We start from the raw sequence: 135,537 nt of genomic DNA, 5'->3' as shown, positions 1-135,537 counted from the left end.
TCCATTATAATATTTCCAGCAGAGCAAATCAGGTTTAGTTTTTTTTATTTGATGGTATTTGACATAAAACATGATGCCATGTATCTGAAAAAGATGTCCAGGACCTCTGGTATAAAAGTAGGTTCACAACAATAAAGACCTGTGAAACGTTTAACTGTGGAAACGGGGCATTTTTTATCCCTTTGTGCACCAAACCTATCTTGTGTTATTGCTGCCAAAAAATCCAGTCCTGGTTGAAGTTCCAGTATCACAGAGTTTGTTTTTGCATGAGATCAGAAGATTTGTTCCTTGAACATTGTCCCAAACAACTTGTGGTGATGGAGGTGAAGTTCTCTTTCTGTCGGTCTCTCGACGTTGTGTCAAGACTGACAGAATGGGGTTTGACTTGAATACCTATCAACTCCGATTATACTTTGAAAAGGCCAATGAACTTGGCGAATGGGATGGCACGCCAGTCTCCGCCCCATACATACGGGTATAAAAAGGGAAGATTGTGTGCCCATTCATTCACCTTTTTGTTCTTCGGAACCTTCAAAACTTATGCTGAGCAATCTCCGATTCTTACTACTGGATCTACGAAGCAGAGCAGCGGAACTCGTCCTGGCGTTTTACTTTTTCCCCTGGGTGTTTCAGTAGCTGGTCAGAGGTTTCTTCAAAGAGCATATTTCTAATAGAGAAAATTTTCCTACAGACTTGGGCCAGACAGGCACGATACCTGCATTACATGTCTGGGTCCCCAGCATGCTGAGGTAGCTTTCGTGGTAACGGTATTGTGGTCACGGCTGGCCGCAGTCTGGCCACATGTCCAGAGTCCCAACCATTCCCTTCTGGGACCAGGTGAGGAACTTGCAGGTGCTCCCCCTGGGAGGAAGACCCAACCCTCGCCGTGTCGTGTCCAGTATGCGCCCTGTGCCTCTTCTCAGACCGAATGCAGAGCCCCGGTGCTCTGAGCAGGTCTTTGTCTGTTTTGGGGGAAAGCAGTGAGGCTGGCTCCAAAACAGAGACTGGTGCACTGGATCGTGGACGCCATCACCTATCTCAGGCCCCTGCCCACTGCAGTGACGCTCACTCTGCCAGGCTGTAGCCTCCATGTGGCCAATGGCTCAGAGCGCCTCTCTGGCAGACATCCACATAACTGCAGTTTGGGCTAAGGAACCCAATTCTGTCAGTCTCAACACAACGTCAAGAGACCCACAGAAAGGGAACTTCTTGGTTACGGCTGCAACGATGAATACAACGTCTCGATCCCTCCATCATGCCAATCTTTTGCGGTTTTAACATGGATGTTCATGTTTCTAATAAAAAAATGATTTCTATTTCACATATTTCAAGTCTATTGTTCACCGCTGTCCCTCTTCTAACAAATGACTGGATTTCTTCCGGTCTATATAAAGTCCCTCCTTCCAAAACGCTCTGATTGGTAAAGCTGACCAGGTCTGTCGTAATTGGTTCCCCGCTTAGAGTGTGTCCCACCATACCATATTAGTGAGCTTCCGCTTCTCCGGCTGTTGTGATTGGTCGGTCCCCATCTCAGTGAATGTATATTTATAAAATTTGGCTTTTAGCAGAAATATTAACAATGGAGTCAACTTCACCTTATCTGTTAAAAACATGTGGATCGAGATAAGTGTACCGGAGGTCTGCCAGTGGATGTGCAATCGTCAGTCTTTGTTAGAGATCACAATTATTTTCCTACTATGGCAAGGGAAATGAGACCGGACACCGGGTTATATTAATTAACACTAATAACAGAAGCGTTAGTTTCTGTTAGTTTTAGTCTTTATATATTGAATCTAAGTTGGATAATAACCATCTGTGGGGGCTCGGGTCTGAGCACTTGTTTGTTTTGTTTCATGTCGAACACATGGTGCAATTTGCAAGGCCCGCCCCAGGAGGCCATATGATTGACAGGTAAAGCAACCAATCATGTTTCGTATTGTGCAATGTCACGTTAAGAGGAGTGGAAATGTCCCTGCAGTAACAGACCGGTGTAAATTCACAAACGTGTCAAAAGTTATGCCGTGATGTCTGAGGCTGAGACTAAAGTCATGTGAGCTGTTATTTGACTGTTGGATATCTTAGAATGTGTGTAGCTGAATTTGTATTACCAGCTGTAGGACTGCGATGAAAGTGAAAATACTTTAGCTTGTAGCTCAGTACAATCTCTGATAACAAAACACTACTCCAGAGGCTTTTCCTGTTGTCTAACGAAGGTGTAGGATCTGGTCGGAAACAAAGGTTACCATTTGGTATCGTGAAACACAACAAGCTCTCAGCAGGGCTCCAACCGGTGCCGACGAGTCTGGTCCAACTGCCCTACCTTAACACCATCCTCACTGACCAGGACAGATTCCAATACCCTGCCCTGGACTTCAATGAAGGTTCGTGGGGGAGGACAAAGTGAGGAAAGCCATGTGGCCCCCAGAGACTGAGAACCTCAAATTCTTCTAAAAGAATGGCTCTTTCTCTCTCCTTTTTTCTCTCCCTTTCATTCTTCACTGCTTTTACGTTACATGCGTTGTTTGCTTAGCGTTTGTTATTTGTTAGTAAGTTGGTTTGTTTCCCCTTTAGTGTAGTCAATAAACCTGCACTTGTATCCACGCTCGAATTGTTTCTGTGTTTACTTATCACATATTAACGCCACTTAAACTGCTTGATTTCGTTATGATTTCTGAAGTGCTACTGCACTACACTAACAGTATTGTGTTTCCAAGGCCAGGAAAGTAAAATTTCAATTCAGTTTATATACGCTCTGCTGATCACACGCTGGACGAGTGCATTAAGTTTGTCGCTATTATTAATTCTGCTGCAGCAGGTAAAGTGTATAAAAAAGTATGGTTAATCACCACTAATTATATGTATTTTACTGTGGTTAAACTCATTGTTTTCCCGAAATACACTACAAAGACCTCGCGCCTTTTTTGGCGTATTCCTTTTCGTTATTAAAAGCACTCGGAATAGTGACATCAAGTACCCGGGAAGTAGAGGGCTGTGGTCTGATTCCACCCGTTCTCTGCAGTCCCTGAAAAGCAAATTCTGTTAAAGATATTACCCCTTGGTCATTGAACTTTGAGTTTTATTATTTCGCAGGGATTATTTAAACTCGAACAGCAACATTACACACTAACTAAAGGTTGAAAAATGGGATCAAGGGGAATGGGACCTTTAACTATTTCCTTCAAGCCATTTTGTATTTTGTGTAGCTCAACAGGACTATATTTCACATAAGAACTATTTTCTTTCGTTTTATCCATTGTGATAAATAATTAAGGGGGTTTGGGCTTTATGTTAGTAATATTTCTCCTGTGCAACAAAAAGTCATGACTGGACAATATCATGTTTCTCATCACCTTGGTGTGCTTAGAAAAAGTAAATATCAATGGGGGTATACTTGGAAGATATTTTACTCATAAGAATTTCAAAAAATATCAAAAACAGACCCAATTCAGATTAATATTTACAGCCTTCTTTGCTCATATTTACTAAGGGTGCCAATATCAGTGGAGGGCACTGTACATAACTGTGTCTTTAGAGGTGTATAAAGACCTTACATAATAAAGCATTATGTTTTTATTACCCTAGAATGAGCTATTTTTACCTACATACATCGTGGGTACCCTTACATGGAGTTCATCATGTTGTTTCTACAGTAGCCCTAAAAGGACAAACTGCCCTACAGAACGAGTTTCGTTAATATGTTATCTCCTTCAGCAAAGACGCGAAAATCTGACGACATCTAAGTTCTGTGTCAGCCCCCGTAGTTCTTTGAATGGGAGGGGGGTAAGCTGTTGGTTGTAATTTACAACCTCACAACTAGATGCCACAACATTTCACACATTGGACCTTTAAACTGCACCTTGCTTATATCTCATAATGTCTGTGGAAATAGGGTGGGATGTCAAAGAATCCACTGCGGTAATTCTTTCAGGATTCTATGTATATTGGATTAAAGTTTCAGTCACAAACTCAAGAAGATGGTGTAGGCGTAATTATTGTTTGAGCCATTCAATGACTCTCTATCACACATAACTTAATTTCCGTAAGTTCCCATTCAGTTCACTTATACAACAGATCCTAGTGAAACCTAAAACGTCTGCAGCTACAGCTCTTGTTGATTATCTGTCTGTGTTTGGCAGGCAGTTCCGCTGACTAATTGGATATATTAGATTTTCAATGCTTCTGTGACCAAAGTCAATGAGCAGTTATCAAAATATATTTCAACTAAAATTCGAACATGGAAAAACTCGGCTCTAGAAGTTTTTCAGGGATTCAAGAGTATGCAAACATGAGTCAGTGTCTATAAAAATATATTAAAGATACATTTCTGAAAACCTACTTTGTGGTGATGGATTGTCTGTTTTTCATCCCAGCAATTTAATCGTTTAGATTTAATAAAAACATTATGTATCGTTAATGCAATACCATTGAATTGAGAAAAAAAAGAAATGTTTCTCTTTGGTAATGTAAGAGGAGGTCAACTAGCCCTACACTCTCTGACTTCTGTCTTCCCGACGTCATCAACTTATACCAGTTAATGATCTTGTCACATTAACAACCATGAGAGGGATTTCCTTCTTTTGCAACTCAGTAATTCAAGACATGTTTAATTAAGAAGTAAAATTTTTGTATTATTCCAGTGTTTCTACTTCTTGCTCTTACTGGCCACCCAGCACTGCACATTTTATTATTTCCCTTAAAGTGCTTCATGATCTAAATTGTCGGTTTAGTAAGACATCTAAAATGTGTGAGGCCTCCTGCAAGGATTGAGAAACATGGTATCAGTTTTACACATCAATAAATGAAATAATCTTTAGGTTAAAAATTCAGTGGTCAATGGTCATACATTACCAGAACTCCACTTTCGAAGACGCTTCGAAAGAGTGTCATTAGTTTATAATGGCGTTAAAATAACTCCTTTTAGCAACAGAATATGCTTTTGCATCTTTCGAATATTTATAGATAGCCCATATATTTGAACTTTGTCTTTGGTTCATTACACGATAAATCATCTATCATTTGTTAGCCTGTGAAACAAATGATCTGCTTGAGGGGTTTGTGGAGAAATTCTGAGAAGAAATAAACAGAATTTTTTAACGTAAAGGCAGCTGAAGAGGAAGGAAGCATGTTGAGGAAATTACAGAGTATTTTTTTTCTGTGCAAAGATCATTTAGGGAAGTCTTGCCACTTGGCGGCCATCTTTGCAACATGCCTCTGGGCGCTTAGGGCAGTTATTATGTAATTCAAACAAGACGTGAATGGGAATACTAATATTTCTACAATCGCCAGCTTAAATCCTAATTAAACGACATATTTAAAAACAACATTTAAAAAGGAATTAAACTTTACCATAATGTTTGTTTCCTATGCTCAAATTGCGCTTACATTACTTTTCATGTTGCTTTAGATACTATGCATGCGTAAAGCATTGGGCGGCTATATTGAGCGTTGCGTTCCTCCCCATTCATTTCAATGGCAGTGACGCTTCTTGTTAATAATAACATTATCTTTGTTCTGTATCCGTTTAAACACTGTTGTATTCTAGTCTAGTCATATGCAGGTTTTTAACGACACAAAAGTCAATAAATAATGTTAGAATAAATTATATTTGAATAAACAGAAATTATGATATTTTGAGTAAACTATCCCTTTGAGGTTATATAAAATAGAAGTGGAATAGAAAAGAAGCCTACCAAATCGAAACTTAGGTTAAGTTTACACTTTTCTTTAATTGTTTTTAAACAAAGTCGAACAGCTCGCTTACGAATGCTCTTATTCGGATTTAAGCCTTATATTTTCATAACCAGGGATTTGCATTGCGGCTTTGAGATCAGGTCTATATGCATTTATTCTTCCGAACTGACAATATTTGTCATAAATTTGGTATAAAAATCAGCACAAAAGTAGAAATCTTTCCCAGGAGCGGTTTAGGCCCGATATTGTTTAATATTTACATCAATGACCTGGCAACCATTCTAGAGCGATATGAATCCCCTGGTCAGATGATCTGGTTTTGTTGTCTCCAACTCAGCACGGCTTACAACAGAACATAGACCTGCTAGAACAATACTGTCAGACCTGGGCCCTGACAGTCAACCTCAGTAATAAATTTATCACATTTCAGAAAAGATCAAGATCCCAACTATCACAACACACATTTACATTAGGCACCAACCCCATAACACACACATCACACTACAATAAAATCACAACCAAAGGAAACTTTAATCCTACAGTGAATGAACTAAGAGATAAAGCATGGAGGGCCTTCTATGTCATCAAACGAAATCCCACTAGAAATCCCAACTAGAATTTGGCTGAAAATATAAGAATCAGTAATTGAACCGATTGCCCTCTATCGCAGTGAGGTGTGGGGTCTGCTGACAAATCGAAATCAAGATTTTACCAAACGGGAAAAACATCTAATTGAAAGCCTGCATGCAAAGCTCTGTAAAATATCTGAGTGCACTAACACCAACACAAACAATGCATGCAGGGCAGAATTAGGCAAATATCCATTAATCCTAAAGATAGAAAAAAGAGAAATCAAATTCTGGAAACATCTTAAACACAGTGACCCTTATTCATATCTAAATTTATATCTCTATACTTTTATTTCTGTTTTTATATATTTATACCACTTTAAGTTGAACTACATACATCACACTTAAATTTATTTTATTTTATTTTATTACTATAATTCTCTTTCTTTTCGTTTGTTTACATACTGTTTACGCACTATTTGTACGCAGCCCCTCTGCAAAATCTTTGGCAATACGAGTGTAAATTTTGTCATGCCAATAAAGCACTTTAAAATTGAAATTGAAAGACAGAGAGAGAGTCTGTTTTTCTCACCATTTGAAGTCTAGCACTGAAGTCTGTAAGGATTGTTTCTCTGGTCTGTGTGTGTGATGGTTTCCCTCTGGACTCTCTTCAGAAGAAAAACCACAACCCAATATTTGTTGTGTCAATTACTGGAATCCCTTACTTACAGAGACAGATGTGTTTCCTCATGTGTCATCTCATGTTCTCTTTGTTTTTGTGTATTTAAAGGTGTCAAAGGGGTGTTATATAATGTAAGTCCAATAAATGAAAATTCTTTCATCATAATTATTTTTGTGAAGTAATGCCTGTTAATGAGGCGTGACCATTGCAACATTCAATACCCTTCAGGGAACATTCCAACTAAATACACGCTTAAATAAGACATCTGATTACTGGAATGACTAAACTGGTTTGTGAAATTTTGTCAAGGGTAAATGTACAGTAAATGTATGCGTGTGTCTGAATCGTGTTTAAAATTAAAGCCTGCCATTTACAAGAGAAAATGAAGAGTATTATGATACGACACCCAAACATGTGGTATATAAGAATAAGTACATTTGTGTGGGTATTAATAGTCTAATAAACTATCTGATTAGATTCGGCTTAGCATTAGGTTTATCTAATGGACGAGTTTGCAGTTTCCAGAAAATAATGCATCCCAGAAATACAACATATGTTTATAAACACTGAGAAATTCTTGTTCGGCTCATTAGTGTCCTTCAATAACTGTGTGCTGTGTGACTTTATGCAGGTGCATCTCTTTGAGTTTGTGTTCTTTAAAAGTTAAGCGTTATTGTGACAGCTGTAGTTGTTGCTGTACCATTTTGTTGAAAGACCTGACAAAAAACCCTCTGTGTACTTCCTATGAACGATTAGGGAGGTAGGTGTTCACAGTTCAAGCCTCATTCTGCACACAATTTCTCGTCATTAAATCCTCAGAATGAATCCATGAATGATTTCACATCATTATCTCTCTATTTATCTCAATGGGAGAAAGAGAGAGAGAGAGAGAGAGAGAGAGAAAGAGAAAGTTCAATATATTTGCCTTGATGCTTGTCAGATTCAACTAAAATGGTGCATCTCATTGAATCTCTTGCAGTTGGTTAGAAAGGTACATAATGTGACCTGATTATTAGATATCAGATTCAGATGAAAGGATTAGCTAAGACTTATTGTGTTGAGACATTTTCTATTGAAGACAAGTATGGTCTAGCTTGTGGTTAAAAGTGCATTTTGACTGACTCAAGGCCAAATGGGCCATGCTGTTATAAAGATAGCTTTTATTTTTGTTTATGAAGGAGCGTTCCCATGTGCAATCATCTGTGTATGCATGTATGTAAAAATGCCTGCAAGTTTGTTTTAGTATTCTTCTATTTCTTCCACCTCTTTCTGGTGCAGCTAGTTGCATTTACTTACTTCTCATGCTCTAATGTAAGTTTTGAAATGTAAGTCTTTGATGAAACTTTATGAATATTAAATGAATGTTTATTTATACTAAAAATTTAGATCTGTCAGATTTACTTAACAACTGTTTGACTGGTCAACTTAACAATGTTGAGTAGAACGCAAAACCCTATAATATTGGACTGATTGTTGAGTTTACTTAATAAAAACAAGTCAATTGTCAAACTCAGACTTCTGAGTGTTCCATCGAGTCGACTCTTAAACTTTATACCTAGACAAAAGTTAGATCTCAATTTGATCCTAACACTGGTTGAGGGGGATTTTAAATTCCCAGCATGCTTTGAGAAAGACTGCATTTAGGCAGTAAATTTAGAAATGTAATGTTATTTCAATGTGTAATGTGTTTTTCAGTAGAGAAAAAAATTGCTTGTGCTTACTGTTCATTTATCTTTGAGGTTTAAAAGAGATAGTTAGTTAGGCTTAAGCTGTGAGAGGTTTGTGCCCGCCCATAATGTCTATTGCATCGTTCAATGAGCTTTAACTGTGCTAATGGCAGTACTGAATGAGATGAATCTCATCTGATTTGCTCATTGTGTTTTGATTTACATGCAGTTAGTCTGCATATAAGTTAGTCTGTATATAATTTTGTCAACAAAATTTGATGTCATATAATTTATGTCTGTATATAATTTATGACAACAAAAAGTACCATTGAGAAGGCTAAATATTGAGTTTAATTAACTTAAAATTATTGGTACAATCGAAATGGTTTGGATTTACTCAAAAACGTTTTGTCTTAAATCAATTTTGTTCATACAACTAAAGTGTTATTTGTTCAAATTACTTAATATTGTTGCATGGAACCACTTGACGCAGTTTTTTAAAGTAAATTCAATAAATCATTTTTTGAGTGCATAAGGGGTAACATAATAAAAAAATTAAATAAAAGCAAAACAAAAAGGCAAAATAAATATGTCAAACCAGAGTAAGCGGTTAAGTCAAGTCTGTTTCTAAAAGAGAGGTAACTTATACTCAGAATCTGTAACCATAGCTGCTTACTCTGTGAACCTAACCTGGTCGGGAGCAAGTTTTCTGTGGGAAACCCAGAGTTTCTTTCAATCTCCTTTCCCTTTTTAAAGTGCAAGTGGTGTACATCATTAATTTAATACACTCATTCATGGCACACATTTTGATCACTCAAAGACTAATGGTAAAGTGCTTTTAGAGGATCCTGTCTGTATATACATGTTTATTTTCAGAAGGGGAATTTAGGACCCGAGTGGAATTTTGTAATTTCCCTATGCATTTTTATTAAATCTGTACCATTTTTCTTTACAGTGAATTAGATGTATCAAAATATATCTCATCCATCTTTAAATCAACAACATCAGCCATCATGGCCGTGTATTACATCACATCATATTCTCTCCCTTACATTTTCTCACAAATGGTAGTTTTCTACGGAGGATGAGAAATTGCTTATTAACTGTAAAAATAAAGTGCATGAATAAAAAGAAATTAATAAATGTAGACATAAATGTAGAAATGGACAGATAAAAGTAATAAACAATCAATTTGGACGTGCAGCCACTACTACCCAAAGAGCAGGGTTCGAACTGATGATCAGTCTGACTTTGATAAGAAAGTGTGACACCCTAAGAAGTGTCCTACACATCATGACATGTCACGTTTTTTAATAGAGTGTTTTTTGATGAGGAATGAGATTAGTACATTAGTAAATTCGCTGTGATGAGCGTTGAGGAGAGTGTGCCTTGCTCTCAAGCACTTTCTGCAGCCATGTTGCTTCTTTTGGCGCCCTTGCCATGCTGAATCATAATATCAGAGTTCCATTGATCTTGCCTTTTCATATCGTGGCGCACGTGCTTAACTCAAAAAAAGGAAAACCTTCCCAGAGTTGATTGAACTAACTCAAATCACCTGCACTGAAACAAAGAAAGTGTCACATCTTGTTTTAAATCAACTCAGAGTTCACATTTTAACATTAGCACAACTGTTGCTAGGCAAGGATTGCTTACAAAAATCTTGCATACAAAATTAAGTATACTTGTTAATGTGCAATACTGCTTGGGATCAAAGTTATTTAATTTGAAGTGTACTTTAAGTGTAGTTAAGTAGTGAACTTGAGTACACACTTAACAGCTACATTTTCTGAGGAGAACATAAAAAGTAGACTAAAATACATACTTTCTTATGTTTAGTTTAAAAGAAGTATACTAACAGCCTACATTAATAAGCTTCTTTTTTTGTAAGGGCCACCTCTTTGTTATTCAGACATTGTAAATGGTTATTCACACATATTGATCTGAGGCAGGTGCACTCTAGTTTATGTCAACTAGACGGTAGCTCAGTGGTAAGAGCATTGCGTTAACAACGTGGGTTCGATCCCAGGGGATTGCAAATACCTATGTAAAATGTATAGGGTAAAACAATGTAAGTCGCTTTGGGTAAAAGCGTCTGCCAAATGCCTAAAATGTAAATGCCAATAATTTAAACCTCAGTTTCAAAATATGAAGTTTTCAAAGTCACCATTCATGTTATTAAGGTCAAGAAAGCACACAGTCCCCTGGACTGTATAAATGCATGAGAGCAAAATGCAGCAATGTTCTTACAAGAATAAAGTTTTCAGGCCTCAAATAACACCATGGCAGCAGTTGTGACAATCTCAAATCTATGAGAGATACAGACATCTGTAAGCCCACATAGAAGCATATGTGTGGATAGCTAAAAAAACGTCAATAGGATGAATGTACATTATGGGTATAGGTTGACCTAAACCGAAACCATGCATCTTGTATCACACTCTTATCCAGGTTTGTTTCATTGTAACTTCACGTAACTTCATTTTACCATGCATGAAATAAGAATCTGTTTCTAGTGAATTGTTTTGAAACACATGAGAGGGTGAAAAAAGATGTGGGCAAAAATGCTAAATCTATTCAACTGGAAAAGTATGCAAAAACCACTTCCTACCAATCCATTACCGCAATACATCCTGTAACTTTTTAGGCCATAACTATAAGTTTCAATACCGACAGGAACAATAATACAGACATGTCTTACACTAAGAAGTGTGAGATTTTCTTAATACAATGGAAGGTGTGGTATGAACATAAATAAGCAGAAGTTGGTCCTGCTTATACAGAGGCACTGTGTGCAAAACCGCTAACACAAAACAGAAATTTACATTTAGTCATTTGGCAGACGCTTTGATCCAAAGCGACTTACAGATGTGGGAAACAATGGAAGCAATTGGAACAACATAAGGACAACAAAAAGCATTAGTGCAATAAAAGACAACTGTTCTCATATAGCCTACCATTGTATACAGAGCCAAAAAAAAACATTATGAGTAGAAAAGAGATCAGAAGTCAGAACTGATCAGTCAGTTGTTGACGGAAGAGATGTGTTTTAGACGATTCTTAAAGATGGCTACAGAATCTGCAGATCTTGTAGCAGCAGGCAGATCATTCCAAAATGTGGAAACGATCCAGAGAAGGTACGTGAGAATGATTTTTTACCTTTTTGGGATGACACCACAAGACTTTGTTCATTTGCAGAGCATAGGGATCTGGCAGGTATATAAGTCTGCAGTGCGAGTGAAGATAGAACAAGTTATTTGGGGTGCCAAATAAGTGGCGGTCCAGGAGCAGAGTCCACTTTGAAGACCACTCTTGCCGCTGCATTCTGGATCATCTGTAGAGGTTTGGTTGTGCAAACTGGAAGTCCAGCCATTAGCGCATTGCAGTAGTCCGGTCTGGACAAAACAAGAGCCTGGACTAGGACTTGCTATCATGCTCGGATAGGAAAGGTCTAATTTTCCTAATATTGTAGAGGATGAATCTACAGGACCGGGTGGTGCTGGCAATCTGATCAGTGAAGTTAAGATAATCGTCAATCACCACTTCCGGGTTTCTTGCCGTTCTGGAAGATGTGATGGTTGATGAGCCCAGCTGAATGGAAAAGTTGAGATGAATCTTTGTGTCGGTCGAGATTACAAGCAGTTCTGTTTTTGCAAGGTTCAGCTGCAGTTGATGGTCGTTCATCCAGAGCGAAATGTCGGCTAGGCATGCTGAAATGCATACAGAAACAGTCGGATCGTCAGGCTGAATTGACAGGTGGTATTGTGTATCATCCGCATAGGAAAAGCCATGTGAATGACAGAGCCTGGGGATGTCATGTATATAGAAAATAGCAAGGGACATCAATCAGAACCCTCTCTGTCTCTCTACTGTTGGCGTGTGGGTGTATGTAAGTGCATTTGTGTTTGAAAATGCATTGCTGAAAGTTTGTTTTTGCATCTGCCCTTGCGTTCATGTCTTAAATATGTTTGAGGCTTAAAAACAGCTTATGCATGTGTGATAAAGACAAAAAAAGTTGGGCTAGGTGCCTGGCGGGGGAGGGACCTTTGACTGTGTCACTTGTACCAGTAAGAGACCGGAAGGGTTCTTCTCTCTTTCCAAAAAAAGGCGGTTACATTGTGCCTAATTTTCGGAGCTTGTTGAGATCCCAGGATTTCATAGCTTTGCAGAGAACAGTTATAAAAGAAATTATGGCTTAAATTATGCCTGTCATCTCTGACTTTTATGTGTGCTTTTAACACAAGCTTTGGCAAAACATGTCTTGACAGTTGCAAGTATTCTCCCTGGGGCAAAAAAGTACACAGTAATCACTAACTCAACCCCAGGAGAAAATGTTTGTTTGTACGTGTTTTGTGCCTGTGAGTGTGTGTGTGGATGTGTGTGTGTGTTCGTGTGTGTATGTGTTTTGTACCGTGTGTTCGGGGTCAGGAATGCTTATAAAAAGTTTTTTTTTTTACATTTGACCATCTTAACTCTTAAAGATTTATAGGACAGACTTAAAGAACATCAATAGAAACAAGTAGTTAATTGTCCTCTATTGCTGGCTAAATTTAGCTTTAAAAGGCATGATGAGTGACACACAGTTACTGATTAAACAATAGCTGCCTGTCAAGTTGTCATGTTGATGCCTGCGGGGTTTCCAGAGCTAGTGGCAGCCAGAGGTTCATTGACTAAAAGCCATCTGAGGACTTTAAACATCGTTACACAAAGTTCTCACAATGAAGCTTCACTTTTAAGAAACCTGTGGCGCATGTTAGCATCTGGCTTTTATTGTTGACGTTCATAAACTTTTTATATAGCGTTGCCCTTTGTTTGCGTAATGATACTTTGCAAAAACAGTTACGTTTTTCTTAGTTCTCCGATACATAATGGCACTATAAATCTTAATGTTTAGGATTAGAAACAGCATCTGTAAACTTCAAATGATTCTGATTTGAATTTATTTATAATTACAGAATTGTTTGTTTCGGTGAGATTTTGTAAAGGACCAGAACAATAAGTATATTTCTATTCTTTCCACCTGGCACTGTCCAACTTCTAAAAGTGAAACCTTAAGCTTATGTAACTGTTGTTGATTTGTTTACAAATTCTTCTGCTCTCTGGTTAACTGTATGTTTTAAAACTCTTTATCTCAATCATTCTCCCATTGACAAAGCTATATATAGCACTGACACAGGGACATATGTGAGAGTCCTATCTGTAACAGGAATGTTAAAAGCAGTTGCATTGGCTTCTGTTGCCTTGAAATCAATGTGTGTGGTTGAAATCACAAGATAAGCACATCACTGGAGCAGTGACAGGGTATTCAGTTTATTCATTCAGAATCATCAGTTCATTCATGGAGACAATTCTTTTACAGCTGTACAACACTGTATAATCTCTGGACTGACCGCATGACTGTCTTTTATTATGAGGCATAACGATCTTATGAAAGTAACAGTGCATTGCTGTTCTTAGTGGCACAGTGGTGCATGTGTGGACTTGTTATCGCTTCACCCTGTTTCAGTTCTCTTCTTATCTAAATAAGCCCCCCCTTCCAAAAACATTAGATAGAGAAAGAGAGAGAAACTTTACTCGAGCTTAAAAGAAAAGCACAAGCCACAATGTACTGTACTGATCTAAAAAATAAGCCATTATAGTGGATTTTATTTCCTAATATCCTAAGCATACATGAAAGTCAATGTGCAGTTCATGTCCCACGGTTTGGTAAAAAACATATAATGCTAACCTGTGTTTGACTAAAAACCAAGTAAATAATGCTGTAACACAAGTTGTTCTTAAAAAAATTTTTTGAATGTACACACATTATTGTTATTATTTTATCTTCTGGGAAACATGTTAATGTATTTTACTAAATAAAATCTTACATTCACCTGATTCTTAATGTGTTGTTCTGCTTTTTGGAGCATCAGAGAATGTCCGCATCTTTTGTTATGAATGAAAAGGGTCAAGTTGAAGAAGTTCAAAGAATGCGCAGTACCTGGGAACCCCTGTGAGATTATATTGCACACTATAAAGAGTCTCAACTTTTGCACTGGGTTTTTTTTTGTTTGTTGAGAATGAGCCCTAATGTTCTTTAATTTCCATTATTTAAGATTGTAAATTATGATGATTCAGCAGGACTTACATTCTTTTACTGCTGTTTTGTTTTTCTGCTTCTAGTACTTTTCCATTCTGTCAAAATGATATCTTCCTGTTTCCTGATCATATTACTTCTTCCTTACATGACGCGCGTGTGTGTGTGTGTGTGTGTGTGTGTGTGTGTGTGTGTGTGTGTGTGTTTGTGTGCATGCGTGCATGCGTGTGTTTGTCAGATACCTGTGAGATAAACCCAAAAATACTTAAAGCTTATATTAATTATATTATATTACTGCATTGTGAATGGATAATGTTCTTAATCACATCTATTATCACAAAGAGCAGTTCCCTTTATAGGGTGGAGTCACATTTCCCAAAGCACATAGTCTTAAAATGATCAAATATTAGCATGGGTGTTTATTACATAGTGCAAATACTCGGCTCTGCTGTATGACCTAACCCTAACCCTCCCCTTTATGTTATGACTACATGATTATGTTTTGTGTGAGTGTGTACTCTGTATGTACTTGTGTGAGTATGCCTTCTCTCACTGGAATAATGTATTCCAGGCTTTACTGTATTTGAGAGAATAAAAAAGTTTTCCAACATCAAGGCTTCCAGCTACGCCGATATGGGAACGATCCATCCAAATCCTCTACATTTTATTGCTTACTTATGTAGTACCTATCGAACATATCAATCACCTTGCTGTTAATGTTGAAATGAGACACTTTGGGGAATTTAGAATAACAGATAAATGAATATTGCGATATAAGGTTCTCCTAAGACCAGACATCTGTTTTTGCTCCATCATAAGGTTTCTGTCGCATGTAAAACACAAAAAAACTCAAATTTACTTTGGAGCACAAACAGATTACTCATGGGCCGGTGTATTGTGTGCTACATTACACTGTTGCCCTTGGTGTCATGACAACAGTGTTGTCTTGAAGCAGAATGACTGGATATTTCTGACTTCATGTCTGTTACGAAATCAAAACAAAATGTCTCGAAACTACCAAAGCTTTTGGAATTCATTAAGGCAAATGTGCCTTTTCCCCACTGTTTTTGGTTAACCACCTGTGTGTATAAATAAAAATGTATGTAATTCAAATTCTCAACCATCAGTATAACCTGTGTTGCCAAAGATTTTCACCATACTAATTGGTCAGATGTCAATATTTGGTGGTTTAAATACCCATGTGAAGTTTGTGTGTTTTTGAAGCTTAGCTTTCCATAGTCAGGACAGTGAATTTTCACATCCATAACGGCATTGTCACAATTTAATTCACAGAGCATGTTGTTTCAAAAATATGCGTCCTTTTTGTCACATCCATAATGCATTCATTTTACCTCCTTTAAAATAGAAAACTCATGCTTAGACTGTTATTTTTCTGATGTATGGACTCTAAAATCAGGGATTTTTTAAATATAAACAGATGGTTCAATATATGTAATAAATACATTCTGTGATCATTTATATTTCAAGTTTTTGCTAATAAAGTCCACATCCATAACGCTGGAGTTGTCAGATGAAACACATCCTGTGACCTCTCACCAAAAAACGATAATTCTGTCTTAATTAATACCCCCTCAAGCTGTTCCAAAACTGGTCAAAAAAAATCTATGTTGAACACAAAAGAAGATATTTTGAAGAATGTTTGTGGGAAACAGTTCTATAAGCACTATAACCTACCATTGTTGTTTCTCTTCTCTATGGAAGTGCCTCAGATGTGTGTGGTTACAAACAATCTTCCAAATATCTTTCATTTTGTTCAAACTTATCACTGCATCTAAATCAACAACATGTTTATTAGACCCCATACACTAAAAGTTATGACAGCTTGCATTAGAGCCCTTTCTTAATATTATTGACTCCTCATTCACTCTAGGTCATGTTCCAAAACAATTTTAGCTAACCATTATTAAGAATCTCATTAATAAACCGCACTGAACCCAAGTTATCTTAGAAACTATAGACTGATATCAAATCTTCCATATCTGTCTAAAATTATCTAAAAAGAAGTATCTGTGCAATTGTGCTCTTTCCTCCAAAAAAAAAAACATACAAGACAAATTTCAGTCAGGCTTTAGGCTACATCATAGCACGGAAACTGCACTTGTTAAAATGACCTACTCCTAGTATCAGACCAAGGATGTTTTTCACTCCTAGTTTTACTTGACCTTAGTGCCGCATGTGATACCGTGAATCATGCCATACTGCCGATCGGTTACAGAATTATGCTGGTATTCAGGGACAAGCCTTACAATGGTTCAGATCATATTTTTCCGACCAATATCAGTTTGTTCAGTTTGGAGTCATCCAATTAAAAGCAAGCAAACTATGGATTACCTCAAGGATTGTTTTAGGACCCACTATATTCCCTAACATTATTAAAACATGGTATTAGTTTTCATAGCTTTGCAGATGATACTCAGTTATACATGTCATCTAGACCGGACGAAAGGTAACAATTAACAAAACTGAAAGAGTGTGTTCAGGACATAAAACATTGGATGACAAGAAATTTTCTTCTGCTAAATTCAGATAAAACAGAGATATTACTTATGAGACCAAATACTTGAGCAGAATATTACAGATTACAACTTGCAAATAGAATTCACTGTTACCTCAGCAAATGTAGTTACATTGAACAGTGATCTTTCTTTTGAAACCACATCTCAAACGTCACAAAGACAGCCTTTTTCCATCATAGAAACATTGGCAAACTGTGGAATATTCTGTTTATTTCTGATGCGGAAAAAACTAGTTCATGCATTACTGACTTCAAGACTTGATTATTGTAATGAACTACTTAGTGGCTGCCCTGCATCATCATTAAACAAATTACATTTAGTTCAAATGCAGCTGCTAGAGTTCATACAAGGTCTAAAACATTGGACGACATAACACCAATTTTATCATCCCTACACTGGCTATACATCAAGTACCGTATAGACTATAAATTGCTTCTAATCACTTATAAAGCATTAAACGGTTTAGCTCCCACTTATCTAACAGTGTCATGATACAGTCCTCCTTGTCAGTTGTTTTCTAGTTTTGGGTACAGGGTTGTTTTATATACGATTGGGTGGGGGTGTTCGATGGGGGGGGCGCAAAACCACCTGAAAAATCTAATTGATTTAACATTGTGCCAAACACCACATTTGAAGTGGCTATCATCCTCTGTAAGAACACACATCACATTGGGTGTAAGTTGTACCTCTGGGGTGTAAGACTCTGTAAGAGCCACCAAAAATTCCCCATTGACTGGAGACATCCCCATATAAGGTGTAAAACTTTCCTGTGTTGAATATCTTAGAGACAAGGGGGCGGGCCCATTTTACTCAGGAAACCAATCAGTGTCACATGATGAAAATTACGCTTATAAGGCCACGCCCATAGCAACAAAACATGTTAACTTACCAACCATTTAAGAAGACCTATATCTCTGCATAGGAACATCGTAGAGACATGGGGGTTGGTTTGTTTCACTCGTACCTTATAGTATTATCAATAGGCAGATCTGAAGCCACACCCATAGCGACCAAACACATAAACCTAGCAACCATTTATCAAGACCTATATATTTCTACATCAGAACATCGTAGAGACATTGGGGTTGGTTCATTTCGCTTGTGGCTTAGAGTTTTATCAATTGGCAGATGCCAAGCCACGCTCATATTAACAAAAAACATTAGCCTAGCAACTGTTTAGAAATATGTATATCTCTGCATCAGAACATCGTAGAGACATGGGGGTTGGTTAGGTTCATTCGTGGCTTAAAGTGTTATCACCCTAGTGACGGCCCAGTGCCATGGTTTTCAACAAAGCATCTTCCGAAATGTAGCTATCTAGTTCTCTCTGCCCTCCTCCCTATTTCGAGGTAACCACAGATTATGGTGGCTCAAATACGACCACATCGTGTCATCCCCTTGTGAGAGGCTGCGACTGACTGACGATCGGGATACCCATCCAGAGGAAACTACAACTAACACCAAAACCAGCTGATAGTCACGTGCCATCCCAATGCAAGACCCTGTGGACTTCATGTGTGCCACCCTGCTGCGAGATCCTGTGAATTTAACTGATCATTCCAGCACCAGCCCAGCCATCTCCGTCAACAATCAAGAGCAAAGATGGACCCATCCATCCATCCATCCATTTTCTACCGCTTATCCGAACTACCTCGGGTCACGGGGAGCCTGTGCCTATCTCAGGAGTCATCGGGCATCAAGGCAGGATACACCCTGGATGGAGTGCCAACCCATCGCAGGGCAAAGATGGACCCTTGTTATTTTAATACTAATTCTAGCTTTTGTTTATTTTTTTATTTCTTCATGTAAAGCTGCTTGGCAACAATGAAACATTGTGAATTATAAATTAAACTGAATTGAATAATGAAATGTACACAAGTTTGAAATGACAACAGGCTGAGTAAATGATGAAAATTTAAATTTTTGAGTGAACTATCACTTTAGCATCACATGATTCGTCAATGCGTCAGCAAATGTGCTTGAAGGTAGCAAATCCCGTTTACGGAGGTCATGCCACTCGGTGGCCATGTTTGCAACGCCTCTGGGCAGCTATTTACACCATATTATGTTGGAATGCTTGGTTTTCATTAGCCAGTTGGACGTTTGCATGTTTCGTTTTTAAAAATATTTATGACATTATATTTTAAAATGATATAACCAAATTGCCTGATTATGACATTTGAACATAATTTCTTACCTTAAAAACGAAAGTATACAGCATTTCCTCGCGGAAGGTCTGCATTCTGCAAAATTTAGCTAATAAATATTTCAAGGCAAGGCAAGTTTATTTAAATAGCACATTTCATACACAAGGGCAATTCAAAGTGATTTACATAAACCAGACTGATAATTGTCCAGGTAGCCATTTGAGTTCAATAATTTGGTCAGCTGATTGAAGACAACCTTGTCAATGATCTTTACTATAAAAGGAAGATTTGAAATTGGTCTGTAGTTTGACAGAAAGGTTTTGTCTAGATTGCTCTTTTTTAGTAGAGGTTTGACAACTGCATTTTTTAGGGACTCTGGGAAAGTTCCTGTGTGCAGTGAGTTATTTACTATTTTTAGGAGATCTGCTTTCAAACATTTAAACACTCTTTTGAAAAAGGATGTGGGAAGTGTGTCAAGACTGCAAGTTATGCCTTAAGATGCTGTACAGTTTCCTCCAAGGTTTTGAGATCAATTGTCTGAAATTAAGACAGAGTTACCTATTTCTGATGTACTGAAGTCAGACTGACCCGACTGCCGCATGGAGCTTTGCTGATTTCCATTCTGATATTATTGATCTTCTCAAGGAAAAAATATGTAAACCCATTGCATTTGTCATCAGACAGCATTTCCCTGTGAACTTGACTCAGGAAATGTGTTAGTCTCTCTACAGTTGCAAAAAGAGTGTGAGTGTTATTTATTGAGTAGTTTATAAGGCTAGAGATAGACATCTGCATAGCTGCCATTTGGGCTACGCCCAACACCTTCGCAAAGTTTGACTACCTCCGTGTAGAACCTGTATCAGCCCGCGTCTTGCATGGAAACATGCAGGACCGGCAGCCGGTAGGGCGTACGCCTGCGAAAGCACCTTCCCCACGAGGTGAAGAACGGGCATCCCATCCATCACTAAGCAAGCACCCTTTGCGGGCGGGCTGGGCAGAGCGGCCCTGCCCCTTAGGCCGGGTACCTTCTGAGTTATCCACATATAGCTCTAACTGGACCTAGTGCTACCGCATGTTGTAACTCCCCCAGTCGGGCGGTTACGTCTGATGAATCCTCATGATTGGTTCCCACCTTGGTAACCCATGACCTTCCCAAAGACCGAGCACCACCTTGCGGTTAACTACTTCAGTCCGCATATTTTTCCCATGAGCTCTTCCCTGACGGTGAGACCATGCGGGTGTCCCCACTAGAACTCCTCCCGATGGTAGGAAGTGGTCTCTGTAATGCGTTCCCCATTCGAGGAAGTGCACTTACCCAGTGGCCTTACAGCACTGGCTTTTCGCTGTTAGAGAAACTAAGGCCGCCGCCGGTGAGGACCGAAGGCAGAGGCTTCCCACCTTTTCAAAAGCTCTGGGACCCCCTATCTACCTAACCACTTGAAGATCACATCTGACACGCCCAGGCCAGTCACCATCGCTTCGCTAGAAATTGTGATACGGCACAGAGTTGTGGCGTTTTCAATAGGAACCCCATCTGTCGGTTCGACACTACGTCTCCTTCCCTCCATCAGGGAACGTCATGGTTACGGATGTGTGCTTTTTGCCACAAACGCGTTCCCCCCGCTGCAGCAGTTTTGAGAGGCTCTTAGGCTCCTCAGAACTAAAGGTTAATGAATGCAGCACGCCGTCTCCCTTTTATACCCGGATATCCTGGGGCGGAGTCCGGCATGCAAATTTCATACGCAAATTAAATTTTCCTTTTTTAAGCTGGTCGAAGTTGATAGGTTCTCAAGGGCGAACCCTATCTGTCAGTTCGACACAACGTCGAGAGACCGACAGAAAGGAAACTGGCATTGATGGGCTTACAATGACAAAGAACAGATAACAAGCAATTAACATCATTATGAAGTTTCAAGATATTACATAACATTGTTACATTAACTCATTGCATATTTTAGATGACCTCCCATGTATGCCATACATCATGTGATCTGGGAACTCTAGTGTTCTTTAGAAGCCGATTTATCAACCACTAACACTCTGCCCAGGGATCAGATAACATGGAAAACAGTGATGAACTCATACCTCAGGCTGAAAATCATTAACATTTTTTCAAAGGTCATGTCATCCTGATTAATGAGATTTCTCTCTTAAATGCTATTGGACACCATATTTAAGAGGTGTCTGGTTGTCACACGCAGTTACGAAAAGTACTGTTGAAAAGCTATCTTTTTGTTGTTTCTTTTTAGACAAGTTTTTTCAATGGCACCCTCCTTTTTTATTTATGACTTCATTAATATTTACAATGATAGCGATGCATGTCTGCTTTAAATTATCAGAGATGGGAATAGAGAGTATGGGAGAAAGAGTGTGACTCATCAGATCAAATAAGGTGTTATATTACTCAATACAGATATCACTTGAAGGCATGTCACATTTACAGAAATGACTAATCAAGTGTCAAATGAAAGCTATTGCTGAAATTGACCGTACATTGACGCTAACCATTCCTTACACAGTTATCAACTTAAGCCAAAGGTCTTGGTCAATGCAGTTCTTTACACAGAATCTGTCATTTGATTCAACTTGTGATTGAGTGTGAGTAACTTTGGTACATGTGTGACCTTTGGATAACCTTCCACTCCATTTAATTTCAGAAAATGGATGCTAGAAATAACTTTACGGGTATCTTTCTGACTAAAAATGTTAAAACTAGCTTAATAAATATGTTTATTATATAAATTATGAATAGAAAAGTGTGCAAAAAATAAACTTACCATGTAGTTGTGTCATAGTTTAATAGTGTTCTGAATAACCGTGATTTAAAAAAACACAATTATCAACATTGTGTTAATTATTCACATATCGTAATAGCGTAAATTCTATAATAAAGTCCTTTCAATAGATATTGTGATAATATCATTATGGTGAATTATTCTGCCCACGATAAATAAAGGACAAAACACAATGTAAACAAAAAAAGATACGTATAAATTAACGGATAGCATGATTTTTTTTTTTTAATTAACCCCCAAACCCATTTTGTGATAATATTGTTACTGGAAATAATTTTGGTCACAACATCGCAATATATTGATTGTCTTTCCTGTTGATTAGTGGTTAGAGCCTTAACAACGCCTAGGTCATGGGATCGATCCCAGGAATGGACCTTAGAGAGGAATTGAACACCAGAAGTGCTCTTCGAAGCAGTGTATTGATTTTTCCGTCCCATACCTGAAATGTAACCCATCCAGTGAGTAGTGAACACACATACACCCAGAGCGGTGGGCAGCTATCACTGCAGTGCCCCGGGAGCAAGTAGGGCTAAGGTGCCTTGCTCAAGGGCACCTTAGTCTTTACCCGCCGGCCATGAGAATCGAACTGGCATCCTTCTGGTCACTAGTCCGACTCTCTAACCGTTAGGCCACGATTTATGCAGAATGTGCATTTGGATGGAAAATATATTTTTAGGAACATTTCCTTCGAAGCAAATTGTGCACACGATCTATCTTCCGCATGTTATTTTAAAAGAAAGGGCACATTGCATTTGTCTATATTTTTTGCTGGCATTTTCACACTTTTGTGCACAGATCATCCACTATCTTAGATGTGCCAAGTTATTCATAGAATGACAAATACCCCATGACATCATATTTTAGATTGGCAGGAGTGGCAGCGCTTCCTATTCTGATTTAAAACTATTATCTCAATAAATTACCCCTATTAACCACTACCTAAGCAGTCGTTGGGTATGTGTGTACTTACGTTTATTTTTTTGTTATGCTATGCTGCATAATGCTTTTTATGCAGCAGTTTCACATTTTGTGAACATGAAAAATCTCTTTCTACAGTTACTGATGTGTATGGTATACAGCACACAAGCACATAATCATCCAGATTAAGATGTTGTGTGATTTTGTATTAATTAGATGAATTGCAATAAATGTAAGGCAGAATTCATGGACAAAGGTCCAGTAATAGGTGTGTTTGAGACATCACATCAGGCAATGAAGGATGATTAGAGATAATTGGTAACTGTCCACAGGTTTATGTTAATAGTGAATGATGAATTGGGAATAGGCTTTCATGCCCACTCTCTCACTCAACTGCCTCAACGGCTGTTGTATGTCAACTTGATTGTGTTGCAATAACATTAACAGGAAACTAGATATCTTCTTCATATTTTGAGAAGGGAAACTTAAGTTGACCTTGTTTTTGTTTCTTAGGCTTCATTGCTGTGCAATTCTGAAACTACATTTCTTTATCATTGTGATCACTGGTTGCCGATCACTCATGGAGGTTTGACTTCACTGGAATCAGAAAAGTCTGTTTCATCTTCAAGAGTGTGGGCTGGCTTCATGGTCCAGCTTGTTTCACAAAACAAGTGAAACTAGTGGCATCCTATGGTGTTCCATTGAGTGCTGGTAAAGAACTCTATTTTTATGCAGCTTCTAAACTATTTCAAAACTCAAGTTTTGCTCAAGTCGTGAATGTTGACCCTTATTCACGGGTTCAAAAGTAAAAACAAAAATCTTTGAACATCACAAAATTCGTTACATTAAATGGTGTCTTACTTTCATTTACATTTAAATTATTCTAGGTATTTCCACGCAAAAGGTCCATTGTTCAGTATGATTTGTTTTTAAGAGAATAAATTAAATTAGTACAACAAACTTTTACCAGAACCTAATGCCAAAAAGTGTTTTCACACTCAAATACTAAAAAGCGTCAAAAGACTTGAAAGGTCTTGATTTGCAATGACAAAAGAGCTGAGACTTGACTCCTCAGATAGAAGGAAACTGAAGTTTGATCAGATACAGCAAGCTGTGAGAAAAGAGAAAGACCTCAGACAAAAGAAAAATAGAGTATTTCTGGAAGTACTGTAAAACATCACATGTGAATGTTTGGCAAAAAATAAAATGAAGCCCCAAACAGAAACGCTTTGAACCGTACAATATGGTATTCTTGACCCTTGTGGCTCTCGGGAGTGTTCCCAACCGTTCCTGGGAGAGTAGCTGTCCCATGGTGTGGATAGTTGGCCTTCTTGCTGAATAAATGATGTCTAAATATGCTGTGGTTTTAGTGGGCTCGCCAATGAGACTAATCTGTCTTGGCATCTCCCCTGGCGAACAGATGGGCACGTTGAAGACATTTATTAGCCAGACTGCCAACGCTGACTCCAAATAATCCATGAGAGTCCCATGTCTTTTCTCAAGCAACCTGTCATTCTTATATTATGTTTCATCCCAATATAGAAGGATGCTTTTAAGATGTTAAATTTGTAATTTTAATCTTGTTTACCAGATTCTAAGATAGTTCCTGGTGTAGTATGGGTCACAGAGAGGTTAAACATTTTAGAGGCAAAGGAAAAGCTATTTTAGGACATACTGATTATCAGACTATTCGATTTTTGTTGATTTAGACAAGAATGCAAAGGATTTAGGGGAAATTTACGTCACTCTAAAAACTAAAAACTTTTGATGTGTTTTGGCTGTTCATGTTCCTCGATACCATCATTTCTGTGTAAAGTAAATATATTTGTAAATTCAATGACATCATGCGTGATTATTCTACAGGCATGTGTGAGTACTACAACACCGGCAAACTAGAGGATTGTGTTTATAATGAGATTAAGAACGATTTTTAAAACCAACCTCATTGTCCGTCCAGGCAAAATTGCTGATGCTTTCACCATCTTTTTTGCTTGTATTTATTTTAGTTTGTATAGATTGTAGTTGCTCATAGTGACATAGAATGTGCGCATAGTATTTCTTTACTAAGAGTTATTTTTCCCCATTGAACGATTTGTGCCAGAGAGGGAAACCTAAACTTGAGAAGCGTGTATGAAAACTCAGAAATCGTAAATGAAAACTCAGCGAATTCGTAAACAATGATTTGCAAAATATAAAATGGTAAAAAAATGCTGATTATTTGAAAACCATGTTAAGTTCTTGTTGATTTTAATTAATTTTACTCTCAGGCCAGGTTTCACAGACTTTTAAAGACTTAAAGGTTTATGGATGGATGCACCTTGTGCCTTTTGGGGAGAGAAATCAATACTTCAGAATTCATTAAAAGCAATAAAATATCACAAAAAATATATAAAACATATTTTCCTCAGAGACCCATTCTCTGAAGTGAACACTGATAGGTATAAAACACTTTATTTGTTGGAGTAAGACACCATGTCATTGCAATTAACCCCTAAGAAACAGAATGTATTAAAAAAAATAAAAGTTTATTTATGAATTATACAACTTCAGTTTACAACCGCTTTAAAATTTAATGAATATATCTGAAAGTTATCGGTCTGTGCATCGTTAGAAGTGTTCCTGACATTTAAAATAAAAATATGGACATAACTGACATAACCAGCCAATAGCAGCGCTGCTGATCACAGGTCCTTCTATTGATATATGCTGCCTTTCCAAAGTGGAAGTAACTTCTTCTTCTTGAGTTTTACTTGCGGTAGGAAAACCAGCTTAATAGGTGCATTACAGCCACCTTATGAACTGGAGTGACAGCGGAAGTAACAATACACTACTTCGCGGCAGAATGGAAGATGCGTGACATCATGTGAAAAGGGTCTATAGGTCGGTTATTACATTGTACAGTAAAGCAATGGAATGGGAGGTGGATGTTCACCACATGTTACAATTTAAACAGAGCTGGCCGACGTTTATCTATGTGTTGTTGTATAATATCTTGATTTCTCTTGACAGGTTTGCAACATATTTGGTAATGAGAGAGCCTTACTCTATATTGAAAATGTTATGCATGTGTAAAGTCAGAGATGTAGCCCACTGGTCTGTGAATTGTGGGAAGCCCGTCCTGATCCTTAATGTGTTGCTGCATCAATCTGTTTTTATACGCATGACCCAAGGTCACAGGGAGCGCAGGAGCCTTTTAATGGCCATATTACAATCTATTTAGAGAGTTCTGCATGCAAAATGTTGAACAAGTCAGTCAATATTTTCCAGAAGATGAAAACTCCCAGCAGATTTGAAGTAATCTATAACCAGATTCCGCTGAGAGATTTTAAGACCAGCCTAATGGCACTGTATGTTTATAGCATTAATTCTTCAAATGATTTCTGTAAATAATTTTTCATGGGTAGTCTGCTTTATGCATTATGTCTGGGTTACTGATCACAATCATCAGTAATGTGGACCTGATGCTGACCAAGTGGAAATGGGCAGGTTAATCAATCACAACATTATTTCTATTTTAAAATAACTGTATATGAGCCAAACACATAATATCTTGGAAAACTTCAAAACTTGAGGGTCAAAACAAATTCTCATGACTGCAGGAAACACAGCACAACTGCTCACATAGTTTTTCAGAAGAACACTGCTGTAAAAAAAACAGATGTGCATTTTAATGGGCCACTAATCTAGGTGATTTCTGCAATGTAAAAATAGTCAGTGGTATCCCCAGAATGTCTCCGTAAAGTTCCAGCTCAAAATACACCACATATCTTTCATTGTTGAAAATGGCCATTTGTGACTGCTATGGAAAATGTGCCATTTTTTTGTGTGTCTCTTTAAGTGTAAATGAGCTTCTGCTGTGCTACCACTAACGTTACGACATAACACCTTTCTTTGGACCATGTCTCAGGTTTAGCTGTGAATATGTAAACAACAGTCGCTAACATGCTAAACACATTATTTAAGAAAGGCAATTTAAAAACGATGTGTAATACTTACTTCTTCCGGAGATGAAGCTTGATCGCGAACAGCTGGTACTGATCCACTCTTGAGAATATTTTTTTTGGCCAAAGCCATGCTATACTGACGGGCCATCGGGTCCTGGATCTTAAATTTTTCAACCTTTCCGGCTACCAGGAGCTCTAGCTCCCGTCCTAAGGGTTGCATTAACTTGGGGTCAGCGTCGCCCGAAATCCCTGATGGAGACCTTTCCAACGAGTCCTGGCTCGTTTCTCTAAAGCCCTATTTGCATGGGATTAATATTACCTGGGGACCTCTGGTAATTTGTAATAATTGCAGAGATTGTCTGTGATCATGTGGCGCATTCGCACGGGATAAGTGAAGCCTGTAATTTTACTCAAATTCACTGACTTATTTCCCGGATGTGATGGCAAGGCTTTGCTTATAGTTTGTATAGCCTATTGTTTTATGGAGTTTAATTATATCTGGCCGTACCTGTCAACATTTGAGAGGTTTGCGATTACGGGTCTCAAATGCTGACAATGTTACAAATAAATAAACCGGAGAGTCCCGGTCAAAACAACAGTTTTGGCAATCTATGGAAATGACCCGGCAATCAAATTAATATCAAAACACTTCAAAACAGCCTCCATTATTCACAAACGGCGAATATTGTGTATGTATTGTGTTGTGTTGAATATTGTGTTGAATATATTATGTATGAGCCCATCGTATCACAGAGATGCAGAACCGTACGGGATTAGAATTTCACAGGACCTCGTGTTCGTCAAAATATGGTAAATCATTTGTGGGAGAAATTTTACTTTACAAATCACAGACATGAACTATTCGCACGGGATTAAGATCACAGACAATTTCTGAAATTGTTGCAAATGACCAGAGGTCCCCAGGTAATACTTATCCCCTGCGAATAGGGCTTCCGGACCGGAGATACGGTGGGGATCACCAACACCCTGTTTTGTGTCACTGTTGTGGCTTAAAGGAGAATTAAAAAAAAAAATAGATGGATTTGTACAATTATAGGGTGTTTCTGCACACACACTAATGACTAAATTTCTGGTAGATAAACATTGAAAAGTGCATTTTCTGGGATAGCGGCCCTTTAAATCCCAATGTTTTATGTGAATTGAAGATATTGAAAATATTTATATGTGAAATAAAATGATTAAAAAGTCAAAGAAAGAGCTTGCATGCGTTTATCACACAGATATCTTTCATGAGAATCCAAGCAAACAGTAACAGTTAATTTCTTAACCCTAAATACCTATGAACAAAACTGCAACCTAGGCATTTGTTTTGATGGATGGATGTAAATGTGCATTAAAGTTTGTGTTTCCTGCGAATGATGTAGTGACTCAATCAGCCATAACAGCATTTCTAAGAATACTGTAATAGTGTATGAGCAATGTTGCTATTATACATATTTTCACAATGCTGATCAAGCATGCTTACAGTAAGTCTGTAAAAGTTTTTCTTTTATAAAACTTAGTAAGAACAGGAAACTTTGTTACAAGTACATTTGTCCAGTAATGTCTGACATTTTTTGTTTGTTTGGGGTTTCCTATGGCATAATGGTCGCTAGTCCTATAGTATGTTCTTGTAGCGTTTTATGCACATACTTCAGTATAACTCAGTTGGTCTCATCATTGTGGTAGGAAAACATTTGTCTGCTGATATTTTTTCTTGCAGAAACCACAACTGCAGTGTGGCATGAAATGAGTTGTTTGTCCTTGTGGGTTTGTGTCCGCAAGAACGGTACGAATCGTTAATCTCCAGCTCCTTTTCGACTTCCTTAAAATGCTTTTCATCATTAAGTAGATCATACACCCATTTGAAAAGAGATTAGGACTTGTACTTACAAGTAGCTTTGAAAGTTCTTGTGATATCACAAACAGTATGTAATTGTAAACTGACCTAAACAATCTGTTTTATAGATTTTGACTGTTGAGCTTTGTTAAACAGCAATAAAGGAAACATTCATTATTCAACGAGCCTGTCACAAGGTTAATAGGGATATATTGAAAAAAAGTTAAACATACCCACAAAGCTTTGAAAGTTATAAGATTTATCTCCAAGGCTGATTTAACATCAGACAATAGTGTTTTTTTTGTTTTATAAGCTTCCATTAATCGAACAAACCAAACTGAAGAGGTGCGTTATTCACTGTTAAAAGATCTTTTAAAGAGCCACAAGCTATGACTGCATATAACATGAGTCATGGCACATCCCCTTACACAGTCTGTTCAGACATGCAGTTTGAGAAATTGTCTACTGATGAAAAGAAGGTCTGATTTTTGTGGAAGGCTTAATGTAAATCCCTGCAAGAGTATTTATAAACCTGGAGTCAGTGTTTGTAACAGCTTTCTCATATCGAACTTCAGTCATTGTGGTCTTGCATGCACCTGAGAAAAACACATAAAATGAAAAACATTTTCATAACGCCACCTGGTGGAGCGTTTACAAAGTGCACTTTATAGTACTGTGGAATAATGTGTTTGAAATGCGATCAAGGTTTGTTATGGAAACTAAAGCGACTGTACGAAAAGTAACTCTAGCCTACACTGTAAAAAATCATTTAAAAGTCTGTAATATTCCGATTGCTGGGGTATCAGAACAAAAAAAAATTGTAAACTAAAATTTTAAATTAAATTAGCTTTTCTTGTTATGTTAGACATGATTTGAAAATTTGCCGTCTATTTCTGTAAATTGACACATTTTCACCGTCTCTCAAAAATATGTGAAGATTCTGTAAAAAACAATATAAGCTTTTTTTAAAAATGTGTTAGCTAATGCATAAAAAATAAAAAGTCTGACTCATCATTTATACAGTCTGATGAAACACATGGTGATGAAACAGCACCTAAAGGTACAGTTTATACAAATCGCCGCTAGAGGGGGCACGATCAAAACAAGAACAATCGCATGTCTTGATGACGCTGTGTAGAAGCGTGGAATGATGGGAAATGTTGTTTCCAACTCTACCGCTGATAGTACCGCTGACACATCAATCAGACGGGAACGAGAAATCATACTAGCAGAAGAGGTAAATTAACAAAGTTTTATAAATGTTGCGTTTGATGAAATCATTTTATTTCATTATAATGAATTAGACTCGAGTAATATAAGGTTTAAAACGAAATAGTTAGTCATAGATGTTACAGTAATTGTCCATTTCGATCGTGTGATTACATCAGATGTAAGTGTCCAAATCAATCTTAGTAAAAGTTATTTTAAAAGTCTGATTATAAGTATTCTTCCAAATATATTTCTCTATGTTCATCAGAACGTAGACATTTATACAGATTTGGAACAACTCGAAAGTGAGTAAGTGATGACAGAATTTTCATATTTGGGTAAGTATCCCTTTAAATGCTTCCTTCAATGTCAAACTGTCCATGAGTTCTGTGTAGATGTTGTGTAGTTTATAACAGAGGGGAAAAAATTCGTGTCACACTACTTTTAAGCACTAGGGAGCAGCACAGTACTGCAAAATATAATCTAAACCGATTTTATAAAAAGCAAGATTTTGGTGTGTCACGATATCAGATTATCACTAAACGGTTATTGAGCACAAAAATGATGGTACCAAATTTTATCACCATAATCATTTTTAATGGTGGTGTATGTCAAAATCATCTTTCATTTGGATTTAATTTTTTGTTTTCTCTCTATTTTTTGACCAATAAGTCACACTCAAAATATTAGTTTAGCGAGGATAAAAAAATGAATCACCGTGGCTCTTAAAGCCGAGTTTAAATGGATGCTCAATACAATATTCATATGTTATTGATAATCACAGTATCTTGTTAATAGTTAACGAGCAGCATTTTAATAAACAGACTAGAATATAATGGCTGATAGCCATCACGATTAATGCAATACATTTAAAAAATCACATTGTCTTGAAATATCTGTAAAATTGCCAGTGTTTCAGCCATTTCACAATTGTTTGTGAATTGGTCTTATAGTGACTTAGGAGTCCTTGTGTGTACCTCTAACTTAAATATTATTTTAGAGTAAATATAAGAAGCCCTAGAATTAGGACTGACAGAAGTATTTTTGAGTTTCAACTTGATTAAGGATATTAGAAGTTTTCGTTATGTAATCTGTTTTATTGGCCCTTTCTGTTGCCTTATTTGACCCATATGGTTATTGATGTGACAGAAGTAGACAGTGTCTGTGTCCTCCCATCTACACAATTGTACAGAGAGCAAGAGAGCTTAGTGGGTGGTTCCTGTGACTCATCAAAACACCACACACACTTAGTGTTCACCTACCAGCCCTAAATGGAAAAATAAGGATATTCTTGTCACACCACAATAATTATAGAGGATGTAAGATAGGATGGTATATGTTTTACTCAAAACCATGGCATGTCTGAAGCATAAAAAAAATAAACAATGTGCTAGATCAAAGGGAATGCATATAAGTTTTTCTATTACTTTTTGTAGCTATCAGGGGGGGAGAAATATAAATACTTTTCAGTAAATATACTGTAGAAATAAAAACATTAGGATAGAACAAAGAACTACAAAAATTGGTCAAATGTGACCACATCATGCACTAGTCATGCAAGCTGGGCATCTCCATGGTAATAATCATTTTAAATCTGCTGCCCCATGCAGCAATGGACTCGTGATCCCGATGGAGCAGCTACAATAGCAACAAATGCTGTTGTCATGCTAGACACCAATCAACATTATTGCTGCTGAAATAATTTCATTATCTTCCTTCACTCTGTATCCTGATTTCATTCTTTAGACTTTAAAAAGAAAATTCAGGCATCAAATTTTGTTACACATAGCCACATAGAGACGCAATCATGCTTGCATGTACTTTCAATACTTACATTTTCATCAACTCAGTTTACAGATGTACTGAATTTACCTTATCAACCAATCTACCTCCAATTGGCTCACATATGGTCATACTATAATATATTTATAACAGGCTGTCACTCATCCAGCTGTAAAATAATGAATGTTAAAACAAACATGATACAAGGAATGTCATCGTCTCTGGATAAATGAGCAAAGCAAATCTTAATCTTAATTTTAAAGGCCATTTTAAAATTGCGTATGCAGGTATATTTCTTCCCATATATAGCAATAAAAGGAAGAAATATCCTTAAAAATTCACAACTTCAAAATGGTCCTAAAAATCTGAATGGTCTATATGCAAAATAAAAGACTTGTAGGACTATTTTGAAATTGTGTATATTTCTTCTCACAGGGTATACCTCTATCTACATCTTTCTATACATACATATCTCCCATCATTCGAAAAACTATTTAAAACTATTCGGAATACTTGGAAAATGTTCACTTTTCTACACAAAAAAAATCTCTCTCTCTCTCTCCATTTATTTTGTTAATTTAAGTGTGCTTTATTGGCATGACAAAATGTACATTCGTATTGCCAAAGAATTAGAAATAGTACAAGTAGTAAACAAACAAAAAGAAAGATAATATAATAATAAAATTAAAATAACGTGTTATGTATGTGTGTAGTGCAACTTAAAGAGATTTATAATATATGGCAATATATATATATATATAAAACAGAAATAGAGTATAGTTTAAACAAAGATTTTGTACATTTAAGTAGCAGAATAAAGGGATATAATAATATAATGTTATGTACATATATTCTTTCTCTCTCTCAATAGGTGTTTTTTGTAGTATCTTGCAAGCCTATAAGCACTTATTGTATTTGTAACATCTCCATAAAAGGGAAGGAAGGAGTCGGGAACCGGCAAACATTCAATAAAGTAATACAACAGCCGGCGGCCACAAACACAAACACAAACACAAACACAAACACAAACACAAACACAAACACAAACACAAACACAAACACAAACACAAACACAAACACAAACACAAACACAAACACAAACACAAACACAAACACAAACACAAACACAAACACAAACACAAACACAAACACAAGTTCGGGCACGGTCCTCTCTCCTCGACGGTCCGGTCGCTCGTTCCTTTTATATGCTCCCAATCTCCTACGTGATTCGAGCCCGGTGTGCGCACAGCTGGCGCTAATTCACAATTACTCACCGGACTCGAACCACGGTCTCGCCCCGCCTACTCTACTATTTCCTCCTATTGACGAATCGCTTAATTGTTGCCTTATCTTCTTTGTGAGTCGCTTTGGATAAAATGCCAAAATGTAAAGAGGTGTTTTGACAGAAAATTACATCACTCGAACTGCAGTTTGGTCTATTTAATGAATTAATGGGCTAACTAAAATGAAAAATAGATAAATAAGATAAAACTATAATAACATAATAGTCATCTTTTTTGCGAATCAAATCCTCATAGGCCTAAATTATAAGAAATACACAATACACCATTTCAAAACTCTCCTAATTTTCTATTTTTCATTAAATCATTTTTATGAATGTTCGTTCGCAGTTCGACACATTCACCCACGTTATTTCAGGGCTAATTTAAAACATTTCATTTATATAGGCTATGAAGAGTTTGGTTCCAAAATGACATAACTCCGGTTCTACAATTTTTCGAAAATCATGTTTTTTATTATGTTATCGTGTTGTATTGTGTTAGTTAGCAGTAATGGCTTAAATGGCTTAATATAATGATATAATTGATATAATTTGATATAATGGCTTAAATCAAAACAAACAAACTGCAGTTTGATTGATATTAATCTTTTCAAGGTGCCGACAGGACTCGCGCCGTTTTCTTTTTTGCTGCGTGACATCATCTGGATGAGAGTGAGAGGAGAGGCAGCACCAGTAGCTCCTCATCATTATGACACATCACACAGTCTGGCGATATAAAAGCCCGGGCCACTCCTTCTGCGCCCCGTCGCTCGGCTTCAGATCCCAGCTAGCTTCAGGTTGCCGGACGGAGGCAGTGTGTGTGCTAGTGAATGCATGTGAGCTTCTGAGAGAATGGCGACGCTAGTTAATCCTGTAGATACTCACGCGCCCTTCGGCGGTGCCAGTAGCATCAGTAACACGGCATCACCCGCATTATCGACACAGCAATTCGACGACAGCAAATATTACCTGCTGGTGGTGATTGGAGAGCTGGTCACTGAAGAACATCTGAAGTGTGCCATTGCGGACATTGAGAAAGGTAGCTCAGCTGACATTTCTATATGTGTTTATACATAGGCCTACTAAACAATTTTGGGGGGATTTATCGTGTCCTCATAAACTTTGGTTATCTAACCTTGAACCCACTTTGGGGTGCAGACAGAATAGCGGATTATTTTAGAACTGGGACTTTAAACAAATATAATTGCAGACTGCGAGGAACTTTCCATGTGTCGTGTTTTGGGATTTCTTTGTTTAGTGAATATGTAGGTGGAAACTGTAGCGCAGCCCCTCCCTGTTTCTAACTGGCGAGAGTCATGCACGTCTTATCAATCGGATCGCATCGCATCGACACCATCAGCACCATTCTGAGCCCTGTCTGTTTTCATTGGGCGTGCGCAGCTCAATCCGACGATCCAGATGTTGTTGTTGTCCAATTTTTCACGATGAAGTTTAGTTTCTGAGTAAATAGGTCTTTTGAGGGCTAGTATGATTCAGCATGTGTATTTATAATGCTCATCGCTGCAACTATGCGTCTGCTTGAATTTGATGGGTGGCGCGATGGTTCTTTGTTTCCCAGAATGTGTTTTTGTCTTTATGGCCCTGTTCTGTTTTAGTAATAAAATGAGAATGTACGAGGGAGATTTTTCCTCTTCCGTTTAATGTAAATAACATATTTAGTGGATCACTGAATGAAACACACCCAGTAATTGTAAAAGCAAGCGCATTGACTCACATTACATAAGCAAGAGCTGCGGACAAGCGCGAAGAAAGCCACAACTTTATACAATTGACAGACCAGGAGACATTGTTGCAGCGCATCCTGGATCATCCTTAAATTCAGCCCAGTCACTCCTGTCTTGTCCGACACCGGCTTGTGGGCGTGGCGCTGTCCGCACTGCAGTGACTACGGATAGTCAGAAGGGCCTTGTTTGCATGCCAAAAGGGCGTTTCGATTACTGCTTTGACCATGTGACAAGCGTCGTCTGTATAAAGGTCCTTATAAGCGTGACACTGTGCACGAAAAAATGCAGCATTAGTACAGTCCAAACACACCTACCTAGTGCATTAAACTTTTTAGTGCATCCTGATTTGATCTGGTATCAAGAGTGCATTTGCATGGCTTTGTTGAGGTCTTTGCTTAAGAGATATTTCCATACATTGATTTGCTTTGAAGGCTCACCATCCAAGCCCCTCCATAGTTAATTTGATAGATATTGTGTTTCGGTTTAATATGGAGGGACGATTTTAAAGTTTTAAAGTTACTTTAGTAATGACACACATGTTTTGAGATATTGAGCTTCAACTTTTTTGCTTTACAGTTGACTTTGTAGATAAAACCTTTTTGTTTTCTAAAAAAAGACCTGATATGTACATAACGTGAAGAAAAACATGACATAATGTAAATACGTTGTCATGGAATACGAATATGTGAATAACTCAGTTCTGGAAAAAATGTCAGAGAGAATCTTATGATTTAAAAGCAACAATCGTCTGCTCAGTTTACAGAAAAATGCAACAAAAAAACCCTAAATATTTCATGTCACTCTTATTAAGACTGATCTAGCTTTTTGTAAACCTTACATACGTTATGTATAAAGAACTAATCTAAAAGGTTTTAGCAATGTGCTACAGTTCACATTTTATGCTTTTTCATTCTGACTTGCAGGAATTCGTTCATGGGACACAAATCTTATTGATTGTAACCTGGACCAGGAGCTGAAGCTTTTTGTTTCCCGACACTCTGCCAGGTTTTCAGCCGATGTGAGAGGTAGGCTGAATATGATCTGGTCACTTTTTATCCCTTAGGCAGCTCTAAGCCCAGCCATTTTATTTGTCGCAGTTTTTGATGATGTCATGTTAAATATTTAAAGCTAAATTGAACTGAGTTTAATAATGATGATGAGTTTAAGAATGTTAATAATAAACAATAAAAAGCAAGCACAGTCCCTGTACAACACGTTTTATTGTATCTTTTTATTTTTTAAATTGGCAGCTGGGGCGCCACAAATATTCTGTTAATTGACAGTTTTTTCTGGAAAATTGCATCGGTTCTCTGTTTTTTTTGTGTAAAGTTGCAGTCTTTTTCTAAAATTTGACGTTTTTTGAGCACATTTCAAAAATAGACTGTTAAAAATGTACTCAGGGAGCTGGGATGCCAGAAATACACTATACTAAAAAAATGTTTCCTATAAAATTACATGTTTTTTCTTGTAAATTTGTGTTTTTCTGGAGTTTGGTGGTTTTTGATTGTATTTCATCTATGAATAATGCATTATACATAAAAACTCTGTAAAAATATAAGTAAAATTCTGTAAAAACTGACATCTTCAGCATGATTAAGCACTATGCCATTCATTCTTTGAAACCGTGATGCTTAATGTGGTTTGTCACAGAACTTCATAAATTTACAATTTATTTTTTCCAGAATATCTTAATCCACAATATATAAATGTAAAGTGCAGAACATATATGCATGGGATGAAAAGGGATGAACGGAATGAAAGCTAAATGTGGGATAATTAGCTGAAAATTCAAAACTAAGCTTTGTTTGCTTTGTACTTGCTCAAAAGGCTTTCACAAATATACATGGGCTTCAAATATATACATGGGCTTTCTAAACACCACTCACTTGAATAATTGATTAATTTGTGATTTAATTTTAATAAAAGAAACTTAATGTGGTTTGTCACAGAACGTCATATCTACAATTAATTTTGTCCAGAATATCTTAATCCACATTGTGTAAATGCAAAGTGCAAGAACATACTGTAAATGCATTTTATATTTACGCAGACTGGCTTCAAATCACTATTCACTTGAATAGTTCATTATAAAGCTAATTTAAAACATCCATAACAGATATTTTTTGGTAAATTTTTACTCAAAATTCAGATTAAATGTGGCTTCCTATTAGTCTCACATGACAGTCATATACATTATTTTGACAAGCTGGAAACGGTGGAAGTTCAAATGCAATCGTAAGGGCCATATTTGACACATTCACAAATAGTAACTCTATAGTTACAAAAATTTGTGCTCATCATCTCTGTCTTTTTGATTATATCTGTTATTAAAGGATGCGACTGAGCGTGCAGGCTCTGCTGTCCACCAGCAAATCTCATTACTTTGCTGAGATCATCAGAATCCAGTTTGGGATTCTTATTCTTAATCTGAATGCCTTTCGGCGGAGGACAAACACGAATGTATCATTGGCTAGTAATCCTCCCTGTAGGATAAACCTGTGCACTTGCTGTTATAGATTTATTTACATAATTTAATTTATTGCTCAGTGGGTTTGTTTAAAGAGGCTTTTTAGACAATTAACATAGGAATTTAAATTATTCTGCTTTTTGCTTATTAAGGCTTTTAGAATGCAAAAAAAACATTAGGCGTCCACCACGTACCCAGTGAATGTCTTGATAATTGCTTTAACCCACCAACCCCTTTTGTTGTTCCTCTTTCCCTTTCTGTCGGTCTCTCGACGTTGTGTCGAGAACGACAGATGGGGTTCGCCCTTGAGAACCAATCAACTCTGACTACTATAGAAAAGGCCAATGAAATTTGGCGAATGCAATTTGCATGCGGGACTCCGCCCCCGGAAATCCGGTATAAAAGGAGGCCGGCGTGCAGCATTCACTTACCTTTTGTTCTTCAGAGCCATCGCTCATGATTACATCTCAGGATTCTCAAATCCTCTTCAAACTTCACTACCGGATCTTCGACGTGTTGCAGCGGATCGTCCCTCCTGCAGCGACCTTCCCCTGGGCGTCTCGGTGGTTCCAGTGGTGTCAGAGCTATTTCCAAAAAGTCCTTTTCAGGACTCGGCACTCTACAGCGCGGCATGTCCCGCTGTTCTCTTGGGTGCGGTACCCTCATCGAGGAGGGGGATGGACACGATCGCTGTGTTAGGTGTCTGGGCGTCCAGCACGCTGAAGCAGCGTTCGTTGACACATCTTGCCCGCACTGCGGGCAGATTGTCATGCAGAAGTTGCGGTCACGGTTGGCTGTCTTCCTCCGGGAACCAGCCAACATTTCGTCTGCTACCAGGGTTGTGGCATCTGTGGCTACGGCCCCGATGTCCTCTCGTGTTAGCAGCGTTAGTGATTCGGGGGCTACTGTGAGCGTCAACCCGCCAGCCAAGCGCTCACGGGCCGTTCACACCCCAGCACGCTCTTCTGACCGTTCCCCAACCGGCGGTGGCATACCGTCCGGATCCTCATCCACGCACTCGGAAACGGGGCGTGGCGAAGATGAGATGTCTATCGCAGCATCGGAGGGAGATCTGCTGGCATCCGACAATGACGAATCCGAGCTTCCCCCTACGGGGGGCCAAGCTCTGGAGGAAGCAGACGTTGAGATGTCGGCCATGCTAACCCGGGCTGCCACGAGCATTGGGTTGCAGTGTACGGCACTGCCTCTACCCCAACGCTCGCGGTTGGACACATGGTTTCTGGGGTCGGATCGTGGTGTCAAGCCACGCCCACCCCCGGTTCCATTCTTCCCGGAGGTGCATGAGGAGCTGTGTCGGACATGGAGCGCCCCACTCACGGCTCGCTCCTCTCAGTCCAGCTCCGCCTCCCTCACCTCCCTCGATGGTGGGGCGGCCAAGGGCTACGTCGACGTCCCCCAGGTGGAACGGGCGATTGCGGTGCACCTGTGCCCGCAGACGGCCGCCACCTGGAGGACCCGGCCTCGCCTTCCGTCCAAAGCCTGTAAGACTTCGGCATCCCTGGTGGCGAAGGCTTACAGTGCTGCGGGCCAGGCCGCCTCCTCTCTCCACGCCATGGCCATCCTGCAGGTCCACCAGGCTAAGGCGTTGAGAGAGCTCCACGAGGGCAGGGCCGACCCAGGTGTTATGCAGGAACTCCGTGACGGCACGGGCCCTGGGTCGGACGATGTCCACTCTGGTGGTCCAGGAGAGACACCTCTGGCTCAACCTTGCGAGAATGAGTGACGCCGAGAAAGTCCGCTTTCTCGACGCACCCATCTCGCAGGGTGGGCTGTTTGGTGACACCGTCGAGAGCTTCGCACAGCAGTTCTCGGCGGTGAAGGAGCAGACGGAGGCTATAAGCCATATCTTACCGCGTCGCGACTCGGCCGCCCCCCAGGCCTCCGAGTTCCCGCGCACCACCTGCTCCCCGACAGCCCCGGACCCCTTCGAGCTCTGCACCGGCTCAAGTGCACCCCCGTGCTGCACCCCGGAAAAAGAGCCCGAAGGGAAGACCTCCTCCTCGTCAACAGCCTTCTAGGAAGAAGCGGCCCTGACGAGAAGACACCGGAGGAAGCAACATCTGGCCCGACCCTCACAGTACCAACTCTGACCGGTCGGTATGGGACGATCCCTGCCTCGTCTCCACAGCCAGGCCCTTTTCAGGGCCTGGCGCCCACTTACTCACAAAGAGAGTTGCTTTCCCCGGGCGTTCATTCCAGCCGATCGCACACTCCACCGGACTGTGCTCGGCGAACCGACCTCACACCCTGGCGAGGTGTGAGGCCGTACACATGCGACAACTGTCACCACTCTCAAACCGACAGTGCGTGCCGTTGTCCCGCCAGGCAGGCAAAAAGGCGGAGTCAACCATCCCTCCGGGGAAACCTCCGCGACATGCGGTTGGCTCTGCCTGCCAACGAACCACCCTCGGTCGGAGTGATGAAGCAGGCCGTCCCCTTGGTCCCCCTGTCACAGTCCATGGGAGCTTGGCAAAAGTTGCCCACACTGTCTCGGTGGCTAATGCGGACGGTCCGTCTCGGCTACTCGATCCAGTTCGCCAGGGCCCCTCCCAAGTTCCGGGGCATCATCTCCCCCTCTCTCAGAGGCAGAGACGCCTCCGTGCTTCGGGCAGAGGTCTCCACCCTCCTGGCGAAACAGGCGATCGAGTCCGTCCCACAAGCCGAGATGTACAGCGGGTTTTACAGCCCGTACTTCATCGTTCCAAAGAAAGACGGAGGGTTGCGTCCCATTCTGGACTTACGTACCCTGAACAGGCACCTTCACAAGCTGCCTTTCAGGATGCTAACCCAGAGGCGCATCCTGACATCTATCAGGTGTCAGGATTGGTTTGTGGCAATCGACCTGAAGGACGCTTACTTTCATGTCTCGATTCTTCCTCGACACCGACCGTTCCTACGGTTCGCTTTCGAGGGTCGGGCATATCAGTACAGAGTCCTCCCCTTCGGTCTGTCCCTGTCTCCACGAGTCTTTACGAAGATCGTGGAAGCCGCCCTTTCTCCTCTCCGGGAGAAGGGCGTGCGAATACTCAACTATCTCGACGACTGGCTTATCTTGGCGCACTCGCGAGATCTGTTGTGTACGCAGAGGGACATGGTGCTCCGGCACCTAGATCGATTGGGCTTTCAGGTCAACCGAGAAAAGAGCAAACTCTCCCCAGTGCAGAGCATCCTCTTTCTCGGTATGGAACTCAACTCTGTCACCATGACGGCGCAGCTGTCCGCAGCACGCGCCCAGTCAATGTTGAACTGCCTGGAACACTTCAGGCAGTCGGCGGTCCCCCTGAAACAATTTCAGAGGCTCCTGGGACACATGGCGTCTTCCGCGGGGGTAATACCCCTCGGATTGATGCACATGCGACCGCTTCAGCATTGGCTACAGAGTCGAGTTCCGAGGACGGCGTGGCACACCGGCAACAGGCGTATGGTGGTAACTCCTGTCTGCCGACGCACTCTAAACCCATGGTCTTCCATGACCTTTCTCCGAGCGGGAGTTCCCCTCGGGCAGATTACGAGGCACGTTGTGGTGACAACAGATGCCTCGCTGCAGGGTTGGGGTGCAGTGTGCAACGGGCACGCAGTAGCGGGGCGCTGGACGGGCCCCCGGCTGCGCTGGCATATCAATTGCCTAGAGTTGTGGGCGGTGCTGCTTGCACTGAGAAGGCTCCGGCCTCTGGTGCAGGGCCAGCACGTACTGGTCCGCCTGGACAGTACGGCAGCCGTAGCGTATATCAATCGCCAGGGTGGCGTACGCTCTCGGCAGCTAACACAACTTGCCCGACGCCTCCTCCTCTGGAGTCAGCAGGTGATCCGCTCCCTGCGGGCCACACACATCCCAGGCGTACTAAACGAGACAGCCGACGCGCTCTCTCGCCAGTACACGCCCTGCGGAGAGTGGCGACTCCACCCCCGCGCAGTTCAGCTCATTTGGGTACAGTTCGGCCAGGCACAGATAGACCTCTTTGCCTCCCGGGACAACACCCATTGTCCGCTTTGGTACGCCCTGACCGAGGCTCCCCTCGGCACGGATGCCCTTGCGCACAGCTGGCCGCGGGACAAGCGGAAGTACGCCTTCCCCCCAGTGAGCCTCCTTGCACACACACTGTGCAAGGTCAGGGAAGAGGAGCAACAAGTGTTAATGGTTGCGCCGTACTGGCCCAACCGCACTTGGTTCTCGGAGCTGATGCTCTTGACAACAGCTCCCCCCTGGCCCATTCCCCTGACAGAGGACCTGCTCTCTCAGGGGATGGGCACGTTATGGCATCCCAGACCAGACCTCTGGAACCTCCATGTCTGGTCTCTGGACGGGACGAGGAGATCCTGAGCAGGTTACACCCCGCTGTGGCTGAAACCATTGCACAGGCCAGAGCGCCATCCACTAGGCGGTTATACGCTTACAAATGGCGCCTCTTCTCATCCTGGTGTCTCTCCCAAGGAGCAGACCCACAGAGATGCTCGATCGGTATCGTGTTGTCCTTCCTACAAGAGAAATTGGAGACTAACATCTCCCCTTCCACGCTGAAAGTGTATGTAGCCGCAATTGCCTCTCATCACGACTCAGTAGATGGAAGGTCTCTAGGACAACACGACCTGATCACCAGGTTCCTAAGGGGCGCGAGAAGGCGGAACCCGCCTTGTCTCCGCTCCGTACCCTCTTGGGACCTTAACGTGGTCCTGGGGGGCCTATCCAGGCCTCCCTTCGAGCCCCTTGAAGCTTCCGATCTTCCTCACCTGACGAGTAAGACGGCCCTTCTGTTGGCGCTCGCCTCCTTCAAGAGGGTAGGGGACCTCCAAGCATTCTCTGTGTCCCCGGATTGCCTTGAATTCGGGCCTGGTAACTCTCACGTTGTCCTGAGACCCAGGCTCGGATACGTGCCCAAAGTTCCCACTACTCCCTTTCGGGACCAAGTGGTGAACTTGCAGGCGCTCCCCATCGGGGAGGAAGACCCAACCCGGTCCGTGTTGTGTCCAGTACGCGCACTGCGCCTCTACTTAGACCGCACACAGAGCTTCCGCAGCTCTGACCAGCTCTTTGTTTGTTTTGGAGGACAGCAGAAGGGGAAGGCTGTCTCCAAGCAGAGATTAGCGCACTGGATCGTAGATGCCGTTACGACGGCATACCGATCACAGAATCTCCCATGCCCACTGTCGGTTACGGCTCACTCCACACGGGGTCTGGCCTCCTCATGGGCATTGGCCAGAGGCGCGTCTCTAGCAGACATTTGTAGAGCTGCGGGTTGGGCTACGCCCACCACCTTCGCAAGGTTTTACAATCTTCGCGTAAACCCGGTGTCAGCCCACGTCCTACGTGGCGACATATAGGACTGGCATCCGGGAGGGCGTATGCCTGCGAAAGCACCATCCCACCCTCTAGCAGGTTGGGTCAGTGTGCTATATATACCTTTTCTTCTTACCCTATCACATGGCTAAGGAAATCGGTACTTCACCAGCCTCCCTTCTTACCCAGACTCTGGTTAAGAACAGGCATTCCATCCATCACTAAGCAAAGCACCCCCTGCGGATTGGTTGGGCAGAGCAACCTTTCCCTTAGGCCGGGATACCATATGACCTATCACAGATAGTTCTAACCGGCCTGGTGCTGTCAGACGCATCAACACCCCCACCGTGGGTTGTTCCGTCTGCTATACTCTCATGACTATGGTTCCCACACATGGTAACCCATGAACTTCCCCAGGTGGACCTCCACCTCGCGGTTAACTACCCAGTCCGCACATTCCATGCGTTCTCCTCCAAGGACGAGACCATACTTTATCCACCATATTCCTCCCCACGGGTAGGAGGTGGCCTCTGTAGCGCTTCTCTGATTAAGAGTCGCGCTTACCCGGTGTAAACTGATCCGGACGGCCTCTCGCCTATAGAGAGCTAAGGCCCCGTCCGTGAAAGTTACCGGTCAGGGCTGTACCCATCTTTCTCCAAGAAAGCTCTGGAACCCCCCGACCACCACACTGGAAGGTTACAGTCTCACGAAAGCTTCGAGATGACACGCCCAGGCTTGTTACCGTCGCTTCGCTAGAGATTGTGACGCGATACAGCGTTGTGGCGTTTTCCATAGGCAACCCCATCTGTCGTTCTCGACACAACGTCGAGAGACCGACAGAAAGGGAACGTCTTGGTTACGTATGTAACCTCAGTTCCCTGATGGAGGGAACGAGACGTTGTGTCCCTTATGCCACGAACACGTATCGGATTCTGCTGCAGTTTGAGAGGTCTCAGGCTCTTCAGAACAAAGGTAAGTGAATGCTGCACGCCGGCCTCCTTTTATACCGGATTTCCGGGGGCGGAGTCCCGCATGCAAATTGCATTCGCCAAATTTCATTGGCCTTTTCTATAGTAGTCAGAGTTGATTGGTTCTCAAGGGCGAACCCCATCTGTCGTTCTCGACACAACGTCTCGTTCCCTCCATCAGGGAACTGAGGTTACATACGTAACCAAGACGTTTTTGTTTATTAGTTTTTTGTTTAATGTCAGTATTATAATACTTTTTTTAACATTCAATTTTAACACTTATAATTTAAGTGCAGAATATAGTAGTCTCTCTCGAAGGGTTATAGATAAATTGCTGGGGGGAGGAGTGATTTGTATTTCAGTGTGGTGGATGGTGAAATATATAAATTACCATCTGGACCCATACACGCATACACAAATAAACACATGCTTAGTCATATCACATAGGCACATCACTTTAGCCTATGTACTTATGGTGCTTGACACTTTAATTGTTTCCTTGCTTTAGAGTTTGAGCCTTCAAACAGTGCCTGGAGGTTTGATGTTAGATCAGCTATCATTGTTCAGAAGATGCACACAGGAACAGAGAGTGCAGCATGTGATCAATAGCAATGCATCAGCTTCTGTAATGTAATCAATAAGCACTTAACTATGATTGCTGTGTCCGCTGTATATTTATGCAGTGAGTGATCATCAAAAATTCTGTGATATGACTAAAATTAACAGTTAAGGATAATGTTACAGTACAGAACATGAATTGGCATGTAATACAATATGATGCTATATTATCAAGTTTAGGATGATGCTTGATATAATCCAGTCTTCTGGTTAATTCGCTTTTTAGTAGTTTAGGTTATGGGTAGTTAAATGGTTTTTTTTACATTAAGAGAATTTAGAAAATGCTTTCATCCAGCACTCTTTCCTTGTTAGACCGCAATGGCAGGGCTGGAAACCCAATCATTGGATGTCTTTAAGTTGAATATTGTTCTGTTGTTTGGCCTTTGTTTTTTTCCCCTCGTTAAAATCCCATTTTGAGATTTTGTTAAAAGGGCAGAGCAGAATATGTACAACCGAGATAAGGCGAGGGAGAAGTCAAGTTTCACATTTATGGCATTGCTTTTGTGTGGATGCGTGTTTTGTTTGTGCGTGTTTGTGGTGACTACATTAGATGGTCGCCTGCCCGAAGGCTGTTCAGTCTGTATTAGTATCAGAGACTGTGTGAGTTAAAATCGAAGGGGACAAAGGGGGTGAGTTAAAAGTTCAAAGAGGGCAGCGGATTAAAGCAAGCGTGCACGTAAAACAATACCGAACCTGACACGTCCTGAATCGAATAGCAATGAAGTATGTGAATGACAAGTGTGAATGACATCAGCAAAATAATTAAGGGTTTGTAGGTAAGTAGCTATCTGAAATATCTACAATGACATAGTATGCTAATTTAGGCGCATCATTTTTGCAATTCTTGTTCAAACTTCCACAGAACACAAAAGAAGTTGTTGTTAACTGGGCGGGCAGTGCTGTTCGGTTACCAACTTTCTTCAAAATATCTTCTTTTGTGTTCTGCAGAACAAAGAAAGCCATAAGGGTTTGAAATGACAAGATTGTGAGTAAATTGATTGAATGATGTTTTTTGGTGAACTATCACTTTAAGGCCATTATAGTAACAGAAGCATATACAATTTTGTGTATGGTTGTGTTTAAAAGAACAATAAAAAGAAAAACTAGATTTATTCGTTTGTTAAATGATTCCCAAAAGAGTGCAGTCTAACGTCAAGTCTGGAAAATCAAGGCGCGGCAAGGGATTCATGGTAAAAGCACCATTTTACCCACCCATGTGGATAATAGTTAGTGGCAGCAGTTAGATTTTCCAGGGGCAGAGGAAAACTCTCTGCTATCGAGTGTGTTGTAATTCTCAGAGCTTTTGTCCCCAAGAGTAGCTGTTTTTGTCGCATAAATGGGTGTTCCCCATATGTGAGGCAAACCTTTAATGATAAAAACACTCCTGACAGATTTTGACACCTAAAAGACCTGAAAGACAGAAGATGGAATGAGGTTGAAGAAAATCTGCAGGTAAACTGCCGTTGAACACAGAGCACTGCAGAACCTCTGTAGAGAGCTTCACCGTGCTCCACATAAAGTACCCACGCCTCTTCCCTACCTTGCTATGCAGATACCAGTCTATATCTGATGCAATTTAGAGTCCCTTATCTCCCTCATTTGATTAAAATTTCTCATTCTGTCCTTACCTTCTCCCTCCGTTCTTATGTAGATCTAGATGAGGCAGGTTTTCCCAAAGGAACCCCACCTCCCTTTTGCTCATGATCAGAGAGAGTGACCCATATCTGAATCTGGGGTCTCAGACATGCTGTTTGATTTCTTAGAAAAAAGCTGTCAAATTACTGCTCTGCCTCTGGGGCAATTCTAAATGTCCTTTGTTTACAAAAGATGATAGGGAAAACAGGAATCAGAAATGATCAAATGAAAGACTGGGCATGCACTGAAAAATGAGATGGAGAGATATTAGCATATTATCATTCAATCAGATATCTCATTTTGTCTGTTCTGCAGAACTGTTTAGTCTCCATTAACAAATGGATGGCAGACAATTTTTTACAACTTAATTAAGATAAAACTGCTGTGATGATCTTTGCTCCTGACAACATTATCCCCAAGTTTAGGCAGTTTTTGGGGGGTTTAGCTCTCCCTGACCGCAGTGACATGAGAAGCTTGGGTGTCATTTTTGATAGAGCCTTGTGTTTTAATAGTCATATAAACTCTGTGGTTCGTTCACTATTGCAATCCTTCATGAATCGACTGCAAGTTATATAAAATCCAGCTGCAAGGATTCTGACTAGGTCCAGTAAGAGGTCCCACATTACTCCAGTACTTAAGAACCTACATTGGCTTCCTATTGCTTTTAGAGAGCATTTTAATATTCTAGTTATTACTTAAAGAGTCTTGCATGGTAAGGCACCCTCTTATATCCAGGATCTATTATGTGCACATTCTCCCGGTCGGTCTCTAAGGTCATCTGACCTGGACCTTTTAACTATTCCTACACGTTTTAAGACAAAAGATGATCATGCTTTTTGTGCTGTGGCTCGTAGGCTCTGAAACTCTCACTTATTACATTGAATTTGTCCTGATTTTATATTTTATTGCATGTTTGACTGTTGGAATTCATTTATGTTCGCTTAAGCACTTTGTGACTGTTGTCTTTGGAAGGTGCTATATGAGTAAATGTTAAGTTTTTCTAATGAGCAGAAATAAAGTCAGACCATTATAGGAATAGTTAACCTTCAAAATGACAATTCTGTCATTTCTTTCTTCTGCAAAACACAAAAGAAGATGTTGGTAACCGAAAACCATTGGTCATCATTGACTTTTATTGTATGGACACAAAACCAAATCAAATCAATGGTGTTCCAACGGTATTCTTTTCCCAACAATTTGAAAATATCTTCTTTTGTGTTCTGCAGAAGAAAGTCATACAGGTTTAAAATGACAAGAGGGCTTGTCAGTAATAACAAAATTTTCATTTTAAAGTTGAACTATTCCTTTAATGATGACAGCAATACAATATTGTCATATACACAGCTGTGGGGGGGGGGGGGGGTTGGATTATGAAACCATATTTGCTGTGAGTGAGTGATGAGGCTTAAATAAAGAGAAGACCTCTGCAGTAATCGCACATGCTCTGCTGACAGTGACAGAGCTGCTGTCTCATGCATCCTAACAGCCTCACCCCGTCCGCACAGCTTGATGAATTTATAATAGGATTGATTTATCCAACACGGATGGGATGGGTAGATTTTCACTTGAATTTATCATGAGTCATATGGATAGGATATGAGGTTAAAATGAGATAGAACCGGAGGCTAAATGAAATTGTCTGGACAGTGTTGTCACAATGTCAGAGGACATATGAAATAGGACACAAGGACACAAAATTCAAGAAAAGAGCAAACATGCACAAACCACGGTGGAATAGGCCTACTGGAAGCTATACCCATGAGGTGAGAAAGGATGTCAAGTTGCTGGAAGAAGGGCAGAGGTTAATTAGATATCTGTGTCAATAGAGCATATAGAGAAAGAAATGAGGAGAGAAGGAAAAAGTATGTGCATGAGTACACATTAGGCCATTATATGGGACAGCTGTCACATAAGAAACACATGAATGAATATTTATGAAACTAAGAGCTGAAGGAAGTATGCTGGACAGGAAATGATGCCTGGTCTTCAGGAAAATTACAGACCACACATAAGGTGTTTCCCAGAGTTTACTTTCTTGATACATTTATTTTCTGGCTTTTCATTTTGGTTTAGGTAACAGTGTTTGTATGGGCCACATTGTGATAAGCTTGTCTCGAAACAGCATTTTCAAATACAGAAAAACAACTAGCAACATTTTCTGTAAAACAAATACAAAAAAGTGCTTGAAGAACTGCATGTGCATTCTGTTTCTCATAAAATACATTTTATTTGCAGGACAAAAGAGTCTGCACCACAAAAGCAATGTGCTGGAGACGGTGGTGCTCATTAATCCATCAGATGAAGCTGTTAGCACCGAGGTAAACATCCTCCCCCACACACACTATAGTGCCTTTATATAAACAAATATTTTTGCCACTTAAAGTATTTTAGTTTTGACTGTCTGGTTAATATAAAGTAAACTCAACTAAAACACCACTGGCAAAGTTAAATAAACCTCAGTGGGGATAAGAATAAATGCACTGCAGCTTGTATCCTATGGGACAGGAACATGGTTACAGTCTTGACAACAACAAACACAAAAGACTCATATTTTGAAAATGATTGAGGTTTTTTACATTTAAAAAAAACATTGTTACATCATTGACTAGCATACACAAACATAAAGACACTTTTGGGTGTGTCTCAGTTGCAGGCAAACTCACACATATGCACACACAACCCTCGTTCACACACTGTGACTGCAGTTTGGCATTAATAATATGGTAGAACACTGCTGGCCTGAGTCTGGCAGACCGCCCAGAACAGTCACTGGCAACAAACTGGAAAACTCTGGCTTGGACAGAACGCAAGAATGAGCAAGAAATAAGGCCGAAAACCAAAGATGCAGTTTGTTCTCATTAATGCAGAGTCAAAAAATATGTAGGTGGACTTATCATTTTTCTGTTCACTTTGTTCTTGTGACGTAAGTGAAGAACATGATTTGACATGTTTTGCAATCTAAATGGTCACAAATTATATTAAATATTACATTACAAAAAGGATGTTCACATATCATTTTTGTCTTTCAGTTACTGCCAATGCAGGCATTGATTAGTTTTTATAAGCAATGTAAATGTTTAATTAAATTTTACACATTTCGCCTATGCCCAGGTACGTCTGATGGTCTCAGACACAGCTCACCAGAAGCTGCTTGTCTTGGCCGGACAGTGTTTTGAAAATACAGGCGAGCTTATTCTACAGTCAGGATCCTTTTCGTTCTCCAGCTTCATTGACATTTTTGCAGATCAAGAGGTGAGTAGTTGTCACTGTTTGTTGTTTGCTCTCTGTTGAGTAAAGATTTTTAAGCAACTGTCAACAGATATTAAGATTCAGCTTGCAGAGTGTATTTCAACATCCTTTACAGGATCAAGCTGTCTTGTTCAATAAAATGTTTTCATTTGACTCACAGATTGGGGAGCTTTTAAGCACCGTACATCCAGCCAACAAAGCCAGCTTAACCCTTTTCTGTCCTGAACATGGTGACTGGAAAAATTCAAACCTCGACAAACACAACTTGCAAGACTTCATCCATATGAAGCTTAACTCCCCAACAATCCTTCCAGAAATGGAAGGTCTCTCTGAATTCACGGAGTACCTCTCAGAATCTGTTGAGATCCCATCTCCGTTTGACATGCTCGAGCCCCCTACCTCAGGAGGGTTTCTAAAATTATCCAAACCATGCTGTTATATTTTCCCTGGTGGCCGAGGTGATTCAGCACTGTTTGCAGTTAATGGCTTCAACATGCTGATTAATGGTGGATCTGATAGAAAGTCTTGTTTTTGGAAGCTGGTGCGGCATCTTGACCGAGTGGATTCTATTCTCCTAACACACATTGGAGATGACAACCTTCCTGGGATCAATAGCATGCTGCAGCGCAAAATTGCTGAACTTGAGGAGGAGCAGTCACAGGGATCCACAACTAACAGTGACTGGACAAAGAATATGATTTCACCCGATATTGGTGTTATGTTTGCCAACATGCCCGAGAACCTGGAGAACTTGTCTGCTAACTTCAGGGTTAGAAGAAAGGCTGAGGAGGCATCTCTTACTCTACAATACCTAAACAAGCTGTCTTTGAAACCTGAACCTCTACATAGGAACACAGGAAATACGGTAGAACCTATTATACTTTTTCAGAAAATGGGTGTTGGAAAGCTTGAAATGTATGTTCTCAACCCAGCTAAGAATAGTAAAGAGTTGCAGTACTTCCTAAAAGAATGGACTGGCAGTGAAAAAGACAAAGCGCCCATCTTTTTACCAAATGGAAAAGAATCTGAGCTCCCAGTCACTTACTTGTCTTCCATCTCATCACTGATTGTGTGGCATCCTGCTAACCCATTTGAAAAAATTGTCCGTGTTCTTTTCCCAGGTAATTCCACACAGTATAACATTCTTGAAGGCCTAGAGAAACTCAAACACTTAGATTTTCTCAAGCATCCTGTGATCACACAGAAAGAACTATCTTCAGATTCAGCCCCGACACTCAAGCAAGCAAAGATGAAACATAAGACAGACAGCAAGGAGAGCCTGAAGTCCACATCAAAACCATCACCGAGCAAACACCTCCAAAAAGAGTCCAAAGAAGAAGCCTCTGAAAAAGTAAAAAAACTTAGTAAAGCTGACTCTGTTCATTCTGTGGAAACTCAAGAGGTTATACAAAAAACTGTGAAAAAAGTAAAATACGGCGAAACGAACATCAAAAGCAAGACAGAGCAAACACCAAAAATCGACAGTCCTGAAAAAAAGAAAGTTGAGATTAAACCAAAAACTATAAAGAAGGAAATAAAGAAATCGGTGGAAAAGAGCGAAACAGATAAAAAAGATGTCAAACCCACACCCAAAAAAGAAGAAAAGGTGAAGAAAGAAGAGGCTAAAAAGGAGATAAAGAGACGAGACATTAAAAAAGATTCCCTTTTAAAAGAAAGTAGAAAAGACGAAAAGAAAGGAACACAGAAAGATGAAAAAGAACCTAAGAAGGATTTGAGGAAGGCTGGAGGCCTAAAAAAGAATGTCGCTGGAACTGCAGAGGTAAAAAAGCCTGCGCCTAAACCAAAGGTTGCAGCACGAGGAAAGGGTCCGGTAGTCCAGCAAAATCTAAAGACAAGGCTAAGTCTAAACCTGTCAAAAAAGAAGTTGGAGAATTAGTGGCTCCAACTTCTGTCTCAGGTGCTACTGCTGAAGAACCAGCTGCTGAAGCTGCTGTCAAAGAAGCTCTTGAGGCTGAGAGATCATTGATGTCTTCTCCAGAAGATCTCACCAAAGACTTTGAGGCTTTGAAAGCAGAGGAGATTGTCGGAAATGAACAAATGATATCTCAGACCAACATAGAAGATTCTGATCATGGAGAGATGATCAATTATGGAGAAATAACTCTTTGCAAAGAGTCTCCAGAAGCAGTAGAGTCCTTAGATGAAGGAATAGCAACCACTGAAGCTGAAGAGGAATGTGGAGGTACTCCAGGGGATCAAGAACTCAATCAAAAAAGCAATGGCACTAGTGAAAAATTTGAGGATGAGGGAACAGGGCTGGAAGAGTCATCTGAGACCGGCGATTATGAAGAAAAGGGAGATATAGAAGAAGTGGATGAACAAGAAAGAACTAATTTGAAAGATCTGGTAGAGCAAGAAGGGGAGCAAGAAAACAAGGAAGTATTAGATTGTGGTACAGGAGAATCACAATGTAGACAAGACCAAGAAACTGAGAAACAGAGTTTAGATGCAAACACACTACCAAAGCTCCCTGCACCTGTTTCTCCCACACCTTCTATTCACGATGAAACCCTGCCAGCAGGTTCAGAAAGTGAAGCTGCGTCTGATGATGAAAATCGAGATGAGCCTCCAGAAGAGTATACCACATCTGGACACACTCAGTCCACAATTGAGATCTCAAGTGTTCCGACTCCTATGGATGAAATGTCAACTCCAAGAGATGTGATGAGTGATGAGACCACGAATGATGAAAGTGATTCTCCCTCCCAAGATTTTGTAAAGTATGGTATTACTACAGATCATGAACGAAAGACACTCTCTCCTCTCAAAGATCTTCCTGAGTCAGAACACTCAAAGAGTGATGCCACTGAGGGCCATGATTATCATGCATCAGCTTCCACCATTTCACCACCATCTTCACTGGAGGAAGACAAATCTGGCAAGGAGTGTTTAGCTAAAGACACATTCTCATTTGGTTTGGATAGACTGAGTGCTACTACTACAACCATGCCTTTTGTGAGGTCACCTTCTGGCGACCAAAATATAAACATTGACCATGTTCATTCAGGCGTGTCTTCACCAATTGAGCTGGGCACCACACTTGCAGGAGTGTCAAAAGAAATGGACTCATACAGTCCAGAGGACAAAACATTAGAGGGTCCTTTATCTCCTCAGTCCTCAGGTCATACACCTTACTATCAATCCCCAGTGGAGGAGAAAGATGGCACTCCTCCAACAGAGGAAAGTTCCATGCCCCAAGGCCCCATTATTGTTGACATCACGAGTGACAAAGAATACTCTCCCAAACAGGCTAGCCCTATTGATGAAGCAGTGACCATTTCACAAGGGGAAAAGGTGCAATCACCTTGTCATGACACAATCTCAACCAAGGAAGAAAAGTCACATTTTGAGATTGACAAGTCTGACAGTAATGATAAAAAGTCAGCAACTGACAACGGTTCTTCATCCTCAATGCCACCAGCTAAGGTAGAAAGAGTGTCTGAGACAAACCCCTTTGCAACATTTAAAGAAGAAACAAAAATGTCCATATCTGAGGGAACCACATCTGATAAGTCTGGCACTCCGGTTGACGAAGCTGTTGCAGAGGATATGTTTTCTCACATGGCCTCTGCATCAACAGCATCACTTGCAACAAGTTCTTTACCAGAACCCACAATAGATGATATCTCGCCATCACTACATGCTGAGGTCGGCTCCCCGCATTCCACTGAGGTAGATGACTCTCTCTCTGCCTCTGTTGTTCAGACTCCAACCACAATGCAAGAGTCCGATGTCCCACTGTCTAAAGAGGAAAGTCCCCGGCCAATATCAATCTCTCCTGGTGTTTCAGGCAAACTGGAATGCCACAGCAGGAAACAAAATCCCCTGAGCAGTCCACGTCAGTTGAGTTTGAACAAGAATCTCCACAAAACTCACTTGCATTAGATTTTAGCAAGCAGTCACCAGATCATCTGTCAGAAGGAGTTCAGTGTACAGCCACTGAAAATGGTCCAACAGAAGTTGATTACAGCCCCTCAGATGGAGCAGGTGTCATCGGAGAACAGCGCAAACCTGGTGGAGTGGGCGCGAAGCTAATGCTTTTCAAAGAGTCAGATAGTACCCAAGTTGCCTCTGTTTCCCCGTCAGATGCTTCTCAGTCCACCCCATCAGTTACAACACCACTGCAAATTGGGGAGCCAAGAGAAATGTCCCCAAACGCTGGGCCTTTCTCAGAGTCTGTAACTCCAAAAGTGTCGCCCCGCAATCATTCCCCCTTGTCTCCTGATGCATCTCTTGTTTCAAGCAGATCAAGTACCATGTATGGGGAACCAGACAAAGGTAAAACAAGCCCCACCTCATTTTGCCATGAGAGTGGAATGCATAAACCAGAACACACCCTGCAGAGTATAGAGAAGACTTCTCCTTTGTCACCCTCCTGTGCTACTGTGTCATATTGTTTTTCACAGAAGACAGATGAGCTCAAACTAGGCCTAGGGACCAATCCTTTCACCGACTCAAAATCCCCCACCAGTCCCAAATTGTCATCTCCATTCCAACCTTCTCCCTCTTCCTCTTCCAATCAGCCAAATGCTGAGGAGAAGTTTTCCAGCAGCATATCATATTCCTACACCTCACAACATGAGGACTCTACCAAGAACTGTGATGGTGGATCTAAAGGGCCAGATATTTCAAAACCAAATTTTTCTCATTCACGGGCAGATGTGGATTTGTGTTTGGTGACCTCGTGTGAATATAGGCATCAGAAGACTGAGCTTTCTCCTTCGTTTATAAACCCGAGCCCTCTTGAGTACTTCATGAATGAGGAAAATCCTCTGGAGGAAGAAAAGCCGCTGGCTAAGTCAGAGGGCGGACCACCTCCGCCTGGAGGAAAACAACAGAGCAAGCAATGTGAGGAAACTCCACCAACCTCTGTTAGTGAATCTGCCCCCTCTCAAACTGACTCTGATGTTCCTCCTGGCACTGAGGAGTGCCCATCAATAACTGCAGATGCAAATATTGACTCTGAGGATGACTCAGAAACGCTACCGACAGATAGGACACTCACTTATCGTCATGCAGACCCACCTCCGGTCACCCCCAGAGACCCCCCTCCTGCTCCACCACATCCTGATGTCTCGATGGTGGATCCAGATGTTCTTAAGGCTGCGGAGGCATCCCAAAAAGTGGATGGAGGAATGCCAAAAAAGAATAAAATCAGCAACAAAACCAAGTCGTCTACATCCAAGAGCTTGTCAAAAACAAGTGCCATCAAGGAGTTGAAAACATCTTCGCCAAAAAAGACTATTGAGGAAAAAGATGCCAAAAATGCTACTAATACATCTGCGTCAAGGGGAGTGAAAAGTAAGACTTCAGGTAACCCTAGCTGTACCCTCACAATTTTAAGATGAAATATACAATATAAAGTCAATATGTAGTTTGCAATATGTTTCTTTTCTAACATAATTTTTTTCCCGGTTGTTAAGGAAGCACAAAGGCCAGCAGTGGAATGTCAGTACCCAACTGTCCACCAATGTATATGGACTTAGTTTACATCCCAAATCACTGCAATGCCAAGAATGTGGATGCAGAGTTCTTCAAACGTATCCGGTCCTCCTACTATGTAGTCAGTGGTAATGATCAAACAGCACAGGAGCCATGTAAGGCCGTCCTGGATGCCCTAATGGAAGGAAAGAGCCAATGGGGAAATAATACACAGGTATGACATCATGTCTAATGATAACTTCCTTTCTTTAACATAAGTCTTGTCTGTCATGCAGTGAAGTGGGATATAATTGTATGTATTTTCCTAACAATCTAGGTCACACTAATTCCAACACATGATACAGAGGTAATGAGGGAGTGGTATCAGGAAACCCACGAGAAGCAGCAAGATTTAAACATCATGGTTTTGGCGAGCAGCAGCACTGTGGTCATGCAAGACGAGTCTTTTCCTGCATGTAAGATTGAGCTGTAAATGTGAAGATGTTATATATCGGAGAACAAAACATCTAAAAAGATGTATCACACACAATCACAACTATTTTGGCTTACATTCCAACTTCTCACTGGAGAAACCTTTAGTTAACGTTTCTCCATAGAATTACTGTATCTCTTCTGAGGTTTCACGTTGTAAAAATGAAGAATTACAGATTTAGGTTTGAAACGTTGTTGAATTCGGCTTTGTTTGCCACAGAACAAGCATGTTATTGACATATATATAACAAGCAAGTTATTGACCTCCTAAAACACACACATACTGTACACACACAGACGATGATATATATTAATGCAAATTGAACAACAGACCAAATACATAGTGAATGAATATTGAACTGTAAACTCAAATAATTCTCAACAAAAAAATGGATCACATCACCCCATTGATTGCTAATGTTTACACCAAAGTTTGAAGGATTATGATGCCTTAGAAAGTTAAACTGAATGTACAAAAAATATGATGCACTTAATATGAAAACGATTAAACGGTGTGTATGATCCACATTCACAAACACTTAAAACACATTACATGTATATCATATGATGTTAAAGCTATATACGTAAAAATTCAAACATAATATCTCAGCAGCTCTGATTTGTAATACTATAAATGTGAGGCTTGCTACATTTGCAGTTATGTACCATACAGAACAAGGATCTGATCAATTAAAAAAATCCCCAGCAGAACAAAAACCAGCGAAAACATGCATAACCTTAAAGGAGTAGTTCACCTTTAATATGAAAATTCTGTCATCATTTACTCACCCTCTTGTCATTTCAAATCTGTATGACTTTCTGTCTTCAGCAAAACACAAGAGAAAATATTTAGGAGAATAAAAGCCCCCCATTCACTTTACAATAGGTTACAATAGAAGTGAATGGGGTACTGTGCTGTTCTGTTATCGACATTTTTTAAAATATCTCATTTTGTGTTCTGCAGAAGAAAGCAAGTCATACAGGTTTGAAATGACTAGAGGGCGTTTAAATGATGACATCATTTTCATTTCAACTACTCCTTTAAAGCTAGAGTTAACATTAATCTCATACCCTTTCCTCCAGGACTAGGAAACAAGTGACTGACTTGAATTTAATAGATAGCCATTTTTTGTTTTATATCCGTCCATGATGGGTATACAGTCTCCAAAACGAAATTCTCCAAATATTGCTGCTATTATTTGCACATATTGATTATTTATTTTGACCTTTTTTCTGAGTAATAATGTTGTTATATTTCAATGCCTTATTTAATGTTTAATTTATTATTTTGAATTTGTTAGCATTCCTGTGCAGTTAATAATGAATGACGATCTTTAACAAAGAAAACTCACTTGGATTTAAAGTTGTGTGAAAGTTGACAACAATTGTTTTTGTTTTCATTCAATAACTATTGTTTGTCTTTTACTCCAAATGGGGTTGGTTTAAAATGAAAATTCCATTTAATGTTTGAAATTTGCAGCGGTGCTGTATACATGGTACTGATTTGAATCTTATACATCGGCAATTGTAATTTTCTTTTTTTTTTGTCAATGTTACCAGAGCCATCAAATTGAAAAACTGAAAACTTTCCTTTCCTTAGAAATCTTTTATAAAACTCACTGTAGTATAATTATAAATAGCTAGGTGGCTGAGTGAGTGACGGGAGGATGTGCATGTGTAATGTATTGCTGTATACTTCACATTTTTTTCTGCTTACTTTTACTAAAGAGGAAACTCATTCTTTACTGCCAGCCGATCGTTGCAAGCATATGACTGACATAGTTCATGATTAATTTGGATCATGTCTATTGCATAAAAACATCACTTTTAATCAAGAGCCATTCAGTCTTGAAAATTGTAACATCTCATTAAAGGTTACAGAGATTTGAAATCCAATCATCCAATCCTTACAACACCACCACTAGACTGGACAGATAATGCACAGATTATACCAGTATTGCAGTTATTTGATGTCTACTTGAAACACTAGAGGATGTAAGTGTAAGTAATTTGAACAAACATGAACTGTAAATTTGGTTCCATCATGGTCCAACTCTTCAGAAGTTCATGATACAGTAACAATACACTGTTTCTGAAATGTAAGGTGTCAGACATCACAATTCAAAACTAAAATCTAGACTCTCTTTAATTCTGTGACAGCAGCAGCGGCTAACATTAACCACATGCTTCTGCAAACTGCATTGTTTATCTGCAAGACATACAAATGACTACGAACACCACACTTATTGCACAATTTGAACACTTGCCTTCACTTCTCTCTTCTCAAACCCTCACAATCTGTGCCCTCTCTGCGCTCACACCTTTGGGTGCTTGTAACAATTAGTCTGCCGTTGTGTATGAAATATATCTATATCTTGTGAACTTGCATCTTTCCTCTTTTCATTCCTAACCCCATATCTAGAATAGAGGATAGCCTCAACTGGAAGTATTACCTTGTGATTTTTCTCATGTTTGTGTGCGATATCTTCTCCCACCTCTGGGGGGTTGATGTAAAGGGAAGTACAATTAAAAAGAGAGAAAATTATTAGTACACAATAAAGAATTTTGTGGAAAATATCTTGTGTTCTTTGTTATAGTTTATGCGCAAATGGGAGTGTGTGATCATGTGCGCTTACGGTTGCTCGCAGGCAGTTTTTTAAGAGTTTAATTGGCCATAAAAGAAATCTGTGCTCCAGGGATCATATGCCTCAGAAGAATTCTTTTAAAGATGTGGCTATGAATAAACACACAAAAAAAGGATTTATGTATGGAAGCAAATAAGAGACATAATGTTTTGAAATTTAACAGCCTATGAATACTTGATTTTGAATTATTTTACTTTTGAAATCATGTATCTGAATTTATTTGTTTCGAATTTACAAATTTCAAGTTAATACTTTTCAAAGAAAACATATGTCTAATTCGACTGCTCAAATTCAGATAGAAAAATTCAAGTTAAATATTCACATGGTAACATCCGGGCTACCCAGGATAGGAAAAACAGTTGAGCCCAGAGCCTGTCTGCAATAGAACCGAACCACTGAACCGAACCGTTGAACCGAACCAATGAACCGACGTCGGGCGGCCTATCAGAGCACGACAACCTGACTGTCTGTCATGATCCAAGAAGAGGTCAAGGCACGGATATTAAACCTGTAAAGAAGATGACTTCTAGGGAAAACGAAGGCGCTCCGGTAAGTTTGCTGTTTATGTACAATCAGACTCTACAGAACAAAAGTATGTTGTTGCTAATTATTTTTTGGAACTATTATTATTATTATTTTCCGACGTCTGTTCGGTTCATTGGTTCGGTTCAATGGTTCGGTTCAATTGCAGACAGGCTCTGGGCTCAACTGTTTTTCCTATCCTGGGTAGCCCGGATGTTACCATGTGAATATTTAACTTGAATTTTTCGATCTGAATTTGAGCAGTCGAATTACACATATGTTTTCTTTGAAAAGTATTAACTTGAAATTTGAGATCTGAATAAGAGCAATCAAATTTGATCAATCTGAATGTATTTTATCTGAAATTCTGTAAGTTTTTTTTTTGTATCTGAATTTGTGAGCATTAAATTCAGGTTTTTAAATTGGAAATCAAGAATTTTCTTATTTAAATTTCATAGAGGTAAATTCGAAACAAATAAATTCAGATACATGGTTTCCAAAGTAAAATAATTCAAAATCAAGTATTCATAGGCTGTTAAATTTCAAAACATTATGTCTCTTATTTGCTTCCATATTTATGCCGTCAGAAAACATGATTTGAAGATTATGTGAATTATTTACAAACCCTCTCGTCATTTCAAACCTGTATGACTTTCTTTCTTCTGCTGAACACAAAAGATGATACTTTGAACAATGTTGTTAACTGGCCCTCATTTGCTTTCATTGATTGTGTCCATACAATAGAAGTAAATGGAGGCCAGTGCTGTTTGGTAACCAACATTCTTCACAATATCTCTTTTGTGTTTAGCATAAGAATGAAAGTCATACAGGTTCGAAATGACGAGAGGGTGAGTAAATGATGACCGAATTATATATTTTTCGATGAGCTATCACTTTAACAAATGAAACGTGCTGTATTTAAAATAATAGTATACAAATTTGTAACAAATATAAACACATTGTTCGGTCAGGGTTAGTCAGTCTACCATGTCACCAGTTGCACAGAGGACACTAAGTGATGATGAGGACACTGAGGGCATTATTCAAACCCAAACAGAACTGTATACTGTGGTGTTAAATCAAAATGGAAATGTCTAGCGGCAAAGTGCCAGTGAAATAACTTTGGCTGAAGTTCAATGTGAGAAGTCTGGGTCACAGCATGCAATCACTTTGATGTATCTGAGCATGATTCCATCAGATCAATGCAGGTCAGATCACAGCTCAACTGCATCTGAATGTGCTTTGTTTGTCCTTTTTTTTACATTTTATCAGGTGGTATGCTTTAATAAAAATATGTTATAATATAATATTTTAGTATTTATTAATGTTTGTAATGTTAATTAAGAAGTACAAGGTATATCTGTCTGGTAACATTGTGAATGGACCTTATTTGGTTGGTTTTTCTACATAAAAACATACAATGAACACCTCCATCTTGGATCTCATCAATAATCCAGTGCACTTGAGAATCAGCATCCAATTGGGCTATATAGAGTCTCAGATGAATGGGGTGAGGTGCTGTTGCTAAGGAAACACTCAGCAGAGTCCCACAAGGATCCTGCAAGAGTTACAACATCATATATTGTGTTACTGTCAATCTTTGGCATAAATCACACACACACATTTAATCACACAAGCATTCTACCCACCCACACATACACACACTAACATTTTGTCTTCTTTATTGGAATAAAAGGTTTCCCACTGTATAGTGCACTGTCAACACCTCACAGCTATGGCAATACAGTCTCATTTTCCTTCATCCAATCACGTCAGAAGTCTCACGCAATAAAATAAGTAACTCCACCCATTTCACCATACACACATGTAACTCTACTTACCCCCTTGCTCTGTACATACCATTCCAGTAACACTGGGTTATCCGCATACCATGGAAATATTGACCTATCAAAATGAGTTATTGTGCAGGAACAATATGTTCAGCAGTACAGTAGTTTCCAGGAGGATGCCCTTGGCTACAGCCACACACTCAGTCATCAATTTGGATGGCAACTCTACTGACCTACACCTAGATAACAAACCAATCTAAGAGTTATTGTGTATTGTGTCTTTAAGAGTTTCATGCACCATAAATATTACAAGAAGCCGGACAGCACTAAGAATTCTTTCAAATGAAATCTAGTGCATAAATAAGAGCTTTTGATTTCTGTACAACAAACTCGATGCATTTTTGTGGCGAACACATTCAAAAGCTCTTTTTCTAGCCACCATTAATAATGCCTTTCAGTCGGCAGGAAAGAAGCTGGGCAGTTATCCAGTTCATAATTGATTATTTCCAACTGTCTGGAACCGAAAAAGAAAATTGCTTGTAAAAGATTTTGCTCTGTCTTTGTCCTTGTCTTCATAATAAAGCATCTCTGCAGACATTAAAGTGCTAGAGAATCCAAAAGTCTTATTTGCCCACCAAACAGAAACCATCCAACATATAGTTTATCAAACTAACTATTAAAAAATCGATGTTATTTGGGAATACAAATAATCTTTAATCCTAGACAAAAAGCAGTTTTTTAGTATACAGACTTTTAAAGTGACAAACACAGTCCTTTAAAATGTATTTTGTTTTCGAACAATAATAATCGTCTATACGACCCTTAGTTTATTCTCCGATCAGTAGCGCCATCTGCTGTTCGATGTAAATTTGTTGCCTTTACGTAGGGTGAAAATGGCATGATTTAAGATTGACCAGTAACGCAACGTTAAAATTATTTACTTAACAGACGTTAAAAGCATTTACTTCACAGTCATTGGCAAATCTTTTTCTGTAAATAAATAATAATTAATAAATCAAGTGTTACACAGCATCTTTTGCGGATACGCTGTATACAGCAGAACTCCATCTTGGAATGTTCCAGTTTAACCAAAAACGGGGGTGTCAGGTTTAACAACAGTTACTTGTTTGGTGACATAAATTAAAGACTTTTAAAAAACAGAAATGTTTGTTGTTTGTCGTGAAACTTAACGTGCTTAAATATTAAAGAGTATTTATTGAACTGTAGGACAGGACACGATGCGACACTCGGCGTGAGTTGGTTCGGTTCAGACATGGCGCTGAGGGTACTGAGCGGTTATGCTCGCATTATACTGACCGATACATCAAAAGCAACGGTGCTCCGAGGAGCCCTGCAGTCAGACTGTTTGAAATGTCGAGACGGAGGTATTTGCTACAACCTCATAATGCGATTATGTATATAGTGTAACTTTAGCAGTACACACACTAACACCACCACCATAGTAAGTCACCATACGAGCGAAGGGCCAATGTCAGGCTAAATGAAGTGCCTTATGTTCCATGCAGTTGTGCATACATGTGCAGCTAAACTGACTTGACTTTGTTTGCCGTCCTTGCTGATGAAGGACACTTAAATGTGTTGAACTGCCAGATCGGCACATCTCTTAAACATATTGATGTTAACGATTTCACGTTGCTTAGTGAAAGAACGTAACCAAGATCTTCACCCGTTTCAGCCAAACGCTATCTCTTATCAGAAGATGTCGTAAAGCTGCAGGATTTTCAGCACAGGAAACTTGCTGTGGCCCATCAAATGGCAGGATCAAAAGGCAGGTGTCGCTTTTTTGATGTACCTCAGTGCCATATACTGTATTTCTCATAACAGAACTGACAATGTAGTTTATCTGATGTCCTGAATGTTCAACAGGTTATTATTTTGATATGGTAAATCAGAAGATGGAGAAAAATGAGCTAATCTTGAAAGATGAATTGAAACTCCTATTGCACTTATGCCAGTCTGCTGAAGATGTTATCATAGCAAGAAATGCTATTTACAGGTAATAGTCTGGTCACCCTGCATTATTTTTCACATTTCATCATTATTCATCTTTATAACAAAAATGTTTAGTTTTTCCTAACAAGTAATAATTGAAGTCTGCTTAGTGCTAGACCAAAGGTGATCTTAAATATATATGCTTAATGTATTCCTCTTTGTTTGACTTGCTGGCCAGGTACCATGAAGAGAATCGCAATATGGCATTTGGGGATTTCAGGTTTGGTCCTCTTTTTATGAGGTTATGCTATGAACTGGGTTTAGAGGAGCTGGCAGCCACAACTCTGATGGATTCGGTACTTTCACATAAGCACACAATGTACAAAAGCACTACTGTTTTCTAGATGACAACTTGTGGATGGATTGTATTTGAGATTGTGGTAAGAAGATGGAATTAACATGTTCTTTTTGCTTTTAATTTTGTCCTTGCATAGACACTGAAAGGGTTTTTTTCAGACTCCACGTCCTTCAATATTGCCATTGACATGCTTTTCAATAAAGGATGCTATGAAAGTACGTTTCTTGGCATGTATCTCTGTTACAAAGTCTTTTGTCAGCATAGTTTGAAAATAAGGTTCAACACAGTCTCTTTTCTTCCTTTTCCCAAGGTGGCCTAGATGTGGTGGGAAAAATGAAAAGCCATGGTGTGCCATTTAATAAAGACACCTTCACATTAGCTATTGCTACTTGCTATAAACTGGTAAGGGCTTGCTATATAAAAGCATGTCAGAGTTGAAGGCTTGTATTGAAAAAAATAATCAACTGATTGAAAAGTAATGCGTGTTTGTGTACATTTTGCAAATATTGTGTCTATCTGCCATTTACTAATTACTTTAAACCAATGAAACAAACTGTTGGTTTAGAATTGACATGCAGTACAGAATCTTATGTAATCTTGTCATGTTTGTCAGAACATTCTGTTTACTCAACATTCTATCATTCCAAAATTGTTGTCTCTAGTTACATATGTTATGTATTGTTTGTAACTTCACATATCTAATCTTGTGTCATGTGTTTGACAGAACACTTCAAAGTCATATCATGTCTGTTTGGCCGTGTTGGAAGAAGGTCAAACAAAAGGCAGTCTCATCCCACGACATGCCTATTGCTTTGCCACGGCCCTTGCTCTCAAACAGGTACGCTCAAATAAATCTTCATATTAAATTTCGAAGTATTGTATAAAGTTGTAATTGAATTTGCATTCTTTCAAATAAGTATCATTTTGTTAAGTGTAGTGAAATTAAGCATTGTTTGGAATACTTGATTCTTGTGTATTTTAGAATGACAAGGAGAGAGCCAAGACAATCTTCTCTCAGATCATGTGTACAGACAGCCGACTATGCCAGAACCTGAAGGCAAGTTTATTTGTGTGTTTATGTCTAAATGAATGCTTAAAAATGTGCCTGTTAATGTGTAACCGCTTTGTTTTAAGGTTCTTATACTGGCTGTGTCAGGGTCCATGAAAGATGTAATCTATGTCCTTACAACAGCCCTAGTGTCAAAGACTCCAGTGTTTGTGAAGAAACCAGAATTCTCTCAGGAAGTGGTAAGATATTAACTATGCTATTAGAACTACAGTACATTACCAATAAAAAGTATGAATTAGACCTAAATAATTCTTTATAAGTGTTAGGGTTACTGTTTACAAAATAATATCTAATTAATCAAAACTGTAATTTAAGGTGCCCTTCGCGCGGATGCCAATTTTCAACCTTTAGTTTGTGTGTAATGTTGCTATTAGAGGATAAATTATATCTGCAAAATGATAAAGCCCAAAGTCCAATGCCAAGCGAGATATTGTCTTTAACAGAATTCGCCTTTCAAGGACTAAAGAGAACGGCTGGAATTGGACTATAGCCCTTTACCTCCCTGGTAAATGATGTCACTATTCCAAGTTTTTGAATAACCTCCGGTGTCATTTCCCTCGCTATAGTAGAGAAAAAAATCATAATCTCTAGCCTATGTTACACTTCGATCAATCCACATGTTTTTAACTGATGAGGTGAAGTTGACGCTATTGTTACTGTTTATTGCTAAAAGCCAAAGCTTATGAATACAGGTGCACAGAGAGGGGGACCGACCAATCACAACAGCCTGAGAAGCGGAAACACGCTGATATGGTATGGGTGGGACCTCTTCAGACACACGCTCTAAGCAGGGAGCCAATCACAATCGACTAGTTCAACTTTTCCCACTAGAGCGTTTCGGAAGGATTGACCTCACAGAAACTTGAAAAATCCAATCGTTTTGGGTGAAGAGAGACAGCAGTGTCAACAATAGACTTGAAATATGTGAAATATAAAGCATATTTTGAAACTAGAGACATGAACATACATGTCTCTAGGGGGGGTACAGTGGAAAGCTAATACCCTGTTTGCAACGCGCCATGACAAAATACAATAGAATGCATTAGAAGCCATTATAACTTAAAATGTTGACCACATTGGATGCGGTGCAAGGTGACAGTCCCATTGGAACAAGCTCTGTGTTGTTTCACGCATGATATTTGTCAGTAAAACAAATTATGCATAGAGCATAGTTTATAAAGTTTTCCAGATCTAAAGAAACATTTCAAGCAAATCCAAGTGTCCTAAATTCTGATAAGTAGTGTATATAAAAATGTATTTTGGAAATATGAATTTCACTTTATTCAAATTTGAATATGCATGTTGTATGAAAATCGCTAAGAGAAATTAAGAAAAAAAAACTGTGCAGCATGGTTTTGTGTCGTTTTTGTGCTGTCACTCATTCGCTTCTGCTCCTCTCTGTTTGTCTAAGGTTAATGTGTTGAGGAAGAAGAGTGCTAATGGGCTATGGGAGGGGAGTGTGGAGCAGGTGGTTAGACGGTTGGAAGAAGCTGGCCAGATCACCGAGCAGACCCTGGATCATTTCCTGTGTCACACTCCCTCAGGAAAGAAGAGGCCTCTGGGAATAATGGAGCAAGAAAGAAAAACCAGCCGAAGGACTCTTAGACCTCTGCAGTCCACACTACTGTCAGAGTGAGCATGGAGCAGAAGAGTCTCAGTAAATATACTCATCCGCACCTTCTGGAGCTCCCCTTCAAGTCAAATCCAAGCTCATGCTTTGGCATCAACTACCTCCTTTCTTATTAAAACAACCTCTGATATCTTCGGCTAAAGAACTGGACTTGAAAAACACTTTAAAATGTCACGTTCCTATAATGAAATGATAGATTATGCTTTTGAAGAGTTTTTGCTGAATAGATCAGTAAAAACAGTCACACAATAGCTATCATTTACTCACATTTGTGTTCAATGTTTAGCAGCAATAAAAAGCATTAGGTTCACTCTTTAAATGCTGTAAGTCATTAAAGAAAATCAAAAGATCAGTGGTTGAAGTGTTTTTATACAATACCAGGGTGTTTCACATGCATATAAGTGAAAACTTGATGATACTGAATCAATATTTGAAAACATTTCTACTATTTAGAATATGAAGTATAACATCAATTTGCTCATATAATGTAACTTGTGTATGTGTTTTCCCAGTTCCCGTTGGAATAAGATCTACAAAGCTGTACAATAATAAATCTACAAACACAATAATCCTATTTAGTTACATTTAAATATCAACAAATAACTCAATGTACTTACAACTGTATAATAAAGGGGTTCTTAAGCTTAACCGGACTCATTTGGTGGCTTATCAAACGGTTAGTGATTAGCCAAAAATGCCTAAAGTCGAGCACAGCCATAAGGCATTCACTTTTTTTACTGTGTAAAATAATCACCCTGTTGTTTTGCATATACTTTTCTAAACAAGCCTTTTGAGTTTCTGAATTATTTAGGTTTAATTCAAGCAAAAACAATCTGTCGTCACCTTCAAGTCGTTCCAAATCTGTAAAAATGTCTTGGTTCTGATGAACACTGAGAAAGATAATTGGAAGAATGCTTATAACCAAATAGTTGTTGGACTCCATTGACTACCAAAGTATGAAAGAAATTAAACACAAAAAAGATATCTTGAAGAATTAAGGACAGTTTTGGGGCACTTTTGACTACCATTGTAATTTTTCCCTACTATGGTAGTCAATGGGGTCAAAGAAGTGTTAGAAGCATTCATCCAAATATCTTTATCTGTGTTCAGCAAAGAAATGTATGCAGATTTGGAAAAACTAGAGAATGAGTAATTCATGAAAGAACTTTAAATTAAGAGTGAACTTTAGGGGTAATTTTTATACAGTAGAGTACATTGTTGAGGAAAACCCGTTCAAGAATTGTAACTGTTGGTGAAACACCAGCTGGATTTACACCCGGTCGTAAAACCAGTTGTAAAATAAATCCTGCGTAGAAATTATACCTATATATATATATATATATATATATATGCATATATACGTAGCGTGCGTCTGAGACTAAACCTTTCGTCTAGTCATAGGTAGTCAAGTGAAAATCTTGATGTCTTTCTGTATTAATTATTTGTATACATAGTTGCAACACAGTCTCACTGTGACATTGGTCCTCATTTATCAATCTAAAATAGAAACGACACAGGGTTCACGTGTGATTCATCAAACATTGGCAATCTCATCGTACGAATGATCGTACTTTAATAAATACGGTCTGAAATCGATCGTATATTTTACATAACACGCCCCTATAAATTCAGGTTGTAGACGCCTCGCCCCTAGATTTTGCGACATGGAGAAACGTAATCCGGCCAAAAAAAAGGGACTATTACGATTTCGTTCAATTTCGCACATTGGCTTTGTGCTTTCAAGGCTGCCTTTTTAGACCGATTGCGTCACAGCAGCGCGACTGAAGGCAAAAAAGTGGTTGCGACTGAGTCGTTATTTGAACATTTTAAATCCTTTTTATTGCAATCTTAGAGGTTCCACTCTCAAAAACAGCATGTTTGGAGTTTGTTTGGACATCAAGAACAAATCACTGGCCATTGTGGCCCAAAGCGCTCCGTTCGACTTTTCCTAGATCTTCTACTCTTTCCTGTCGAACACCGAAGCTTACCTACCAACTGAACCATTTCTGAATTTGAATCTGAATTTCTACGTTTTTAATTTTTCATTATTAAATTTGTGAATTTAAATATTCATATTAAAAAATCTAATTCATAACTATATTGAATATCAGGAAACACTAAAATTTGTGCAAAATTCAAATTCAGATTATTTTGTCAGATTTCTGGCTCCATACACAGGAGAGAGATTTTTGAGCAGTAGTAGGATGAGCTTTCATCCTATCTGCATTTTACCAAGATATATGTAATATTAAGGGTACAATATAATGTTTAAACTCTGATTAAAAGAAACTGACAAAAATATCTCTACAGAAAATATCTAATTTCATACTGTCCACTCTAAAGAAAAGTTTGGATGTGATGTATAGATTGAATCTGTAATGGTTTCGATATATAGATCTAATCAGTCCTATTTTGCACAATTCCGAACTGCCGATAGTTTGCAGGAAGATTTCGTTTTATGAGCACTGCATTTTGAGGTGGGCTTGCACCCAAATACGTTCAAGTTGGTGCAACCGGCCCCTTGTCTTCTGCATTTAAAATAACATATCGCCCAACGTGGGGCTCGAACCCACGACCCTGAGATTAAGAGTCTCATGCTCTACCGACTGAGCTAGCCGGGCTTGCATAACACTATCTATGCGATCATCTTCGGTACTCGAACCAATGAGATCTCTGCCTGGTTTTTCGACAGGCGCTAGGACCGGCCAACGCTACCCAGAGGCTTCTGGTTTATCGCTGTAGATGTGCGATGATCCAGATGAGTCCGTGGACGCTAGCTTAGCGTAACCAAGAACCCGACGCTCCGAGAAACGCGCATTTTCAGACGGGTCGATTGAACGTTACATTTCGCACAACCCCTTATTTTCATCCTAAACGTTATCGCGGTCGGGTTTAAAAGCGAAGGTCAAGGTGGAGGCCGTTATTTGATGTGAAAGGCTGTAGATCTGGGCACACAGAGAGAGGCTCCTGCCTGCCACACAAGATGGAGTGCCAGTGGAAACCCGACGAACAGGGACTTCAGCAGATCTTACAACTACTCAAGGAATCACAGTCCCCCGACACATCCACACAACGATCCGTCCAACAAGTATCCTTTACCAAGTCAACAACAACAAAACCCGGAACATTGAAAGACCATGTAGGAGGGAAGGTGGAGTTGTTGTAGGAGTTGGCCTGTGATTTAGCGTATACGCTTCTTGTACTTGATAATTGAAACGTGCACGCGGTGACTGACACCGTGTTTATGTTTTATTTATTATTATGTTACCAAAATGTTGTCAGTATTTGTATCGCTGTTTGCGATTTTGAAAGTGATTAACCTGAGCTTAGATGAGATAGCGGGTCCATCTGCTGTCAACTCCCCTACACCACACACGAGAAACTGTAATATCTCCTCTGCGATTATTTATAAACAATCATCTAAATTAATGAAATATTGGGCGGGTCTCAAAACCTACTTTTGAGGCTTTTTGATCGGCGATTTTGGAACGACAAGTGCCGTAAATGCTGCCTAGATAGTCCGTTTAATAGTTGTTGATATACAGACGAATCTACAGCTGCAGTGGTGCGAGTACTGTTATCACGATTTTATATAATCGGATGCAGCTCAAACAAAGACATCTGAAACGAGCGATGCCAGAATAACACGACCGACGTGTTTTATCTGTTATGCCACATTTTGTGTGGAAATAATCTCTTTGAGTGTGTTTTGATGTATTCAAATGGAGATGTTTATTTAGTTTTCTCAAAAAATAAATGATATTTTGTCCCTAGTGTGATTTGCATTCAGTCTCTTACAAAGAAGTCGACGTTCATATTTATATTACTGGACGCATTATTTTTAATTAGACATTCGTTATGCCCTTTTCGAAGTATGTCGGGCTATACATAGATTTATACAATGTTATGTACAGTATACATATGTCCATAGCCTGTAATAATTACGTTTTTTAGGTGACAGTTAAAAAATACGTGCCTTGAAACACGTTAGCCCTGCTGTATCCATTATAGGCTACTCTGTGTTTTGCATGATGTTCCTTAATGTGCACCACAGAAACTTGAGCAGCTCAATCAATATCCAGACTTCAACAACTACTTGATATTTGTGCTCACAAAACTAAAGACAGAAGGTAAGATGGACCTTCCTTAACACATTGCGCCTGTAGAGTCCCTGTTTATGACCTCAATGAATATCATTCTGTTATTTGTACATTGACACATCGTGTATGAGGAGGCAGTGTTACAGTAGCAGATGCAGAAAATCCTCTGTTGATCTGCAGTTTGGCTATTTGATGCCGTTAATGAGGTCTGCCATGACAGTTTGAGGGAAATGTAAGGTATTAAGAGGGATTCTTATTGCATTAACTGGAAGGGATGGGTCTGATAAATATTGAGTTGATGTTGAATCAAGCAACCCATTATAGGATGTTTGCTTTCAAACGGTGTTTAGTAAATTGCTAGTTCTAATACCAGGACTATTAGTGCTTCAGAGACTTTAGGTCAATTGTAATCTGTCAAGTACCCTGCCAGATCTTTTGAACCTGCGTCCATGATGGGGTTTTACATCATACAATGTGTGTAGGAATGACACTTGTTTGGTCATAAACTGTACCCTGTTTTTCCTCACAAAGACGAGCCTACTCGCTCTCTCAGCGGTCTCATTCTGAAGAACAACGTTAGAGCCCATTACCAGAACTTCCCGAATGGCGTCTCTGACTTCATAAAAAATGAGTGCCTGCAGAACATTGGAGACTCCTCACCGCTCATTAGAGCCACAGTGGGTGAGTATGGACTGGCAGTGCATTTAGAGTCTGGCTCTGAGCCATGACGTCGACTTTATTCTGCCTCTGGGTCTGTGTATGGCTTTTGTGTTGTTGTATTTTGGTGTAAAATGATGTATTGATTTTTGTGGTGCACCAGGACGGTCTAGATTAGTTGTGCTTTCTCATTGTGAATAGACTGTGTAAAGAGGTGCTATGTTTCTATGGTTACCCAGCATCTATCAAAGCACAAGTTTGCATAATTATTACATTTTTTTATCATTCTGTTTGTGAAAAATTATATAGTTTTTATAAAAATGTTTTTCACACAGTGTTGAATTAGAGGTGTTTTAATGATTAATCACAGATTTTATCATTAATTTAAGCAATCAAAAAAAAGACCACCAACCAAAATAATTGATGTTCAAACATTGTATAATTGAATATGTTTTTGGTTTCTTTAAAAGTCTAAGTAATTATTTGGGGGGGGGGGGGGGCAAAGCAATGCACCCTACACAAAGGCGGCCTTACAACTAAAAAGTTTGACTACCACTGATCTAAATGGTAATTGTCATAATAAAGGTTCTATATTTACTCTTTCTGTTCCTCAGGCATTTTAATCACAACTATAGCCTCTAAAGGAGAGTTACAGAACTGGCCAGAACTTCTACCTAAACTCTGTTTACTGCTGGACTCGGAGGACTATAACACTTGTGAAGTAAGAAATATAGACTCATTATGACTCATTTGGTATTGCAATATGTATTGAGTGATCAATCACAAGTCTTCAGTGCTGATTATGTTTGTGATAGCCTGGGTTCCATCATATTGTGATTGGGCCCTAAAAGACAGATGTGGGGGAAGTGGAAAGTGGATCTGACCACATCATAATTGTAGTGTAAATGCTAACGTGCCTTGATTTGTCCTTGAACAGCTGCTTCTAATGTACATTAGGCTTTTTACAATAAACTCAATTTATCAATTTATTGTATAAACCAAATATTCTTTAATTAACATGTGTTAATATACGTCGTCACAGGGTTCCTATGTGTTTTGGAGAAGTATGGAAAAGCATGGATTTTAATTTGATTGTTTTCCAAATCTGGATTAGTATGGAAAAAAGAAAATTGAGTATTGAGAAAATTATGAGTTTCTAGACTATTGCCTATCTGTTTTTTTTAAATATAAAGTGAACAATTTATGATAATAAATGTATTTTTATGAAATAAGGAGCATCTTTCGAACACTGTAAATAGAACACTGTTAGACAAAATCTGCTGGAGGATTGTTTTCTGTGATTTGGATGTTATGCAGTTAGACAGCAACAGAGCTATTGAGAGAGAGAGTTTCGTTGAATCCAATGGAACAGTTTTTTCACAGGAATGGCAGTTCATGGAGCCTCTCAATAGTTCCCAGAATTTACTAGTAACGCATGAAGCTGCAGCAAAATAGACCAATTGCTTTCTCCGTCTTTCCAGAGTGCTTTTACTTTGCACTCCCAATTTAAACGTGCTTGACACACATTAACTTTTAAAAAGCGAACCTGACTAAACGGCCGATTGTAATACCCAATAATGCAAACTACAAAATGTTGAAAAGAGACAAAAACATGACCATGCCTTCACCAGTTCATCCTAAACTGCATGGTTTTTACTCATGTGTGTTAATAGGTTGGGGTTAGCTTATTAAAACAACAATATTATATACAAATATTTCAAAGGCATCGATGAATTCATGTTTTTTAATTCTCTTTCTATATTATTATAAAAAAATATTACAAAAACAAGTCTCTGCAACTTTTGTAATTTGATGTCTATGTATGAAGCTGCACAAAAAGTTGCGCTTATATTTGTCATTCCAAACCCAAATCCTCTTTAAAGATTGATTGCATTTCAATCTGATAATATTTTTATAAAAAATATAAATTGGCCATGTGTTTACTTATCAGTCGTAATCATAAAAAGACAGGCGTGGCTTTAGCTATTGTTATCAAATTTGCACTCAATTGTTCTAAAATGCACATATTTAGCATAAGAAAATCTTTTTTTTTGAGACAAAGTCCTGCATACGGATTGAATGTTGTCAAATTTTGAAAGAAGCCAAGTTAATAGATTGTAGTTCTCTTTTCATGTTCATCAATTAATTATATTTCACCAGTCCTTCTGTTGCTTTGGGTTGAAGGTTTACAGTTTTAAAACCATCTTTTTTATATGTTAAAAATTGTCTGAAAAATCAGACTTGTATGTTTGAGTCTGGAAAAGTATGGAAATTTGAATTGGAAAATGTGTAGATAAATAATGATATGTCTTGCAACTTGTGATCAGATCACCAGGACAGATCTTAATAGTAAAACCAGGTGTAAACAGTTGTTCAGTCACATATCTCATGTTTGTTTCCCCTTTAAGTGTGCTCAACTGAAGCTATGAGATGATGGATATTTGATGACTCGTTGTCTTATGTCTGCATGATCTAAGCTCTCAGCTGTTGCTGTTAGACATGTAAGCGCTGCATACCTATTAAGGGCGTTTTCTGTTCTGACATCCACATGAGCGGAATACACATCATCATTTTGTTGTCTGTTCTTAGTAGATTATGTGCTAATCGTGTTGTCCTACGGCATTTTTTACATCTGTCGTTGATTTAGTTGGCTTGTTATTGGTCTGGTAATTTAGTCGTAATGTTTTGTTCAAAATCATAATAGTGATATCCTGATTTAAGGTATGATTTATTCATAATCCCAACATGCACAAACGCAAAACTTGAGGTTTTCTTTACTATTTATTGATTGGTTATGTTTTTCAAAAACCGAGAATCAAATTTGGAATATTCTTTTTATAAAGCATTGGGTTATTTGGCAATAGAAGCAGATAGAAATGTAGTAGAAATAAAAACAGAAAAATAACTAAGATATAAACTAATAACAAAAATTAAAAACAACTTTGCTGCCCAGTTGTGCTTGCAGTCCCTTGATGTTTTCCTTTACTAGTGCAATAAATGTGTGTTATCCTTTGTGTGAGTGTGTCGGAAGAAAAATAAAACATATTGGACACTAGACAAATTATTTTTTCATACGTGCATTTGAAATACCTAGAGTTTTAGGCATCCGGGCTCAAGAAGGACATCAGTACAATCGATGTAGATGCGCTTGTGTCATACAGACATGCAAAGCAATATATGCTTTGATGACGCATGTTGACTGTAGTGTTGAAAGTTTGGATATTTGAGGGTTTGGTCTGCAATTAGGACGGTGCTTTGTAAGCTCAGGTGCTGCCAGGCTTATGTGCGAGTAGCTTTTATGTTTTGCAACTTATTAGTGTTTGTGACGGGGTTGAGAAAACATGCAAAGTTTTAACCCCGCTGAGCACACACCTAAGATGCTACTTTTAAGTACTACTGGAATAATTCAGTTTCCCACACCCAAACATGAACAAAGAGACTCTCGGCGTACACTGTACAATGAGCTGCTCTGTGTGACTATGAGACTCTGGCTGAGCAGGGTTGTTAGCACAGATTGAGGTCAGTTATTTTCTGCTATGGAGATCAGATGTGATCACAACTAATCACAGACACGGTTGGAGACGGCGTTTATACTATAACTGCATGTTACTTTTCAAACAGGGCTGTGTGTCAGGGAATTAACAATTGCTGTTTAGTTCATTAATATAAGTCAGAATCCTTAAAGGTTGTTTTATATAAAACTAATTTACACAGACTCATGCAGCATTGTCCGTGTCAGATTACATCCTCTGCCTTCCCGTGGGGCTTGGTGGGCGTGTTATAGGAATGCCATACTTCCAGTCTGTACTGATTGGCAAATCCTCATGCAGCATGCTGTCTCAGTATTTAGAATATGAAACTATATATATATATTAGTGTCTGTGGGTTTGAAAAAAATCAAAGCTCACACACCAGCTTACACTGGCATGCTGAGTGGGAGAATCACTAGCTATTCATTTCTATGTGCCCAGAATGTGTTCCTGTAGTTTAACGAGTGGACCATGCTACTGGCATAGCCAAGGTCACAAGTTCAGTTCCCAGGGAACACACTGTCTGATTTGTATACCTTGAAGTCACTTAGATCAGAAATCTGTTAAATGGCTGAATATAAATGAACACATACATAGTAGGCATGTGTATCTATGTGTTGAGGGGTAAATAATGCATGGATTTACTCTATTGGTCGATGATGAAATGATCTTAATTATTATATAATATTATATAATTATATTTTATATTAGAATTTGTTAATTCTACTGTCATTGCAAATGTAATCAAAGGCCCTTGATTGTTTATTTTTATTTTTTTCTCTCTCTGAGTGGTTGTTAATAAATAAAACTTAATTATTGTCTATAGTTAATGATAAGGATGTCATGCATTGATGTAATTGTATAGATGGATAGATTATCTGATCATCATCATCAAGATTGTAGACGCACATGAAAACTTTGTTCATTAAATATTGTAATAAACTTTGTATCGTGAAAGGAGAAGTCCTCTCGGTTCCTTTTCCTCTGCGTTCCAGCTCAAAACACACTGTCTCTAACCAAATGCAAGCTGACAGTGGAGACAGTTGCCATGGCGACAGTCAGGCCAGACAGCTCGTTGCCATGGTGCTGTTTGTGCTGGTGACCTGATTAAATTCCTTACAGGTGGAATGTCTGGAGCTTGATGTGTTAGGGTGGTGCCTTTGCTTTCCGGGTTTGGTTTTGGATCGTTTTGAATCGTTTTGGATGATCAGGACCTCTTGTCCTGGCTAATGTCACAAACACATTCAGAATAGAAAGACCATTTATCGTGTGTTATGCCTGTAACCTTGGTATCGGCACAATCCATGAACCAGTCAGATTTTAGCCTAAGGCAACAGCAAATAAATTATTATTAATCAGGAGTACCCACAGGATCCGGGCATCTGTCTAGTGAAAGCATTGGCTTTTCTCTCTCTGGCACTCACGGGTTGTTACGACAGCTTTGTTGATTAAAATGGAAGTGCTGTAGGTCGTAATGTAAGGTTCTTTTTTTTCCTGGTGTGTTCTTTCAGGGTGCTTTCGGAGCTCTGCAAAAGATCTGCGAGGACTCTGCTGAAATCCTGGACAGTGACATGTTGGACCGCCCACTCAATGTGATGATTCCAAAATTCTTGCAGTTCTTTAAGCACAGTAGCCCAAAAATCAGGTGGGACAAATCAAACTGCATACACCAAAAATGCATTGCCATGGCGATAGCAGTCAATCAAGATTTTTTTCTGAACATTAGTTAGCATGTTATCGGCCCTTTTTGACTATTAAGTAGTGGTGGGCATAGATTAATTTTTTTAATCTAGATTAATTCCAAGATTAATCTAGATTAAAATGGCTCATTTGAATTCTGCCGAAGGCATTCAGAATATGTGTGCTACCCAAATAATGACTAAAAGTAAGTCTTTGAGAACGGGTTTCTCAAGCCAGGTGGCGCATTAGACCAGGGGCTCATCTCCTGTTTCCAAAATGCATCACAAACTGCTTGAGAAAGCTGTTCTACTATGATAATTGGTGATGAAAATTAAATTATGTTCAATAAGATGAACTTGTGTTTACTTCCGCATTAGCTAAGGGATGATTTGCGTTTAGGTGGTACTTGAGACTGGAAGAGCTCCTACAGTACATTTACATTTAGTCATTTAGCAGACGCTTTTATCCAAAGGGACTTACAAAGAGTGAGGGAGCAACAAGCGATATGTCATACAGGAGCCATAATACATTAGATCTCAATACAAAGTTACTGATTTTAACTAAAGCTAGACCACTACCTGTTGAGAGAAAGTGTTTTTTTAAACCAATTCCGCATTGCACAAGGTGCAAACAACCTTAGTCTTGTCGATCTTTTTTTATTGGGAAGCTTCTTAAAAATTTATATTCCCTGAAGCAAACCCGGCGGCTTCATAGCTGCATCCATGTTAGCACGTCACGTTTGATGCGGTAATTTCACAGTAACGTTATGTTGTGTTCAGACCAAACGCGAATGGCGTGTCAAGCGCGAGTGATTTAGATGTTAATGCAAAGAGCCAATAGACCTACTTGCTGCGTGAATCGCGCGAATGAAGCCCTGGTTATGAGATGATGAGGTGGCTTCTGCTTCCGCGAATGACGCGAGTTGAAAAATCTCGTTCTCGCCCCGTACAGTGCAGTTAAGCTGGTATACATCCGCGCTAAAATATCAAGGTGAGAGTCATCATAGCTTGCGTAGTATAGACCCAGCTCCCAACCCAACTTTGAGAATAGACTAACGGCGACATTTTTTTTATCGCGCGATAAGAGTCTCACTGCCGTTAACGGCCCACCACTACTATTAAGACAACTACAGTTGCCGAAATTTTTTCAACAAATCTTGCATAATTTGATTTACTTGTATGTTTTATATGCTTGTGTTCTGTTTTAGGTCACATGCCATTGCCTGTGTGAACCAGTTCATCATCAGCAGAACACAGGCCTTAATGCTGCACATAGATCCTTTCATTGAGGTATGCAGACCAACTCCAGGATTTATTTGTGGTCACATAATGAAAAAATGTTGTCAGTTTTGTAGTTTTTAGGAAATAATGGTCATGTTATTTCTTTGTGTATCTGTGTGTACCATAGAACCTGTTTGCACTGGCAGGCGATGAGGAACCTGAAGTGAGGAAGAATGTGTGCAGAGCTTTAGTCATGCTTTTAGAAGTTCGACTTGATCGTCTCCTTCCTCACATGCACAACATAATTGAGGTTATTTTCTGAATATATAATTATTGTCATAACCAAACAAGCAAAATGATGCAATAACAGTCTCTTGTAGAATTATAGTGTGGCAGCAATGTCTTCAAGATTGACCCACCTTCAAACCTACATTTCCCACAACCCCCCTCTTCCTTTCTGTTTCTCAGTACATGTTACAAAGGACGCAGGACCAGGATGAAAATGTCGCTCTGGAGGCTTGTGAGTTCTGGCTCACTCTTGCCGAGCAACCGGTGTGTAAAGAGGTTCTCTGTGGACACCTGCCAAAGTTAGTAAAACCATAGCAATTTCTACTACAAAGTCAAGAAAAGATTGTTTATTTAGTCCATGAAAAATTGAAAAAAAAACATTGTGAATGCAAACTTTGGGCTTGATATTTAAAGGAATAGTTCACCTAAAAATGAAAACTCTATCTTTTATACAGGAACAACTAAATTTGTGAATAATTCATTTCTTTTTTCAGTTGAACACAAAGAAAGATATTTGGAAGAATGTTTGCAACTGATAGTTTTGGGGCATCATCAGCTTTACTAAATTCCTCAAAATATCTTCTTTTGTGTTCAACAGAACAGAAAAATCCTACTATGGTAGTTCCAAGAACCGTCAGTTGCAAACCTTCTTCCAAAACTCTTTCTTTGTCTGTAACCAAACATAGGAAAGTAATATTGGTTTGGAACAATATATAAGTTACTCATGACAGCATTTTCATATTTTTGGGTGGAGTATGCCTTAAAAGGTTATAGCTAAAACTTTGCAATGCACAACCCCTCAAATTGTACAAAAATGTGTTCATGTGTGTTTTTGTTGCAGGTTGACACCAGTGCTTGTCAATGGAATGAAATACTCTGAGATTGACATAATCCTTCTAAAGGTCTGTTTATTTTTATCGTTCTTCTTTGTTCGTATATCACATGAACACACCATTAGGCCTGTCGCGATAACAACTTTTTGTTTGGCGACTAATTGCATCAGAAATAATTGGGATAATCTATATTATTGTCATTTCATAAATAAGTAATGATAATATAATATAATGCAAGTACACCCTTTAAAAGAACAAAGACCTTTTGGACATTGAAATTGGAATATAAATAATATCTGGAGTGTAAAGATTTAAAATAAATAAAGCAGACACTTCCTGTCTTTAATTGTAATTGTCTGATTTACATAACAAGCCATTATGATGAAGATAGGGGTGAGCAGAGCCTTTGATATGTGTACTGTGGAGAGTGCAGCACGATAGTATTTCATAATTTGACCGCTTGAAAAACAATTTCTCTTCATCTGGAATGGCTTTTTGAGTGGTGTTCCATTCATGAAGTATATTCATACATGGGAAATGTCATGTTTAACTTTAATGTTTGTAAGACCTCTCTTGAGGTTCAAATGCGATGCAGCTTTTGTTTTTTGATAAGTTGTACTGCTGTTTTCGTTACCTCCATATTTAAAGAGTTGAGCATCTTGTTCACGTGTTCCTTTGTTTGCATATCAGAGTGGGAGCTTTTCGGCTTTGACAACAAGCCAATTAGGCCTACTACAGTATTCCGAATTGGCTTTATTCATCAGGAAAACTCAATATAACTCCTTGATTCTTTTCACTTGCCGCTGTCCGCTTCGTGTGTGCGACTGCGCGCCCGCTGTTGTGTGTGTGTGCACGAGACCCACTTTTGACACACAGACACAGGGCAGAGCTAACAGAGACGGCACGATCGGATAAAATGTTAATGTCAATCCTTTTTCTATAAACAAACGTAAATATAAACTCAATGGTGATATATTGCATCACCAAAAACTACCGACGTCAAGTTTATATAAAACATAAATTGACTATCGCGACAGGCCTACACACCATCATGAAAAGTTTTGAAAATAGTTCTTGGCATAACATGTCCAAATTCATATATGATTGTCAGGGAGATATTGAAGAAGATGAAGCAATCCCAGACAACGAGCAGGACATTCGCCCGAGGTTCCATCGCTCGCGCACTGTTGCTCAGCAACATGAGGGTGGAGACTCCATTGAAGAAGAGGAGGATGATGACGATGATTTGGATGATGATGAAACCATCTCTGACTGGAATCTAAGTAAGAGAGGGCTGGAGTCAAATCCTTGATTCTTGGTTTCAGAAGCAATTCAATCTTTTTTTTTTAAGTCTAGGTACTTGTAGTCACTGGTTTGCATGTGTCATGTGTCCAGGAAAATGTTCCGCAGCTGCACTGGATGTCCTGGCAAATGTTTTCAGGGATGATTTGCTGTTGCATATTCTTCCTCTGCTGAAAGAACTGTTGTTCCATCCAGAGTGGCTTGTAAAAGAGTCGGGCATACTTGTGCTTGGAGCAATTGCTGAAGGTATTTAATAAACATCCACAATGACATGCTATAATTCAAATTTACAAAACTAACCAAAACCGTTCTCTCATTCTCTCCCCTTTAGGCTGTATGCAGGGAATGATTCCCTACCTACCAGAGTTGATTCCTCATTTGGTACTCTGTCTCTCTGATAAGAAGGCTCTGGTTCGATCCATCACCTGCTGGACTCTGAGTCGGTACACGCACTGGGTGGTTAGCCAGCCTCCTGACACCTACCTCAAACCTCTCATGACTGAACTGCTCAAGCGCATTCTGGACAGCAACAAGCGTGTCCAAGAGGCCGCCTGCAGGTGAGAATGTTGCCTAGAAGGGTCTTTAGACCCCATGAAGTTCAACTATTCTCAGTTATCCTGCTTCTGCCTCTCGTAGTGCCTTTGCAACCCTGGAGGAGGAGGCGTGCACTGAGCTGGTGCCGTATCTTGCTTACATTTTGGACACGTTAGTGTTTGCTTTCGGTAAATACCAGCACAAGAACTTGCTCATCCTCTATGATGCCATTGGGACTCTGGCTGACTCTGTGGGCCATCATCTCAATAAACCAGTAATGCACTTTCACACACAGAAGCACTTAAAATTGTACAATGTATCTTTCTCTTAGACACACACACACATATATATATATAGTGTTTTGTGCCCACACAATCTGTCAGTGCATGTCTAATAAATACACATGCACAGCTGCAGGTTGCTGTTTGTGTGTTTTTGTTTCCATAATTGTATTCTGTATGCAGGAATATATTCAGATGCTGATGCCTCCATTGATTCAGAAGTGGAACCAGCTAAAAGACGAAGACAAAGACCTCTTTCCCTTACTAGAGGTAAATAAGTGAAAGTGTATCTTAAAGGGGTCGTATGACAAGGCTAAAACAAATATCATCCTTTGTTTTAGATGTAACACAATGTGTGTACAAGAATTAAGGTTAAAAAACGCTGTATTTTCCACATTCCGTGGATGTTTGTATCTCCTATTACCATATTTGGAACATTAGCTTCACAAGCAATTGTACTAACAGGTACACCCACCTTACTTGCGTGTACATATGTGCGGTCTTATTCAAATCATACCACGAACTGACATGGATTTGTGGGGGAGTTTATGGAATATTCGATTCTGATTGGCTTACTTTAGAATTTTGTTTTTATAATCATTTTTTTATAAAAAAAAATCATTTGGGAGTCGCTATGTTTTAAGCGAAGTAATGTAAATTTAATCAATCTTTTGGCTGAACGAACCTCTGTAGAAGGATAAAAATCCCTTCTTTTTTAAATAACTGACAGTTCTGGAGTCATTGAATACAATAGTAAGAAGAAAATTGTGTATTTCTAGGTTTTGTTGAACACAAGTTAAGTTATTTTGAGGAATTTAGGAAAGTAATCTGTTCTGGGACACCTTTGAGTACCATTTAGTTTTGTTCTAATATGTTAGTCAATGATGTCCCAGAACTCTCAGTTGCTAACATTCTTTAAAATATCTTTCTCTGTGTTCAACAGAACAAAGAAAGTTATAGGTTAGGGAATAACTAGAATAATTCATGATAGAATTTTCATTTTTGGGTGAACTATCCCTTTAGAAAAGGCCCATTCATTTTAAGACATTGGCATGTTTATTAGATGTCTTAGAAAAATTTGCATATGTCTTGTAGTTGTGATTTTTAGTGAGATCCTCATAATTCTTCATTCATTATACAGTGTCTCTCGTCTGTGGCCACTGCTCTTCAGAGCGGCTTTCTGCCATACTGTGAACCTGTCTATCAACGCTGTGTCAACCTGGTCCAGAAAACACTCGCTCAAACTGTGGTAAGAGTCTTCACAAACAGAACCACAAAATATGCTGTTAAATGTGTTATCGGAGGCTCTATTGACGGAAATGCATTATAATATACATAGTTATGTCTTCAGAGGTGTATAAAGACTTTTTATTACATTAGAATGAACTATTTCTATCTTCATAAACCGCAGGTCCCCTTGCATTGAATTCACAAAGTTGGTGCCTTCGGCAAAAAGACTAAAACATGACAACATCTTAGTTTTGTGTCAGCCTCTGTAGTGCTTCAAAAGGAAGTGGTGGAGTGACCCATTGGCTGCAATTTGTAACCTCACCACTAGATGCTGCTAAATTTCGTACACTAGACCTTTAAAACATTTATCATGCAAACATTTAACAATTATGTGCATATTTATATAATATGTCTTTGACAACATTCTCTTTCTTTCGGTGTCACAGCTTCATCAGAATCAGCCTGAGTTCTATGAAGCTCCCGATAAAGATTTCATGATCGTGGCTCTGGATCTGCTCAGCGGATTAGCAGAGGGTCTTGGTGGAAACATAGAGCAGCTGGTTGCCCGTAGCAACATTCTCACTCTTATGTACCAGTGCATGCAGGTAACCATAAAAACAGTCAACAATTACAAAACCAAGACTTTGCAGCTTAGAACAAGGGATGCGTTATCTGTTCCCAAATACGCTGCAGCTTTGTAAATAGTTTTCTCCTCAGGATAAAATGCCAGAGGTTCGGCAAAGTTCCTTTGCTCTGTTGGGAGATTTGACCAAAGCCTCATTCCAGCATGTGAAGCCCTGCATTGGTACATTCACAGACACTTCATCAAATTAAACTGTTAACTGTGCTTTCTGATACTGAACCTTGTTGACGTTAATCTGTTTCCAGCAAATTTTATGCCTATATTGGGCACAAACCTGAACCCAGAATTGATATCAGTGTGCAACAACGCAACATGGGCCATTGGAGAAATATCTATTCAGATGGGTGAGTATCATCAATTCATTTTTACAAAAGGTATGAAGCCTCATATTTTTCTCTGAAATGCTCTCTGTCTCCTCTCAGGTTCTGATATGCAGCCGTATGTCCCAATGGTTCTTCAACAGCTGGTGGAGATTATTAACAGACCCAACACACCCAAGACTCTGCTGGAAAATACAGGTACCATTTAAGGGGTGCGAGACCAGGCTGACCCCTCACGAGAGGTTTCTGCTCCCCTCCTTTTCCCAAACTCTCCCAGTCCCCATTCTGCAGTGCTTAATAATCTCCATACAAACTCTAGGAGTTGGACCTTACAAGGTTTGATGGTAATAAGGTTACAACTTAAAAAAATAAATTATAAATTAATATGAATATGAATATGGTTTTCGTTGCACACTATTCAGTTGAGTAAAGAATTGTGAAAATTTTGAGAACTTAAATGATTTTGTTTTTGAACTCTTTCACCGCCATTGACGAGTTATCTCGTCATTTAAAAAAAACGGTTCCCCGCCAAAGACGAGTTATTACGGCAATCAGTGTTTGTACTGTTTTACAGCAGGTGGCGCTGTCACACACCTTTGGGGAAAAAAACATAGAAAGTTTGTCCATATATTCTTTACAGAAAATGTACTGTTAGCCATTCAAGTTTGGTGAAAATGTTAAAAAACGCTGGCGTAGGCTGGCAACTTTAAAAAAAAAAATGCTGGCGGGGAAAGAGTTAGATGCAGTTTTATCAGCACATCTTTATATATGAATATAACAGACCTTGCAACTGTCCAGCTGTGGTATTGACTGATGCGGTTTAATAGCAAAGTCTGTTACTATATCATTGTAATGAAATTGTAAGCATCAATCAGTGAAGTTCTGGAGTTGATGTCAATGTTTTTAGTCAAAGCTTTTAACCTTAAATATTAATTTAGTTTTAGACGGAACTGCTAAACTCCGATCTAAATCTGTGGTGTTTACATGAAAGTATAGCACCTGAACCATTCAAAATGTATCCCAGTTACGCTCCACTCTGATTGGGCAGCTCCAGTTAAAGCTGTAGCCTAAGCCATAATGGCCGCCCATGCCAGGCTTTTTGAAATCTGAAATGAGGGTGAATGATCCTAATATTCACCCACAGAAACAAGGGTACTTGTAGATGTGTTCCTGTTCGTCGATTTATTTCTGTTGTTTTTAGTTCCTTTTCTTTTTCAATGTGAATGCATATCTGCCAATAGATGTTGAATGTTGTTTAGTTAAGGACGGCTAACGTTTGATGCAGGATCGCTGATAGATGTTCTTTTGGTATTACAAAGCACACAAAAAATTCGAAGCGGTTTGAAGAAAACATGTATCATAATAATGTAATTTTGTATATTTGTAATTTGAATGATTTACATCAATAGTACAATGATTTTCATGTTAATTTCTCAACGTTTTCTACTGCTATGTACTATTGGTTCAATTTACCTAATATCTTTGAATCAGCTTATCCTGCACTGAGCTGCGTTCTCTAATGAGCCAATCATCTGCTTTTTTGCATGTCTCATTGGACTGTTCATAAATGCCTGTCTTTTAATGAGAATGTTGCATAGTTTTGTGTCTCTTAAACTTAGGTCTCCCTCCTCTGTGCCTCTTAAGATCCCGATGGAATCTTGTCCTCTCCATGTAGTCCGCTTGGTGCAATATGCATTTCTTAAAGAAACAAAAGAGACAGAAAGAAAGAAAAAAAAAACATTTCTGTTCTACTGAAAAAAATGTGTGAGTTTAAGGGAGAAAATCTTAGGAAACAAGTTTGTTGTTTGTGTATTAAACATGAGTGCGTGTATTTATCATGCAATTGTAACTCTCATGTAACCCACTCATCTTTTAGAGTTTCACAAATAGACATTTACTTAATCTTAAATTCGACTTTCAATTTCTAACCTACAAAGAATGTGTGTTTCTTAGGATTCCTCCCTTAAACGAGAGGTATATGTTTTTTTTAAGTGTCATATTTTACATTTGACCCTGTAGTCCGGGGATGTGAAGAGCACTAGTATTTATTCTCATACACAGATTCTGTTGAGTTCTGTTTCTGAGTTGTCTGTTTGTTTGTTTGTTTGTTTGTTTCTTTTTGTTTTCTCCTCCCCCCTCATTCGCTCATGTCTTGGTTGGCGTTTGGTGCTGTATAACCGTGATTGCGTTACCTTAGCAATAACAATTGGTCGTCTTGGTTACGTTTGTCCTCAAGAGGTGGCACCCATGCTACAGCAGTTTATAAGACCCTGGTGTGTATTATTCAATCTTTTATTTCATTCATTTCTTTCTGTCTATCTTATATATTTCTTCCCCCTGTGGTTCTCTATCTTTCTCTCATACGCTCTCTCTCTTTCTCTGTCCAGACCTTTTCCCGGTGTTCTTGAAACGGCCCCTGCCTATCTTGTGGTCTTGAGATTTGTGCTAATATGCAAAGGTCCAAAGATTTGTAAACAAAAAATGTTCATACTTTTTCCTCAGATCTTCATTTTAAGCTAGATATGGGGCCTTTTCAAGACATTAGAGAGCAGGCATATCTCTCTTTTTCTCTTTCCCTTCCTTTCGCTCGCTCTCTACGTTCTGTATGATTCAGTCTAAATCATTGCCAGCCATGTGACTAACCCTGTCCCTAGGTCTTGTCGTTTAATTTGCCTCAGTAGCACCTTCATGTATTCTCAATTGATTTATTTCAGTTTTCACTTCTGTTTTCGTCTTTTATTGTCGCTATCTTAACAACTAATCGAGTGCTTGGGATAATATCGAATGCTTGCCTGTTTTAGGAAAGGTAATAGTTTAATGAAAAAGAGAAAATCTTCTGCCCATTAGATATAGCTTCATGCTTCTATCCCAGAATGCCTACCTTTAAATTTGCATTATAAACTAGAAGCTGACACGTTGTTATATATATATATATATTTATTTTGAAGAATCTTTTTATTTAAATTGAGTAATTCATAAAAGTAAATAATGAAATGCAAGTAATACGAGTATTTTAGTGAAAGCTAAAGAAACATAAATTAGGTTTGAAGTGCTTGCAATGTACCTGGCAATCACAGATGATAATTCACCCCCCAAACATTGATGCATAACGAAGTTTATCAAAAATAGATCTTACATTTCTGTGAAATCAGGGATTTCCAGGGAATCAAACTTGAGCTTTTCTGGTAAACACAAAATCCCTTGAACGTCTAGTTCAACAATGAATGTTTACAGTTTAAAGAAGATAAGTTTTGATTTCTCAGTCGACCAATTTCTGTGCTCAAAGGTGCTCTGAGGTGGTAGTTATGACATTTTGTTAACTGTGTTATTCCACTTGCTAAAATAACCGCACAGGCTTGTTATTTGAAAATGGGTTCTTCGCCTCACTAGGTGCACTTCTCTTCGCAATATAAGAGACAATGAAGAAAAAGACTCTGCCTTCCGTGGCATCTGCACCATGATCACGGTCAACCCTGGTGGTGTGGTGCAGGTAAGGCACTCTTTACTCTCACTGATGTCTCTCTGAGTTCTCTGAAATATGAGAAATGATCTTGTTTCCACCCCCTTCAGGACTTTATATTTTTCTGTGATGCTGTGGCATCCTGGGTGAACCCAAAAGACGATCTTCGAGAAATGTTTTATAAGGTAGATCACTACATTTCGTTTGTGTTTTTTTAAATTAAGCTTCAAGGAAAGGCTTTAAAGGGATACTTCGCCAAAAAATGAAGATTCTGTCATGAATAACTCAACGTCATGTTGTACTAAACCTGTATAATTGTTTTGTTCTGTTGAACGCAAAGAAAGATATTTCGAAGAAAGTTAGAAACTGAGATTTCTGGTGTAGTCAAAAAATGGTTGTCAAAGGTGTCAGCGAACTGTTGGTTTTTCTGCTTAAAATTTATTTTTTTGTGTTTACAATATATATACAATCTTTTTTTTCCTATGGTAGTCAATGGTTCCTAACTTTTTTCCAAATATCTTTCTTTGTGTACAACCAAACAAAGAAATGTATACAGGTTTATATATTTTCTATCTTGAGGATGAGTAATTCATGTCAGAATTTTTAGGTGAACTATCACTTTAAGGTGATAATGGATTTGGGATTCATAGTAAAGTTATGTTTCCTGTCAGATCTTGCATGGGTTTAAGAACCAGGTTGGAGATGATAACTGGAGACGCTTTTCTGACCAGTTTCCCCTTCCACTCAAAGAGAGACTTGCAGCACTCTACGGGGTGTAGATGTAACCAGGTTAAAGAGGTAAATATCCATTGGCTACAAGAGATTTATTACGACAGCTAAAGGAATGTCAGAGGTTGTTTGATTTAGCATGTTCTTTACCACAGTTGTGCTGAAGATATCCATCTGAATCAAATAACTAGGCTTACAAATAATAAGGCCTACAGATGTGTTTCAAAATATGCAAAATACTGTAATTTTCTCATATTTCAATTGGCCGATTCGACAAATCATCTAGCCCCCTGTTTTATATTGTAAAATTTTGAGGTTATTTAATTTTTTTATCAAATTCAAGACCTTATTGCAGTTGAGAATGCGGTTTTCATTATAGTTGAAACTATAATATAATGCTTTGAGAACTTATGCATATTTATCTACATTAGTAGTGATAAAGGGTATTTTTCCACAATATTGATGTAGGAAGAAGGTGAAACATTTTTTCTTTTAGTTTTTAAAAGGTTTAACATATACACGACAACATGGTCAAAACAATCCAAATTTATATAGATCCACAAAAAAGATTTTTTTATGTATTATGTATGCCGGGCCAGTAGTTCGCGATGTCACTTTGTAAAGAAAACCAACATGTCTGCTCACATATGCATATCAAGATTTAATCCAAAATGCTTTTTAAAATACCGTTGTTAACGTATGTGTGGTTCGAATTTGGTTTATATAAAGAATTTATCTCCACTGGTCATTGTTTTGCTTATACTTTCGAATGTCTATAGACTAAACTCATCGTTCATTTACATTTAGTCATTTAGACACTTTTATCCAATACGACTTACAGACGTCAGGGCGCAATAAAGCAATATGTCATACTTGCAGGGGCGTAATTTCCACTGGGGACAAGGGGGACATGTCCCCCTCTCTTTTTAAAATCCCTTTACTGTCCCCCTCACTTTCAAATTAGTTTGTAATGATTTTTTAACCACACGCCTTCATCGCCACAGAGAAGTAGGCGACTATGATCGAGCAGGACACAGAGAATCTGCCTGTGTCAATGCGCGTCGCATGCACAAAAAGATTACTGAATGATTGTTTTCAAGTACGTGGTTTTGATTTGAATATAATATAAATTTATTTTTAAGTGGTTGTTGTTTCGGTTGTCTATGTTAAGCTGTTTCCTTATAATGAACTTCTATGGGGAAAAAACGCGTACCGCGTGATTTATTACTTTTTTATTTTTATAAGGACTCGTTCTTTAAACAGCAGTTATGGTTTATGACAAGGCATGCCAGTACCTGGGCTTCGCTGGTCGTTGTTTAGGTGAGTTAAACCACGTTAAGCATTTTAGAAAGTCAACCGGCTCGTCTCCTTCCGGCGCAGATTCAGGTTTACCAGACATGTTTCCCACGTTTCTCAGTCAATACTCGCATTTCCTCTTTCAATAACATAAACTTTTGCTACACAATAAAAACACCTTTTGTCTTCATGGTTTAATCAATTTAAACAATCAAAAACTACGCCACACGTAGGTATTTTGAATTTGTGGTAGGATTAAAAAAAAAAAAATCCCCCATTTTGTGTCCCCCCAAATCTCGAATACGTCTGACGTCACAGTTTTCACAAATCGTCATTCCCCCAACAGTGTCGTTTTCAAAAGCTTTAATTTTCAGACCCTAAAACACTGTTGTTGTGAAACAACCAGCCAAGACGCAAACGTTTTCTGTTTTTAGTTGAAAACGTTGTCTTTTGTTAACTTAAACTGTTAGTGGTCTTTCAGGTCTACCTTTATATTAATGAGTCTCTTTCTCTCTTGTGTTTCAGCTTATTACAATGGGAGGATGGGAACCTCTAATACCCAGGGCATATGTTGCCCTTTACCTGGGGGGAAGGGTAGTCTAGCAGGGGTGGGAACCAATCGGCCCACTAGACCCCTCTGGACGGGGTGGGAGGGAGGCGTTAGCTGCGGCGCTAGTCGATGAAACCACGCCAAGCCAAACCAAAACAGGGAGGAAAGCTTTTTTGTCTTGTCATAACAATCAGCCATAAGGGTGAAAACAAAAATGTTGTTAGCATTCATTCATCAGGACGCTCAACGGGACATCCAAGGGGTTTAAAAAAACAATGACATGATGATTTTTGTAAACTCTCTAGGTCCTTTGGAGCAGACTGGAAGATGCCTGGAGAAAATGCATAGTTGTTCTGTTTATTTTCTGGATGTACTATAAAGAGGGTTTAGATGGGTGGGTGGGGCGTAAATCTAAACTGGCCTACGCATGGGGTGATGTAGGGTCTAGCCCGACTGCATGAACGTGTGCAGACAGTGTTTTTGTGTGCCAGCTATGCACAGCAGTAGACCGCAAACATTTAAGACTCTCTGTCAAACAGGTAACAACTTCAAAAAGTATCTGTAGAAACGTAAGTCCTCTCATATCACTGAAAGGGGTTTCATCTGAGTTTTAGACTGGCAGTGCAAGGCGTAGATAAAAGAAGAGAAATCCAAACGACTGCAATTTTATTTTATTTTTGACTTGTTATATTAAGTTAGCATGTGTAAAGCGAGAGGGAAGACTACTTTGTAGCACAACACAGTGAAGAGTTGTTCTACTCCATCTGTACAAGGCTTATGTATTTCTAAAATATCTTTCGTTTACGTGAATGAGTCTCATTCAATTATTTCCTGTGGTTGAACATAAACAGTCAGTGAATGCTGAACACACATTTTGTTCATTTTTGGACGTAGTACATCATTGTCTTTTCTTTCTTAGTTTGCTCAGAGCATGATTTTGAAGGTGCTTGTAACATCTGTTTTGACTGACTGGGTTAATCTGGATATCAAGTTGTTTTTTGTGCATGTTGGTGGCCCGATGAGCAATCTAATTTTCTAGCCCCCCGATATAGACTAGTTTCGGTAATAATGCACTTTTCCACACATACACAATAGGTAATGTTTTTTCCATCCATATTTCACTTCCATCAGTTTTTATTTTTTTACCTCCTGCATGAAATTCAAATTGTCCCATATTGTGTTGTCAAATTCTGGACAGTCTAGTCCTTGTGGGGCAATTCTTGTGTCCCTCATGTGTAGTAGCAAGCTTAAAATTCCTAAATGTATACAAGGGTGTGAGAATTTTAAGGCTACTGTGTATGTTTAAAGAACTGGTTGAAAGTTATTGACTCTATTCAGACCTTAAAATCTTAAAATCTCAGAGTTTGACATAGAAGTAAAACCTATTCTCACATTGCTTGTCCGCATTTTGTCAGGTATCAAGTGTAGTAATATGGTTCTGTGAGGTATAGACTTAGATCCAGATGAAAAACAACTTTCATTGTGTGTTCAAAAATGTGAACTTTTTCTCATCGTATGTGTGAAAACGTGGAGATTTTATTTGCCTTCAAACAAAGGATGTAAGCAGATGTGTGTTTTATCATTGTAGATCTGAACACCATGGGATACTGGTATGTGTTGTGTGTGTCTGTGTTGTGTTTGTGTGTTTCTGCAAGAAGAAGTTTTTCTCACATTCCAGCTGTTTTACATGAAGAGGTCCGAAATTCTTCTGACTCTGCTCAAAAAATTACAAGAACAGAAATAAGATGTAGGCAGATATTATGAATGTGTTAAGTGTGTTGTCTTACACTTGATTGCTGCTATGTGTTGTTTATTCCTACTTGAATATTTTGTGTTGTAATGTAGAGACCTCAGGAGGTATGTTTACTGTTTTTTATTTTATTTGCCGTTTTAATTTCGTTTATTTATGCCTTTACCCCCAGTCTCCCATTTATTCACAACATTAATAATAATTATAGAGCAAATCACTGTAATTGGTTCAGATGCTGGTGATATCAAGGCATATTTTTGTCACCTTGTATCCTATATCCTGTGTTTATTTCTTTTGGAGGGGTGTAGTATCAGATCCAGTAGAGACTCAAATACAAGAAATAACATACTTAATAGTGTTGCAATGCACAGATTCACATAGGCAAAACATGGAAGAAATTGGTCCTTATGTATGTGAACACTTACTGAAGATATTCAAATGCAGTGTATACTGTATGCCTTGAAGTTGGGGGTGTGTTATCCGTATAATCATGACACTTGCACAGTAAATATTTGTTGTTTTCCCCACCCCAGAATGCACCAACTACTGTACAGTTCTCTGTGTGGAATCAAGAAATAATTATAATAATGAAGTAAACCTTTGCTCAAAAGCCCCCATTTTATATCCGAGAGCAATTTAATTTATAGTGAACTTTTATTTTATAATCTGAATTTGAAAATATACAGGAAAATAGAGAAAGTGATCATTTTTAGGGGCCACCAAATATTTTGGATCATGCAAAGAATATATATTGTATTGTAAAAATTTTGTAATGATATTTGTATGACATTGTTATGGACGTGAGTTTGTTTCACTGCTTGGATCTGTACATTGATAAGAATAAACCCTTTTCAAAAATCACTGATTGCTGAATCATTTCATTTGTTGAATGAATGTCGGTGGTGTTATTAATAAAATGTGAATTATTTCCGCTAGCACAACAAATACGACTGATGTCAGATATATATTTTTATGGAAACATTGTTTATGGATCAGAAAATGGTATAGTATAACATAGCTATTTGCCTGCTTATTCAATACATTTGAAACTCTTAAGATTGTGCTCTACAAAGATAAACACTTAATGAAGCTAATTACAGAATACTTCATTATTAAAGATTTTTATATAAAAGGGACTCATTTCAGCTTGACTTTTAGTAACATTCTTTAGTAGTATACATTTCGTGTTACAATCCCTAAATCATCACACAAAGGATGTAATTAATATGCTGGTAGCTGGTGTCTACTGAGATGACTGAAAATAGACATTTCGTCATGCGAGTTATGGCAATACTCGTTTTCACCAGCACTGTCGCTGTTTTCCATAACAAATCTGTCATTAACTGATTAACATGTATTACACGTATGATTGCTGCTACGTGTTATTTTAAACTTAAATATTTTATCTTGAGACTTCATTTATTTTTTTAATGCGTGCGTTTTCCTTAAGTGTGGAATTTGTATTCCTTCATTAAAGTTGTGACAGCTCCTTTTGTCCACTACTGTCGCTGTTTCCCCACAACATTTACTTCAATTAAATTCTGAACAAGTGAAGGGGGGAATTAAGCGAGCGGTGGAGGAGGAGACTTGCGTTTAGAGGGAGGAAAACCGAGCAGAACAGCAGGAAAAAAGAGAAAAACCACCAGACACAACAACATCAGGGGGTTGAACGGAGGATTAGGTGCCACAATTGAGAAACCATTACAAATAAGAAAAAGAGGTGTTGCGAAGAAGAGAGGAAAGCAAGATGATAACGCCCTATTTCCTGGAAAATTTCTGGGTAGGTTGTTTTTGCTCCGTTCTAACGTGGCTTTGCAGATTGTGGACAACTCTTGTGGCGAACTCTTCTGTCATTCTTAAATTTGTTATGATGTGCTTGATATATAGTGCTATTCTTGTCGATGTAATGAAAACACCGGTAAAACATGGTCGATGCTAGCACGGTAAAGGCTACTGGCCTGTTGCCCCCTCACTTTTCTCGGAGAATAGCGTCCAGCGAGACCGGGGATTGGGCCTTATTACACTCCATCTAACACAGACAGCCAACTAGAGTCCACCTCTGTTCAATCTGATTGGCTGTTGGTTGGCGTCTTGGAATGTTTATTATCCCATTCTGGAACCCGATTGGATGTTACGGCTGTCATTCAAAATCCTGTCCTCATCGGGCTCTTCCGTAATGACGTTAGAAGCAGAGGCCAGGATTTCTTATAAAGTTTTGCTTCTTATCTGTAAGGCACGTCATTCAAACAACATGTTTGTTTTCTTGCTTAGTAGAAAATCATGTCATTGTTTCTATGAATTACTTTGGTTATTGTTACTCCAGACGTGTCCTTCCTTACTGTGAGCGACGGTAGTGTAAATTTAAGTAAGTTCTGCAGCTACCAAGTGTCATTTAATATTCATTTTCTGTTATAATAACAAACTGTATCAAAATTGGCCGAGATATGCGTCCTACATTGCGCATTAGGATAAATAAAGGGGTGTGTGCATTAGGTGTGATCATGCCACGTCTGTTTTTATCATCTCGTACATTCTTATCAAATCTATCTGGTGTTTCAGGAAGTCACATTATGAATAATAATAAAATGCTTGCCACATGAATAATACAACGTACAGGACGTGAAGTCATTCAGAATTTTATGATCACAAAAGCTACTGGTTCCATAAATGACTGTGATATGCTGTTTTAGCATCCTAAAAATGTTGTTGTTTAAGTATTACCACAACATTTGATTGCTATTTGGAACCAATGACTGTCAACAGAAGACGGTGAGGAGATGAAGAGAGATGAGGGATTGTAAAGCTGTGGAGACTTGTTCTCAATCAAGTCTTTGTGTTGAGGGCTGAGTGGAACAGGGACGCCGATCAGCTGTGTGCTTGTAATGCAGGGCACAGACGTACACTCATATACCCCACATACAGAGAGATATAACGTTACTCCATCACATCTTCCTTATTTACAACCAACACAACATGCACCTACCAAGTTGATCATTTACTGTATGCTTCGTGGCATTTAGCAATTCTACCTGACATTTGGAGTTTTGTGGATGTATTACTATGACGACATAATGGTTTTCTGTCATTTGACATCAACACTTCACTAGTGATCACTATGCTCCTCTGCTATGTATTTATGATCTTTTTAAAATAATGTTGTAATTGCACCTGAATAAGCCCTGGTGCCTAGAGAGGCAAAAGTGTGGAGCAGAAGATATAACATTAAATGTAGAGCTAAGTTAAACACGCTTCTAAAACTAAAAGGAGAAGAGGGCAGATAGTCAAAATACTCTAGATAAAGATCTGCCATGCCCATTACATCATCATTTCTCGAAATTCATCTCTGTCCTTATCATCTGATACCCACAGGTGTGAACTTTAGATACCCTTGCACTAAACCCCCCACAACAAAGAAGTGTTTGAAGGAAACCTTGTCTCACGCTCACCACAGAAAAACAAATGTAACCGCATATTTCCTCTCACCCTGAAGATTGCTGTGTGTTCTTCTAGTGAGCTTATGATCTTTTCGGTTGTCTCACATTCTGCTCTGTTGGTTTCGCTATCAATGTTAAGACTTGTTACAGTCACCTACAGTATTTGTGGAAATATATCCACGTGTTGACCGACTCGGTAGATATTATTTTTCAGCGTTCTTTTCCATTCACAGACATTGGCCATGTTTTTCTTTAGATTTGTTTGTAAAACAATTGAGTTTCCTCATGTAAACAGACATGGGAAGACATGTACGGTATGCACTGAATAACTGTGTGCCTGTTAAAGATGAAAAACTTTTAGGGTATTAACATTACCTTTCTCGGTATCTTATTATTAAGCTTAGGCTACCCAAGGATCAGTGTTTCAACTCTCTTGTAATGCTTGTGTAATCTTTACACTTCTGTGTATTTGACTCCTAACCTATAGCTCAACTGGTAGAGCATTGATCTAGGGGCCCAAACGTTTGTGGGTTTGATTCCTAGGGAACACACTTATAGAAAAAGTATATACTTCAAATGCACTGTGAGTCACTTTGGATAAAAGCGTCTACCAAATGAATAAGTGTGAATATCCAAAATTTCTAAACAATCAAACTTGATGGAGAAAACATTTTTTTTCAACACTTGTGCAAGTGGCTACATTATCTGTTTTGTAAAATGTGGCTTTAAATTAAAACTGTGGGAATATTGGAGTGGTTGTTTAATGTTCATCACAAACTGCAAATACTCTTTATGTATATATTTTTGGTTTGATAACAGTGAACAGTCTTTCAGTATTTTTTATATCGATACTGCTCTCTGTAATGGTTAGACGCCTTCAAAGATATTCAGCCACTGAAAGTCTTTTCATTTTAATGTATTTGAATGTGGTACATTTCCATTGATCCATCTGTAGGACAGATGTCCCGATCACTTGGGTGCAGGGAAAGTTCACGTGAGTGACTTAAATCTGTAGTGGAAGCGATTACGTTGAACCTTGACACTGTTCAAGTCTAAATGTTTTGCTTTTGCCCCACTCATTGTTGATTTACCAGACACAGGTGTGCCCTCAGAATTCCAGTATGATAATCAGTAACTGAGTTATTGTAAGTGTTTGTAGATGCATTACAAATGTCAAACAGTAATAGCAGTTTTTTGTAGTGTAGCATGATGGTTACCGGTTTCAAAGATATGGCCTGACACCATGTCAACACCGGACACGACCGGCGCAACATGACGAAAGACATTAGAAACACATTTAGAACCCATTATAATTTTAAAGTTTGTCCACACTGGATGAGGTGCAATGTGACAAACCCATTAAAAAAAGGTTGGTTGTCGTGTTACGTCGTGACTGTTGCGTTTGGTGTAGAAACACGGTGTACAAAAATGTATGTTGGAGTCTGTTGAACTGACAACAATCTTAAAATATATCAGTGCCATTGTTTTTCCTCAAGATACACACCAGTGATGTAATATTCTGAGACACATTTATAAAAGCTATTTAAATGTAACTTCAATTTAACTAAGGCCTAGTCCTGGCTTAATCTAAGCCCTTTCTGGGAAACCGCCCCCATATGTTCTAAAGCTAAACTGTAACGCTCCTATTTCTTGTAAAAGTTTTCATACATGCACTTTTGATGACCTCCTATTTTGATATATAACATATTTGTTATTTGCAAGCAAGCTAAAGAATTATCATTTAAAAAAACAGTGCTGTGACATTGAAATAATTAAATCTTTAGGACTCTGTGATTAAACGTAATGCATACTAATGTCATCACAAAACTCGACTCTGTGCTCTCTCTTACTGGTTCCAACAAAAAGCCAGACAGTGTAAGCTATGCCAATTTTAGCATGCCTGTTATGTTTATAAAACCTAATGGGTTATGCTAAGCAGATGGCTGTGGAGGATACCATGCATTAAACCATGCTGTACATCCCTGTCTGGATGGGTGTTATCTCACCATACAACATTTGTAACGTAGTATATATCTTGCATTTAAATCCGGAACAGGTTATAGTGGTAAGAGACTGTTGGAGTGCTACACACTAAATATAAGGTTTATCAAACTGGTGCTTGTAAGCTAAACTTGCACTATTTGAGAGACATCTAAATATGTCTAAAGCGTTCCTTACCAATGTGTGTGTTTGCAGGCACAGTCTTTAGATAAGGATCCTTACTTTTAACCCCTCCCAATTTGTGAGACCAGTCTTCCCAGCTACATGAACAATAAAAAATATACTAGCACTCAAACACACATTTTAACTTGTATGTTTTCCAGTGGCTTTTATGTTTTGTATGCAAATATGATTTTTGTTTGGTTTGTCTTGGCAGATTTAGGTTCTACTTACATGCACAAACATTAAGAGCATGCATGTTGTACAAAGCATTTCTAAAGCATGTATGGTAAGCATTTTCCCATGTTTGTTCCCCATATCTAGTGCAGAATTAGTTGTTTTATCAAACAATCACCATGAGACCCTCTTCTCTTTCCTTGCTTCATCCATTGGAGGTTTCTGATATTCATTCTGATCATATCTTTAAATAACAATGAGAATCTGTGGGATGTAAAAGTATGTTTACCATCATCAAACATAAACAAACGTTATGTTGCCAAACTTTCAGGAAAACCTCCACAAAGAATCATTCACTTTTAAGTAGTTTTCATTTAATTTAATACAATTAATATTTATTAAAATATTCATATAACTGAACACTTATACAAATAAATAAATTGTAAAATAATAACCAAACACACACAGGAAGTTCACTTCGGGGCAGGCGCAGGCATCGAATGTAACGTGATTGAGTTTGTACTTAAGTGTTTTATTGTATGCTAGTGATCGCTTGCTAATGTTGCATTTCAGCACTTCCTCTTTTTTATTTCTGTTTCTGTCGTTTGAGCATGACCCGTATCGCAACTTTCAATTTAATCACCCTTGCAAAATAAAACTGAGGATGCCCTTTTGTACAGTAATGTCAGAAACATAGTTTTAGATCAATAAAAAAGGGTGAACTGAACAGAAACAAAATATATAGGACATTCAGTTCATTAAGTTATAAAATAAAACTAAATTAGGCAAATGGAGTTGTAGATTGCTGGTATAAGAGATGTATACGCCCCAAATCAGTTTCCTGAGTTTGTTTTTGTTTCCTATTGTATTTTTTTTTATATCATTGCATTCTCTGGTCCCTTCTGTAGAGTGCTTCCTGTTGCTGCAGCACACACAAACACACACACACGACCTACAATTGCATAGAATCGCACAGATCCAAGCTGTCTTTGCTGTACAGGAAACACACACTGTTTTATTTGCTGTGTCTACAAAAGCTGATGTGAAAGTCAGTCAAAACTTGAATTAGGAAGCTTTGTGTCTAGATCTCTTAAGATATCTGTTCTGTTTTATTTATTTGTACATGCTCTCATAGACATATTGTATTATTAGGCCTGCATTTTTCCCATTCAAGCTATACTGAACTGCTTCTTAAAGAAAAAAGGTGGTTATATAGTATTACTATAAATACAGTGAATATTAGGGACGGATGCACCTATAGCCTATGTAAATTTGGGCTGATAACCGATAATTCTTTAGCATTAGAAGCCGATATACAGTAACATTCATATAAAATTCTGTAAGACTGAAACGAGAGGCAAAAAGTGGACAACTGCTTTTATTTGAAAATATTGACTGCAGAAAAGCATTAGTTCTCTTTTCTCCTGAAACTCATGTACCAAGCCTGCCCTACAATAGTCAAAGATTCTTTTCTGGTATATTTTTATTTAATAAACAAATTATGTATGTTCTTCCAGAGCAACCCAGAAAATGTTCTTAGTAGTCACAACTCTAACAGGTCTCACGACAGAAAGCATGCAGACAGCAGTCGGATTTAAGCAAAATTCCAAAGCAACCCAGAAAAATGTTCTTAGAAGCCACAAGTCTAACAGGTCTCAAGACAGAAAGCATGCTGACAGGAGTCTGATTTAAACAAAATCAGACTGCTGTCTGCATGCTTTCTATCGTGACTGGCTGGCTTTCGTATATGGCTAATAATATATTGTGCATCCCTAGTGAATATGCTTATGAATCCGTCAAAACAAGCGTGTGTCAAACCAGCACTGTATTTGCACAGTTTGAGAAATGCAAAAATAATAGCATAGAAAGTTTGTTTTTGCCTTGGATTTGCTATATTATTTCCAAATTAATTTCTATAGGAAAAAGAAGTACAAAATGTTATTGAGGCCTTGTACATTGGCTTAGATGACTGATGTGTTTATAGTCACTCAGAGCAGATATGCCGAGCAAACACACAGGTAAAAAAGAGGAGACTGAAAATGTAATATGTAACTGTAGCCTAATGTGTAAATGTATATCTTTGTGTTGTTAACCTAGCTGGCTTACAGCAGTCAGCAAGAAAAATTGTTTATGTCAACAATAGTCTGCAAGCATTTATGTTATTCTTGTACCTAAATATGCATGACACCATTAGGCGGGATTAGACTTCACTTCAAGTCTTCATTTTACTACTTGAATTTTGAAAATGCTGATAGTAGATAATAAGATAAGTCAAGTAAATTAAAGAGAAGTTCAGTAAAATAGTTTTTGTTCTTGTTAAGTTTTTATTGTTCCTGTCACAAAAGCATGAAACAATAAAAAAACACTTTAATGTGCCGAAGCCATCAGATCCAAACCGAAAACCGTGGGCCATAACCCGAGGTTCATATTGAACAGTGGGTGAGCTGTATTGTTGCATCCCTTGTTTTTATTATAATTTTTTTATCTTTTGCCAGGGCGACAAAAACAATGGGTTTGACGTACTGTATCATAACATGAAACATGGACAGATATCCAGCAAGGAGCTTTCAGACTTCATCAGAGAAAGGTAATTCTTTTTTAACTACGTAATTATTTTGGTGTGTCCAGTTGTGTATGTAGGAGAGACGATAGAGATAAAATACCTTATCTTACGGTTCATTTATAACATTCAAATGATTGAATTAATTCAGACAGACATGCATTCGTCCACAACACTTATGTAATATTATATTCAGTGATCAAAGCTTAGAGCATACTTCACTAATTTTAATCATAATAAATATAATAATAATTTAATTATGTAAAGTTCTGCCAATTACACTGTCTGAACAAACAGATCAAATTTCATCACTTACAACATGACAGTGCAAAAAAGGCAGTCCTAGAAATTTGAAAAGCAAATGCATTGCAGTGTAAACAAAGCCAGTGACTCACTACAAAAATGTCTATTTCCACACCTTCAAAAATCAGGTCAGTCAGTAATGTTTAGAAAACTTCCACAAGAGGGCATTGCAAAACATACTCTATACAAGTTAAGAGAATAAAGCTTTTCATATTTTTTTTTTTCATAGTTTCTGACATATTCTATCTTCACAAAAGAATCAGTTCACCTGTCTAAGGGTTAAACATCCTGCTTTAAATCTCATGTAAAAAAAAATGCATGCCAACATGTATCAAGAACATATTTTCCGAAGGAAACTATTTAAAGCGTTTCAAAACCATCCAAATAGCTTGTTCGGCATGCATCAGGTCGTCCAAAACTGTATCATTCATCCACATCCTCTCATCTGTGATGGTCCAAACAGTCTTGTGAACATCAAGACTGACAGCAGTATTTTGAAATACCAATGCATCTTTAAAATAGATACCATAGAAGTTTTTTTTATTACTTTGAAATTCTTTTATTTGTCTATGGTATTGTAAGAATTTATTCAGGGTCTGGTAATAAATTATGAAAGAAAATTGTTGCGAGACCATGGAATCTATGGAAAATGTGCGTTTGTCTCCCCCTTCTGGACACTTTACGAGTAAAACAATACTCCTACGGGTTTGTTGGAATTATACTTTTCTTTATCTTTGGCACAATTTTTGGCCAACAAATTATGTTTGTAGTATTGACAATTGGCAGTTTATCCTATTGATAAATAGTACAATTATATGGAGTTAAATAATACATTTAATGAATTAAAAGTGATGTGCACGTCACATTACATGATGACAGTATTGAGAAGACAAGTTTGATTGATTCATTCACACATTTCCCCTTTTCTTTCCCAGGGCCTCCATAGAGGAGGCATATTCAAGATCAATGTCCAAACTGGCTAAGAATGCAAGCAACTACTCTCAGCTAGGGTAAGACTGCTGTGTGTGTGTCAGTTTTACATCCCAGTGGGGTTCATTACGAACCCCTCTTAAAAAATCTATTTATAATGAGTTGGAAAACCCGCATCAGTTCAACCTCTCTGGAGGTTCATCACATAACAACCATGAAAGCTGAAGTTCAATACAAAACAAAAAAGAAAAGAATCTTCACAGCTGGTCGCTGTGCACTTTTTCACATTGCTTACCTGAACATTTGGGAATCTTAACACTGTAAAAACTTTATTCTGGCAAGCTTAATGTACTTTCCTGTTAATGCTAGATGTATTGCTACTCTGGCATTACTTCATAAGCAACTTCAAAAGATCTGCAGGAAAAAGCTATTAACTCTTTGTTATTTTTTATATGGTCTCCGAATTGCCAATGTGTTCGTAATGAACACTCAAATGTTTGTGTGAAATGAAAGTATGCTTTCCATCTGTGTACAGTACTTTATTTCCAAGGACATTAATTTCACTCCCTAATAGATTATCGTGTCAATTCAGACATTATAGTCCCATTAAACCTTTTGCATTTCGCTAGTACTGAGCTCTTTCCATTTAAAACACCCAGGAGCAGTGGATAAATCTGACATTGAGAGAATATACATGCCGTGGTGTTAAATCGCCAATCATACCAAACACATTTTTCATTTTATTTGTGCTATGTGAGAAGAATATTAAATTTGTTCCGCAGGACATTTGCACCAGTGTGGGATGTGTTTAAACAGTCCACAGAGAAACTAGCTGCGTGTCACATGGAGCTGGTCCGCAATCTGCAGGAGCTCATCAAGGAAGTCCAGAAATATATAGAGGAACAAGCCAAAAATCATAAGAAGGTATGATGGCTGCCGTCATCTTTGGCCTTTGATTAATTTCCATGTTAGTTTGCCCATAGCATGCCACATGCTGAAGTATAAACTTAATTCTTCATATTTTCAGTTTAATGAGGCAATGTGCAGTACACATGGCACTGTTTAAAAGAGGTCAGGGGTCTGGATTAGAATTACTGTAAACAAAAACTTAAAAGACAATATTATGGAATGAAACAGTAAGGCCCTTCATTAAAAAATCATATCAATCTTTAATTAAAAAAAGAAATGAAATAAAAAAATATTTTGAAGAGAAAGGGTATTTGGGAATTGAAGCATTGATTCAATGGTCTCATTCATAAAACTTCAGTTGACTACAATGTGCTGCTGTCAGAATACTACAGGTTTAGTACAGGTACTACAGGTACTACAGGTACAGTACTAACAAGACCTTGCATAATGTATGATGGTAACTCTTTACAATAAGGTTCCATTTGTTATGTAGGAATAGTTCACTCAAAAATGACAATTCTGTCATCATTTACTCACCCTCAGATTGTTCCAAACTTTGATACATTTCCTTGTTCTGCTGAACACAAAGGAAGTTATTTCGAAATATTCCCCCATTGACTCCCTTAGTATTTATTTTCAGTAAATGGGGATGAGATCTTTGGTTCCTGACATTTTTCCGAATATCTTCCATTGTGTTCAGCAGAACAAATACATTTATACAGGTTTGGGACAACCCGAGGGTGAGTAAATGATGACAGAATCTCCTTAAGAAATAGTTTTTTACCGTACATGAATGATTTATTTTTGATGGGTTAGGGAATAACCTAATAGATGGGCAGGGCTTAACTAGATTTTTTTAATGACAATTTTTGAAATCTTAAAGTTACAGTAGTAGCTCAATATAAATTTATGAGGTGCTTTCAGCCTAGTGCTGCGATAACACAATAAAAATTGTCTGCGTGTCGAACAGTGAGGGTTCTAGAAGTGGGCAAAGAAATCCATTTCTATTGCTTCTTTAACTAATGCATTCTTAGCTTAGTATGTTTGTGTTCTTTTTATGGTAGTGAGGTCGTTTTTTTACCAATTTTCACCTAAAAATGGTAGAAGTGAAATAAAACTTATCTTTACAACCACACATCATTTTTAGTTAGGACCTTGTTTTTATTGCAATTAATTTAGGAATTAATCTTTTTAATTGTGTTAATCATTATTTCATTGATAAACTGATTTCATGTATTATAGGAACAGAAACACAGCAATGTGCAAAGTAGAATCTGCACGAAGAATACTGCCTAGAGAAAGATGACAAACTTAAAGATATTATAATTGTTTTTCACATTAAACTTGCAAGAACGGGTTAACTTTAACATTACGACAGGGTAATGTGGGGGAGCTCATGTAGATAGACAAGGCAAATAATGGTTCTAAAATTGGCATCATTCATCTTGTATTTAAGTGTTCTGTAACATTTAGTGTCGTGGAAAAATATCACAGCATTATCTAATGGATGTGTCCAATTTTGAACAGATTTCTGGGCTGCCATCTGATCTCATGCATGTTTATTATTCAGGTATAGAATAGTCCATTAGCTATAGTATAACATCATCCTATCAATTGTTGCATGCCTCATTTTCTATGATGTCATTTTTTTGTTTAGCATTGGATAATGAACTGTTTATCATTCATCTCTGCTCGAACATAATTTTCTGCTTTTGTTAGTTTATAAAGATATTACGTTACACTTTATTTGAAGGTGTCTTTGCTACAGTATAATTATACAAAAGCTAAGTTCTGATTAATATTAATAAACAACTTGTGATTAGTATAAGGCTAGGTTTAGCTTTAGGATTGGTTGCTTGTCATTGACATTTACCTTTATTGCAGTGCATATGTAAAATGTACCGTATAAGAAGGATACTTCATTTGCAAAAATGTAACCATACAAATGCTACCGAGATGAATGACTGAGTCTTGTTTTGTTACCAAAATATTTAGCTGCATGTAGGCTACATCAGTTTTTCATTAGCAAATAAGCAAATGTAAATACACTGTGTTCTAAGCAAATCTGTGTTATAAGTAAATATTGCAAATAAGAATGTTGTTTCTGGCTTGCAGACAAAGGAGGAAGTGGCGTCCACACTGGAGACTGTGCAGAATATCCAGACTGTATCACAGGCCTTACAGAAAAGCAAGGAGAACTACGTCAGCAAGACCCTAGAACAAGAACGCATGCGCAAAGAGGGAGGCACACAGCGAGATGTGGAAAAGGTACTGAATCAAATGTATTCTAAAGTATTATTCTTAAGTAAGAAAATGCAGAATCAGTTCCTTTAATGATCGACTGAAGAGATATTAAGGTCTCCCTCATGTTTTTGCCCTGGATAGTTTATGAGAAAAAGCCTATGTTGTTTGACATCAACTGAAAATGATGATGTATTTAATATATTTTAATGTGATTTGCAACCTATTACAGTAAGTACTGCTAATATATACAGGCTTTTTAATATAAAACTGTGAATGTAGTGGTCTGATTGTCATCTCGGTTGGTAAAGCCGATGTACTTGTATTTTGTAAAATCATATATCCTATATATATTTCATACACCGTTTTAACTTTTTTTTTCCCCTGTACTTTGCTCCCCTGTATTCACTGTAAAGCACCCTTGATACAATGCAATAGGAATAGCGCAATATAAATAAGGGATGCACGATAAATAATCAGCCATATCGGTATCGGCTAATAAATGCTAATATTGATGTTATTGCTATAGGCCGATAATAACATTTAGGCCGATATATTATAGCTGATAAATCATAAATCATTTCCTCTGGTTAAACTTCAGCTGCACACAGTTAAAATACAGGACAGTACTGTTTTTCTGTTTTCTGTTTTTTTTTACCGGTTATCAGCCAAAAATGACATATCGGGTGCATCTCTTATAGAAATCATTTTAGATTCAACTGAATTGACAAAATAGCAAAATTGGAAGTAACCCTTGCAACCCACCTAAACACACTAGGGGAATGCTCTTGCCTTCTTGTGATTCACTGCCAAAAGGAAATGTCTCCATAATTAAAGTGCTGTTGCATGTCATGCAATTCACTGGCAATTTCATAGTTAGTTTAACAATTATTGTCAACACACACCCTTAACAGAGTTTACACTTGTAAATTTCACTTGATCTTCTGTAAAAGTCTTGCATTTTGTCACGTGTGTTTGTAGGCTGGATTGAAGGTCAAGAAAGCCACCGAGGCCTATAAGTCATACATAGAGAAATACGCCACTGCGAAGACAGAATTTGAGCAAAGAATGACAGAAACCGCACAGGTACGACTGCTTATTAATGTGATGCGCTGAGATGGTTTATTGTTTTCTCTACTGGATGTGTGTGATACATTTTTTTTGCGTTTTTATTACATTTGAAATTATCTATCAATTTAACTTGGATTAAAATTATTAAAACACTACACATAGATTTTTAATTCTAAAACTAGAGCGATGGAGGCACAAAAACTCTTTATTGATGCTTCCTCATCCGATCCACAGACACATGCACAAACACTTTTTCCCTTGTGGTCACACATGCTCTGCCTCATACTGTCATTATCTTGTTTCCACTCATTTCCTGATTTTTTTTCCTCATCTTCTCCTTAAATCTTCTAAAACCCAACTGTCAGTCTGAGAGGAGCATAAACAGCAAATCAGGCAAACGGCCATTCCTTATACACATGCAGTCACACGCACAAGCTTATTCATTATCACTGTGTTTGTGTGTGTATAATAGTGCTTCTTAGCCACCCGGACCACCCGGATCAGCTATTCATAGAATTGTGCCAACAACATAAGAAAGGGTCTTATGTAGACACGCACATGTGGTGGAAAGAGATTCTGGTCTGATGTATCATTTCTAATGTCTGCTTTCATCTGATGCAGTCTTTCAGCATGGCTTTTTTCCATAATGACTGGAAGTAGTATTCGGTCTAAAAATGCTTTTGAACGGTTTGAGAAATAATTTGAAGGTTTCTTTCTGTGTGTACAGAAATTCCAGGGAATTGAAGAGGAACATATCTTGCGTTTGCAGGATATTATTCATTCGTACTCGCAGTCGGTTGAGGAGACGCACATACAGATTGGAGAGGTGAGCAGACAGACACACACATTATCTACTGTATATTATTACATTATATACTTCTGTAATCTGTATACATATTTATATATCTTCATAATAATATTATATTCATATAGATATGAGATATGAGTCCTTTCTTAGAGCTATAGAGGGCGCCAGACACTGTCACATAGATGTTTTAAAGCAACAACATAAACAAATATTATTGCATGCACCTTTTTGTGGCCCAAACATAACATCCGGTACACATCAGCAAAGAGTCCATGTAGATTATTTCTGATCACAATCTGAAGAAATAGCAAGTAAATTACATTAGCTAGCAAGTTAAAAGTATGTCTATTAATTAATATAAATAAAATAATATCAATAGTTATATAATCAGCCACTAGCCAGACCGATCAATAAACACAGACTGGAAGTTAACTTCGGGCCAGTTGTGTGCGTCCGATGTAACCGTCTTCACACAAAGTAAAGGAAACATCATATTGCTTATAAATTGTCCTAAAAATAAAATTGTTTTCAAATTATTCAAACCCAATTAATCATTTGAATACACACAGGCAAATCATACAACTGGTTTATACATGCACCATCTCATTCATAAACACAAAAAAACAAAGACTAATTCATAAAGACTAAAAAAGACTGTTAGTCATTTTGTTGACCACACACCCGTTGCATGCGCTGACCAGGGCTTCCACCCAACCACACACTTTTGTGTTCCGCTTGAGCCTGGAGAAAATAAGATTTGTATTTGTAGATAATTTAAATGTGGTTTACTACATTTATTCAATTTCTGTGCATATTTATGAGTAAAAATTCATCTTTGAAGTGCATGTGCATTATTAGCATATATAACACTTGGTGTGAGTGTTCGTTTGTACCTAAGTCCTGAGATCTGGATGGCAGTGTAAAAAATGAAACGGAGCACATGAAGACACATCAGGTGGTGCTTATCCTGCACAGATATTCTCATCCAGCTACCTTTCATGTGTCTCAAAGAGTATTTAGCTAGCTAGTCCCTTTCTTTTTCCTATTTCCTGATTTAAAGTTCACCCAAAAATGAATACTCAGTCATCATTTACTCACTCTCTTGTTATTTCAAACCTGTATGACTTCTGCAGAACACAAAATAATATATTTTGAAGAATGTTGCTGACCGACAGCACTGGCCCCTATTCGTTTCTATTGTATAGACACAAAACCAATGCAAGTCAATGGGGCTCAAAGAGTAGTCACCTGGGGAAATACTCTCACTGTTCTAATCCTCAGTGTTACTTGGCTCCAAATCCTTTAGGACTTCAAGCATTGATATGGACAGTGTTTGTTTTTGAAGTGTCTTTTGCCTGGACAGTCTGTTATATTACAACTATTGCAAAAGAGTTTTAAAGACCTTTAGATCTCGACTCGGTCATGGCCCAAGATTCAGCGATAGACTCTTTCCCTCTGATGACCCTACAAAAATGTGCATTTAAAGGATGCATGGATGCCATGCTTATGTTAATGAGTGGTCTTTAGTAGCTGGTAAAGATGTTTTTCTGGTTAATTCTATTAACCAACATGACTGAGAGAGTCATTAGTTATGCTGCTTCTTTAAGGCACAAGCCTCTCCCGATTTGGCAGTAATAGATGCTATTGGATGTGTGTGGTTGCACACGTGCCAGGATGGGTGGATCATTGCATGGATCACCGAGAAACGCGGGTGACCAACTAAACCTCACTCGTGATCAGTACCATTGCAACTGTTTCCCATCAACAAGTATTTCCCAGCAAAAACGGGTCACAAACTCCATTGATTAAAGGGAGTAATTTCACCCAAAAATGAAAGTTCTGTTATTATCTACTCCACATCATGTCATTCCAAACCTGCCTCACTTTCTTCTGCACAACACAAAGATAATTTGAAGAACGTTGGTCCAACATTGTCCCCCATTGACTTCAAAGGTGTGGACACCAAGACATTCCTTAAAATATCTTATTTTGTGTTTCACAGAAGAAAGAGTTGAATAACATCAAAGGGAATAGATGATGGAAGAATTTTTGCTTATTTTTGGGTGAACTATCCCTTTGAGTCCCTGTCTACACTTTGATACTATTGTATTATAGTACAATAGTATATTAATCAAATACAGTTTTTTGTGGTTTTACTGAAAATAAATGCTTCAAAAACAGTGATTTGAATGTTTGTATAAAGCAGTTTTCTGAATGCATATCTCATTTTTATTCTGCATTTGTAAGGTGCAACAAGAGTTAGTGAACAACATGGAGAACACTTCTGTGGAAAGCCTCATACAGAAACTGGCCGAAAGCAAAGGGACGGGCAAAGAGAGACCAGGTAACACACTCACAGCATTCATCTTCAGCAGTGATCTGCTCTGGTGTTGCTCTTGATATGATTAACAAGACTGAGGTAATAAGTTCATTACCAACCAACAACATGGCACATTTCTATTGGCATTAGAAAAGAACAATAAGCTGCACTGCAAACACATTAAGTGTGTGTTTTGACTTGATTAGTGTAGCATGGAGGCGTTAACACTAAAGGTTTTGCCAAGCTGTGACCCTTACAGGATTTTTAGCCCAGGTTTGGGGCAGTGCTGACCCGTCACATGTTAACAGTACCGTCACATGCTAAGTGGAATGTCAAGCTCGCCCACCTTAACTCCAGATTAAGCCAGTTGAGCTTGATCGAGCTTGACGCGGCTACAAGTCCCCCCGCACACTCGCTATTTTTCTTCAGTTATTCCTTCACGGTCTTTTGTGTGACCTCCTGCCTTTCACAGGGTGCAAGTTCTTTTAAACAGAGAACATAATCCAGTTTAAGGCTGAAGTTAGTAAACCTAGTTTGATGTAAACAAATACTCTGCCTTTTGTCACGACTGAAACGCAATTTTCTCACATTATATTAGCTACAACAATTATACTTCGTATGAACATATAGAGACCCACAGGGGTCCAGACGCGACATTCGGAGCCTCCATTTGTTTTGACAGGAAAATTAATTGAGGCTAAAAACTGTTTCGGTCAACAAAACATTCTTTCCCCCATATCAAGCTGTTCATTAGGGATTGCGCCGCTGTCAGAGCAATAACCTGTGCGGCATGCTGATGAAATCAGCCCTAGCCGCTACACAGAGAGAGAAAAAGGTTGAACAAACTTTGTACCACGGAAACAATCCCCAAGTGACACGCTGGGCTTTGGGGAGGTGGCTTAAGCAGTTCAGCGGTATCCAGCTGGGCCGCGAGCTGGCCTTCAGCCAGACACGCAAACTCTCTTTCTCGACGTTCCACAGCCGAGAAAACCGCGCTTAGGATATGCAATTTAAAAAAACATCATTGGTTAGTGCAAGAATGTATGCATCTCTCGTATACAAATATACATAGTCGTGAGCACACGAGCTTACCTCGCTGTCTAAATAAACGCATTACATTGACCATTTTTAAATAGAAAATATGCTAGGTCATTTTTTATCCAAACCTTTAAATTGTATAGTTTACCTTACTTGTTTTTTCCCATTTAAATTTAACTTCTTGGGGCATTTTTAGCGATGTTGTCCTTAAAGTATGGGTTAAAACAAAGATGCTTTTATTTAAACCAGTCTTTTGTAAAGGAGTCTTTCTGTTAAGACACATTTAAACAAAACCTAATTTTTCCATATTTCGGTGGCATTGTTTAATGTTTGGATTTGTGCGCATACTGTTCATATTGTTAGATGGAACCCAGGAGAATTGCCATTGCGTTTCCTTACTTGATGTCAGATGCCACTTTTCCTCAGTTTTAGTATGTAAAGTGAAATCTTGATTTGTGTGGGTTTTACCAGTTTGGACAGGTTTGCTTATTGTTATAATGAACAATTCATTAATGCCATATTTACATTTAACATTTATGCATTTGGCAGACATTTTTATCCAAAGCGATTTACATTGCTTTATACTGTACATGTGTTTCTGAGTTCAAACCTATGACATTGCCGTTGCTAGCTTCACACTCTTTCCACTGAGCGACAGGAAAGCTATAATGCTATAATATAAAACCATATAATGAAACCGTTGTAATGTTTTGTGTGTTTGCACACAACTTTGGCTACACTTAGCTAAATAATGTAAAAAAAAAATCTGACAAATTATCTTTTAAAGAATATGGGGTCATTTTTTGTGATTTCTGTTGTATACATAAAACCATTCTACATAATGTATACATGTAGAGTTGTGATATGCATGTTGATATTGATATTGATATTGACTCAGGGCCGTGTCAAATATTAAAATCAATGTTTAGCAAGTCATTTTTTTTGTGTGAAATAACGAAGTGTAAAGTGTCAATTAATCCTATTAATAATTTGATGCTCTGAATCTAATAATTAGACTTTAAAACACGTTCATATGTTTTCAAAATGAACTGTTCTCCTTTTCTGTAAAACAAAATATATTTATATTACTTGGCTGGCAAGTGCATTATTCAGGATGTTTCTGATCATGGGTTTTCTTATGTACAACCGTGGAAAATATTAAGAGACTGTTTCAAATGATTTTAAGTTTTTCTGAATTTACTATAGGGAAATATGATAAATTGTCCTTTTTGTTTCATTCTGTGAACTACTCACAATATTTTTGAAAAAAATATAGTTTCTATTTCCAATTATTTGTATATCCAAACTGGAAATAACAGAAATATGCTCTGTATATTTTCAGACCTCAAATACGGCAAAGAAAATTATTCGTATTTACTTCTAAGCAATACAACAGTAATATTTGTACATGTATTTAAAAAAAAAAGTATAAAAGAAATTTAAAACTTTGTTTTTTAGAAAAAAGGTATGTGACAACCTGGATTTTTATCACCGTTTTCATGTGTCTTGTTATGCTGTCAGTCTGTCACTTTGCTATTGGATGACTTTGTCACTCCTGAGGTTTAATTTGGTTGAAATTCAACAGACACTAGACTGAAAGGGACACAATACATCTAGAGATGATTAAATAAAAATATGGAATGGTCTGTTAATTTATTTTTCGCGGCTGTATATCTGTATCATGATTTGGCAGTGTATGACTCTTTTGTGTTAAATTATTCGAGACTGAGAAATCAGTGTGTGCGCTGATCTGGTACAGTAGAGTAAATCAGTCAAACTGTATGAACATCAGTGTGTGTGTGGTGCAGGCCTGTCGTGACTGCGCTTAACAGTGCACGCGAGGTCCAGCGTTCTCCAGAGAAACACTATTGAACCGCTTGAGTTACACATCACACACTATTGTTTTTTCAGGTCAAGGCATTTTCTGTGCTATGAAAATAGCGCCCCAGGCTTTCTTGCGAGGGTCTGGTAGTAGTAAAACGCTGTCTTAGGTTTTCTTTTACAAGCATTAGCTTTTACTCGCATTAACACAAAAGAAAACTGCTATTAAGGGCTCTTAGAGCACTGAGGGGCATCTCTCCTCTCCACAGCCAGTCACGAAACCACAGAATTAATATTCATAATGCTGTTCATGGTATTTATTGAGAGTGTATTGAACAACTATCGTGACCTCATGTTAGGGTTACGATTGGTTCGTTCATGTAAATCCTGTATTCCTCATTCTGAAATTGAACAAATAAAAACTCGCCTTTGTGCTGTTAGGTCATAAATTAATAACCAACTGCGAAACTCAATTAAATTCTATCATCCATGCGTCACTGTGGAAATGGGTCACGTTAAAAGTGTAAAAGCTGGGAGGTGAATATACAAAATTCATGAGTAGGAAATGAAGCGTGATGTTTGTTGTCTTTTACAGGCATTTATGTGTCAATGAATATTTTCAGCAGCAGCACTTTTATACACGATCACCACGTCGTGCCGATTGAATTTGTATATTTTTTGATTTCTGTCTGGAGCTAGAAACACAAGTGCTTCCAGGCGTAAGGGAATGTGTACTGTATGAACAGCATGTGTTGCGTTCCAGCTGTAAAATAAAATGATCAATCTAAAAAGGGACGTCAGATCATGCTTATTGCTGCCAGACCCACTGAAAAGTCTGTACATAATACGGTATTAATATTGTTGTTCTTGAATTTATAGTACTACAAGACATCAGTATTTGTTTGTCTGTTTTTATTACAGGGCCCATTGAATTTGAGGAATGTAATGTCTCAATCGCCACTGAAGGTCTGCAGGATTTTTTTCTCTGGTTCAATCATTTTTATTATTGTTAGGATTGAAAATTTAGAAAACGTAATTGATCTTTAATTTCTGTGATTATATCTCTTTACACAAGTTTAACTTGAGACTGAACACATGTTACAGATGCAAATATATATTTGTTTAGATTTTTAACACTGATTACTTTGTGTTTAGTTGCCAAACCTCGAAAAAGAAAGACTTTCGTCATACCAGGTCGACGGAGAGACAAAGACACAGATTCCACGTAAGTTTTAATAAAGCAATCTCACTTCTTGTTTTTTATTCTTTAAATAAAATTTGAATAAAATAATTGATATTAAATTCTCAATAAATGTGTATTTGGCTAAATATATTTTGAATTGATCATAAAAAATGTGTAGTAATATGCAATAAAAAATATTTTCAAAAGTTTTGATTTTGCTTCTTTATTTGTTGTTTATTTTTATTTAAAACTTTTTCTGTGTCTTTAGGGAATCAGCTGAAGTAGAAGCTGTTGTAAGTATTTTCAAATCTTGAAACAATTTGATAAGTTGAATTGAGACATTAAATTATACAATATTAAACATACTCTCTTTTAAATAACGGTGCTTAAAAGGTTATTTACAGCGATGCCATAGAATAACCTTTGTTTGGTTCCACAAAGAACCATTCAGTGAAAGGTTCTTTGAAGAAACATATCTTTCCTGACTTTTTATAATCTGAAGAACCTTTTTTCGCCACAAAGATCCTTTTGTGAAACAGAAAGGACCACTTTGGAACCTTTTAGACAAAAAAACGTTGTTCTATGGCATCATGAAGCACATTTATTTTTAGATTGTACTGTAGTTTGACAAAAAATATTTCTGAACACATGCAAAAAATATATATGAAAAGAAAATATTCCTTATTTAATGATTGCAAAAAATGTGGTATTTTTATACTGCTATGTTTTTCTTGAATTTAGTAATATGAGCCTCATTTATTTCTGATCAAAGTGTCCCCTTTCTGATTATATTGGAAAAACTCCATTGGAGTTGAGTCACATTCACAAAGCTCCTTTTGTTCGTATTTCTTTCAGAACGCTTCTAACGGAGCTCCCCCAGGTTTCTATGGTGCTATAGATCTTCATAACGCAGTGAGTGGTGACCTAATGTTGTTGAAGGATTGTCTATAATTCTTACAATGTTAAGTGAAAAAACAACATTTCTGCATGGGGATTGTTTGCATACTGCATACAATAGTGCGTCCCTCAGTCGGACTCTTCTTGAATTTTAAAAGAGTGTGAATTGTAATAGTTGTGTTCTATGTTTGCTGCAGAACGTGCCTCGGTTGGATGAGGAGGGCTTCTGTATCCGACCAGAAGTCAACGAGAACGATATCCTTTCCCCAGTTCCATCCCTTCCACTCAACACATCCCTCACACATGCTTTCATATGACCCACAGAAAGATTTTCCTTCTCCTTTCATATCTTTCATCGCCTCTACAAAATGTAAACTCTGCACACTTTTTTTGGCCCGAGAACATAGTCTGATATCGCTCTTTGCTGGGTTTTTATCTGAATCACTGCCAAGTCATTCATTTCCATCGTGTTTTCTTTTTTCTCCTTCTGTTTTCTTTACCAAAGACGTCCCATCGCGTAGACCTAAAAAAATAGAATACCTCATCTTCTCACTATTTCACATCACGGTCCTATAGTAGAATTTTCACCCCACTTTAAAGCTGTTTACCTTAATGGCTTCTGATCACATGCCAAAGAGAACTCCTTTTATTCGTCCAGCGACTCTGATGATGAAGATGAGCCGAGAAAGTTTCACGTCCAGATCAAACCTGTGCAGACCAACAACGGCACCCACCAGCAAAAGGTCACCATAGATGAGCTGAAGGCCTCTATTGGAAACATCACGCTCTCGCCCACCCCCGCTGTAAGAAACACCTCACCAACACAGATCATGTAGAAAGTTAACGTAGCCACATACTTCTTACATTTGCACCAAAGAGATGAAGTCGTAGCATACATTAGAAATAAGCATTCACTCAAACACAGGATAATGTATCCTGGTCTCCTATATAAAGGGTGTTTGGTCTGGTTTGTGTGGCATCAGGAACAGTTCTGATTGGTTGATGTAATTTACAGTCATGGTGCTAGTTCTCACACACTTCATATCTGTCTCATGTGCTGTTTTTCTCTAAATCGCTATTGGCACAGTAGACACTAGAGGGCAGTATTCCATTATTGTATTCACAGAGTGACCGGCCTGTCTTTGAGGGATGCTGCCAATGCATTCACAGATCTTTTTCCTCTATCCTGATTTGTGTGCCTGAGTGCAAATGTATTTTATCTCTATGTGTATAGCAACACAAAAAAGATTGTCTGTATGTGTGCATGGTTGTGTGGTCAAGTAAGATACAGTATACATTCAGTACAGTGTGCCAGCTGTGTTTGTTACGTCTGCGACCCATCTGTGTATGTGCTGTTGGTAAACAAACCCATACAACTTCCTGCTTGCAAATCTCACCACAGGAAGCATGGGGGGACTCTGTTTCTAATGAAAGATCACATAGGTAGACACACATATGCAGAGAGACATCAAGGCAATAGCTGTGCCTTATTACAAAATATATTTAATTAAAAAAGGCAGCCACTGTCTTGAAATAGCCGGTTGTTTTTTACAAATCTAATCATTCCCAGATTTGTATGAAAGATTTCCAGAAAGACTTTAGTAAGACTGGCATCACACTTTCTTCCTCTGGAGGTTTTGCTCGTGTTTGTTTGTGTATTTGAAGAAAAAATTCTGTGAGTCAAATTTACTCTCATGCAATCCCAGATGTATATAACCTCATTTTATGGCAAAAACACAAAAATTAATGTTATATTTAATATATGTTGTATTATCTATGTATATGGGACACAAAATGTTGAAGCTCCCAAAAGCACATACTTCATAAAGGAATCCAGACAACTCCAGTGGTTTAATACATTTAGAAGAGATGCAAATCACAAAATTAGACTGCTTCCATTTGTACCTCTCCAGTCTTTTTGGGGTCTCCGGAGAGCCTCCGGAGTAGGAGGAGGGAAAGTTGATGAGGTAGTTGTAAAATTAGATATCAGGATAGTGCAGGTCAGGAATGCTATCCATTCCTTTATTGCTGTGATGCTCAGATCTGGCTCGTAAGATCCATTTTCCTGTCGAGTTCAGCCCCAACTCTGATAAAACACACCTGAACAAGCTACTCGGGATTGCTCTCGCGGTTCTTTAATGTCATATGCCAAGCAATATGTGCAGACCTGCATTAAGTCTAACACGACATGTTCTTGAACATTTTGATTAGATGGTTCAGGTTGTGTTTATTAGAGTTGGGGCTAAACTCGGCAGGAATCTCGCAAGCCAGATTAAAATATTACTGTTCTATTGATACTTGTTAAAACAGTGGTTCTCAAACTGGGGCGGTGGCCCCCTTGGGGGCCCAAAGATGGATCTGGGGGGCCAGATTTGGCATTATGAAATAGAATTCATCATAGATTTTATGCAATCAAACATATAAAAATAAGACCACCAACCAAACAAATTAATGTTGCAGCATTGTATAACTGAATATGTTTTTGGTTTAATTAAAATTTGAAGTTTAAGATTATAAGTCTTTTTTTGGTGGGCCGCAAAGCAATGCATTCTACACAACGGGGGCCAGGCAACAAAAAAGTTTTAGAACCACTGCGTTTAAAGGACCCCGGGGGTATTATAGGCACCTGTTATGTATAATCTATTAAGTTTTTCTATGTACATTTCTTTGTCTTTTGAATTAAAGACCTTGCCTGCCAGTATGGTGGTGTAAAGAGAATGGGTCACGTGACCTCCTGAGTTCGGCCGATAGTTTAAAAGAAGCCAAAGATCGATGCCGATATATCCTGACCATCTAAAGAAGACAGGGAAATGCAATGAATTTGTGCTCTGTAAAAAATGTAAATCCATTCCTTTGTTGGTGTTCAATGAAATGATTTAATAAAATTCAGAAAGTTAAGAAAATATTAATTTAATCTTCAGAATCTGTATTGGTAGAGAAATTGAGGTGCATCTTACCATATATATAATAATAAATAGTCATATAGAGCTTATTTAATGAAATTTAAAGGAATAATTCATCCAAAAGCGAAAATGATTTACTTGCCCTCAGGTTGTTCCACACCTGTATAAATGTCTTGTTCTGTGAACACAAAGATGTTTGGAAAAATTTTAGCAATTTTCAGTTCTGGAACATCATCCACTACCATAGTAAAAAAGTATTGTATATTATTTGTTCTGTTGAACACAAAATGAAAAAAAATATTTTGATGAATTTACTTAAACAAACAGTGTAATTTTTCTACTATAGTAGTCTATGGGGTGCAAGAACTGTTTGGTTACAAGCATTCGTCCAAATATCTTTCTAATTTATACAGGTATGAAATGACATGAGGCTGAGTAAGTGAAGACAGAATTTCATTTTAGGGTCACTTTAATATACTATCATGTTGTTTACCACTTGTTCGAGATGATGTCTTATGACATACAATAGATTTCCAAGCTGCCACGCTCTAAAAGGACAAGAAAACAGAATAATAATATAACACGTTCAAACCTTCATGTTCAAAGTTTTCTGAAGCTGGACATGTGTTAGCGTTGTGTTAGGAACAGAATTTTTTGTTATTATTTGCCAGAAATCTTGCCTGACGGCTCTGGTCACCATTCACTTTCAATAAACAAGCGAGTAAATGACGATTCAAATGTCAGACACATTTTGAAAGATGTGAAAGACTCACTGTTTGTATGTTCAGTGACTCTCTCATTTCTCAATTGTTTTGTTTTGTCATGTTTGTTTAAGAGTTGATAAACAGTAGATGAACAGAATGAAAACACATTTGTGATATCAGTTTGTCTTTCTGTTTTTCCTGCTTCTCTGTTTTACTCTTGTGTCTGTGTTGCTTTCTCTTCGTCCTTCACAAAATGACAGTGTGATGTATTTCTGCAATAACACATCCTCTTGTGTGCCAGCTTGTGTTTTCAGCGAGCACAGCCAGGGCAACACTTTACTTAAGACACCCTTGCTGACGTCTCTGTTTGCTTTATCGAAGATAAATGATCACACATTTTTCATAGAGCCTCTTTTCTGCACGCTTGAACCTTTGTTTCTGTCCTGTTCCAAATGTGTTGCGTGACTACACGATTAACACTGGAAACACATCTCAGAAAAAGATGCATTCAGCCTATTTGTCATATTTCTTCCCCCTCTTTCGTTTCTTTTTATTGTCCTCAGCCATTGTTTATTTTATGTTTTTCTTTGTACTCACGTTGCGGATGTTTTGATAGCAATTTTGGCCAAGTCCGGAAATAAAGGTGATGACGAATGCCATGTCATCTGTTATGAATTATTGATATTATTGAGCTTTCCATTTCCTCTTGTTTTTCATTGTCTCTCTCTCTCTCTGGTGTGTGGCCTGAGCTGTAATTGAACCCATTTGCCACTATCTGCCTATGGGATTAAACCTTTTCCATAATTTCGCGTGCATGTGTATTTGTTTGTGTGTTTCCGCAAGTTCTCCCTCACGGTTTACCATTGAGCTGCTTTTCTAGTCTGTCCCTTCAGTCTGATGTTTTCCTTTTCATCAAACGCTTTATCGAAATGATTTTCCATTCGTTCTGACAGCGTCTCGGGCAGGGATGCTCTATATGAATCACTTTAAATACAGAGAATACACTCGCAATAAACCAGCCCTTCCCATCTTTGTGTCTTGGTCCGTTCGTTTTGCTAACTGATTCTTGTTGACATTTCGCAGCCTCAAAACAATCCCGGTAGTGAATTTAGTTGTATTCTCTGCCACTCATTTCCTAATGTTTAGACTGCGTGCAGACTATCGTTATGTAAACTTATGGTTTGAATATGTCGTCTCGGCAGTAAAGTTCTCCGCTCATTCCTGCGTGTGCGTGTCAGCCTGGGAGGCCAATATCCCGTGAATGAATGTGAGGACGAAGCACTTCATGTCTTGTGCTGTTTTCATAACTCCTCTCACTCTCATTAATAAAAGCCTGTTTTTATTTCCAGGTTCATACGAAGAGGAACCAATCCAGTGAGTATTCCTCTTTTTTTTTTCTCCTCTGTCACTCTGAAGGTTTGGCTCCGGAGAGCTCCTGCCATTTTGACTTCTCTTTTTCGTTTTTCTTGGCCGTGACGTTTCTCGCCAATCTCCTTCATGTTGCTCCGGTGACCCTTCCAAAGCCAACTCATCCCATGAGAAAATAAACACCCCCCCCTTTTTTCTCATCCGAGCAGCCCAGCGTTTCCTCCTTAAGCCATGAGCAAGATTAACTGCTTAATTGTGTGTTTATGTTTTTCTATCCATCATAATTTTACATTTTTCCAGTAATTTGTGGCTTAAATGAATGCAGATGCATGCCAGAATGTAGTGTTTACACTGCGGCGTGTTCTCACATCAAGAGCGACGATTTTAACCTCCCAGGAAAGTTTTATATGCTGTAAATCCATAAAGACGAAGTAATTCAGCTCACGGTAGATACATATTTATCTCTGCGCTGGAACGGTAAACATGTCTTCAAAGAGCCTTCACCACAATCTTCCGCACGTGCTGAAGTCAACAAGATCTGACAGAGAATTGTGCTCAGAAAGTCCATCAATCCTATACATGTTGTGTGTAATTTGAAATCACATAAAGATGTTACCTCAGCAATGACACTTGCGTACAAAAATAGATGTGGTGGACACAGTAAGGATGATGATTTTACTGTAGTTTCTACAGTTTTAGTATATTTACATTTACATTTAGGCATTTGGCAGACGCTTTTATCCAAAGCGACTTACATTGCTTTATCCTATACATTTTACATAGGTATCTGCAATCCCCTGGGATCGAACCCACAACCTTGCATTGTTAATGCAGTGCTCTTACCACTGAGCTACAGGAAAGCTGTATTTTTAAGTTTCAAACTATTTTAATTACACCCTGTTTACAGATGTTTTCATAGTCATATTCTTTACGCCTCTTGTAAACATAAGTTCAATCCAAGCAATTTTTTCTAAGCATTTACAACATAAAGCTTCATATTAAGTAGCAAGTTGGGTATAGACTGATTCAGCGGCAACAACATAATCAAACGTTATGTGGCCCAAAGTTAACTTCAGGTACACCTCCGAAAGAATCAATAACTGTTGAGTAGTTTTAATTTCATTCAATAAAATGAATATACAATAAGCTAAGTTTTTATTCAATAAAATAAAAATAAAAATTGTTACATTACTAGCCAGACCGACAACCAAGCAAACACAGACTGGAAGTTAACTTCGGGCCGTCCTATGAAACTTTCTATATAGAATAAACTTAAGCATATTCAGAACTAAATGTTATTGTAAATGTGCATCTTACACAAACCTAGGAATGACACGACAACACACACACCCTTCGATAAACCAAAAACCGGGTGAGTATTGCCCAGGACGGTAACATGTAGCCAGCATACACCTAATCGGTTTTGGTGAGCGGCTGGATTTGTATTGGTGGTGATGAGGGATTCCTGTCAATCTGTGCTTTCAAAATGTTAATAACAAAATGCGCAAAATCAGTGGTTTTTCATTTAACACCTGTTGTGTGTTTAACCCTCTACTGTCATTTGTCTTTTGTGTAATATGTAATATGCTTTTAAAAAAATAATAATTTTGTTTTAAATCAGGTTCAAATATACTATAGAGTGACAATACAGCTATGTTTACTATGTTCTGTATAATTCTTCTTTTTAAATGTATGTATTGTGATAAATGGGGTTGTAAGGACATGTGTTTCATGTAGTAAAGATCGAATCTTAGTCCTCAAGATACTTCCGGTTCTATCTCTAATTCAAATGGTTTAAATGCTGGCGGATTTGCTTTGGTCTGTTATTAATGCATCACATTTACTTCATGAAACACATGAGCTGTAGTTTTCATCTGGGAATAATGAGAAGATCATAATTAAAGCCTGAAGCTTTGCCATTCTACTGTACTTTAGTCATGTGTTTCGTCTGATTTTCAGGTGATGAGCTGGGACGCATGAAAATACCACCGCCATCATTTAATGAGTAAGAGAAACTCATTGCTAAACCGTTATCATTTTTTTGGATTAAATGTAAAAATTTACTTTGTTAATACTCTTTGTTAAGCCTTCATGTTAATAGATAACATATATTTAAGTCACTTTTCTTGCTTTCAACAGTAGAGTAGTCAATAATGACCTGCTGTCTCTGGATCCTTTTGGACCGACTGGCTCTGGATCATCTGTACCTCTCTCATCAGGTAACACCCAGCTGCTTTAATACAGAAAATACACAGCGCTTCTGACAAACATAACCTGAAGCTAACTGTATTAATATCACCATTATCAGAAATGTATCTGCATTATGTGAATACACAGTAAAGTAAAAAAACTAATTCTGTGATTGATCTTGAGGCCAATAGTTTCCTTAAGGCTCAGAATATGCACTCAATTAATAGATACTGTAGATGGATGGATGGATGATCTTGTACTGTAAAGGGTCAGCAGCATTTACACAAGCGTCAAAGTCAGAGCTGATCAGTCAGATTGTTTTTGTCAAACACACGCACATACATACTGTCGCTGTACAAGCAGATAGCAGATACCACCTCCTCCGCCCTCAGCCTGTGGGAGGCTTGTCTCAGGTCTGACCTCCTCTATTATTGATGATGCTTACAGGCTGGTGAAAGTGTCTGGGCTTTTCCAGTCCACAACAGTCACCTCTAGAGAGCTTGTTCAGTCTTCTGTTGTCACGGAAACCCCCACTTCCCACAGCAACATCATATATCACTACATCTATCATCCTTTTTGTTTTAGTTTGTCCTTAAAGCCAGAGTATTCTGCACTTTTGACCTTGATTGTTCAAATTTAATGGTATTTTACAATTTAGCCTTCATATATTCTAAAAAATTTGCAGCTGACAGTATGTACTACAAAATCAATTACAGATATGAGTTATATATTATTTTCACAGAATGTTCTTTACATTATTTAGGGCATTTTATGTAGAAAAACATAAATCACAAAAAATGAAGAATGGTTTTCACAGGTAGGCTCACATATTTTTGCATGTACAGGAACAGAACACTATATGCACACACAGTAGTGTTTACATGGTTTTTGTAATACACAAACATGAAATGGTAAAATGATTGTATTTAAAGTCTTCTGTACTCTTGCATGAGTGCTAATATTGAGAGAAATATAGCGGATCTATTCTAGTTTACTTAGATATTTGTCCTCTGGTGCATAATAAGCAAATAAGTAAGTGCTTTTCTCGCAAATAAGCCACTCAACACAGTCACTAAAAGCAAGCCAACCTGTCAATCAATCCCTGACCTAAACTGCGAGGGCCAATCATAATCCAGAGTTAATTGGCACCTTCAGCATTCAGAGGGTGGAGCTTGGAGTCCCAAATGACAGACATTGTCAAACATAATCTTGTTATGGTTCTAATCGGGCAAAGGAACTGAAAGAGCAAATGAAGAGAATACTATTCATTTTGGTCTTTTATGGTATTTGTGTATTTTTTTTTCAAATTAAAATGGTTTTACCCTATAAATGTTTTTTTTATCCTGTATTTTATTTACTTTGTGATTTCTTTTTATTTTCTCATTTCTGTTTTGTATTTGTTTAATGCTTTTTTCTTAGACCTGGCCTTTCTGTTTATATCACCTTTTCCTACATCTCCCCTACCGCAGTTAAATGATGAGGTCTTTGAAGACCCAGGTAATGCTTGTGACGCATGCCTGAAGCTTTAATCCACAGAATAATAAACTTTTCCCATAACAGACACTGGCCCTAAAAGATAAGCAATGAGCAAAAATGCTAGTTATGTTAGGAAAGTTTTCATACTATTTTTACAATTCCAAGAGATGCATGCGAGTGTTTTTAGCATGTGTACTTTGTAATGTTTCCTTTTTGAAGGTGTTAAGATCAATGTCCTTAAAATGACATTTCATGCAGTGTGTAATGTGGCTGTGTGTGAATATAAGCAGTCTGCCAATTTATAAATCCGAAAGTGAACGAATAACAAAGTTTTTGTCTGGGAGAAAAAAAGGAGTCGACTATGAAGCATGCGAACGTGATCTGTCGTTCTAATTTTAGTTCCGGGTCAGATTTTTGCGTCACTCTGTAAATGCCGGCCTACATTCTATTTGCAACACTGCACGCGGTAGACCAATCACAGCAGACTAGACCCTCTGACTAATCAGATCAGAGTAGACTGACAGAAAGAAGGGGATTAGACAGATGAATCGCCGAACGAATCATTAGAGTCAGTCAAGAAGTAGGGTAATAATAACTGCCTATTAGAAAATAAAAGTGTTTTTACACCGTGTATGTACGAATAAACCAAAGTAGGACCTTAAAAATATCAAAATGTTTGAGTACGTAAAAAGTTGAGTACTGCCTAAATTAAACCTAGCTTTGCAGTTTAATTGATTGAATTGGTTCCTTTTTATGGGTATTAAAATGTAAAGACAAATTAAAAAATAAAGAATAAAATTCAATAAGCACAGTTTTAGTCAGACCTGGGCTTCTAGATGTGGTGGTAGTTAATTTATCAATCATTTCATCTAAACCTTTTCATGTACCTTAAGGTTGCTGCGGGTCATGTTTTGGAGGATCCATTGACACAAATACATAACTATGTCTTCTGAGGTGTATAAAGACCTCACCTCACATAAAAGCATTATGTTTTTATTACCTTGGAATGAGCTATTTCTATCTACATACACCACGGGTCCCCTTGCATTGAATTCATCATGTTGTTTCTACAGTAGCCCTAAACAGACAAACTGCTCTCTAGAACGCGTTTCATAAACACATTATCTCCTTTGGCAAAGAAGTGGAAATGTGACGAGATCTTAGCCCTATGTCAGTCACCGTAGTGCTTCGAAAGGGAGGGGTGGAGTGAGCCGTTTGTTGCAACCTCACCGCTAGATGCCGCTAAATTTCATTCATTGGAACTTTAAACAACGGCGCACATTTATTAAAATCATTCCTAATTGAAGTCCTTTGACGTGCTTTATTTACAGTAACATGGTTGACTCTTTCATATCTCATTTGAAAAGATCTGCTATGTATTATTTTACTCACTTTTGTGGTTATGCAAATGTTCTTCATCTGAGATGATCTGTATAATCACACCTATTCCTTTGCTCCAGAATGTCCAACCATCATGGTAGTCAGAGTGTATTTTTACAACCCTGCATTGCTCTCTTTTCTTTGATGACCTTCAAAACAGAAGGGGATGTACTGGCAGAGCCCACTTCTCCTTCTGAAGTCAGTCTTGAGGTTTCAAAGGCTCCTGCTTTTCCACGTCTCTGTAAACGTCCTCCTTCCTCTGCCATCTCGGCCACTCCGCCCTTACCTCCCTTCCAATCTCCGATCTCCACGTCTCCTTGGGAGCTCCACAATGATGGGTTTGCTCCCCTCAGCTCTGCACCAGCTAGAGCTATGAGCGTGCCTCCAGCCCTGCAGGCTGCTCCTAAGGACTACACTACCAACAAGCCCCCTCTCAGCGCTCCCGCCACCGATGCACTTACCTCCTGGGCCCAAAGTCAATGGATTGCCTTTAATGATACCTCTGTGCCTTGTCGTGGACCGTCGCATCAAGCAGCGAGACCGCGGTCAGTGCCACTGTCTCAACAGCCCAAGCTTTTCTCCAGAGGTCCTGCCATTGACTGCTTTGCCAGCACAGGGACTGAAGAGAGCACCCCCAATCTGAGAGAAACAGCAGTCAAAGGCGTGCAGGATGGTAAATTTTGCGGAATGAGAAGCATGTTTAAATACATCAATGACATGTTACTTTTAACACGCCTGTTATTTTATTATGTAAATACAATTTTCGTTTTTTTTTATTTTATTTTAATAGTTTGGTGGATAACATTTTTGTTTTTTGTTTATTTAAATCTTTAAATAGTATTATTTATTTATTTTTCTTTAATGACATTTATTTTATAACTTTTATTTGGTGTCATCATTTTCTGCATTGAATGCATTGAAATGTTAACCAACATTTTTACCTTTAAGCCAATCACAGTAAGAGGAGAAACAAATCACTTTTTTTTTTACATGAACTGATCAAAATATGTTAGTAAAAAGATGTGATAAATACATCATATTTTTTGTGTATATTACCATGTTTTTGTTATCGTAAAGTTCCTCAATTGATACTTTATGTCCCCTCTAGTGAACATATCTATATTTATTTGATGATTGTTTTTTTAATAAAATGAAAGCATAAAATAATTAGAAATGTTTTTAGCTAAACCTTCCTGAACCTTTATTATAAAAGGTCATTTAAATGGCTTAGAGGTGAAATGTGATTTGTAAGCTTCTTTGTTCATTTTTATTTATATATTTTTTGTTGTGATTTGCATTTTGTTTCAGTATTGCACTTTCTGTTTTTTTATTGTTTATATTGTGACATTGCAACTAAGCATGTGCCTGTCTAAAGATCATCAGACTTGTTGGCGGACTGTAGATCACTTGTAATCATTGGATTTGATTGTTAGCTTGTGCGACATCAATCCTTCAGGTTCAGTTTTGTTTAAACATTTATTTATTTATTTTGTAACTCTTGTGGTCATAACATTTGTTGTCTTTTCATGCACAGTACCAAATAGGCCAACCACCCCACTGGGCACAGCAACCATCGTGCCACCTCCAAGACCCTTATCACGGCCCAAACTTCCAGCTGGCAAGCTGTCGGGCATCAATGAGACTGTGAGTAAAACCGAAACTTAAAATGTATATACAGGTACTTATTTGATTCTGATTATGAGAAATACTGAATTAAGACTTGTTTACCGACTCACTGATTTGCAGAACTCTACGGAGTTGAATTTATAGATTAGTTCTTTGCTTTCTGCAGGGCCGACCGTTCAGCCCTCTTAAAGTGTCAAACTCCAGCCCTCCTCCTGCTCCACTTGCTCGAGCTGAGAGCTCCTCCTCCCTCAGCTCCAACACCTCCCTGAGTGCCAGCCTCACGCCGACCGTCGGTGAGTCGTTTCCATCAAACATTAAACATGTATTCATCATGAGCCATTTGCATTAACACTGCACACACGTGTTTGTATAGACAACTTACATTCACAATGCATATGTACTCATTGTATCATTATCAACACATCACGCACTAGATCACTCCATCCTCACTTGATGGGCTGCTTTTGCCCTGTTTCTTTTCTTTTGTTTTTTCATTCTCATTTTGATTTAAGAGGATGATGTGTTTGTGGGGAAACTGCCCACGTTTGAGAAGAGATGTGAGACGCCGGCAGGTAAAGTGTATAATACCAAGAGGAATAGTTTGTTCTAACTTACAAAACTAACTGACTCCTGAATGATAATCTTTCCTTGAACAACCAATCACATTGCCCTATATACTAAACCACACCCATTCCCTTCTAAAAGTTTTTTTCTATGACTCACCATTTGCTCTTTGGTTTTTCCAGTGTCTGAAACTAATGTGGATGATTATTGAAATCATAACACTCTCTGTGACTGTTGTTGTTGATTTATTGTGACGGATGAGGATGCATGACAGAGATCTCGGTTCAAAGAGTCTTGTTTTGATGTCTAATTGATTTTTTTAAATATCTTTGGTGTCCCTCTCTTCGTAGGAACTTCTCGTGGGCCCAGTCCAGTGACATTGGCATCCCAGGATGCTTTGCCCATTGCTGTAGCATTTACAGAGTCAGTAAATGCCTATTTCAAAGGAGCAGATCCCAGCAAGTGAGTTTTATATGATCTGCCTTGCCAAGACTATACAAACCATTCAGACTGCACATACTGTTCAGTTTCTATGATCATGGAAATTCTGGAACCATTACAGAGCTTTAAAACTCATGTCCAGGTCTGGAAAAACCATAGAAATGATTGCCGTTTTAGTAATGGAAATGTATACAGTGAATATAAATGATATGCCCAGTTCTAAAACTTTTTATTATTTTCATCTCTTTAAAATTATTTTAATCATTATCCAATAATAATAAATAACTGAAGGATTTGTGGAAAATCAATGAGAACCCTGTGAACATTTGTATGTGGGTGTTCTCAGTAGTTAACATCGACAGTTAAAGCCATTTCATGTGTGTTATAGAACTGACAATGTGCGCTTCGTAACAAAAATGTCTCCTACATTTACTATTTCAGTTTAAGTTTTGGTGGCAGTTAAGGGGACAGTTCACCCAAAAATGAAAACTCTGTCATCATTTACTCACCCTTGAGTTGTTCTTAATCTGTACGAAGTTCTTAGTTCTGATGAACACAGAGAAATATGTTTAAAAGAATGCTTATAATCAAAAAGTTATTGGCCACCATTGTCTTCTATAGCAAGAAAAATGACTATGGCAGTCAAAAATGCCCCAGAACTGTTTGCTTTCCTACATTCTTCAAAATATTGAGAACTTTTTATGCATTTTGGCTGTTCATTTACATGAAAACAGCGTTTTGGCGGACTAAAAACGAAAACGGGTCTCAAAGTATGTGTATTATGCGCTCAGTCTGTAGGCTTGTGCGAGGATTTCCCAAACAATAATGACGGCCTCCCATATTGCATGTTTGTGCCGCCTTACATACTTATCATTTCTTCAGCAAAAAGTAGATTAAATGCACCACTATAACCAGCAGAGACATAGTATTTATACGCACACTGCTATAAACACACATATACGCTGACAACGTGTATTAAATAAGCGCTTTAAGATTAAAACAGTGTATGCGGATGTGCGCAAGCACATACTGTAAGGTTTCTTTATAGAAAACGCGAAAGGAAAAACTTTTCCATTTTTTAACGTGTAAACATAGTCTTACTTCTAGTTCAAAGAGAAAAAATACTTTTTAAAACTATTTTTAAACTGGTGGTAGTCAATGGTGGCCAAGAACTGTTTTGTTAAAAGCATTCTTTCAAACATCTTTCTCTGTGTTCATTCAGAACAAAGACATTTTTACAGATTTGGAACAACTACAGGGGAAATAAGAATTTGGATGTTCCTTTAATTTAGCTAAGCATTAAAGCCCAATGTGTGTTTTAGGTGCATTGTGAAGATCACAGGAGACATGACTCTGTCCTTCCCCAGTGGCATCATCAAAATATTCACCTCCAGTCCATCTCCTCCTGTCCTCAGCTTCAAACTCTCAAACACTAGCCGACTAGAACAGATCATGCCTAACCAACAACTACTGCACAGGTGAGTGTGTTTGTGCGGGTTAAACAAAGAGGTTTCTGCAAATCTATTTTGAGAAAACAAAGTGGCATGAATATAATTATTCCTAAGAGCCATCTTATTATGGTCATGACTTGTTCGAGCGTCAGTGCCTTTCAGGTCAAACTGTTGAGCCTGAACTAATGTTTTTCGCACTCACCCCGACCCTCTTTTATTGTAAGTTCCTTCCAGTAGCTCCCAGGCATGACTAATCGAATCAAGAGGGATTTGTGATTTAGTAGTAGTAGTTATAGTTGTTCACGCTGTCACATTGACACGCAGCGATGAATTATTGAGTTTTATATTGTGTTGTTTGTGTGCACATTTTGCAGCGACTCCTCCCAGAGTGACACAAACACTAAAGACTTCTGGCTAAACATGCCGGCACTGACGGCGTACCTCAGGAAGATCTCTGAGCAGAACCCTGCAGCATCCTATTATAATGTCGAAATCCTCAAATACCAGGTTCATAGCTTTTCATTCTGTTTCCTACATTTGCCCCATCAGGTTATCCATGTTGTTTTAGTGTCCTAGTAAGTATGGATTGGTACTATCCAATTTTGTCACACTGAAAGAACAAAATGAAAATCAGTATTTTCCTGATATTTGATTGAAATCCCATTTTAGTTCTCCTAACATGGTTGATGGTCGAGTTAATGGTGAGCAGCTAGGTCCATTGACTGATTTTTTTCATCTTTCAAGGTATGTTCAAAAGGGATCCAGTCCACCCCTCTGAATCTCATAGCGTACTGGAAATGCAGTCCTAGTACTACAGATCTACGGGTGGACTACCAGTACAACCCAGAGGCCATGCAGCCTCCTGTGTCGCTTACCAACATACAGGTGTTAGTGCCGGTCAATGGCGGGGTCTTAAACATGCAGTCACTTCCCAGCGCCATCTGGTGAGTTGGGAGAATGATGTACACTCCAACAAAATATCATAAGGAGAAAAATTACTGCTGCATTAATTTTATTTATTATCTAGTATACACTAACAACATTTTTGTTTTGTTTTTGTCTTTGAATCAGGAATGCAGAACAAAACAAGTTGTTATGGAAACTGATTGACATCTCTGACAAGTCTGAAAATGAAGGTATGGACAAAGTCTATTGATAGAAATGCAATGATATAATATATATACAGTTATGCCTACATACACCTTGCATGTGTTCTGTCATCCGTCGTAGTATTTGGAAAGGGAGGGGTTCAAATTTGTAAAAACTGTGATTGATGCTTTTCCTAACACAGAAGAAGAAGAATTTTAAGAATAAATGTGGTAGTGTGTTCGATCTGTTTCTGGCTTGGCATAACACCTGCCACTTGCACAACCTTCTCAATAATTATAAACAAATCCCTGAAGTCTGTTTTAACAAAAGCCCTGAATCATTCAGTCTAACCTTAACAGTTTAATTGGCACATATCTGCTCATATTTCATAATCTCGACACAGTATAATTTAATATAATAATATAATTAATATAATATATTTCAAAACAATCAGACCTGACTGAAAACCTGAAATATAGGTTTCACATTTTACTAGTGAAATGGGTGTTTACATATACATTTTTTTAAGGGGTCATATGGCGCGAATACATGTTTATTCTATGTCTTTGTTGTGTTTGCAATTGCAATATTAAAGTGTCGGAAACAAAAGATTCTTTCTAAAAGCGACTGCTCACCCAGACCTGCCTGAAACGCCTCATGTAACCACACCCCCACAAATCTACTTTAGTTCGAGGTATGATTTGAATAAGACCGCCCAAATGTACACGCAAGTAAGGTGGGCGTACCTGTCTGTACAATTGCTTTGGAACCTGATTTTCCAAAAATGGTACGAAGCATTATTTGACCAATCACTACACACTGGTTAACTGGCCAATCATAGCATACCTCGCTTTTCAGGGCGATGAGCTTTGTAAAAAATCTGCACGTTTCAGAGAGCCGGGAAAAGAGGAGAATTAAACAAGCATGGTATGTGGAAAATACTGCGTTTTTTAACCTTAAATCGTGTACACACATTGCATTACATCTAAAACAAACGATAATATTTGTTTTAGACTTGTCATATGACCCCTTTAAAGCCCTCCCCCCTACAAAACTTAATTCGGAAGGTCAGAGAAAAATAATAATATGAAGAAAACTTAATTAGCACTATAAGGGGAAAGAAATGAAATGAGTAAAACACAATAATATGGCACTTATTAAAAGTCTTTTTTACCGTATATCTGTTGATTTCCCAGAAAGCTGTTCTTCCACAACTGACACGTTCGATGTTGATGTTTGATGTGTGTTTATATCAGGCTCTGGTTCTTTGAGGGCGAAATTTGAGCTGTCTGACGGCCCATCCAACCCTGCCACCCTGGCTGTTCAGTTCTTCAGTGAGAGCAGCACTTTGTCTGGTGTAGACATGGAACTAGTAGGCTCTGGTTATCGCCTCTCCCTTAATAAGAAAAGAGTCGCCACTGGTAAGACTTCACTGAAGTGCCACATGCACCTGCTTTAGAACACTCACACAAGTATGATGTGATGTCATAAATCCTTGAAAAGGGATACAAACTGTTTATTGACATTTTTTAATCATTTGATGTAAAGTGGTTAAATACATAATTGAAAGGAGAGAATATAACATTGATACGTGTGTGTCTGTGTGTGTACATTGACAGGCCGCTATATGGCTGACTGCTGAGATGATAGCAGAGCAAACAGAGGGAATCTGGAGGTGAATTTCTGACCTATTCTCTCAATGCTTCTAAATATTAATGGAGGAACTTCAAAGGTAATGGAAAAAGTGGGCTGTCTGGGTGAAGATTTACCATCCAGTTCCAGCGAAGCACCTTTCTGGAGACAAGAGATTTTTATACCACAGTAACATAGCACTGAGTATCAAACACTGTGTAATAAGAAAAATAAAACAAAAAGAGAAGAGATGTCAGGATATCGCTGAATGAAATCATTAATTGTTGATCATTTTTAATCTATTCAGACTTTTATAAAGTCAGAACGTTAGTCTTTTCATATGTATAGTTAACAATTTGTAAAATTAATTATGTATAAACTATACACAACAAATGAGAAAATGGCACTAACAATCTTTCTGTATATTTGTTTAGTATTTGTTCCGACCTTTTATTCACCCAAAAGTCACAATGACAATGAAGAGAGCAAGCAGTGAGAGAAAATGGTCTAGCCACAGACCAATCCGTGCTCCCAAAATGCCTTGCTGCCATTGGTTATTTTTATAGCTGAGCATTACGCTTTTATCTGCTTGGTTCAGTTTCATTTGTTCTTATTTTCATTTGTTTTCTGTGTATATTTTCTGATTTTCATTATGAATGTGCAATGAAGGTATAAGCTTTCAGAATGACTTTCATGGATTGATGGTTAATTTTAGTGCCATTTTCAGCATTTTCAAGAAAACCTACTGGTTAGCAAAAGTTAACTAATACACTGACCTCAGTGCCTCTTCTGTTACTTAAAATAATGTTTTAGTTGGAAAGGGCCCATCTTGTTCCCTCTTTCATGACTTCATATCATAGCTCTTCCTGTATTATTAGTTAGTGCCAGTTCAGTTTCTGACATGAATTTGCTTCTTGATTGGATATTAAAGGGAAACATCAAAAATCAGTCTAAATAATATTCGATTTAGCCTTTGTTCCTAAAACTTCTGCACCAAAAGGGGATTGTTATGTGCCTGTTTAGTCATGTTTATAGACATGAGTTGAAGCTCTGTTGCTTCAGCAAGCACATGCTTATACCTTATAGATGGCATACGTGTATATCTGTGCAGAACTCTACCAAAATATCCAATGAAAAATCACTGTGAGATAAAAACAAACCCAGACTTGGTCCCCGTTGTAGTTTTGGATGGATGCTTATAGACAGACCAAAAGGTTTAGGATTTTGAAATATTGAGATGCATTACAAGCGTGTGTACTTTACTCTGAGAGTCTCAGTGTACTTTACTATTGATTTTTCATTTCATTGTAATTTTAAGGGACGATGGGACTTTTTTTTTACACCAAATGTGCTGTCAACTCTTTTTGAGCATTTTGTGGGTTTTCAGCTCGGATTAATGAATGGCTTTAAGTAGATTCGCCAAATTGAAAAGCACAATGAGATGGAATGGTTTGGAAATCACAGGAAAACTGATATGTAGAAGTCTGGTCTCAGATATTTCCACCAGCGATGAATTTTAAACGTTTTATCTAACTATTGCTTAGTTTTGTCATCTTAGTACCCTCTAGGTTATTCTCCTCTTTATTTCTATGTGGTGGAACCCAGTGAAGAGATTCACAGTGTTTTGGGGGGTCAAGAGCAGCCAGTGGTTTGGGAAAACCCGATCTGCCATCTTGCAAGTGACTATTTGCCTTGTCCTCTGTGGAGGACCACTTCTCCAAGGGCTACCCCAAAACCACACTTTTTGTACCTTAAAAAGAGCAACAACACTAATAAACACTAAATGTCAACAATGAAGGATCTCACGAATCTGGACACAGTGACATTCTTCAGAATTATGTCTTGTTTTCAACAGGAACCTTTTTGGATTGTAGCCTTAACAGTTTTGTGAAGTAACAAAGTGAAGATTTTATATACTGAATCCTCACCGTTTATATGTAATTCTTGCTAATATTTGTAATTTTTTAGGATTTGTATGAAATGTGGTGTTGGTATTATGAGTACAGAGGCAGAAATCAGCTGGTCATCATCCAGATCAATGTAGCATTTAAATATATGACAATATTGCCTTTTTCAGTCTAGGGCTTCTTTAAGTGAATCTGAAATAAATGTGTAGTTAGCAAGCGGGTTCTTGCTGCCTCTACAGCCATCACGTCGATATTCAGAGTGGTTTTGGATCAATGAAAAAGTCCACATTTCCACATTTAATTCAAAGATTAAAGATTTGCGCTTGTGATTTTTTTTTTTTGACTCACATAATGTACATTTTTAAAAATATGTCTGCCTTTTTCTCTGTTTTATGATGGTCTGTGTCAGTAATAAATGTGTAATATATAAATCTATACAAATATAAAATATACTACAGAACACTGTTTAGCTTGTCTTCTTTCTCATATTGTCCCTCCTTAGATTTGTCAACCCTTTGTTAAGGGTAAATTGGTCTAGTTCTTTTTTAAGTCTCCTACCAACAAAGTCATAATTTACTCACCCTCTTGTCATTTTGAACCTGTATGACTTTCATTCTTCTGCAGAACACAAAAGAAGATATTTTGAAGAATGTAGGTATCCAAACAGCAGCGGTACCTATGACTTGATTTTGGTGCCCCGTTTGTTTGTTTCCCCATATTCCTTAAAATATCTTCTTTAGGGTTCTGCAGTATAAAGAAAGTCATACAGGTTTGAAATGACAAGATGGTGAGTGAATAATGACAGAACTTTCCTTTTTGGGTGAACTATCCCTTTCAGCAAACAGATGCAAACTTAGACCTAAAGCGTCTACTCATTATTGTGTTGCTTTACCCCAGATTGTACACCGTTGCATTAACACGCTGACCTCTGGAAGACCTCATTATGTTAATCTGACTCGCCTTTGTTACCAAAAAACTGCCGTCATCATTCAACTTCTTGACCTGGGCTGTAATGTAGACCGCCTCAAAATGTTGGTCTGCTCCGCCACCATTCAGTCGTGTATTTGTGCTCTGGATTTCATACACTTGATGGTTGATTTATAGTTGGAAAAGTATGGACAGATTTAGCGATAAAGCAGTTCATCATCAGATCTAGTCACACGTGAGTTGCAGTGAGTGACATGCTTTGGTACTCTCTCTGCGCTTCTTGCGTGTACGTGTTTACACAGTCATGCTTCTGAACACATCTGCTGCACTTCCAGTGCTCCTCGCAAAGTGAAATGAAACTTACCCACATGTGCTAGCCATCCTGCTTTCTTATGCACCTCGTGTGTGTCTTTTTATGTGTTTAGGTATGTGTCAGGGTCGCAGACCCCTTCGTGAACCCTTTCGGAAAAGTCTATAGCACGCTCGAGGCTTGATCCACATCGGACCTGCTTAATTGATCTGAATTGGTGATTTATCTGTTGAAGTGAATTGACTAAATTACCCAGTCAGGTGGCTACTGTTTTTGTCATGATCAACAACAATCAATATATCGGCGTAGATTTTAAAACGATCCTGATTGTATGCGTGAGGTTCAAGGGGGAGAGGGTCTTTTGTGTCTTGGCTAACTGATTTGAAATGTTCTTTGGATGTTGTCACAGGCTGTGTTTTCTCTGAGACTCTGTAGGGCAATACAGTTGAGTTATTAAAGAAGGAGAGCGCAGAAGCGGCATCACTTACGTTTACGCTCCATTACAGAATGACATGGCCTTTTGATCCAGCGCCCCCCTCTTCTGCGTGAGCAAAACCATCTGAACAAACACCCGCTGGACCTTCATAACTTAAAAATGTGTTTGCTTTTCTCCTCCATCTCACACTGTTCCCCTCATTTACTCCTCTTTAATCCTTTGGCTTCTCTCTCTCTCCATTTCCATCTTCTCCCATCTCTGTACCTTCTCTTCCTCCACTCCTAACCACACCTCATATCATTCTTCTCCTCCTCCTTTTCAGCCGTTGGTAGGTCTCCCAAAACAACAGTGCAGGAGGAGCTTGCTTCATACCATCTAAAATCCCTCAAATTCTCCCAGATCTTGTATTTTACCCTCTAAAATCCATATGATGAAAGATGTTTTAATAGAAACCTTGTTTAAGTACTGTCATACTGCTTGGACCAGGCCCTGTCGGCTCATCAAGGTGATCGCTGAAGCCAGTGATGCTTTGCCGGTTCTGCGATGGTTGATGGAGTCCTCATGGACACGAATTTGGGCATGGAAAGAGGGTTGGCTTTCTTAGAGTTTGTGTGGGTTAGATTAAGAACATTTGACTGGGTGCCTACACGCATTCATTAAATAATCCTGTTTAGGTCTCAGTGACAAAGCAACCGTCTGTGTGGATGCAAAATTCACTCATTCTGTTTACAGTCTGGCATTGATACAGTTGCCCATCTGCTGAATGGAATTTGACTGATTAAACATTGTGATTGGCTCCCTTCGGTCATTCACAGACAAAACTTGTTTCTGTTTTTGTATGTGTGGCTGTTTGTGTCCCTGTCTATGTCTCTCTCCACAAATTGCCAATTGGTTAATGGGTGAGTAAAACTGCCTTCATAGAGAGCCAGAGAGAAGCGTTGGATGAGAGATCAGAGTAGTGGAAAGATGTAACAATGGGAGGATAGGGGCGAAAGAAGCAGATTGGAGGGAATGAGAGATGCAGGAGAAAAAGAGGCTTCCGTGTCTGGCAAGCGGAGGCACGTCATGAGCAATTTGTCACAAGGTTGGGGCCACGGCGAAAGATGGTGACTCCTATGGAGCAACCCCCATGTTGACCTACTATATTATCTGCCTGCCAGAGATGAGGTAGCAGTGCAAAATAATAACAAGATACTAATTTATTTGTTAATATTGTGTATTTAAAGGGATAGTTCACGCAAGCATGAAAAGGATTTGATCATTTACAACCTGTGTGACTTTCACCTGCAGAACACACAAAAAAGATATTTTGAAGAGCATCGGAAACCAAACAGTGTTGGCACACATTGCCTTCCATTGTATGGATACAAAACTATTTCTTAAAATATAACCATCACTTTAAGCTTTATGTATATACACATTAAGGCATGATATCACCTTATCTTGTGTTTTATTTAAAAATTTATTCACAAAATTGTACAATAGTTTTTTTCAGAAAATAAATGTGCTCTTACCAGGCAGGTTTGCAAAATTATCAACACAGCGCAGTCCTGCTTTTTGAACGAATGATAGAATATATTATTATGTAGAGTAGAGTGGAGTACAAAATATATCTAATATATTAAATATATGTTGAATATAGAATAGAACAGAAGTTCAGAAACAAACATCACGCTAGTCAAAAACAGATGGTTGGAGTAGCTCTCAGCTGATTGGCTGTGAAGGAAGTGCAGTCTGTGACTGTCATGATGGAGCACACCCTTACTAAATAAAGTGAGATGAGGAAGAAAAAAAAAGAAGTGGGTAAAAAGAGAGCTTGTGTACAATGGAAAGTCAATAACGCCATTTCATGTGATTGACTGGCCATTGGAGGATGTGGCCACTCATGCAACTTAGCACACAGCCTAAACATTCTGCTACATCAAGCTATCCCCATGAACCTTTGGCGGGAAATGAAGAAATAGAGTAAATGAGAACTGGAGGGAATGTCAAAAGAAATGTTTAGGAGAAAAATTTGTGACAGTTATCAGAACTCTTAGATATCTCTTTATCTATTTTGTCACTTCATAAGGCATAGAAAAATTACAGACAAAATCAAAAAAATTCAAATGCTGACAGTATTTGAGCCACATGAAAACTCAAATATCAAACACTTTCCTGTCTACCCTAAGCACACACATACCAGCACACACATTTGTTATTCACATGCATACTAGACACGTCATGATCACAAAGAGAGAGGAAATGTTCTCCTCATAAATATTTGGAGTTGACTTAATTGAAAGAGTGTGTCAAGCCTAAAATCTGAGCCGATTTTAAACATTCTTGTGCTGGAATCTATTCTCTTCCTAAATGTCTCTCAGGTGTCTCCTCTAGCTTTGTGAAGTGAATTCAAACAAAATGTGCGGCTCAGGGTGCTTCTAGCACATGGCTTGACCTTCAGTCTCACAAAGAAAGGAATTTATCACGACTCGCAATCATTAAAAAACTGTAAATCAGTGAGTCGGATTGTGAATGATTAGATTAGAAACTTGAAATTAAAACTCATCGTCTCATGTGACACTTTTAAAAATAAAGGTGCCATATAGAACCTTTAACATCCAAAGAACCTTTCTGTTTCCCATCAAAAGGAAGAAAGAGATGGTTCTTTAAAGAACCTTTGCCTTAATGTTTTTTTGTGGAACCAAAAATGGTTCTTTTATGTCATCGTTGTGAAGAATCTTTTGGGAAACTTTATTTTTAAGAGTAGTTTGTTGTGTGAGGGTTTATGCAGACTTTGTTGTGGTATTCAGTGCTTGTCCTGGTTCTCATGCGCACCATCTCATTTTATCCCACTCTACCAAATATAGTTTATCTAAACATTTGTTCTGTTGTATTTTTCTGAGAATACTTATATAAGGAAAATAATCAGTATATGCAAAAATCTTTAGATTTCTTTAGTTGTTGTTGTTGTTTTTAAAATGTTAAAGACCAGCCAACCTGTAAAGCACTGTCACAGCCCACTGTCTGCCCTCATTCACCACCGGACTACAGTTACCATAATACTTTTCACTCGTCACACCTGATCCCCATCATAATTTTTTGGACATTATTAGTATTATGCATCACCTGTCTACCCCTCAATATCTGTCCTATTTAAATTCTCTCCCTAGTTCACTTCTTTGTCTGGTATTGTATATGTATATGGTGTTGTGATTTTATCTGTGTCAGCGTCATCTTGGATATTACTAAAAAGTATTGGATTATCTTTATCTTTTGAGGGTTTCCTGCATGAAACGTAACAAGCACGTGTTTTCTTTAGCACATAAGACATCTGGAGGTGTTGTGCCACAACACAAAACCGACACTAATATCCAGACAATTGTTCAAAAAGAATGGGGGAAAAAATGGTGTACGGAAAACATTGCAAAGCATTTCTCAAAGAAGGAAATGCATACACTATTGTGCATTAAAAGGTAGGCTTACAGTTAAAATGTTATACTTTAACAAAAAATGCTTATTGTTTTGTTATTTTGCATTAGTTAAAACATTACCCAAGAACCACCGTAAAATGTAAGGTAAATGCGTCATCGGAGTTAAGCAACAGTTTGTTTTGGTTAAATGGATCTTTGTTTATGTTTGCTAGCTCTTAGTGAAAGGTTGATATTTTACTCCATTAGGACTCCAGAGAGAGGGAGAGTGAGATGAAGAAATACAACTGATAGAGAATCGTGTTACATAAAACAATTTATTAAGGTTGAATGATTGTATTTCACAGAATTTTTAGAAATCTAAATAGCGTTTCCTTTAATGAAGTGAATGCGATACATTCTGCACAAATTGTCATGTTATCCAGTTTTAAAGCAAAGATAATCCAGTTAATA

At 38.3% G+C, this 135,537-nt stretch overlaps 4 protein-coding genes and 1 non-coding gene across 15 annotated transcripts; 4 read left to right on the top strand and 1 right to left on the bottom strand.

The window, feature by feature from the left end:
- The first annotated feature begins 33,768 nt into the window (after positions 1–33,768).
- Positions 33,769–57,617, top strand: map1b (microtubule-associated protein 1B). Its single transcript, XM_056745858.1, is given in 9 exon segments — positions 33,769–34,175; positions 35,805–35,906; positions 48,101–48,183; positions 48,977–49,117; positions 49,275–50,943; positions 50,946–52,931; positions 52,934–54,448; positions 54,559–54,791; positions 54,894–57,617. Coding segments are annotated over 9 exon segments (6,072 nt in total). The 5' UTR covers positions 33,769–33,988; the 3' UTR covers positions 55,050–57,617.
- Positions 57,618–61,267: 3,650 nt separating this feature from the next.
- Positions 61,268–65,367, top strand: ptcd2 (pentatricopeptide repeat domain 2). The gene is made up of 10 exons (XM_056746181.1): positions 61,268–61,390; positions 61,702–61,794; positions 61,893–62,022; positions 62,197–62,314; positions 62,453–62,531; positions 62,627–62,718; positions 63,041–63,154; positions 63,299–63,373; positions 63,451–63,564; positions 64,797–65,367. The coding sequence occupies exons 1-10, from the start codon at positions 61,279–61,281 to the stop codon at positions 65,019–65,021; spliced, it is 1,152 nt and encodes a 383-aa protein (XP_056602159.1). The 5' UTR covers positions 61,268–61,278; the 3' UTR covers positions 65,022–65,367.
- Positions 65,368–67,563: 2,196 nt separating this feature from the next.
- On the bottom strand, positions 67,564–67,636 carry trnak-cuu (transfer RNA lysine (anticodon CUU)). The gene has a single exon. It is a non-coding gene; the product is annotated as a tRNA-Lys (tRNA).
- Positions 67,637–67,758: 122 nt separating this feature from the next.
- tnpo1 (transportin 1) lies at positions 67,759–90,279 on the top strand. Of its 3 annotated transcripts, none has more exons than XM_056745456.1 (24): positions 67,759–68,103; positions 69,070–69,145; positions 69,647–69,796; positions 70,387–70,493; positions 74,814–74,947; positions 76,190–76,271; positions 76,390–76,512; positions 76,671–76,789; positions 77,332–77,392; positions 78,435–78,606; positions 78,719–78,871; positions 78,957–79,182; positions 79,262–79,433; positions 79,624–79,710; positions 80,582–80,689; positions 81,117–81,275; positions 81,388–81,475; positions 81,559–81,657; positions 81,736–81,831; positions 83,831–83,906; positions 85,024–85,123; positions 85,204–85,278; positions 85,765–85,891; positions 87,644–90,279. In XM_056745456.1, the coding sequence occupies exons 1-23, from the start codon at positions 67,999–68,001 to the stop codon at positions 85,870–85,872; spliced, it is 2,676 nt and encodes an 891-aa protein (XP_056601434.1). In that variant the 5' UTR covers positions 67,759–67,998; the 3' UTR covers positions 85,873–85,891; positions 87,644–90,279. The 3 variants fall into 3 exon arrangements, 2 of the variants coding, with proteins under 2 accessions (XP_056601434.1, XP_056601433.1); XM_056745455.1 differs by having other exon boundaries at positions 81,376–81,475; XR_008906461.1 differs by lacking the exons at positions 83,831–83,906; positions 85,765–85,891; positions 87,644–90,279 and having other exon boundaries at positions 81,376–81,475.
- Positions 90,280–90,983: 704 nt separating this feature from the next.
- On the top strand, positions 90,984–130,461 carry fcho2 (FCH and mu domain containing endocytic adaptor 2). 9 transcript variants are annotated; one of them, XM_056745126.1, is made up of 29 exons: positions 90,984–91,198; positions 97,685–97,776; positions 98,988–99,062; positions 99,765–99,906; positions 102,007–102,159; positions 103,114–103,218; positions 103,931–104,029; positions 106,259–106,355; positions 110,112–110,156; positions 110,346–110,415; positions 110,642–110,666; positions 111,229–111,285; positions 111,468–111,527; positions 111,900–112,073; positions 116,227–116,251; positions 117,573–117,617; positions 118,205–118,250; positions 118,388–118,464; positions 121,452–121,964; positions 122,826–122,935; positions 123,084–123,210; positions 123,430–123,489; positions 123,832–123,943; positions 125,245–125,400; positions 125,748–125,880; positions 126,118–126,317; positions 126,445–126,509; positions 127,719–127,883; positions 128,082–130,461. In XM_056745126.1, exons 1-29 carry the CDS (start codon positions 91,166–91,168, stop codon positions 128,102–128,104), a joined length of 3,084 nt encoding a protein of 1,027 aa, XP_056601104.1. In that variant the 5' UTR covers positions 90,984–91,165; the 3' UTR covers positions 128,105–130,461. The 9 variants fall into 9 exon arrangements, with proteins under 9 accessions (XP_056601104.1, XP_056601103.1, XP_056601106.1 ...); XM_056745125.1 differs by having other exon boundaries at positions 118,385–118,464; XM_056745128.1 differs by lacking the exon at positions 117,573–117,617.
- The last annotated feature ends 5,076 nt before the right edge of the window (positions 130,462–135,537 follow it).

The sequence above is a fragment of the Triplophysa dalaica genome, chromosome 4 (genome assembly GCF_015846415.1).
Source record: "Triplophysa dalaica isolate WHDGS20190420 chromosome 4, ASM1584641v1, whole genome shotgun sequence".
Lineage (NCBI taxonomy): Eukaryota > Metazoa > Chordata > Actinopteri > Cypriniformes > Nemacheilidae > Triplophysa > Triplophysa dalaica.
Note: the sequence above shows the minus strand (reverse complement) of the source record. Positions and strands in the feature narration are given on the sequence as shown.

Excerpts from the sequence above, each read along its gene's own strand:
- tnpo1 (XM_056745455.1), top strand. The coding sequence starts at position 67,999 with ATGGAGTGCCAGTGGAAACCCGACGAACAGGGACTTCAGCAGATCTTA. Across the intron at positions 79,434-79,623 it reads GCCATCATCTCAATAAACCA|GAATATATTCAGATGCTGAT; the intron begins GTAATGCACTTT and ends TTCTGTATGCAG. Across the intron at positions 81,276-81,375 it reads TTATGTACCAGTGCATGCAG|TTTTCTCCTCAGGATAAAAT; the intron begins GTAACCATAAAA and ends CTTTGTAAATAG.
- fcho2 (XM_056745125.1), top strand. The coding sequence starts at position 91,166 with ATGATAACGCCCTATTTCCTGGAAAATTTCTGG. Across the intron at positions 103,219-103,930 it reads GAATGACAGAAACCGCACAG|AAATTCCAGGGAATTGAAGA; the intron begins GTACGACTGCTT and ends CTGTGTGTACAG. Across the intron at positions 118,251-118,384 it reads CCACCGCCATCATTTAATGA|TAGAGTAGTCAATAATGACC; the intron begins GTAAGAGAAACT and ends TGCTTTCAACAG.
- ptcd2 (XM_056746181.1), top strand. The coding sequence starts at position 61,279 with ATGGCGCTGAGGGTACTGAGCGGTTATGCTCGCATTATACTGACCGAT. Across the intron at positions 62,023-62,196 it reads GCAAGAAATGCTATTTACAG|GTACCATGAAGAGAATCGCA; the intron begins GTAATAGTCTGG and ends CTTGCTGGCCAG. Across the intron at positions 62,532-62,626 it reads CAATAAAGGATGCTATGAAA|GTGGCCTAGATGTGGTGGGA; the intron begins GTACGTTTCTTG and ends CCTTTTCCCAAG.